At 37.4% G+C, this 114076-nt stretch overlaps 2 protein-coding genes across 3 annotated transcripts; one reads left to right on the top strand and one right to left on the bottom strand.

The window, feature by feature from the left end:
* Positions 1-453: 453 nt before the first annotated feature.
* On the top strand, positions 454-83407 carry LOC102225091 (rho GTPase-activating protein 7-like). 2 transcript variants are annotated; one of them, XM_023342885.1, is made up of 18 exons: positions 454-728; positions 59642-59713; positions 59794-59875; positions 60062-60125; positions 60224-60702; positions 60780-60981; positions 61668-62048; positions 64710-65011; positions 66627-66788; positions 72006-72168; positions 73392-73590; positions 74922-75135; positions 77776-77890; positions 77978-78163; positions 79418-79647; positions 81128-81301; positions 81664-81720; positions 81758-83407. In XM_023342885.1, the coding sequence occupies exons 1-18, from the start codon at positions 599-601 to the stop codon at positions 81864-81866; spliced, it is 3321 nt and encodes a 1106-aa protein (XP_023198653.1). In that variant the 5' UTR covers positions 454-598; the 3' UTR covers positions 81867-83407. The 2 variants fall into 2 exon arrangements, with proteins under 2 accessions (XP_023198653.1, XP_023198652.1); XM_023342884.1 differs by lacking the exon at positions 454-728 and adding an exon at positions 50542-50683 and having other exon boundaries at positions 81664-83407.
* Positions 83408-88288: 4881 nt separating this feature from the next.
* Positions 88289-110122, bottom strand: rars (arginyl-tRNA synthetase). The gene is made up of 15 exons (XM_005800369.3): positions 110000-110122; positions 108038-108172; positions 107389-107577; positions 106266-106374; positions 105275-105375; positions 104494-104615; positions 104257-104377; positions 102987-103116; positions 102071-102175; positions 101462-101640; positions 101229-101338; positions 99726-99831; positions 93840-94012; positions 90771-91018; positions 88289-88570 (listed from the first exon to the last, which is right to left on the bottom strand). The coding sequence occupies exons 1-15, from the start codon at positions 110042-110044 to the stop codon at positions 88461-88463; spliced, it is 1983 nt and encodes a 660-aa protein (XP_005800426.2). The 5' UTR covers positions 110045-110122; the 3' UTR covers positions 88289-88460.
* Positions 110123-114076: the final 3954 nt, after the last annotated feature.

Genomic DNA, 114076 nt, shown 5'->3' with positions numbered 1-114076 from the left:
CAGTGTGGGCGTGCTGACAGTGGAGGGGTAAACTGCGACTTGCGTATGGAGCCTTAGACCTTGACGCAGCTGTTGTGGGTTCGAGTCCTGGTCCGAAGACCTTTGCCACATGTCTTCCCCCTCACACATAACACACTTTCCTGTCTGATAATTGAGACAGATCAGTGTAAAAGACTGATATCCGAAATGTCTGTAAGATTCAGTTAAGTTCACCTAAAGTTGGCACTGGATGTACTTTTAATTTGTGTGCTGATGTTCGTGTGTTAAAACAGTGTATAGAGATTAATTTTCATTACGTCTTCAGGAGAAAAAACCCAAACTGGTCCTCATAAAATCAGACAAACACTCACACTCAACCGCCCGAGTCGGCAGCTGTAAGGAGGAAGGGAGGGAGGGAAGGAAAAGTGCTCTTTCACAAATTGCATGCAGGCTTTTTGCATCAAGTGTCAGCCCCTCTGCCTGCTCGTCTTCCTCCTCCGCTTTGCTTTAGCGCTAAAGTCCAGCGCTGAAGTCCAGCACAGCCCTCTGCCCAACGCTTCCCTTATGGATTAGAAACTGTTGCAAGTTTTTCTCTGCGGTTGTCATGTGATGCTTCAACATGTGGAATATGGCTCAGACCTCGGTTGTGAAAACCCGACTGAGGAGATCCCTCAGCGAGCATGTGAAGGACTCCACCAACAAGGCTTGGGATGGTTTCTGGAGGAGTGTGAGGGAGAGGCGGCTGTGGGGTGAGTCTGGAAAGTTTGTTGGGTTTTTGTTTTTTGTTTTTTTGCAATGAAGGAAGAGGATACCCACTGAGAATGTCTACTTTATGTCTCATGTGTTTCCAGAAACTTTTGAGAAACTCTTGATGTTAATAGTTGTTCAGGAAAAATATTTTTTCTACGACCTATTAACCAAAATATGTATGTTGGGTTGCTGCTGTAGTTGCGAAATCTCAGTTTATACAAAGACTTGAACAACTTTCACCAAGTTTCTTTCATGTTAAAGCACCTGTGTCATTCTGTGTCGGTATTGAATGATTAATGGATTAATCGGATAAAAAACTTCCATATTCTGCAAATTTTCATTGAACCACTGATGCTTTTTATGCAATTCAAATAACAGAGCTGCAACTACGTGTTATTTAAGTAATTGATTATTCTACCCCTTAATATTTGATTATTCTATTGATTGATCGATTATTGATTGATCGGATGAAAAATTTGGCTCATTCTGCAAATACTTTTAAAACCGTTTTATACATCATTAGAGATACTTTAAAAGATGAAAATAAACAACTAATTAAATTCCTTTTTTTACAAAAAAATGTGATGTTTAATTACCTACAATGCAGTAGCACAGCATTCATTTAGTGAATGCTTGATCATTTGTAGCAAACAATGAATTAGCAGCTTAGGAATTCACAGAACATCAATATGTGAAAAGCTCAGAGCTTTCTGCTCAACTTGATACAGTGTGTGGCTCATCTGTTTATTTTTTTCTATTATCCAATTAATTGGATAGAAAAAGCAACTTTATATATATATATATATATATATATATATATATATATATATACAGTATACACTGTATATATATATTTTTTTTTACAGTTAGTGAAGCTTAAGTTGTTTTTGAGGAGTTCTGGGTAGAATATATTTACAGACTGTGTTTTTTATGTTGAATGCAAAATGTATATTTGTTTGACAGCTAAGTTACTTCTCTGAATGTATTGTTTTTTCAGAAAATTGCCTTTTTCTGAGTCTGTGTACTCCAGTTAACAGGTTTCTGACTTGCAGGTTTAAATGTAGGTATTTAGTTGTTATTTTATTCATTGAATTAGTAAAATATCTTTGAATCCTTGTTCAAAGACTGTTACAAAAGAGTTTTTACAGAGTTTTTCATGATTATAGTCAGCTGCTGCTTCCTGCTGTCCATCAAACTGTGGTGAAGCTTCTTCAGAAGAACCACAAACCTCTGAGCTGTATTTGTGACAGATTTTGGTTTTGCGTCTCACTGAATCACAATGTTTTCTCCTAATGTGGTTTCTGAGGGTAACCTGAAGAATGGTAGTCTGCAGGCCTTCACTTCATGGAGTCCCAGCATGTTTTTCACACCATGAACGCCGGAGATGCTGCTTTCATCTGGGAGCTCAGGTCGTCTCATGAGCTCTAGTTACTCCTGGACAGGGAGCTTTAATGGAGCTCTGAGGGAAACACTTTCTGTTTTTTTGAATTTATGGTGAGGAAACTGCAGGGAGCCTTTCTGAGGCTGGCTTTATTGTTTGTTTTTTCTGAAAAATGCACAAATCTGTTAGGAGATTGAAAGGTTAACTTGCCTAACTGACTTGGAAGATGAAAGGAAGGCCTTATGTCTTCTCTGGTGCGCCACATCAGGGCCGATGGTTAACCTGGACAAAGAAGTCAAGTTTATTTGTAGAGCACATTTCAGCAACAAAGTGCTTTATATCATAAAAATACAATATAGTAACCAATTATGAAACGGCAAAAAACATAACATTTTGTCAAATGTCATCATCAAACAAATCCACATTAAATATGTTGATCAATGTTCGAGTTATTAGTAATCAAAGGTAACTCTAAACATGTAAGTTCAGAGTAAGTTAAAATTTTAAGTTTCATTGCAGTTTTGCAGTTTTCTGGACGTTTGTTCCAGATTTGTGGTGCATAGAAGTTGAATGCTCCTTCTCCATTTTTTGGTTCTGTTTCTAGGGATGAAGAGTAGACCAGAACCAGAAGACCAGAGAGGTTCTGGAAGGTTGATACAACAAAAGCAGATCTTTAATGTGTTGTGGTGCTAAACCATTCATGATTTATAAACAGTATTTTAAAGTCTATTCTCTCAGCTGGCGGGTTGATGTGCTCCGTCTTTCTGATTTTAGTGACACTTGAGCAGCAACATTCTGGATTGGTTGCAGGTGGAGAATTTATTTTTTAGACCGACCTGTGAGGACACTGTTGCAGTAATCGATGAGACTAAAGATAAACACATGAATGCTTTTGTGTAGATCTTGCTGAGACATTAGCCCTTTAATCCTAGAAATGTTCTTCAGGTAATAGAGGACCGGCATTGTATCTGTCTCTGAAGGTTCATGTTTGAGTTCATCACTACATCCAGATTTTGGGCCTGATCGCTAATTTCTAGCTGTAATAACTGAAGCTGTTTGCTGACCCCAAAAGTAATGATGTCAGTTTGTTTCTGTTCAGCTATAGAAAGTTATGGCACCCCCACGTATTGATTTGTGGATGGCTTCAAACTCACCTGGTGACATTGTAATGTAGAGCTGTGTATCATCTGCAAAGTTATTTTTGAATTTTCTTTGAGTGTACAGATTAGTCTGGTAGAGGTCTGGACTTTCAAAGGTGGAAAATATTTGGTTAATGCGACCCCGGATATTGTTACAGACAGCAACCAAATCTGCAAATTCAAATTCATGCTGAAACAAATAAACAGTCTTGATGAGGCCTGAATGTATTTAGGCCATTTTTCCTCAACCGTCAGTGTTTCTGTGCCACAAAAACATCTAAAGTTGCTCCTCTTCATCTGCCCCTACTAATAATTTCTACTTTAAAATGATTTCATAACTAACAATCCAAATATGGCCCTCTATTTGAATCATGCATGCAGCATTCTTCCAAACACGTCATGTGCCAGACGGACTCTGTAAACTTTTTTTTCCTCATGCCTGAGAGAAAGATCACCATCAGAACAGAGCGAAAGTTTGCAGAAACTGGTTGCCAGGTGCAAAGCTGAAATTAAACCCAGACAGGAAGATTTCTTTACAGGCTGAGCAGCCTGGAAATATCCACAAGGAGATTTTCATTCTGGACTTACTGATGCTGATTTCTTTGTAAAGTTTTCTCCTTAAACTTTTAACCAAATGTTAAGAACCAATCAGCAGATAAACTGGGATAAGTATAGAAAGTTACATAACAGCTCTAACTGAGCTGTACTTCCTTTGCCTGGAAAATCTGGTTTGCTTGGGAAGGTGTGAATGTGCAAATAAACTGATGCAGACCGAAGTGGTAAACGGTTTGTATATTTGTATAGCGCTTTGTTAGAGACCGCTCTAAAAGCAGGAAGCAAACTGTCGTGCAGGGCATTCTGGGTAAATACAACCAAAATAAACATGCAAGGCTAGCACTAGCGGGAGAAAAGCCTCATGGTCTTTTACCAAAGACAAAAGTCTATCAGACTACCTGATGTGAAAACACCCTTACTTTTATCCAGAAAAAACATAGAATTTCTGAAAGTAAAGTGGAGTGTAAATGAATCTGCTGTATAGAGGAATAATCAGGATGAAGTGAAGGGTTTAGTTTGTGTTCTCTGCAGCTTGAGGGAATGAACCACAGTGTCCAAACCTGGTGGAAGAAAACAAGGAGCCTTTACCCTCCCAGGGGTTCAGACTTTTCAAGATGTCTCCCTCACTGACCCACAGCTGAACTTCTTGGTGTCACACTTTGTTTGTCTTGAGACGGACAAATAGGAGTCAAATACTCTGCTGTGGAGGATGTTGAGGTAGGACATGCCAGAACAATAAAGATCATTTCTTCCTCAGGTTACATTTTTACCTTTTTTTGAATACCTGTGCTACGTCAGTGAGATTATTCTTATTTGTGCAGTAGTGTGCTACTGAACATTTTTTTTGTTTTGTTGACTAAACAAAATGTATTTAATAAACCACTTTTAACAAACATCCCATCTATAAAAGCTTACCAAAGTTTTTATATTTTGTCACATTACAACCACAAACGTAAATGTATTTCATTGAAATTTAATATAAAAGACTAACACAAAGGGTTATGCAGTTGTGAAGTAGACAGAAAATTATACATGACAAAAAAACTGAAAAGTGTGGTGTGCAAAAGTATTCAGCTCCCCCAGAGTCAATAGTTTGTGAAACCACCTTTTGCTGTAATTCTAGCTGCAAGTGTTTTGGTGTTTGTCTCTACTAGCTTTATACAACTAGTGACTGAAATTTCTGCCCATTCTTCTTTGGAAAACATCTCAGTCAGATTGAAAGGAGATTGTTTGTGAACAGCTGTTTTCAGATCTTGCTGCAGATTCTGTCTGTGTGTGTGTGTGTGTGCGTGCGTGGGGGGGCGTGCGCGCGCATGTGTGTATGTATGATTTTTTTTTGTACATTTGTTGCTATTCAGGTGTTACATTTCATTCATAATGTTCTTTAGAAGAATTGAATTTGAGCTGGTGAAACCTGCAGCTGCTTAGCTGCTCAGAACATGACGTTGGTGTTGCTGCAGCCTGATATTGGAGCCAGTGTCTGACATCACCAACACAATGTGATGTCACTCCCCACTGTACTGTGATCAAGGGTCTCCATCATTTCAGTTTTATTATGTATGTTAGTTGGTGAAAATTAGTTATTGGTGAATTTTCTTTCTTGATTATAGCAATTCAGAACACATCCTGTGGACTGTAAAGGTTTGACTTGAATACAAAATCTTATTGATTTTATTTTTTCAAAAGAATACTGACAGTATGCAACAAGTAGAGGATAAAAATGTGCATTTGCTGCTTTTATTCTACATTTCATAATTTTTCCCCTTGGCTCCTGCTCCTTGGTTGGAGGTCTGTCTTCATCGTTGTCTGGATTTCATCAACAGTATTAGCTCATCCTGATTGCTTCGACCACATGCTGTCCCTCCTTTCCTCTTTACTGTCTTTTTTCTCTCCTTTCCTATCCTCTCACTTTAGCGTTTTCTTTTCGCCTTCTATCCCAGCTTGCTGTGTCTGTTGTTTGCTGCTCTGCTCTCTGTTCGTCATTCCTCTCACAACATTCATGCGTCATACTCAGGGGATTTCTGTATGCGTGAGTTTTTCTTTTCACATCCAGGCTGCACTGTGATTTAAAATGGGGAGACAAAAATCAGCAGATGTGAAATGGAAATAAATAAATCCTGCTACTTTAAAAATAGATTCTGATTCCAGGTTTCTGCACCCAAACATTGAGAGAGAGAATATTTAAAATGTAATTCTTTTTTCTAAATCTGCACATTTCTTTCTTAGATCATGAATATTTTAAGGTTTTGGACCCAGATATCTTGTGCACCACAAGTTTGGTTTAGAAACATCCTGTCTGCAGGTAGCAGAAGTTGAGAATAAAAAGTCATTTTTTTCTGTTCTGAATGAGAAACAGAGGAAATATGGCTCTGATGCTCCTGCAAGTCAGTTAAACCGTTTTGAGTGGCTGTTCATATCACCATTGATCACATCGTGATCGTAATGATTTCTTTTATCAAGGCTGCTTGTTTCTTTACAGAATTACTTAAGATGGAAAGGAAAACACTTTACCTAGAAAAACTGTTTTTTAATGTCTTTGGGTATGAAAGTTGAACAATCAAGTGGAAATCCACCCTTAAACCTTCTTACATATTGAGTATTTTTCAACTATTATGCTGCTATATTGAAAATAAAAAAAACTATACAACTGATTCATATCTACTATATAAGCTTTGACAGTTGGTCCAAGCTTGGTTTTTGACACTATAGCAATTGTTCCAAACACAGAATGACCTAAATCCTGCTTTTATTGCTCTGAACTGACTATATTTTTGTTATTTTTTCAAAAAACACCTGACAAATATATCTTTTGATAAGGCAAACCTACAAAACTCTTAAGAGTAACATCTCTTTTCAACAAAAAATGTGACTACTTCATTTGTTTAAATTATTACATTATCCATTTGTTAAAAAAAAAATAGAAAAACATCAGTAAAAGTTATTAAAAATTACACTTTTTGGCCTTCTAGTGGCAGTTTTGGAATGTCCAAGCAAAAAGTTTGGACATCCCTGCACTGGAATGTTTTTCAAAACTCAGCTTTTAAACTTAGTAAGTTGGGGGATCTTCAAAGATCCCAAACTCAAATTTACGTGACTGTCACTTTAAGTCAACATATCAGCATCCTCATCATAAAAATCCTACAAAGAAACAACAAAAAATCTTTAACGTATGAAACATCAATAAATCAGTTTTCACCTTGAATTGTGTTTCAAGTACATCATTTTTAATCTCCCTTTTCGGACTAAGAAAAACATTTCTGAGCTTTTGCTCTAAAAGCATATGGATTCTTGTCATATGACATTATCAATAAATATTCAATGGTAGCCACTGGGCAGACTGTTTCCAGAGGAAAATAAACAGCCAAAGGATGTTGTCAGCACTTCAGTAACAAAAGTCGTTTACTCTGGAAATCTGAGATTTAATTTCCTTAACTATTAGATTTTGCTACAAGATAACAGTAAAAGTTTTCCACTGCTGTCCTGGTTTTCTGCCACCTTGTTTTTTTATGAAAATCTCCTTTGAGGAGTTGAGAAAAGCAGTCATTTTGTGTCTTTTTGTGAATCTGTGGTGGCCTCATCCTCTGTTCTCTTTAGAAGCAGCTAAAACACATTTCCTCCAACATAATAAAAGCAATTCAATAAAGTGTGTGGAATATGGGACTCTGGCTTCAGCAGAAAGTATATATTTTTACTCCTTTCACTCCGCTTTCTATTCAAAGCCGATCCAGTGTGCTGGAGGTGCCTTTCATTGTGTTTCACTGTGACTCAGTCAGCAGTTCACTAACCTGGTCAAATGGTTCCGTCCATGCTTCTTGGATTGAAACGTGAAAGTATAGATTCGGAATGTTATTTGTTAGATACGAGGTTATAGATGTGTAGTTAAAATCTGTCGTCGTAAAGATGAGTAGTATTCATTTGTTTTGTTTAAATTATTAAATTAAAATATGTAAAAAAATTTACATATTTGCTAAACTGTCACAGTGTCATGAGAGTATAACACAAGGCCAAAAGTTTAATCTCCTTCTCCTCCCCCCTGTGCTGCTATTGCAGTCTGAAGAAATGCACCACTCCCCGTCAAAAACAACCAATCAGAGCCTGGAGGAGTCATAACATAGTGACTATTTTAACAAATATGTAAAAACAAAAACATATTGTTTCTAAAAGTGGCATTCTACAGATTTAAGTAGAATCTGATTTGCGGCCTCTCTTCCTGCTAGGCACATCAAACCCACTAACAGTGTTTCATTGCAGATTTTGTGATGTCTGCCGAGGGGCCAGGCAGTGGAGTTTAACTGGCTGAGTTTAAAAGCAGCTATTGGTTACGATTTGTAGAGATGTATTTGTGAACAAAGCAAACTCGAACACAAAGATTATTCTTAGCACTTTTACAAAGTAAACTTTCTGATTTCTTTAAATTTTGAAGAATTTGCAATATTTTAATAAATATTGTTAGAACAGACAAAGTGGAATTTGGGACAAATATACAACTGGTTTCATAAGGTCTCATCTGTTTTCTTAATATTACACAGCCTTTGTACTTCATGATCAGGACAGTCCAACCTTGGGTCTTTGGGTCTTATCAGGTCAGAAACTGATGCTCTTCATACACTCTCTTGGATGTCTGGCAGTGTGATCCATGTCACTGCTGCCTCTGAGAGATTACTGTGTTGAACTCCTACTGTCCTACAGTGATGGTCAATTGATGTTGCATGATGTCTTTTTCTCCCATCTGCTTCTCTAGTTTTGTTTAATCTCAGCTCTGTGACCCTGAACAACATTGGAGTTTTGGTGGCAGAGTTCAAAACTTTTCTCACTGGTTGAATATTACCAGCATTTTGTTTCAGTTATCTCCCAGTTTTAACTCCTCTGCAATTCATATTTTCTTGTTTATTTAAATTACACAGCAGCATCTCTTTGTTTATTCACAGCATTCTCATTCAGATACACTGATAAAATCTGCCAATCTTAATGGAAATGTTTCATTAACAGAAGCACCGACGTCAACTGTCTAGTGTAATCTACATCTGAGAACACAAATGCTGTAAAATATTCAAATTTGATCTTTTTGTGTTGTCTCTCAGACTTTAGAAATCTCAACTTATATTCTTGTAATTACAACTTTTAAGATTCACAATTATGACTTTAAATCTTGTAATTATAACTTTAAAACTTGTAATTCACTTTGAAACAAGTCATCATGACTTTAAGTCAAATTTTTAACGTATTCTTAGTTATACAATATTTAACTGTCAATATTCAACAGCCTAAAATTATACATAGTCAAATAAATCTCACAACTCTGCCTATATCAAGCAAAAAAAAAACAACATTCCTTCAAAGCCAAATGCAGGTTGCATAAATAAACAATCCTATGTTACCAAATCAAAACTGCATGTGAGCATGGCTGGCTGTTATGTCCTGGTTCTTATTGGTTGTTTCTCACTGAGTGGTTTAATTCTGCAAATCACTGGGAGGAGGCAGAGGAGCTTATTTTTCTTTTTTCTTCACACAATATCTATCTCATGTTAGGATAGTGAAAGTTTTAATATACATGTTAAAACTTTTTTTTTTAAGTTGCCTGCTCCAGCTTTAAGCAGACGTTCAGTGTGAGAGGATCCAGTCTGCTGGAGCTCTCATTCTGCTACGTCTGCAAAATATTTGGGTCTCAGTAGCGCGTAGCGGCGGTCCAACAGCAAAAGCAGAACCCAGTGAGTTATAGCATGACTTCCATGACTTGAATTATTTTTTGGGTTATTTGCTTTCTGACCATCATGCTCATCCAGATGAGTGTTGGTAGTTGTGTGCTGCTTTACCTGCTGTCTGACCACTCTGGATGTTTTTTTTTTTCCTGCGGTAAGCTTCAGTAGACCAATAGTATGTCAAATGCTTGTTTTTTAAATGTCATTAAATTTGTTGTGTTGAAGCATTTTGACGTGCTTCATCCCTGAGGTATTCTTTCATCGCAATACGCAAACTTCCCCATTCGCTCTCAGTTCAAGTTCCACATGACATTGCTTTACTGCCGCGACCACCTGCAGTGTGCAGTAAAGGGGTAGATACGGTGCACACTGGCTTCTGCAGGTTGCGAAGTGTAAGATGCAGGTGATTGTTTTTTTGTGATCGGCAACAAGAGCCAGTGAATTACTGATCATACGCTTTTTCATGAAAATGGTCCGATTATGATCGGTGGCCGATCGATCAATATGCCACTAGTTTTATTGCAGGGATACTTGATCTTGAGGCAGAGACCAAATGTTCAAACCTTCAGCTGCAGGGAAGTGAATAAAATTATTCCATCAGTGAAAGTAAATCCTATTGTGCTCAGCAGATACTGATGTTTGGCTTTAATGAATCCCTTCTGGATGTATCGCTGTTCTTCCTGCTGAAGCCAGAGTTTTAACCAAATCCATGCTTGTGTCGTCGTTTCCATGCCTGCAGAAAGTCTGGATCTTTGCTTTTTGTTGCTGTATGCTGAGTTTGCCTCCTTCAGCATCAGAACCTACATGAATGTGAGGTTCAGTTCATTTTCATCTCTATGAAAACTCCCTTAATGGAGTCATCATTTCTGCATCAGTGTCTGAATAACTTTCCATTTCACTGCTTAGGGGGAAAAAGTCTGTTGTATCTCACTTCTTTAAAAGTCATGTAGGACGCATGATAACGGTGCAGGCAGTAAATTGGCTGTGATAATTCGGCACGGCAGCATTGTGTTGTTGAGGCAGACGGAAGCAGGTCCCCTTGCATGCGGCTGCCCCCTGAACAGACCTCATTTTCTCTTCTGTTTGCATGTTTACTTTGCCGCTGAGGGAGGAAGCGCCAGTCATGGAAAATACATTTTCTCCATCAAACAGCTTTTTAAAAATGGTCTGTTTAATATCTTACACTTTCAGAGAGGTCATGCTCTGGAGAAGTGTAACAAAGATGCAAACTAAATTATCTCTGAATTTCCATTTTTTCCACTGCAATGCTAAAGCCATGATGCTTCATAAACCAAATTAACACAGACAAGAAACACAACAAACTTGAAGAATGGCAAAGCGGAAAGAAGTTAAACACAAAACAAGGTTTACAGCCGAATTAAAATATGTTTGAAAGCAATTTAACAAAGCTAATCTTGGAGGGAATGAATTTGACTCTGAATTTTTAAATATTAAATCAAAGCATGACTTTTTCTAAAAATCAAACTCTAGTTCATTTATGGCGGTGTGAATGTGCAAGCAAACCCACAAAAGCAAACTCTGGTCTGCCTATAAACCTTTGTCTCTGTTTGGTTGAAGTGATCTCTGGCGCGTTTTGAATGTGTATGTCAATGCCAAGCAGACCATCTCTATTTTCTTGCGACATCACTGTTAGTGAAAAGGTAGTTTTAGTTTTTCGGAACCTCAGACTCCTTCTTTAAACAGCTGGAAGCGCCGTGACCTTAAAAGGAATAGACCCGTCAGGCAAAGATGAACGTTTGTGGTTCAGTCTGTGTTTATAAAGCCGCTGCGACTCAGCGTGGCAACTTCAAAACAAAAGCGGCTCCCAGCTTCATTTCTCAGCTGGAGGGTCACTAGCTCTGTAAGCAGTTATTTGTCAGATGTGTTGAGGGGTTTCCAGTGTCATTTGCTTCTCTTGTGACTTACAAAGTTATGTGCAAGGTTATTTTCTTTATGTTTTTTAAGTTTTATCAAAGTTTAAGCACAGAAATTGCTTAAAGATGTTTAGAGTCTGAGAGAAAACGCTCAAACTCTCAACTGTAACAGGTTGATATTTAGTCAACCTGCTCAGAGTTACTACGTAGTAGAAACTATTGAAGTAATTTTAATATCATGTACCAAATTAAGTGTAAAGGTAAAGGTAATTTTATTTATATAGCACATTTTCAGCAATACAAAGTGCTTTACATGAATTAAAATAAAATACAAACAAAATAACAAACCAAAGGAAAGAGCAAAAGAAGAAAAAGATAAGTAGATAGTAGTAGAGTTGGTAGATAAGTATAAGTATGTATCCTCTGGTCTAATTACTTTTCTGGTTTGGAAGAATAGGAGTCTAAAAAGTAGTTGCTAAGGTAGTTTTTTCTGGGTTCCAAGTTCTAATCCCTGTTCTCTGTTGCTAAATAAGTGTAAGTAAGTACGTATTCTCTGGATTTTCTACGTGTGCTCTAAATTTGTTAAAGTAATGAGTACTCCACTGTTTCTAAGTAATAATAAAAACCAAATGTTCCTGTTCTGGAAGATGTTTTTTTCCTGTATTCTAAGTTTGTTCTAATTATTTTTCTAGGTTGCAATAATAGGAGTCACTCTGCATAATAATCTATAAATTAATCTAATATTGGTCTAAATAGTGAGTACTCTACAGTAAAGAGTGACTAATCTAATTCATTTTCTGGGTTAAAAGTGAATGCTATACAGTTTCTAAATAATAAAAGGAGAATGACATAATTAGATGAAAGGACACATTAGGGCACATAGCAACATAGAGACAAAACAAAGACATGAGTGAAGGCGGTGACATCAAAGGGCCATGAAACTACGTTGCTCAGCCTCCCAGCAGAAGTCCGATAAGATGTTGTTATCAAGGCATGATGTCCTTGGAGCGCTCAGCTCTACAGCTGCATGGATAACAGGAGGGGCTGAGCTGTACATGATCGTTTGAGCCTGTTGTATTGAAGTTCTGCCCCTGCTTCCAAGATACATTTCTCCTACAGGAGACTAATAAAATGATCTTATGTACATTTCCACTAGCTATTATTATTACTTTAACTAACTACTCAAGTCAAACACTCAAAGTCAAATTTGCTGTTGGCAACTGTTCTAAGCCAAATTTATTGTTGTACTGTTTAAGTTATTCAAAGCCAGTTTAATAGCATATGTATATAGCAGCTTATAAATCTTAGTGTAAACACTTCTCAAGAGTCAAGTTAGCGGTTATTGAAGCATATATCTATTTAATCAGATTCATAGGTACATGCTAATATGTGTCAAGCTAACAGCTACTTAAGTTCAGTGTTACTCAGTCTGTTACAGCTACTAAATCTGACAGCCAGTAAATTTCAAGCTGTAGTCGCCCACTGAAGCTTACTGCCAAAGTTCAATTGAAGTTCAAATTAAAAAATGCTTTATTGATCCCGAAAAAAAATTAAGTTGCTGGCAGTTTTACAGCGTTGGGGTTCAACAGTTATTAAACGTACCTTATTTGACCTTAATTTACCTTATTTGGTTGGTTTTATTATCAGATAAGTATTTGAAATTCTTATAAATTGACAGTTTTATTCATATATAGTATGTCCCTTTTCCAACACCCTACTGTTAATACTGTAGAATACTACTGCTATGCTGTTACTCCATTTTAATCCTGCAGTTTTAACACCAATTAGACTCTAAAGAAATACTTATTTCCTGTGGTTTTCCTGCTCAGTTTCCTCAGTCTACAGAATGAGTTGAGTTTGTTGGCCACAAGTGGTACGTCTGTTGGGATTCTGAGATTCTTATTCACCTGAAGGACAGATCTGGAGACAGGTTCTTTCAAACAGAAATAAAAACAGCTCAGAGTCTGAGTGAAAGCCCTCGGCTGTGGTCCCAAGCGTCTCATAACTTCAGCTGAATTGCATCACAAAGAAGCTCCTGTAGGCTGCTAGGAGAAACTTTACTTTTCTATATTACCTCTTCATCTGTCATTGTGATTTGAAGAGAGCACACAGCAGCTTTTCTTTTTCTTTATTATTATTCCTGCCACATGGTCATTGTTTAATTACGTACACGTTTTTTGTTGCGAATACCATTCGTTTATCTCTTTGTGGCACCATTATTCAATTTAAAACCAACAACCTTTATTTTTACTTTGCAGACATCTGTTCTTTGCACAAAATTTTGGAAAGCTATCTGTAATGAACAATCTATTGTTTACATCGAGATTTACTGAGATTCTGGTGCAGAATTATGACGCATGTCTCATGTCAATGACATAAAAGTCAGATGTGACATGATCGCTCAGACTGCAGACACTTTGAAAACGATTAGTTCCACATATGGAAGTTAATCAAATCGAGTTTTTTGGGGGGGGAGAAAAAATCGGAATTAGGCCATTGTGCAAAAAACTCTGATATGGGCAAAAAAAAAAAAAAAAAGTGGCATTTGCATACTGTCAGAATATATTCCAAGGCAAAGAAATAAAAAAAAATGTTTCAACAAACTATGCTGAACATTCACCATCATTAATAAATGTTTTTATATAGAATACATGTTTTTCATGTTCACATGTGAATTGACAGGAAAGTGGGTAATGAGAGAAGCAGGCCGGGAATCGAACCTGCGACAGCTGTGTCAGGGACTGAGGCCTCCATATGTGGGTTGTGCTTAACCCCTTTGCCACCACAGCGCCCCGTTCACAATTACAATTTAGCGCAATTTCCGAATATGACACAGCTAGCTTTGGTCGTCAACAGTCCTCACAACAGCACATCGAGTCTCCCTTAACTTCAGCGCCCCTAGCTAGCTAGGTAAACTAAAATGACACAAGGAAATTATATTAAACTTATTTAAATGTTTTTCCTAAGTGAACAAGTTAAACCATTGAGTTTTGTCATAAACTAATTTTAAGTCACTAGTTAGACCATGATGGTTTGTGCCCTGGCTGGGCTGCTCAAACTCTGATTAAAAAAAGTTACATGTTGGTAAAATGATTTAAACCTAATTTTGCATAGTTTTAATTATGAATAGTTTTTGGCTCCACTGTGTATTTTAGGTGTTATGTGAGCTTAGGTTTCATTTGGTCTTACAGTGTGGAAAAAATATAAAAGATGTCCTTTAATTATCTGTCCTGGGCTTGTGAGTTGGATCGCTTCCTAATCTACTTTTATCATCCCGTTTTTTTTTTTAATTGCTGTAGAAATTTCAGTGTCTTATCAGTCAGCAGTAAAGTCATTTTTCCTTAGGCTGGCAAAATGAAACCACGAAGTGGGTTTTATGGGATGTCTCCTGAGAGGATAGCAGGATTATGGCACATCAAAACCGGCAGAGAAAAGGTGGGGATGGTGTTTATCTGCGCAGCTGTAAACTTGACACTGCGAATCCAGAATTAATCCAGATCAGCGGTCTCTTTCAGAGTGCTGTCACACTGTAGGCTGAGGATTACTCGTCTCCTGCTGCTTCCTCTGTGTATCTCCGATGCTTTTTGCTTTTCTTTTATACCTTCACGAGGTTTAAATGTGCTGGTTGTTGATAAACCAGAGATTCAGTCCCTGTGTTTTTCATTCTGCTTGTTGGGAGGTTGTTGACAGAAACAAAAGGGCATTTATAAGAAAAGCCTTAAGATGCTGATTGTCTGCCTTCACAATATTTGACTTGTCCTCAATGTTGCTGCATTGCACATTAGTGTAGCAATATTTAAAGTTAAGGAAGGAACCATTTGGTTTTTATTATTATTATTATTCATTTCTTTTTATATTCATAAATCAATTTTTTTATGTAATTGATAACAAAAATGAAAGGTCACAGGTTTTTTTTGTTGGTTTGTTTGCTTGCTTTTTTCTGGGCTTGAAGTCCAACAGTGCATATCACTTTTATAGTAAAAAGTTCTAAATCTGTCAACAAAATTAAGAAGAAATGCTTGTGTAAGTATTCTATTTCATGAATAAATTACAGAAATCATAACAACAATTTGTCCAGTTAATGGTCTATTAAATGTTCTATTTAAATTGATAAGTCATGATTTTATTCTGTTAGCAGGCATAGTTAATAATGTATCCTTTAAATCTCAAGTTATATTAAATTGTTTTTCCTTTTTACCTTTAAGCAGTGTTTCCATTTTAAAACCATTTTTCATCATTTAGTTTTTTTCGAATATTTGTAAAAATATAAAAGAGAAATGGCATTGACAGATAAAAAATAAACAAGACAGATTAACTAACAAGTTCATGAAGTATTCCATAAATTTCCACTTTTGAGGTTGGGATTATACTGGTTGTGGTAACTGTTGTAGGGTTTGGTGTAAATACATTCACTAGATGAATGGAAAGTTCATTTAAAAAGTTGTAATATGGGTACACAACTCTTTGTTTTTATTACTTTTTCTGCTGATTTAGGTATTCTGTAGCCACAAACATTCCTTGAATTCCAAATAGTTTGAAACTTCCCAGCAAAAGATACTTTAGCTTTTTGTTTTATTGTCTGCCAGTGAGCTAACATGTTTTTATAGGTGAGTTTTGGATCATTTTTGTGCTTGGTAGGGAGAATCCAAACCTCTTCTGATCGTCATTAGTGAAAATCTGAATATGTCAGACACATAAACCTCCAAAGACATCCTGGACTTCAGAAAAACACATTGTCCCGTCATCTTTTTCTTTCTTTTTTTCCTCTTTCTTGGAAGTACCTGCTTCGGTCTCTCACATCGGCCGCCTCTGCCAGGCGACATTCAATTTGCAGTTAGCCCACTTTCCATTTGCAGTTAGTTGGCTAAATGTGAGGCTCCGGGGATGTTGGGAGTCGAGGGAAGCTGAGCCATCGTTGTCGCGCTTCATTACCTCACTTGTTTGCCCTTGGGAGCTTAAAATTCAGTGGAAGTGTGGAGCTATGTGAAGAAGATAAATTTGGGGAACTTCTGCTCTTTTAAACATTTCTTAAAATGAGTGGGACTGACAGGAATATGCAGAAGTGACGATGTTATGTTTCTGAGTCAAATTTGCCCAGAAACAACCTCATGCAATTTTGTAATGTGAAGAAATTGACTTGCAGCTTTGCACAGGAAACATACAGTATGTATCCCTGTGTTTCCAGATTGCAGCTTTTTGTTTTTGCTACTTTGCGTTTTTGGTACCTGGTTCAGAGCTGGAAGCCTTTGTAACTCCATACATCTGCCCATTTACATCTCAGCTACATCAGTTCTGTCAATAAATCAGCTAAATGCATCTGAAAAAACTGCAAAACGGTAAGCTCCTACAGGAATAAGTCACAACTTTTGGCTTTAACAGTTCAAGTATGAATTCCTTATTTGCTTTTATCTTATGGAGATGGAATAACATAAAACACAAGAACCACTGAGATCTGCTTAAGCAGATGCATCCTTTACAAATGTTCAAGCATACAGTAAAGCAGTGGTTTCCAAAGTGTTTCCCACACATTTTATTATCCAATTAAGTAATTGTTGGAATAATTTATAAAATAATTATTAGTTTAAAATTGGAAAAAAACATCTTATTTTTAAAAACTTCTGGTTACTGAAAATACATTGAGCCCACGTTTAGTATGATATTGGAAGGCTGCTAAATTCCCCCTTTTATGATTTAACTATTGTAGCTTCTTTAAAACAAAGAACAGATTGCATCAAACCAGAGGGCAGAAAAAGCAACTGACAACATGTTAAAAATTGTGTTTATCTCAACTGACTTAAATCCTTTCATTTACTTTTAAAAATTTAATACAATAATATAAAGCAATAATAAATATTGGAACTTCTTGCAAAGACTGACATTTATTTCCAGTTTAATTTTCAAAGTCCTCATAAACTGCAATATTCAATGCAAATCATAGGATGATGCAACTGCACAAATACATGATTTAAATGTTGGACTTTTATAGATAATTTTTCGTTCTTTATATTGCAGCCATTTTACATACATATTATAATCATTATGTACATAAATCCAATAGAAACTAAAGACTTTTATGATATCAGAACTTCTTTTAGAAATCTTTATTAACTGATTCTCTGATGGTTTCTTCCAGTTAAGAATAAAACTGACAGTTCAGTTCCTGGACAAATTAACGGCCTTTAAATATCCAGTTGTCAGACATTCTTGAGAATTCTTACTCCATTGTGAAGGGAAGCAGCCGTCTTGAATAATATGTGCTGTAATCATCACTGTGATCATTGTCTGAAAACGTCTGCAGCTTTGTGCTGTAATAGATGGAGGGGATTCAAGAGAAAATGACTGTGAATGCGGCCCGGCTGGGATCTGTCTGAGCCAAATTTTCATCATAACCATTAGTGGCTGATGGACGGCCAACGGACGAGTTTGGCCTTCGTTCAGCTGTGTTGAGTTTTTATTTGTAAGTGTTTGGGGCCGACAGGCCTCCAAACCGAAACGAAGAATAGTTACTTGCTGGTAATACACTACATTTTTTGTAGTGTCTTAAAGTAATTTCCTATTTTTATAAGGTAAACATGCAAAATTCTTAAGTTTAGGATGTACCATGATTTACACATCCCCTCCCTATAAAAAATGTGACAACTTTACATGCTCAATTAAAATATTGCATGCTAAGTTTACTGTAAAAAAATCTATGTAATTTACTGATTCAAAATTATAAAATGACATTTTTTAGGCTCTCTGGTACTTCTAATTTGACAAAAAATGTGGACACCCTGCTCTAGGGCATGAGGATCAGCCTATTAGCTGCTGTGGTGCGAACATCTCCACTCCGCATCGCTGCATCTCCACGACTCATCTGTTACGCAACAGCTTCTGTTACGGACGGCGAACCTGGCCGTCCAATTACTGTGCTCTCGTCTGCCAAACCTCCACCGTGAGTCACGGTTCCGCGGTGTGGATTTCCGCCTCAGGCGACCCCGAGCCGTCCCAACACTCACCTTGCCGTCATCCCACAGGCCGAGTGGAGAATTAAACATTCAGGTGAGCTTGATGCGATGTGAAGCCCTGATCTCATGGCTCATTTCCACTTTCTGACCGAGAAGAGAGAACATTGACTCACCTGGTCTGAACCTCACAAATGACGGACACGGCTTCTCCAGCTCGTGGAGGATGGGGATCATCGAGGTGAGTCTGTGTTTGCGAACGCTGTTTTCCGACAGGGATCTCATTGCCCTGTGATGTGGCCCTTTAAATCCCACATACGTCCCTGCAGATACGGACAGAGGAGGAGAGAAGAAACCAATCTGTTTGAGTTTTAAATTTATGCACCTTGAAAAGCAAAACATTTGACTTCAGAGTTCTGTTTTATTTTCTCCTTTGGTGGTAAAAGCCCAGCATTAGATGTAGCGATTGCTGTGCAGGCCGTTGTATCCAAAACAACTGATCGGTGAGCAAGCCCAAGGCGTCTGTCGCTTTGTTTTATTTGCAGTTTGTCACACGGTGTCAGTCCCATTTTGTGGTTCACAGACACATCACTGCCCTAAAACAGAACCTCCAGGAAAATAAATCCCAGTTAAACCCCCACAGTTAAATTTCTCTAACAAGAAGTGTTCCAGCATTTCAACTCAGTTATATAACTTTATTTAAAACAGGGTGGAAACCATATGAGGATGAATTAGGGCCAGGCTAAGAGTTATTTTGTCTTGTTTTTTTATTATGAGAATAAAGGAGTAATATCAGGAGAATCAAGTCTTAGTATTAGGGGAATAAAGTCAGAATACTACAGGAATAAAATCGTAATAGTCCGAGATTCACAACACACAAAATCGTAATATTGCGAGAATGAAGTTTCACTGCTATGAGATTAAAATTGTAATACTGCAAGAAAGTCGCAATACAAGAATTAAGCTGTAACATTGTGACAATAAAGTCATTATTAGGAGATATGAGGCATAGTTTTATGAGAACTAGACAAGAAAGATAAAATAAATAAAATTAGGTTTTATAAAGAAATTTTGCAGTGTGGTCTCTCTCTGTCAGAATTTTACAGTGGTGAATTCAAAGAGCAGATGAGCTACATGTCTAGAGAAACCCTTGCAGACTCATTTTCACCCTATTGTCTCTGTAAACACTCATAGAATGTATTTCAGGTCTTTCATGAACAAAATGAAGGGAATGTTGTTTGACAGCACACGACTAAAAAGAGTAAATCTTCCAACACTTGTCCATGCGTGCATTGGCTGTAGAGTTTAATTGACAGAGATGCAAAATGCCAGAAAGTTTTTTGTTTTTTATTTATTTATTTTTAATTAGTGACATGTGAGCTGTGACAGATTGACTGACCCAAAACGAGCATCTCCAGCCGCCGCCGGCTGAAAGTTAAAATATGCTCCAACTCTTCTCCCGCCCCTCAGGAACACAACTTTTGACTGGCTTGGGGCTAAAACGTTCAGAGTCTGAGCCAGTTATTTCATTTTTTTTTTCTGGGGCTGTAAATGTGCATGGCTGTAAATGTTTGCAGAATCAGCTGGAGCCGGAAATCGGACTGAGCCGCTGGAGTTGACAGGCTAGTCAGACGAAATTAAGAGCTCTGCAGCTCTGACAGCGTGTCCCTCGCAGCCATGACACAATCACTTTTTCCCCCTCTCCACAAGATGGTAAGCAGCTCACTGGGCTTAAAAAATATAAAAATCACCATAGCGATTTAGGGTAAAAATCTAAAAAAACAATTCTTCACCTCTGACAACTTCCAAAAATACACAGGTTTTGATTCTAATAAAGTTTATTCGTTTATAAAAAGGAACGTAGTAACAAATGAAAAGACATTTCAATACCTGTAATCAGGAAACATTGCTGCTTGAAATCAGTTTTAATGCAAAATGTAAAATCATGGCTGCCCCTGACAAATATTATTTAATTTTATTAATTAGCACTGCTTTTAATAACGAGATAAGTTTTCTTTTCACATCTTTAGACAATATTTTATTTGCCAAGTTATTGTGAAGCACATTTCAGTAACAAGGCAGTTCATAGTGCTTTACATGGTAAAAAAAAAAACATTACAGTGACAACATTACGACTATTAGGGCCTTACTAAGAAAAGATAGAATCAGAATAAAATTCTGAGAATAAAATCATAATATTATGAGAATATTCATACAAGAATAAATTTTAAATGAGGAAAATTATATGAGAATAGCTATATTACGATAATTCTTATAATATAACTTTATTTGCATAATATTATGACTTTCCTCTTGTAATCTAGAGTTGAATTAATCAATGTTCCACTTAATAATCAAAGGCAAGCAGGTGGATTTTTGGCCTCGATTTAAAGGGACTCAGTGTGTCGGCTGTTTTTCAGTTTTCTGGAAGTTTACTCCAGGTTTGTGGTGGATAGAACCTGAATGCTGCTTCTCCACGTTTGGTTCTGGTTCTGTGGATGCAGAACAGACCAGAACACCTGAGAGGCTCTGCTCCGCATTGTCAACTAACACCTGAACAAGTTTAAAACCTCTGGTTCGATTTAGACACCAAATTTGTTTGAGTCTCTTGTTTATTGCTTAATTTTGATTTTGTCTCTTATGAATCCAGTATTTTACCTCTGTGGCGGAGGACTGCTGTGAAAGTGACAAACTGTATGAAAACACATTTTGGAGTCTTTGGAGAGAAGTCCTCAGATGTGACACATAATTTCAGACGTCAGTGGACAGTTTGCTGCCTGCAGATGTTTTTGTCTTTGGAAGCGAAAACGGAGAGATGACATAGGAGAACAAGAGACGGCATTAGAGGTTGGATTTTTGTTATCCGAGGCCTGCAGCAACATGAGTACCGTGGGTGATTTTTAAAGAAAACTCTTTGTAGACAACTTCCAGGATGGCCTGATGTGCACTGCTAGAACATCGAGTCTTCTTTTATCAATTTGGTACTTTGACCTTTTATCGCTTTTCTTTCCGTAAAGCTACGTCGTTGATTTTCATGGATCACATTTTTTTTTTATTTCATGTGAGGAAACTCTCTTTGCAACAGTTCCTCCAGGAACTCATTCATCATACTTGTCAGGTTAAGTTAGTCCTTAGATCAAACCTACTTTTCTTTTCTTTATTCTAAGCTTTTTACATGAAAATGGCTTATTCTTCATGTCCCCAATCGTCCTGCAAGCGTAAAAAATAAGAGATGCATTTATTGCTGGGTGGCCAAGCCTAGTCTCCCCTCCATTGCTCATTGCTTCTGTCAGCTGTTTTCTCCTCATACACACCAACTCCAGCCGACCTGCTTATCCAGCATTATCCGGAGCCGCAGCGGCCCCCGGAGCAAACAGTTCCCGGCCGTCCAGAAATCCATCACGCCGCCTGGGTCCGTTATCAGAGAGGAGGTGGTGGTGGGTGGTAGGGGGAGGGAGGGAGAAATCAGGGTGGTCATAACACAGGCACGACGGGAAGGAGAGATAAACAGGGAATCGAAGAGGGGCAGATCACCAAGGAGGAGGAGATAAGAGTGGAGAGAAGATGTGGAATAAAGGGAGGGAGGGACGGTGGGCCGGTGACGGGTCGGATAAGGCGGGGAAGCTGCAGTCTGAGAAGACGAGAAGATAAGTGGATGATAAGTCATGAAGAGCTGCAGGGCCAATAAACAGACCAAGTTTTAAAACTGGCCAGATTCTGCCAACCAGGCAAAATGTAGAGGTTGGAACCTGGTGAATCAGAGGAATATTGGTAAACCAAGATACTTATTAATTGGTGAGGTACAGTAAAGTGTTATTCACACAGGATAATCATGAATCTGGGGATCCCATGTGATAAATTACTCCCCAATGTCTGCTTTCTATGTGGTGCATTCACACAGGATAACTGAAGCCAGAGACAAAGCATTCTTGACACACAACCAACCATGTAACGTACTGCAGGGTGTAGAAAACTTGTTAAACTCGGTGGTAGAGATGCTCTTGTAAAACATTACAAGTTGATTGGAAATTTGAAAATATGACTAGCTGATGTGTTACTGGAAGACATTTGTGACAATATATAAACGCCTACATCGTGAAAAAGGCAAATATATATACTGTGTGTGTATATATCTATATATATCTATATATATATATATATATATACTGCCTGGCCAAAAAAAAAGTCGCCACCAAAAAGTGGTCACACTCTCTAATATTTTGTTGGACCGCCTTTAGCTTTGATTACAGCCCGCATTCGCTGTGGCATTGTTTCAATAAGCTTCTGCAGGGTCACAAGATTTTTTTCCATCCAGTGTTGCATTAATCTTTCACCAAGATCTTGTATTGATGATGGGAGAGTCTGACCACTGCGCAAAGCCTTCTCCAGCACATCCCAAAGATTCTCAATGGGGTTAAGGTCTGGACTCTGTGGTGGCCAATCCATGTGTGAAAAAGACGTCTCATGCTCCCTGAACCACTCTTTCACAATGTGAGCCCCATGAATCCTGGCATTGTCATCTTGGAATATGCCCGTTCCATTTGGGAAGACAAAATCCATTGATGGAATAACCTGGTCATTCAGTATATTCAGGTAGTCAGCTGACCTCATTCTTTGGGCACACAATGTTGCTGAACGTAGACCTGACCAACTGCAGCAACCCCAGATCATAGCACTGCCCCCACAGGCTTGTACAGTAGGCACTAGGCATGATGGGTGCATCACTTCACCTGCCTCTCTTCTTACCCTAATGCGCCCATCACTCTGGAACAGGGTAAATCTGGACTCATCAGACCACATGACCCTCTTCCATTCCTCCAGAGTCCAATCTTTATGCTCCCTAGCAAACTGAAGCCTTTTTTCTGGTTAGCTTTACCAATTAGAGGTTTTCTTACGGCTACACAGCTGTTCAATCCCAACCCCTTGAGTTCCCTTCGCATTGTGTGTGTGGAAATGCTTTTGCATTCACAATTAAACATACTCCTGAGTTCTGCTGTTGTTTTTCTTCGATTTGATTTGATCAAACGTTTAAGTAATCGCCGATCACGATCATTCAGGATTTTTTTCCGACCACATTTCTTCCTGGAAGACGATGGTTCCCCACCATCCTTCCAGTTTTTAATGATGCGTTGGACAGTTCTTAACCCAATTCTAGTAGTTTCTGCAATCTCCTTAGATGCTTTCTCTGCTTGATGCATGCCAATGATTTGACCCTTCTTAAACAGACTAACGTCTTTTCCACGACGACAGGATGTGTCTTTTGCCATGGTTGTTTAAGAAATGAGGAGTTACTCATTGCATCAGCTGGGGTTAAATAACTTGTTGCCAGCTGAAAGATAATCGCCTATGCAGTACTTATACAATAGGAGGCTTGTACCTATTTGCTTAGTTAAATCCAGGTGGTGACTTTTTTTTTGGCCAGGCAGTGTGTATATATATATATATATATATATATATATATATATATATATATATATATATATATATATATATATATGTGAAAGTTTTAGCTCATTAGTTAAAGACCTTTTTGTGATTGGCTGGTGATCTTGCTCCATTAGCATAGAAACAGATTTTTGAGATCATTGTTCAGTTGTTGTCACAAATTGGGCCAAGATACAGCTGGTGAACTGGTAGCTTCACAACTAACTCCAGAATACAGTGGACCCTCGCCTAATGTATATGTTTGAGCTTGAGAGGTTTGGCAAGATTTCCCGTCTGACATCTGAATGTTTGAGTGAAATCTATGAGGGACCGTTTAGGACAAAAACTATGTTTTGTCTCTCACACACTACTAAAGACTCATACACACTCACAAAATATTAAAATTGCAGATATACACTACTAAAATATCACACTCGCACACAATTTTTCTCTCAAACACATGCATAAAAGACTAAGATTCCACATATGAACTAACAAAATATTGCACGCGCATGCATTTTTTCTCTCTCTCACACACACACCAGACTAAAATTGGTCTGGTAACACACGCAAAGCATACAGACATACTATTCTGAATGATGGGTCGAAAATGTATGTGTGTGTGAATTAACACTTTGCTGAATGAATGAATTTGGATGAGACTTGTATTTGTCTGTGTGAAATACAAATATTTTGTATGCATGCGTGTGCAATATTTTACTAGTTTATATGTGCAATCTTATTCTTTTATGTGTGTGTGAGAAAAAAATATTGTATGCGCGTGTGACATTTCAATAGTGAATATGCAAAATTTTAGCATTTTGTGTGAGAGAGAAAAATTGTATGCGTGTGGGATATTTTAGTAGTGTATATGTGCAATTTTAATATTTTGTGAGTGTGTATGAGTCATTATTAGTGTGTGAGAGACAAAACCTAGTTTTTGTTCCAAACGGCCCCTCATAGCAATCTGTGCACCAGGCATTACAAACTTCAAGTTACTCATATGTGTGTATGCAGCAGCAAACCAAACACTGTCACTCTTCCACCACCATGCTTGACGTTTGCACATCTGCTTGATGTTTGCAGATCCTTTAACATCTAACATGCTACATACCACATCATGCTACATCTAACATGCTATTTGGATGTGTGTTTTTATTGGTGAAATAATACTTTTGTGTATTTAGGACTTCAAATAGATTTTAGCGGTGTGTGTTATAATCCTTCTCAGATTAATAAGCAGCAGCTTATCACCTCTATAAAATAACCTCTCTGTATTGCTGCAATATGTTAGGTTCCTATAAATGTACTTGTTGCACCATTTTATACTTTTTGATTTCATCCCTCAGGAAGTTTTTGTTTTGCTCTGCTCTGCTTCCTCTCATTGCATCTGCAGTATTTGTACAGTACGAGGGCCCCCCGAGGGCCAAGCAAATGCAAGGCTGACAGCACAAGCATGAAGGAAGCACACTTTAAATATCTAAACGCACACAGAAAGGGAAAGGAAAGAATTTGCGCAGAGAAAAAACAGCATGCCGCTGGGAGGGAGAGACTGTTCCAGGCTGAGCTTGCAGTGGCACGAATAAATAAAAGTGAGGAGGATGTGGAAAAGCGTGATCTGGTGTCTGTAATGAACGGCCCAGTCCAACCGCACTCAACATGGAGTCCTGTTTGGGTAAAACAATTGGTTACATTTGTTGAGTTGTGGCTTACTAAAGGGGCAGTATTATATATTTTAATACAAATGGTGCCACATTATAGCACAGTCAAGTAACTGTTACTTCATACCTTTCATGTTTTGTACTTGAGAAATATTTGTCTGCTATTGTTGGAGGAAGTGGGGGTTTGCGACAGAATTACTCTAATACTGGAAATTTACGGGAGAATGCTAATATGGGAGTAAGCCGGAACAGAGGAGTAAAATACTGTGGTTTCCAGACCAAAATGGGAGACTTGACAGGTAAATTCTCTGGTTAAAGGTAAGTCATCAAAAATGACTTACCTTTAAATTGGGCCTCTGCCTCTTTAAGAAGCTCCTGCTCTTTCTGAAACTCTGCCTTCAGTACACAATCAACAATTGTCCTTCAAAAAATGTACCAGAGCATCTTTTTTTTCTTTTTTTCGTAAAAATCTTCTAGATTAGGGAAGTGTTTTTCAAAACTGGGCAGTTTGGGAGACACCAGAAAAAGTTGAACATTTTATTGTTTTAAATCAAAATCCAATCTGTTTTTCAATCATTATTATAAAATGTCAGTTAAAATTAGTGAGTTAAAATAAGTGATGCTGATCTGTCTGATTGGCTGTTTTTTATCATAAAATATATTTTTCAAACATTACTATAAAATATAAGGGCAAATGACTTAATGAAATGTTACTTGCCATCTCATCTTTCTGATTGGCAAGAGTCAAATTTATTAAGCTGTTTTACTTCTCAAGGTGGAAAAATGTTCTACCAATTAAAAAAAACCAAAGGAACCATGCTGAAAAAAACCCCTAAGAACTCTAAGCCGACTAAAATCAGAAGATATGAGGCAGCATTGATGCTAAACAAATGTAATAATTATTGAATACTCAATAAAAGTGAGAAACATAATCTAAAAGTTGAATGTTTTTAATGCATTTTGTAGCACTGAAAAGATTTAAGGAGAGAATGATTAGAGACTGCTGGATGTAAACAAACCAAATATAATTTTATTGTGATAAAAATAAGGTTTCATTGATCAAACTTTAAAATTTTGGTGATAAAGTAGTAATCTAGTCTAATATTATCAGACTGCCAAAAAATTCTTGACTGAATTTAACTGGCCTATTTTCAGATGCTTTAATGTGCCGACGCTCAAACACACACACAGATACACGGTTTTCCTCTCTGAAAATCATTAAAGGTCCCAGCAGCCCTGATCAGATTTCCGACTCAGCCGAGTGTGATGACACAGATGATCTGCGGCTCAGCCCAGCACTGAGCGCGCTCAGGCCTCGCCGCATGTCGCTCGTCTTACCAGTGCAAGGGTTTCCCACCTGGGACAAGAAGCATTAGAGGCTAAACAGAGCATCAAGGTCAAATCCCACCGTGCTGTTCACCGAGCTCGCGATCTGAGTCCGAGAGGCTTTTCACGAGAATGTTGGATTTGGAATCTACTGAGACCAAATGTGTTGTGACATTTGCTCAGAGCCACAAAGATGAGTTTATGTTGAACAGGAAGACTGGCCAAGATGTTCATGCCTTCAGGCAACAGATTTTCTATGCTTAAGCCAATGAAAGCGTTATGATTTTATTTAGAGTGATGATTTCAGAGTTATGATTCGTGGTGTGAAATATGAAACCTTACTACAGACATACAGGTGTGTATTTTTGGCTGAAGTTTAACATTTTATGAGCTTTTATTTACTCTTCAGTACAGCTAAAAAAATCTGAATGCACACCACAGTTCTAGACAATTTCCCTGCATAGAGGAGGGATAACATATGCACTGATAAACACCAATGTTGGGGTCACAGCAGAAACTGAGGTGGGGGAGTTTGATAAAAGGCACTATTATCCGAAGTTCACATTTTGCACATTTTTATGCTTCTATTTCGTTTTCTTCTGCTTTTAAACGTAACCCAAGCACTAAAAGAAACACCCAGGTTTTTTTTTTTTGGTAATTTGTTAATGTTTTTCGTCTAGAAAATAAGCAGTTTCAAAAACCTCCTAATTGTTGAGTCACATTCGACGGGCACTGCACTATTACAAGCGGAGCTCCAGGACATTTGGCTGTACATACAATGACTGTATGTGCCATGGTATGCACTGTACAATGACTGCTGGAAAAGACAAATGTTCTGTTGTTGGCTCATCATTCAGAAACCACTTGTTGGTTGTACAGGAGGTTCCACTTCTGCTTTTCAAAGATGTACGCTTGTATAACTGTGCACGTGTTTGCAGCCATTTTCACATGTGAGTGAAAAACATGAGTTGTTTTTCTATAATATTAAGATTTTGAGCTATTTATGGTTGTTCGGTGCAACACCTTGTGATTTAAACGGGATGAAATTAATCTTCCTCAGGCAGTAAAAAGAAACAATGAAACTCCTTGTTTGTTTTGGGCAATTATATTTTAAGAAACTCCTGCTGTAGAAGTGCTCTTCAAAATGTTTGGCATCTTAAGAATCATGGCGGCTGTGGGCTTTCAATCAATGTTCAATCTGAGTTGTTGACATTCAGAAAACAGACCCAAATTTTCCTGCTGAGTGCAGAGTGTGAAGAGTGATGATTTGCAACAACAGTTTGTTTTTTATAGCAACTTGCTGCACAAAAAACTTGCTGTAAAAGTGATAAATTCATCTATATTGTCACTGGCAAATAGGAACAAGTTTATTTTTCCCTATGTGATGCCAGCATAACACTTCTGTTGAAGGTTCATGCCAGAGTCAGTCCCTGTGTTTTCTTTCCTCTTTAAGAAATTGATTTTTTGTCATTTTAGGGTTTTTTTCTCTCCGTCTCTTCATTGAAGTAGAAGAGATGTCCATTACTGCACTCTGAAAACTGTCCACAGAGACAACTAGACACATGTCACTCATCTTGTTGCCTCAAGCTTAGAGAATAAAAGCCTACTATGCTGCAGACTGCTGCTCTTGTGTTTTTTTATGTTGGCAGTGACACATCTTTGTTACTCTCTCAATAAACATTCTGTATGTTGCAACTTTTGCTTTAAGAACCTATATACTACCTTAATTAAAACCAGTTATTTACAGCATGTGAGACTTTTCCCATTACATTCGTAGTTTAAATCAGACTAAAGATTTTCTGTTTTAGGTCATTTAAGATTTCCAAAATCATTTATTTTAGCTAAGTGCCTGAATACCTAGTAATGACTGTTTTTAATGACTTTTTTTTTAAAATAAAGTCAAAAGTTTGCCAGGGTATCTACACATTCTTAAAAAGTCTTACATTTATGTATCTAAATCTGGGCTTGTAAATTGTCATAAGTTAATTTTTAAAAAGTAAGTTGGCCTTCTGTCGGTTTTCTGTCAGGGCAAATGTCTGAGTCACGCACACATCTTCATCACGTTCTGTAACATGAGGCAGTTGAAGCTATTTCTTACTAGCTGCTAAAATACACCTGCTAGCTAGATTGCTTAGACTTGCTGTTGTTAGAACAGAAAAACAAGGCACCTGCAGGCATCTGGAAGTTTATGCTGAAGGATAAACAAATCCAAAGGATTACATTCCCCAAACACCAGATATGATTGGCTGGAAAGGGCAAGAATGCATTCAAAGTATTTAATCTGTACATAACAATATAAGTACCCATTACTATTTATGAATGGTTTCCACAAATTGTATTGTGTTTTAAACTACCAGGAAAAGATCATTCACTTTCAAGAGCTTTATCTGACATATATTGACATGCATCTAAACAGCAGATTTTTATGACAGATTCAGGGTCATCAACAATGCATGTTCAACAATCTCAGGAGCATCATCTGCTGAATAAAATATAATTTCATGTCAAGGTAAAATCTTGATAAAGACCTGGTGTCAGAATGTGAAATGTTGGCAAAAAAGTCAGATTTCTGAGATCATAAAAAGACATTTAGCCGATGGCAAAATCTTTTGGTCATGACTGCAGGCATTGTTCGGTCACTGAGTTATGATCCTAATAGGAATCAATATATCTCATTGTGTGAAAATAAAGGAGCTTATATATCGTTCTGATGAAAGATTAAAAGAGATTTTAATCTAAATGCTGGCACAAGGTAGGTCTGGTTAGATACAAAGTTTCTTCACGTTTTCACCTGCAGAGTTCAAATAGTCATTGGTTGCAGTGTTGAGTCTCCATTAGCCGTCATCCACTGTGTCTAACTGTTGGCCCCATTTCAGTCTGTACTGAAAATGGATTTTATGGCCAAAGTGTTGGCTGTAGTGCTGCTAGGGGGGCATAAACATTTGACTTTTCCTCCTTCCTTTCTCTACAAAATCAGGATCTTCCTTAATGAAAAAAGGCACATTATTAGAGAGCAGGTCAGGTTAAATACATGCACAAATGAAAACGTCACAAAGAAAAGTAAAACTAAAACATTATCACATGAACAAAAAAAATCCTTTTAAAAGGCCTTTCAGTTAGAAGAACCCTTTTCTGGTTTTGCTACCATCATTTTTGCTTGATATTTTAGTTTAAATTGCCCAAATTCTGTTTTCTACAGTGTCTCGCAAAAGTATTCATAACACTTAAAGTTTTTCACATTTGCTCATATTTCTTGCCCGTTCTTCTTTGACATTAGCTCAAGCTCAGTCAGATTTGATGGACAGCATCTGCGAACGTCAGACCAAATAAACTGAGGTCTGGGCTTTGACTAGGCCAGTGGTGCCCTGCATGTTGTAGTCCCCCCCCCCCCGGTTTAGTATACCTGGATCAGATGATGGCTTATCAGAAGGCCTAAGAAGAACATTGACATGCTGAAACGGTTGTTACTGCCACCAGGGAGAGAATAAAAACCTTGCAGGATGACTTTGGGCACCACTGGATTAGGCTATTCTAATCATAACACGTTTTGATCTGAACTATTTCAGCAAGCGACTACAGTGTTTCGGTGTGATGGCAGTATTTTTTCTCCCACACATCGTTTTGCATGGACACCATACAGCTGAATTTTATTGTCATCAAACCAGTTTTCTCTCTCTTCTTCATTGCTTGTGATAAAATGTTTTATCAACATTCTCTTTCATCTTAACTTTTTTCCATAAAATCCAGTTTTTTGGTAGAGTACCCAGCAAATAGTTCTGTTGACATATTCTCCAGAGCTACCATCCACCTCTTGGTCTTTTCTTTCACAGAAAAATATGTCTCAAAATTATGAGAGAAACGTCATTTTAATGAGAAAAGAGCTGACGTGACCACCTCAGTCCATGTGATTCTTTCTTCATAGTAGACAAACTGTTTGCACGATCTTTTCAAAGTCTTGCTACTGAAAATAATTTGATGTTGATGTATGGCTGGACTATAAACCAATAACAATCTAAATTGTGATATACATGATCAATTTCAATCAATACTATATTAATAGATATTCATTATGTAGAATATTCACTGGATTCTGATCCAGAACGGCATAGCATTCTGAGGGATGTAGGCAGAGGAAAGGCTTTAGCTGCTCAACTAGCTAACTACTACGACTAGCTAAGTAAGTGGTGGTGGCATCCACTAACTAACTCACTATTTGGTTGCCTAGCAACAACCTCCTGAGTAGCAAGAAGATTCAAGTTCCCCCCAACTTTGGCTACCTAGCAATGGCCTGCTGGGTAACTTGCGCAGCAGCAGTTTAAGGTTTCGCCACCACCGTGGAGTGAAAAGAATAAATAAGACAGGAAAGATCGCGGCAACAGTTTGGTAGTATTTCAGATATTTAAAATAAAAAATAATAATTGTTGATGTCGACTGATAGGAGATGCTTTTCTCATGATGTGTTTTTCAGCCATATCGTCTAGCTTTATGTTAAACAAAATATTTCCTCATCTATAAAACTGATACCAAAGTGTTGTTTCACAAGATCCTCAAAAATTTGACTTTTTAAATTTATTATTTTGGGTTAAAGTTTTCATAAAATTACCATGTTTCCCTAATATTACGACTTTACTATTTTCATATTAAGACTTTAGATTTGTACTATTTTGACTTTGTAGTATGGCTGTATTCTTGTAATATTATGACTTTTGAAAATAAATTAAAAATTCTTCTATACAACATCCTATCGTATAGTTGACTTGAAATCAAAGACCAAATAAAAAAGCAAAAATTCAATTAATTGACCAAATAAATGTATAGCCCAACCCTATCTGATGTATATAAGGTAGTAGTCATAATGCTTGGCAACAGAATCATGGATCAATATGTAACAGCAGCAATATCACCTCCATATTCAGTCTCTGATTGATGTATCTTCAGGTGACGCCCATCCATCGTTCTCGCTCATCAGGTGTCAATCTCTCCTCCCACCATCCGTTCATCTTTGCCACCACAGCTTTTTCTCGTCTTCGGTGCCGTTGCTCTCCTATGGCCTCTCTGCTCATAACTTTAATGTCATGATCTTTTGCAGCAAATGATTTTCAATAGCTGAAGGTGGCCTGACCTTTCTGTCAAAGCCTTCGTTCTGAAGTGAAGGCAACTTCTGAGAATTGGCCCCTGGCTTCAGTCTCTAGTGGTAGCTGGATTCTGAATTTATGCTAAATATCTGGGAATTGGCAGAGTTTATGAAGAGAACTATAACGAGGTGCAAAAGAAAGTTGAAGTCGCTGATCTTTAAGATTTGGAAGGGAAGAGTTTGAAGTTGTTTTGAGATTTCAGCTTTGACTGTCACAGACCAAACTATTGGTACTAAGGCAACCATTGCTCCATTGAAAAGGAGCAAAAATTAATACATTTTGCTCCTTTTCATCGAGCAAAAAGTAATAGTTTATGAAACTATTACTAGTTTCATACCAAAGTATGAAAAAAATAATAATTGTTATTGTAATAGTTTCACAATAGTTTATGAAACTATTACTAGTTTCATAAACTATTCATATTTATTACTGAGTGAATGAAACAAATGGAAATGAAAATAATGCATACTTTAATAAGCTATCTGAGATTTTAGCATTTTTATGATTATTTAACATTTGGTCCAATATCAATATTTTATATTAATGTTGCTGTTATGGCCAATAACAAATATTATATATTGTGCATCCCTAGAAAGATAAGGTACTTTCAAGCATAAAAATGCTCAATAAATGGTACTTTGACTTATTTTCATCACTGATAACGGTGTGCCTGTATAAAGGCTTGAGAATTACACCAGAACAAGGAGCTAATGACAAATTCATAATTTGTAGTGAAATGTTTTTTAAATAAGCTGGTTTAGTTTTATAAAAACACATGCAATAGTGTTAAATTCTCACTGGCTAACCTTTAGTTCCAGTACAACACATCTTATTTCAAAGAAAGCATATTTTATTCTTTTAAAAATGTTCCCTGTTGTTACAAATCAATAATTGCCCTGACTTGCAAAAGGATCCAGTTACTTTTACACGTTAGACCTTCATGACTTTCTCCGAATTTCAGTGCGTGTAACATCAGCTGGCAGCATGAATAGATAGATGACCAGGACTTGAACCCTTGTCTCTGCTCCCTGTAACTAAGCAGATGAGTTCTGCAGTTTGAGGAAAAAACCATGTTGACTGCATCTGCAAAAGATTGTGCAAGCAGTGGCTCAAGAAGCATGAAGAACAAATTATTATTGAATATTTCATATCATCTATTGGGAGATTAGTGCAAAGGTTCATCCTTCTAGTCTTTTGTGAATGAATTTGACTGTTGGCTTAAATTTTACAAGATGTTATAAACATTTAGTATACTTCTGAATAGCTGGAAGAATGCCAGTGGGTTCTCATGGGGACATGACTGATTAAACTTGAAATCTTTTCCACCCAGGACATTGAGGATAAAAGGCTGCTTAACAAAAGCTTCCTCAGATTGTCTGAACCCTAACCCCATCAATTGTGCTCCTCTGTCACATATGTTTTACTTCCATCATGTTCTTATGTGTTTTCTGTTTTACCCAGAAATCGAGTGACAACTTTAAAATCTGGTTTCTTTTCATGTGTTTATAACATTTTTCATTTGGTGGTATTCTTGCTGCATTAAGTTCTGATGCCTTGTTAGATGTTTTGTTTAGGGCTGAACGAGTACTGAATAATTCAGGTACCTCGATTCACTACAACTCCTCAAAGCTTTGTTAAATGTACTTTCACAATACATTCTGTTAAACTATTTAGGAAACCTTGGTGTATCTATTATTTGTGTTGCGCAACAATGCTTATGCTAATGCTGTTTATGCTAAATTGCTAAGCACTATTTTTAGCTATGTAGATGCTGATTCAGTAGATTTGGTTTGATTGTGGACCAACAGTGAAACTTTTGTTACATTTCCGGCTGCTGTGGTTTGCTTTCATACTGCACTGTGTTAAACTGACCAAACCCTTTGGAAAACCTGTTGCCCTCTTGCTTGTGGTGGCGCTGCAACAAGAACAACTGAAGGAAACAATAGGAAAACATCTGAAGATGAGTGCTACTTCCTTCTTTGTGAAATGTAAACCAAAATGTCGAAAACCTGGGGCGTGCTGTGGCGGTGCAGGGGGTTAGCACGCCCCATGTTTGGAGGCCTTAGTCCTCGACGCAGATGTCACGGGTTCGACTCCCGGTCCCGACGACCTTTGCCGCATGTCTTCACCCTCCTTCCTGTCTGCCTACTGTCACTAGCCACTAGTGCTGCAAAAACTCTTCAGAGAAAAATAAAATGGAAAAAAAAAAGATTAAAACAAAATGTGGAAAACCTGATCATTTGTTTTTTTGCTTCACCCAGTTCTGTATAAAACCGTTTACTATGCACCTTTTGCAATCCAATTATTAATCATTTAATTTAAAAAAAAACATTCAACAGTTCGGCCCTACACTCTACTGATGTTAAATCAAACAGAAAAGACTGAGCTTTTCACATGTTGAAAGTATTTTTAGATGCAGATGCATCCTTTGCTACATCAAGCATACACTAATGGAACACTATGTTATTTCATTTTTGGCAATAAAATGTTTATTTTGTCATTTGAAAAAGGAATTAAGTAATTTTGGCCTCTTTTGGGTATGTCTAATATTACATAAAATAAACAAGCGATGAAATGAAAAGCCTTTTTTTTAACTGATTAAATGTCAGAATTATTGATTTAATTAAGTAATTGTTCATTGCAGCTCTCTCCTGGGTTTCTGCAAAACCATTCAGCTCTGCAGCCATTGACACCAGTTGGAATAGATGTTTTAACTCTTTGTGGACCCTCAGTGAACAGAAGCCCACTGGAAAGTATAAGACTAAAGCTGTTTACAGTGAAAATATAAGCATTGATCTTTTTGTTAAATTGCAATGCGTTTAATATAGAAGGTATTTTTTTACATCTGCTCAGGCGTTTTGAACTTTTTTAAAGGTCTCACATTTGCAAACGTTATTGATTCATCATCAGTATGTGAGATTTCTTATTATTAAGTCTGGCATTAAAGGCAAATGTCAGAGGGATTTTAGCCCCAAAGCTCGGGTGCTGACTCACAGAGGCAATCAAGATGGCAATTAATGGACTTACTGTTCCAGCGATCTGGAAATTTCAGTTCCCCTGCTTTCATTAGTCTCTCTGCGCCTCATTACGTTCACTGTGATCCGTGCAGATTGACAGCAGCAAGCAGGGATTTCTCTATATAAAGTGGAAAAAGCTCCAGGCATTGCCTGACATATGCTGTTAGAAATTAGTCAGAAATATGACCAAGCACTTAGTAGTACGCTGTCTTCACTTAGAGTGGAGTCCCTAAAACTACCTCTGCTAATACTGGAAATTATCTTGGGTCATATATTTTAAATACTGACCTTGTGTTTGAAAACTTGGAAAACAGTTTGTGAAAATCGCAAGCCATTTACAAACTGTAGTTTTAATAGGCCATGGAGTGAACTGGAGACTTCATAATGTGTTTACTATCTAAACATAAGGCAACAATAAAAGAAAAACTCACCTAACGGGTCATACTTCATTAGTGTTCAATATTGTTTTTGTTGCATTTATTATGCTAAAAGTTGAGAAATATGTAAGCCAAAAGTTGCCAACGCATCTTTATTATATTCCGACGCATAGCACAATACCTGTGTGTAGCTATTTTTGTAATAATTGTGTATTTATGATGTCAACTCCAGGAAGAGTAACCATTGTCAAGGCAATAACTAATGGGGGTTCTAATAAACAAACAAACAATGGCCACCTTACTCTACAGCTCTACTTTAGGTTCATGAAGTAAAGATTTATATGGCACTTTGTCCAGGATTTCTGGGGAAAGGTTGTGTAAGATCAGCATTGTGAATATCTGACAAACTGGGACTTTAAGGTGGTATTTTAAGGTGGTTTCTACACCTGGTAATTCTGTAGATTTGGTTCAATTGGGACCCTGCTAAAGATGAAAGAATTAGCAAGGATGCTGAGTAAAGACGGGTTTAAAACCACATGGGAAAATATTAAAAGTGACATTGGGATTGAAGGAGTCAACAACCATCTGTAGATCCAGCTCACCTGAAAGTGCTACAAAGTCCCGTTCTGGGCTGAACGCCAGACTCCCTTCACCAGCCCTCCTATAACCCTAAAATTTACAAAACTGCAGCAGGTTCAGAGCAGCTTTAGAAACTGTATCTTAAACATTGGCGGCTTAAATACAACGGGCCGTTAACTCTTCAGGAGTGGACTGTGAATCACCAGGAACACAGCAGTCTAATTTAATCTTGTTCCTGAGGCATCACTCATTGTTCCCATCAGAAGTTTATGGGTCTCAGTAGAGGCTGGCTGGTCCCCTGTCAGAAGGAGAGCCAAGTTTGAGGAATGAAGGAGTTCAGTTTTCACCTTTGTGCCTCCAGATGAGTTTCATTTTTTGAAATGTTCTCTTACTAATCATATGGATTTTGATTAAAGATATGTCTGCTTTAACATAGATCAGTTTGATTTTTGATGGACAAACAGGCACATCAGCAATCTCTGGATGCTGTTAAAGAGTTTAGTTCAGGTTTGTGAAGAACAAGAGTTGTCTGGTTTACCAGTTTGACTTGAAACTTAGGAATTCCATAACTTTTTATTCAGCAAAAGCACCATAGGTCCAGTTTGATTTGGTAAAAACTTCAGTTTGATTTTGATGGTTTCACTGAGTGAAGAAAACTCTCATCTTTTATGGAGTATTATGTGATGCAACTGTCTGTCCAGAGTCATCCATCATGGATTATAGATCATTTGTTCATCCATTCAGCTGTCCAACCATTTGTCTGTCCATCCATCCATCCATCCATCCATCCATCCATCCATCCATCCATCCATCCATCCATCCATCCATCCATCCATCCATTCACCATTTACACCTATTAAGACAATGTACACCACACTTCAGATTTTCATTCCAGTTAGTTGGTTCTTGTAGAAGTATTCTTTTCCTTCTTCTTCCCACATATGCCCTACATTCTCTTAGTGCGTTACATAAAATCTCCATAAAACACCTTTAAATAAAAGCTTCAGTCCAGCTGAGAAATTCAGCAGATTATGAATGTTTCCTGCCTCAGTAAGACCAGTAGGTTGCACTGAATCCTAACTAAAGTAGTGTCCACATAGGGAATGTTTCATCGGATAAAGATCTCAGCCAAAAAACTCAGCAGCTGAAGAAACAGTCATTCAGTTACTGGTATTGATGAGGAACCCATATCAGGCCTCCGCAGGCTGTAAATCTCAGAAAGAAGCAGGTGATCAGACCAAAGTGGTTCTAGTTAACTAAGCCAAAGAAAAACTGAAAATGAGAAAACATTTTTGTTAACAAAAATAAATAAAAATGGTAACTAATGGGGAGAAACTATAACTAATTGGAAGTATATAGTGAGTTTATAAAAACAAGCTAAAACACACTAAAATTATATTGGCAATATCTATATTGCACAATTATTTTTTGTGTTTTGTGAGTCTATTAATATTTCCACTGCTGTGAAATGTATATATTTTTTCCACACAAGCAGTTTGTCAGTTGTCTCCATACTCTTCCTGTCGGCATTTGTACTATTCCGCAAAATTGCGACAGCAAAACTTGGGATAAAACCAGTTGGTTGGTTCTTCAACAATAATTGGATAAATTTTTTGAAAAAGATATCTTCTGTTGAGTATTCAATACCCAGTTGATGTGTACATAATCACAAAATACCTTTATGAATTCTGCAAATGACCCAATGTATGAAAAAACTAAAACTACTTCTATAACTAATAAGACTAAACAAAAATTAAATAATACTAATAATTAGCAAACCCATTCTAAAAACTAACTACAACTAGTTTAAGTAGACAAACAAAAAGTCATAATAATATAAAATTAAGCTATGATGAAAAACCCAATGCTATTATAACCCTGGTTGAGCTGACAGGCAAAAACGCTGCCCCCCTGAGGAAGGACCTGCTAATCACACAGGGACTTCCTGAAGTGGATGCTGTGGTCAGAACGGCGTGTCCAGAATCATCCGGTGGATCGTAGCGTCCTGGGCGGTGACTTCCTGCCGTCATGCTGCGGTGACAAAGCCTCTGAGATGAGGAAGACCGCATTTCCACAGGAGGCTATAAGGAATGCAGGCCAAGAAACATTCCAGCTTTATTCACAAAGCCACAACTCTTGGTGGCACAACGAGACGCAGGAAGCTTTGTTAAATAGTTTTATATGAGAGGTAACTAATGGACGGAGAACCCTCACATTACTCTGCCCTTTTCCTCGATTCTCAGGAGCATTTTAGTGCTTTTTATCTCATTACCTTTGTTTTACTGCAAATTTATGGTACAGCCGAGCCGGTCGTGTTCTTTCCAGCACGAGTCAGCTCTTTCTAGCAAACAGGCGAAGAAACCCATTATGTTACCTGACCTGCACCTGCAGGTTGTGGCAGCTCTAAGGAGGCACTGATTTTGCTTCTCAGTTGTCAATGGATACAAAGTAGGAGCAAATGGGAGTGAATTTCACTATTTACACATGAATACAGTTGTTTGTGTCTTGTTTAGCTTGGTTAGTCTGGCCTTTGCACCGATTTTATTAGGACCAATTGGATTCAGAGCTGAAGCAAAAGTCAGTTCCTCCATGTCTGGGTTCCTCAATGTAAAAAAGTTGATTGGTTCCCTTAGGTCCATCTAATCTAAAGTCGATTGATCTAATCAATTTCCAATGAATAATTGATGAGCTTTCTCTTGCATAAAGAAGGTCAACCATCTTTCCATAACAATGTTTAAAAAACATTACATTTTTACATTATTTTGTGTCAGCAGTTCTGAGTACTGACTGAATAAACATAAAAATGTAGTTTTCCCACATTATTAAACTTAGACATATCTATAAATTATAACAACACAGAAACCTCTTAGGTTGCGGAATACAAAATTAAGATGAAAAAATCAAATAAGTGAATTACTTAATTCATAATGTACTACAGAATGTATTTCATTGAATACAATGAAATATGGTATGTATTTCTTACATTTGTAAGATATCCATAAATACTGTATGAATATCTCTCAGGATGAAAGATATTCATACTGTATTACAGTTGCTCTTGAAGGAACTTCAACTTTGATCCATGAAGTGTATTAACTCATTACAGCCTGCAGGATGATCAGTGACGCCTTGTGATTGTTTTGGAGTGACAGAAATATGGCCTGTTAGATCACATGCTCTACGGTTGTAAAAAACAAAGTTGTGCATCACAACAAGTGTCCGAAATAAGAGCAAAAATTGTCCCAGCTGCACAGCATTAAGAAAGTGTCAACAAAAAGAATAAGAGCTACACAATTCTAACCTGTAAGTAATAAATTAATAACATGATCAATTAAAACAAGCTCAATAATTTCCATTTGAATGATTTTTCCTTTTTTCTCTCACTTTTTCTACCAAAAACTGGATGAATAAAGTCTACAGTCTAGTGCTTTGGTCTCAACAGGCCCATTTTTTGAAAGACCCTTTTGTTTACAGAGACTTCGTAGTTCATTTTATCTGGACGTTTAAAATATCTCCCAGTTCCAGTTCATTAGAATTTAAAGTTTATTGATCTTTAAGAGTGTGTTCTTGCATTTTTATCCCATTACCAGTGTATTAATTGGAAATGGTCTCAAAACAACAATATCATTTATCAATATAACGTCTGGGACTATTTATCATCCAGACAAAATTTTTAACAGTCGTAATCTAACCTTTAGCCAGTGTTATTCTCGTCACCTGTCAGTGGTCATAATGTTATGCCTGATTGCAGTATGTGCCAATAAAAGCTTTTAAATAAAAACCAGTGGCTGCTGTCTGATTACGGTGACCTAAATCAGTTTCTTCATCTGATCCAACCACTGACTGGATTGTTCCACTCAGTGGACTCCGATCTTTGTACTTAGTGTCAACAGCTTTTATTCATCCCTTTCTTAAAACACACACATTTTTCATGTCGTCTAGTCACTAACTCTGGTACACTGGAGGAAATTCTACCCAGCTGCTTTTCTGTTTGTATTAAATCCTTCTCTGGCTAAAAATAAACCCTCACATACATCTCCTCCTTGTGTGTGCCTGCAAAGGACACGCTTGGTGTCTTTTTTTTTTCTTCTTCTTCTTTTCAGCGTCTCTTCACATTTCATGTCATTCACTAATCACATCGCAGTGGAGAAACATTGAGTTTCCATAAATGGAGTAGGAGGGAAGGGGGTAACGGCTCTTGCAGGCGGGCTTTTAATGTCAATTTGACGGTAATTTTCTGCTCAGAAAATAACTTCCAGAAGAATGAGTGTCGGTGTGACACACAAACACAACACACCTTCACAGGAGACGGAACTGGAACAGAGAGAGAGGAAATCCCACAGACACTCATGAGATCATGTAGGGAGGAGAGGGGGATTTCTGTCTGGATAAACTGGGAATAACTGGACTTAATGCCAGTAAGGTTGTTAAAGGTGACCTATTATGCTTCCTAGAACAGGTTAGGAAAGGTCTACAGATTATACAAAACATGTACATCTTATTTTTTGCACAAAATCATTCTTAGACAATGAAATTCCAGTCTGCTCAGGTCTGTCTATTTTGAGCTCCTTTCAGAATGAACTGTTTTAGGGCCTCTTGTCACTTTAAATTTAAATAAGCTGCTGCTGGCCACGCCCCCCAACTCAACATTTACACTCACTGAAAATACCTGAAAACAGATGCACAGTTATACAATTGTATGTCTTTGAAAACCAGAAGTTGAGCCTCCTGCACAATCAGCAAGAATGTACCAAGTGTTTTCTAAATAATAGGCCAACAATGAAACACTTGTTTTTATAGCAGTCATAGCACAGCGCATACAGTGGTAAAACCAGCTGACCAAACATGCTAGAGCTCTGCTTGGGTTGCTAGGTAATGGCGCATTGTGATTAAGTATTCGGGAGTTTTTTGTTTTTGTTGGGTTTTTTTCATTTGGCACCAAAAAATATTAACTTATTGTCTTTTTTAAGTGCTTGGGCTGTTTTTAGAACCCAAATGGAAGTACAACGATATTTAAAAAGTTAATTTTGCACATCATGTGTCCTTTAAGGTCTGTAAGGAGACTGAAGTACTTCAGTAATAGAAGGTTCCTTTTGTCTTTTAGACTCTAGATGGACTTTGTCCAGAAATAAAATTTTATGTCAAATCTGCTTAATAAAGGTCTGCTTTGATCCTCCTTCTGCAGTTTGAGTTTGGATAAAACACTAAGATGAGTTTCAGAATCACATACCACCTGATGGCAGCTACTACAGAGGGCGATGGCTCCATTCCTCCTCTTTGTCCTGTCAGTTTTTCATGTTGTTCCCTCAGCTCTTGAATGTTTTTACATATGTATATATACTGTAGATGCACTGGTTTTTATTCCTACTTTTTTCCATTTAGCTCATCATGAGAATGCTCCTAGTAATTATGCAATGAGGTAAACTGAATTTCTCATCAGTTATATTGTCTGTCCAGGTCATAGGTTGCTCTAAAATTCTCATCATTTTGACTGATATAAAAAAAATAAAAATATCCCACCATAATCTATTTTTGTCATTCTAATGAGATATTCAATTGAATTGAATTTGTATTCTGCTTTATTAACAAACAACAAGCTGAACAGACATCGCTCCATCACATATTAAGCAGATAAATACACAAAGTTTTTCTCCGCATTGACAAAAAGCACAGACTGCAGCCCCAGTAACTCGTTATAAACAACGAAATGAAATGATTCCATTTAAGTTATCAATGATGCCCCTGCTGTGGCGTAAACACAAAGTTTGACAACTTCCCCCTGCTCTGTATTGATCTACACTGATATAAAAACACATTTGTCTGTCAAAACATTTTACCCAAAACTCAACTAGCTTAGTTTTACCAAAGGAATGCTGTGTTGTTGGATTTTAGGTAATGAGATCTTTATTAATGAATTTATTTATTTGCATCTTTTAATGTATTTCTAACATTGTATTAAAGACTTGTGGTTAAATTATAATTCGATTTAATCAATCAGTCATGACAATAACTAATAATTACTAATTACTAACTAATAATAATCTAAATAGTCTCAAAATTATACATACAAGCTTTAATATCTTTTGTTAACTGAGTATTTGATCACCACTGGTTGGGTTTGACCCTATAGTTCAGCTGTTTTGGAGGGAACTCTTTGTGCTGGAGCCAGAATTAGACTGGACCACTGTTCAAGGTGAGGTTTGTTTTGTTAAGGGGCACATTGTTCCATTTTAAGTAAAATAGTTGGACGGACCTGATTGGATGTGTGTTGCAGTGGGATTTCCCGACAGGAACGTCTGATCCTGTAACAGTAGCATACATTTACCGTTGACACTGGGAAACGAAGCCAGTCTTGATTGAGCAACAAGATGGAGTTTATTTATAGGGCACCTGGGATGTAGCATAAATAAAAATAAATAATAATATTGAAGATGATGAATTAAAAGTGGATGAAATAAATAAGATAAACTATTTTGGTTTTCAATCTCTACTAATGTTTTTTTTTACTCTCATTTTCATTGCAAAACCATCCACAGAAACTGCCAAAAGTCTACAAGGATTTAGCAGTAGCTTTAAATTCTTTTACAATAAGGAACCCCAGCTCTTGAGGGCTGCTGTCTTGCCATTTTTAAATGTATTTCTATGTCAACACATAATTAGGTCAGGATCTCTGTGCATTCTTAAGTTTTTGCATCTAAAATGAAGGCCTTTCATTTCTTAAATTCATTAAAATATGCATTTAATTGGAAATATGGGACAATTAATTTTCCGATATTTTGCTTTTTTGTATCTTTTAGCCTGCTTCGTGTTGTCAGACGGGTCCATTAACTAGGCCCAGCTGTGGCTAATGAAACTGAACTAGAAATGTGGATAGTCACCATTCATTTGTTATTTCTGTAAACATCTAAATATATTTTCACAAACATCTTGGTTTTTCTTCCACTAATAAATAAAATCACCATTTGAGAACTGCATGTTTTTACTTACTCAAGCTAATGTCTGACTTTAGCATTTATTTAATGATGTAAAATCTTTTCTGTGGAACAAAAACACTAAGGCTGAAACGATTAACTGATTAATCAATTATTGAAACAATTGTCAACTAATTTCATAATCAATTAATCATTAACTAAAGTATACAGACTGTAAATAAAAGCAATTTTCCTGACAGAAAATCACAGCCAGAGCAGTATTTAAGTCAAAACTGCATAAAAAAATTATACGTTTTGCATGCAAGATAAAATAAAACCTTTGACTGTTAACATATTTTACCCCAAACTCTTCATGTTCATAATCTGAGCTTCATTTTAAGCACCTTTTACAATGCAATTATTAATCAAATAATTGAAAAAAATAAATAATCAACAGATTAGCCCTAAGTCGAGCACAATGGGTTGAGATTTTCACATGCTTATGTTAGAAGTATTTTTTAGCTGTAGATAAATCCTGTACCACAAATGATCAAGCATCCACTAAAGAAATTCTGTTGTTGTATGTTAGTAGTTAAAATGTTTATTTTCACATTTGAAAAAGAAATTGCTTTGTTTAATGCATATTTTAAAGTACTTCTAATATTGCATAAAAAGGCTTATGTGGTTTTATCCATCTAATGTAATTGTTAGAATAATTGTTTACTAAAATAATTATTAGCTGAAGCCTTAAAAAAACTTTCATTGTTTATCACCTGCTTCCAAGCTTTGTATATTAAGATGTTCATTTATTATATCAAGTTGACTATTAACTTATGAATAAACAGAAAAACACAACAAGAACAGCTAAAAACATTGGTTAATATAAAGTTTGAAGCCAGTTAACTGAATGAAGGCAACTGTTTGTTGCAATATTCTACTCCATCTCCTCTGTTGTTGACATAACAAGCAGAAACGGCTGGTTGGGGATTTATATGATGGATTGCTTTCTTCTTACCATGTAGTTATCTTCTCCTGGAGTTCATCCCCATTTCCATGCTAAGACCCAAACATTACCATATTGTCAGCTGTGGTTCCTTTTTGATGAATTACCAGCCGATAAGTCGGAGACAAAGGTATGAGATCGGGGCAAATGTGAACGTCTGGATGTGTTTGTTAGTGGAACTGGGATTAAAGAAGGAAAACAGTTTCCTTTATTGAGGAAGCTAATGCTGTGCATCGGCTTGGACAGCAAATATGCAAGACTAGACGACTGAAACTTTGGCTGTAATTGCTACAAGTAAATAGATATCCTGCTAGATATCCTGGCAGATGTGCTGACACAGTCTAGCAGCCATTGTATCCCAGCTGAGCAGCAGAACTGTACTCGCTGACATTCTGCTGCAAATAAAGTTTTTTTTTTCATGAGGTGCTTTGTTTTGGCCAGCGAATGAAAAGCCGGGGACGGTGCCATGGGTCAGCCGAGCTCCTGGCATCCCGCTGAAAGAGGCTATTACCGGGTTTCCAGCACCGTTTCGGCTCCAAGTTCTGTTAAGCACCAACTGGGACTGTTGGCTCTGGTTGCAGCGTTTGGCTTCATCCTCTGACTAAAATCTCAGTGTGGAGACTGCTGAAGATAAAGGAAGCTGAAGATGTTAGTGGGGATGTGTCTATAAACAGGTACATCTTAGTAAATAAGAATGTAAACAATAAGTGGTTCACTACACACAGATTGATATATTTGAAGGGTTTATTTTATTTAAATTTGATTAATAAAAATATATTTTAATAGAAATGTGGGACTGTGGTTCTGCTGAGGTGATCAGGAAGCCAACGATCTGCCGTTACTTCTTTCATCTTCCTCTTGACAGCAGTCCATAGATTCTCTGAGGGGTTTGTGGAGAATTATCCGTTTTCCCTGCTGAGTTCTTGATGTATGAGGTTACAGAAGAGTCAGTGAGTTGAATTTATAATTTCCATTTATTAATACCAAAATACAGCTGGTCCATTATGATCTGCCACCTTTAGGCGGTAACAGACAAAAATGGCGTCCATGAAGAGGTTGTGATCTCCTTTGTTAGCTTCTATCTAAGTTGCGCCCCAAATAGGGCGTAATCTCGCTCCTAGTATCCTGTAATCTTAGCTTTGAGGGTGTTTCCTAACATGTCATTTCTTTTAGCTTTAGCTTAGCAATTAGCTAACAGAGATAGAAGGAAAACAGAATTATTTATTCTCAACAGGATCTTGTAAGGGTAGTTTGCTGGTCAACCAAACACAGTACAACCAACTTTTGGTACCTTTGGCTATGTGGGGTGGTACCAAGTCTTGTGTGTCAAAGGATGCATTCACCCCAGCCCTGTTGAGTCTGCTTTATTTGGGAAGGTGTGAATGCGTAAATCAAACTCTGGTCCACCTGCAAACCCAGATCTCAGTTCGGTTGCAGTGAACTCTGGTGCAGTTCAAAAGTATATGTGAATACCAAGCAGACCGGACTCCGCTCCAAGAGCAGGAAGCAAACTACAGAGCAGAGCATTCTGGGCAAATACAGCAAAAACAAACACACATCTAGTGCTAGTGGGAGAAATAGCTTATGGTCTTTTGCCAATGACAAAAGAGAAATCCTACAACCACTGAAATCTGATGCTGCTCCATTTTGGTTGCATTTTGTGAAGACAGAAGTTGCGGTCAGTGTCTTGTCCAGAAGTTTTTGTTGTGTTTCCTTCAGTGATTTTTGATGCAGCGCCACCAGTGGTGAGGAGGTGAACAGGTGTGTTCGTTTGACACACTGCAGTGTGAAAGTGAACCATAATAAATGTTGCAATTTTGGTCTCCAGTAGAACAGAGTCCATCGGACTCTGAGGAGTGAAAACACCATAAGTCAGCATCTCTGTAGAAGGAAGCACAAAGTGCTTCAGGTAGTTTATTTTCTATATATCAACAGGAGCATTATAGTGAAAGCTGCAATGCTCCACTTGTGAAAGTAAATCTGTTGGGATTCTTCTTGGTTCCATGCTTAGAAAAAAAGAGAATTTGGTCATAACGCAACATCGCTTTCAACAATATTTTTAAATATAATATTTTCGGACAGATTGAATCTAGGGTCATTTTTAGAGTTTAATTTGTTGTGATAAACGGTGGAAATACGTCACTCTGTGTGACAAACCTCTAGATGTTTTTAAGTGAGTCAGTGAATTATATTAGCTTTTGAGTGTTTTTATTATCTGCTCACAGGAACAAACATCTGATTACAACTGTAGTCCAAGTGGACCCTGTTTGACCCTTTGCTCTGACCTGTGACCCCTGGTTCTGTGGTTCTATTTGTCCTGTCGCTTATGAAACATGAAAGGATAAACTTGGTTCTTTATTGTTTTATCTTCAGTAAATGAACTCTATATTAATGTCTCAAGACATTAAAAAAAATTTCAATTCAGTATCAGGTCTTTTAGATTTTAACATTCAGAGAAGCACAGCTTAGGAGTGTTTCCTTTCCTGCTTCATCGGAAATACCAGGACCAGAGTCTCTGAAGCTTGATTCAGACAACACACACACACGCTGACACGTTCACAAATGCCAAATTGGAGCCCAAACACACAGGCAGCATGCATACAGGCAGCTGTGAACGTGCAGCGGGCCGAAGCTTGTGAGCGTAAACAAATCCTCTCCTGTTGAAGCTGCCTCGCCCACAAACACCACAACACACACATACACCGACTCCCATCCGCTGGGAGTATTGTTGGACTCTTCCTCTGCTGCTGCCCGACAGGCTGTGGCTTGGGAAGAGGAAATGCACTTTTCTGTAGTGCTCCGAGAGACAGAAGAGCCTTTGTGTTGGCAGAACAACAGGTCGGCCTCTGGAATGCAACATTGGTCCTTATTTTTAACTATTGTCTTTGACAAGCTGCAAAATATCCAATCCAGACCTCTGGTTTATTATTTTACTAAACTGGGCTTGAGCCTCACAGGATTTCTGTGAGTACCTGATTCTTATTTAAAGGTGATCTACTATGCTTCCTCTAGCAGGATGGGATAGGATCTTTCCTAAATAATGAAATCTTAGGATCAATCTAAATAATGAGATTATAGTCTGCCTATTTAGAGCTTCTTTCAGATAGAGCTGATTTAGGACCTCTTGTCACTTTGAATCCAAATAAGCTGCTGCTGGCCATGCCCAGCTCAACTTTACACTCACATGTGAAAATGGCTGCAAACAGATGAGCAGTTATACAGCCATACATTTTTGAAAAGCAGAAGTAGAACCTGCTGCACAACCAACAAGAATGCAGCAAGTTTTAGAAGCAATTGAGATGGAAGAATAAAAACATACAAAAAGTTAATTTTCCATAGTAAGTCACTTAAATATAACCCATGAGTCAAATGGTACAAATTTGACTAACCAGCTCTTTCCCAGGTCTGTCAGTTTGCAGCTGTCCATCTGTGAGATGTTTAAAGCTAAGGATGTCATTTGTGAACCATATGTCTGGTCTAATCTTCTCCAGAACTTCCTCCCTGATCCGTCTGCTGCTCCTTTTGGTTTTCGTTTGGTTTTGGTTTCTGTTTGTTTAATTTTATTCTCTGCCAAACCTTGGGTGCCTTCAGAGGTAAATTTGCACTCAGGTGGACACAATTTAATATTTGATTTTTTAAAAACTGCATCACACTTAAGCACTACTTTGTGATCAAAATGTTTGGGAAAGACTGTATTATTCATGAAAACCTTTATCTCAGCTCTGTGTGTTCACCCCGACGTTTCTCTGAATTGCTGGTTCTGTCGAAGATCCCAGATGTTTTTATGAATTATAAATGTAAAATCTGAGAGTAAACATTTGAATAAACTTATTCAGAGACACCCTGCTGTTCGAGTTTGGCTATTTCTTATGAAATATGACTCCTTAAACATGTTTTTTTTGTAAAACAGCCAACTTTGTGAGATTTCTGAGCTCCCATCAGGGAGGAGATGGAAAGTTTTAACCTCTTTATCTGTCTCTCTTTTCCCCTCCATGATGCTGCAGGCTGAGAGAAGTCCATTAATTGTTTACATACTCCCTCTTTTTGCTCCTCCACTTGTGAGTTAATGTGGCGCATCCCACAGACTGCTCTCCGCTCCTCGCAGGGGGAGGTATGTCCATTTAAAATCCCATAATCAGACACCTACGAGTCAGATGAAAGGCCGTTACTGATGAAATTGTTCCTTGGTCCGAGTTGAGATGAAACCTTGAGGATTAATGCTGTGTTAGGAAATGGGAAGACCTCATCCCTCTCGATCAGATGCAGAAAGTCGGATTATTTTGTCCGTTTAAAATTCTTACGTTGCATTGACATCTTGCAGCTTTTGCATTGATGTTTAAAAATCTTTCAACATGCTTGAATTTCTATTGGGTGTCTTCAAGGTTTGTAAAGTGCTTGAAAGTTCTTGATATTCAAACTGCACAGTTTAATAATAAAGTGCAAACCAACATTTGATTTAAAGCCTAAATTTGGAAAACATTTACAGTTGAAATCACATATTTTTACACACTTAATAAAAAGAGATTTTTCTTTTCTAACTGTCTGAAGTTAAATCAGGACTTAAACTTGTCTTCTATTAGGTCAATTAGAATTACAAAAGCTATTTCTGTTTGCTAGAATACATAGACGGAACATTTCTGGTAAAAACATGAAAAGACAAAAATTTTTATAACTTTATTTGTATATTGTGTTTATTCATTTAATTTGAGCATGAAGACAATTGATCTTAACATGATTAGTTCAAATTGTTTTAATGTAGTGAATCTTTATTATTCCTAATGGCGTAACGAGTTATTGATCAGCGTGATTGAAATAAATATTGGCTTCTATTTCATATGCTAACTAATATTATCAAAATTGGAGATATTTTTGTTAGTGATCTCTTGAACCAGTCTGGTGTGTAGTGTGTGTGTGTGGGTGTGTGTGCGTGTGTGGGTGTGTGGGTGTGTGTGTGTGTGTGTGTGTGTGTGTGTGTGTGTGCGTGTGTGTGTGTGTGTGTGTGTGTGCGTGTAGGCGTGTGGGGGTGTGTGTGTGCGTGTGTGTGGGTGTGTGTGTGTGTGTGTGTGTGTGTGTGTGTGTGTGTGTGTGTGTGTGTGTGTGTGTGTGTGTGTGAGAGAGAGAGAGAGACTTTTCAAAACCTTTACCTTGTCCCTGTTGTAGAATATAAAATACTGTCACCAGACATTAATCACCAACAATAAGTCAATCAATCACATGATAAATTAAAATGAGTTTGATCATTTCCATTAATTTGTTTTGTTTTTATCTCCAACATGTGGTGCTAGAAAACTTTGAAAACTGAACTTGATAATTAAGATGCAGCAATCCGATATTAATATTGGTATCAATCTTGGCATTGATAAAAAATTTTAGATTGTATATTGCAACAATTTGCCTGATGCGTACGGGCAGATCTGCTCAGTCTAATTCTATGCTTTGCACTCTGAGCGACGTCATGCTATATTTATTTTACATTTTATGTATCATTCCTAGTTCTACTTTCTGAACCATTTTAAAGAAGCTTTGTTGCAGTTTATTTTTAAATGTTTATCAATGTAGTAAACCTACGTTTTTGTCCGTTTCATTTTCTTTATTATTTATTGTACAATGGCTGTTATGTTTCTAATCACACTCACTGACTGTACAAATTAAAGTTGTGTTGTTTTTACATGTTTGACAAAGCTTGTGAAACTATTGCTGTACTTAAGTGTGCCGTTCTGGTACAGAGTTATAAAATAAATCTATAATTCAGTACATCTATGTTTGTTTAAAAAAAGAAACATTTTAAGTCAACTCAGTTTTATCATTGATGTTGACTCATACTAGAGCTCAGATGTTTGTGTGTTTAGTCTGAAAAACGTATCAAGATATTATTTCATATCAGTTGACATCGCTAATTGTAAATTTTGATAATTATTGACTAATTAAATTGATAATTAAACTCTTTTATCCACAAATTTAATTCCACGGTGTTGAGTTTTATTTTTAAACAGTTATGAGACTTTCTTGTGAAACCTTAAACTGCTGCTGCACAAGTTACGTAACAGTTGGTTGCTTGGTAACCAAAGTTGAGGGGGAACTTGGAACTGCTTGTTTCTCAGCAGAATGTTGCTAAGTAACCAAAGAGTGAGTGAGTTAGTTGATACCACCAACCTTGCTTAGTTAGCTGTTAGACATTGAACGGATAAAACCTTTCCTCTGCCTAAATCCCCCAGAATGCTGTGTGATTCTGGATCGGAATTTAGTTCATATTCTATATTTAATATACTGTCAAAGTACTATCTGTTGATACTGATCACATGTCTGTTGTGATATATATTGTTCTTTATTTATTGCGCTGTCCTTATCTGTACCGATGATAGAAGTGAAAACAGGGGAAAATGCATGAAAATGGGAATTGTGTATGGACCCTGACAGTTTATTTTGAAAAGACAACATAAAAACATCCAGCTTCTGCCCACCCAGAGGTCATTCCTGGACCAAATCCCAGTCACTCTGGAATTCATTAATTGCTCCAAGTCAACAGCATTTCACAGATTTTATCTCCCACATTCACCCTTCCTACCAGTCACTTTTTCTCCATGTCTCAGTTTGAAAGTATTCCCAGTCTCCTCAGGCAACCTCTCACATGTCCACTGAAGCGCTCTATTTGGTTATTTTTAGGAAGTTCCCCTCCCAACCCTCTCCCAGGGCTCAGATGGTCCAGTCCAGGCCAGAGGAAGGGGAGTGGTAGGGAAAAGGGGAAAATCTTCAACAATGATTTCATTAACATGATGCCCAACATGAGCAGCGCAACTGGAATGTACCGTTTCTGACATCTCTGGATTTATTTCCCCATTCGGATTTAACGTCTTATAAACTTTGACTTTTGTTTGTATTGGACATGGAAACCTGTTGAATTTCCTTCAGAAAGACAATGTTGATCAAAAGTGAGTATGTGAATGATGCAAGGACATAAAATCCTTCATTATGTTGCTTCATTGATGGCAATTAACAATTAATTACTGCTTGACAGTCCTCATTAAGGAGACGATTGGCTGTAACGAGTAACTGATTGAGCTTTAAAGGGTTGATTTAAATTAAAAAACTTATGATGTAAGTAAGACTCTTGAATTGGTATTTGTGGCATAACGTGGCTTTTGATTCATGAGACACAAGAATGTGAGGAACGTTATTGTGTGAAGGTTGTAGGCCTAGAAATACGAAGGCTGCAGCTTTGAACTCTGCTGGAATAAAAGGTTTTTTTATGGGCAGTGAGAGTGTAGGATTCAGGCTGAATGTGTGTGGGTTTCTTTAAAATGTTAATTTTAAGAAGACTTTGTTTTGTATTTGTAGATGATTTTAAATCCAGTGGTTGGAATCTTTTTCATTGGGGGAATCTTTAGGTCAGCTTTTTGCTTCATGAGTTGCTGTAAATATCTGAAATGATTGAAATAATACTAGCTGCACTTCCGTTACAAATGTGTGCAAAACTTTGTCAATATTCCAGTCAAAACAATCACAATCATGCAACTGCTGTGTCGTCGTTAAATAAGAAACGCAATTAAAATCACATGTGAATACATTTGTTCACGTGATAAGTCATTAAAGAAAATGACCTGCCGTGAATCTCCAACTACTTCCTGTTGTCATCGTCTTCTTCGTAGTTAGTGGCAACATCCGGTTGTTGACCTTGTGACTTGTGGTTTATTTGGCAGTTTTGCTGTGTTTCCATTAAGCAAATTTATGTTTGAAATGTCAAATTTCGTAATTATATGATCATTGGAAATGCAGGTTCTGGAGCACATTGGCGTTTTAAAATGGAATGTTTATTATGATGGCCAATGTTGTGGAAGTTTACCTTCCATAAAAAACGGGTACAGTGGACCTCCAGTATTCACAGGAATTACCAATCTCAGGTAGGATTGTTGTGATAAATAATTAATTATTTAGTCTCATGGTAAATTAAAATACGCTTTTCAAAATCATTTCCAGTTGCATGCTTGTTTGTTTTTGTCTTTTTCTTTCTATCAAAGAAACTGGATAACAAAAAGTCATCGAGTTACTCCTCCGCTCTTGTTTCCTTAGAACGGGCTCGACATATGGAAAGCAACAAACGGCAGAAAAGTGTCAGTTCATAGTCCTTGTGAACGTAGGATGCTCTAAAACCTTTGTCACTATGAATGAATGCGTAAATCTGTATGTATAATTTTGCCACTGTCTGGATTAGACAAGCAATAAATTAAAATTTGCCAAACTAGTTGTTTATCTTAGGAATAGCTGCGGGGCTTTTTTGTATGAAAGGAGGATTGTTACAACATTCACTTTTTACACATTTTTGTACTTTCATTTGGATTCACTGCTTCTAAAAATAGTCCAAGCACTAAAAAAGGCTGTTTATTTGGCAAAAATGTCTTTTTTTGTGTCAGGAAAACCTAATGATCAATGGCCGCTGCGCTGTTACCTTGCGACCCAAGCTGAGCTCCAGCATAGCTGCTTTTACCGCTGTATGCGCTGTACAATGGCTGCTGGAAAAGACAAGTGTTTTCTTGTTGGCTTTCTATCCAGAAACCACTTGCTGCATCCCTGTTGGTTTTGCATCAAACTTCACTTTTGCTTTTCAAAGAGGCATGGTTATATAATTGCACATCTGTTTGAAGCCGTTGTCATGTGTGGCTGTAATGTGAAAGTTAGGGAGCGTGGTAAAACAGTTCACTCTGAAAAAGCTCTAAAAGTCAAAACTGACCAGGCTGAAAATCATTCATTTTCTAGGAATGATTTTGTGCAGAAAATGTCATAAACATGTTTTGTATAGCCTGTCCTAACCTGTTCAAGAAAGTATAATAGGTCACCTTTAAATCAGTCATGAACAATAAAGACTGGATGAAAGCTTTTCAGTGAAGACATATTAGGGCCTTTTATAGAGAGTTATAACAGTAAAAAAAAATTCCTATCTACAGTAAAATCTAAATTACCCAGTGGATTTATAAAGTTTCCTAAAACAAGGTCCAGCAAGTCGTCTCAGAAAAAATATTGCCTCATCCATCTTCAAAGTTAAATTAATCATAATTCATTTAAAAGTATTGTCAGACCAACAGAGGACTTTTTTTTCACCTTAATAGTTAATGAGCAACAAGCTATTCTATTAAAAAGCACATGCAGTTCATTAAACAACCAGATGAAGAGCTGACGTTTTAGGTACATTATCATCATAACAGATGGTCCAAAGAAAGTAGTTATTACTTGGAAGTATCTGAGAGGAAAATACAGCCTAATAAATCCTGGCATATACCCTGCAAACCATAAAATGTTTTGTCACGATGAAGAGGCGTCCCTGGATGTTTCAGGTTTTATCACAGCCAAAGGAAAACAAATATTTATTGGTTATCCAGCTTAGCAGAAGCTAAGCAGAAGCTAAGCTTTATAATTTTCTGCTACTCAAAGAAAATGAAACTAATTAGTGAGAAAGACTGAGGTCCAATAAGGACAGAATAATCACTTGTGTAAATGACAAATCATTAACATACAACGGCTTAGAAAATGAATAACTCTCCATTTTCTGCATAGTTTAGTTTTTTATTGCTTACATAATGGAAACTATTATATACAAAGGTCAAAAATGTTCCAAGTCTTGGTTTGTATCACATACAGAGACACTGTTGTTGTAATTTTTATGTCCTTATTGTAAAAACACAAGTTAGGAATGGTCCAATTTCAAGATGGAAGCACATACTTAGTATGGTGGAGGACCCATGTTGCTGTGGGCCTGTTTTTCTTCTATATGATGGACAGCAGTGATGTCCTAACAGGTGTTGCTAACTAAATTCTGGCTGAAGCCGGTAAAACAGAGTCACTTTCCACAGTGAAATGTCTCCAGTACTGACTAGGGCTGAAAGGCCGCTCAGTAAGGAAGAAGCCACAACTCCAAAAGAAAGATGAAATGTCAGATTGCAGTTTACAAGTGCACACCGTGGAATTTTACCACAGTGAAAGTGTTTGGCCATAATAATCATCAATAATCATCACAGTACCACAGACATCACAGTCTGGGGTGGCAGACTGTGATGTCTGCCACCCCTGTGGTACCCCAGACTGTGATGTCTGGGGGTGGCAGCATCATGAGGGTCGGTTTTGTCTAATCGTTGCAAAAATACCAAATCACCAAACGTATTTTTTAGTTTCTAGTGCAAATATTTTAGTACAATTGAAATAACAACAATGACCAAACTCTCTGAAGATTTTCCAGCTTCTTTGCTTAGAAATGGCTAATTTTAGTCAAATGAAGGATTGATTTTTGTAGATTGAGCATTGACTGCCCTTATCAAAGAGAAGTGTAAGATTTTTAGACTTGGTTGCAATAATAGTGAAGGCAGAAGTTCATTCATTCAGGTGATCCAGATGTTACACTAAACTCAGCTTTTAAGATCACCAGTAGAGAGAAACAATCATTTAACACCTGAGAACAAAAATCAGTTAAAATTAACAATTAAATCAAGGAAATTTAATCTTGATATACTTTAGCTTTGCTTTGACTTCTGATACCTTTATTCAGTAGCTGCTTTCTAGATTGTCTGATATGTTTCTATAAAAAGCCGCTGCTATCCCTCCAAATAGTTTCTCAGTAACTGGAGTACGTTTATCCAAACTAAGGGAAGTTGTCTTTCTGCTGGCGCACAGGTTCAGGACTGACAGTGTTGTTAGCAACAGAGGGCAACAGTGTTCAGGAATGACTATGAGCTAATCTGGCGAAACCCGCCAGCTGAGGGAGAGGCGAGAACGTGTGTGGGTTCTGTAATGAAACAAAATCAAAACTAGGCCTGAAACAATTAATCAATTATTCAAATAATCGTCAACTAATTTGGTAATTGAATACTCATTAACTAAATTATACAAACTCTAAAACATGCCAATTGCTGAAAAAACAACAGACACAGAGCAGTAATTGAGACACAACTGTACAACAAACATAGGAAAACCACTAGCAGTAGCAGCAATCCCTTCTCTGCTTTTAAGACAAATTTATTTAATCCATAATGTTTGCTTTATTAAAGTTTCAGGATTTACACTCACACATGTATTGATGTTTGAAAACTTTTCGATAGGAAATATGAAAGCAAAAGTTGAACAAATATTTAGAAGTGACTTCAGATTTGGTTGAACTGTCATCTTGAAGCATTTAGAAAAAGTTACTTTGTTGGTCAGGTCGTAGAAATGAGCAGTAATGTTGCGTTCCCATTATTTTAATGACTTAAATACAGCTAATAAAGGCTTGCTGCGATCGAGTTCATAGGTTTTGAATGGAATGATGAACAGAAAACATTTTTGCTGTGATTTTCTGTTAAGTTTTCTTTGCACCTTCCCATACTCCAGCTTTATTTATTGAGGTTGAGGTTTACAGTGAAGAATGTCCGAGCTGGTGTTAATACGTTTCCAGTCTTTTGTAGTCATGCTTTTCTTTAGGTTAGAGTTTAATTGTTTCACTCTGAGGTAATTAATTACAGCGAGGGACGCGACCATTTGGCACATCATTTAAATAACAGTCAATATTCTACATAACCTCCTGTAGCTCCTCTTTTCTTTCAAAGAAGGTTTCATTAACCTTCCGTAAAACTTGACCCAGACGGGGATTGTTTTTTAAATCCGTTTGTTTTCTCTATGTAATGAACACAACATCCTTTCTGATCTAGTCTCAGTTATCTAAGAAAATCTTAAGCTTGTTTGAAAGCATTACAGTTTTATCTGTAACAAGTGGATGATTTTTATTTTTATCCTGTCTTGGTGACTCACGGAGTTCAGTACCTCACCCTCTCATCTGTCGTGACTCATTATAACAATTTCAGTTCCAGACAGACTGGACTAAAATAGTACATTCATAGAAACCGTTTAAAAGGAGGAGGAAAACCTTGTTTGGTGCTTCAGGAACGAAACATCTCTGGGATTGGGCCTATGGAGCTCAGAACATGTCCAGTTTAGGACATGCAGTCATTGCACCTCAGACTGTTGTTAAATATGCCAGATTTATTGATTTTCTCCCTAACAGCAAAACATCATTAAAAGCTAAGCACTACAGAGAGTGCAAGACAGAAAATAGTTTCTTTTTCTTATTATTTACACTTTGTGTGTAATATTTTTGATGACTGTGATGCTACAGTATAAGATTGTGTTTGAATGTTTTAAATTGAACACATGATCAGATGTTTACATTTTAAATGTTCTATTCTATCTTTTATTAGCTATTACTATGGATATTATTACAAAAACATCAATCTGTTTGCATTCCTATAAAATAGAGCACTTTTTTCAAATACGAACCATTTTGTATGTGGTCACACTGCAAAAACACCAATTTCTGTAGGATTTTGTGTTTTTGCAGTGTGACCACATACAAAATGGTTTGTATGTGGATACAAAACGGTTTGTTTGCAGGTGCAAAATAAAAGCAGGAGGAGAGGAAATGGAAACAGGTCTAAATACCTTCCATATAGTTTTACAATTTATAAACTTGAATTATTTTTAAGATTTTAAATTTAATATAGAGATGCACCGATCCAATATTAATATCCTTATCTGTCTGAATATCGAAAGAAATTGTAGATTGGGTGTTTGTGACTGTTCAGATCCATAGATCTGTTCAGTCTAATTCTATGCTTCGTGCTCTGAGCGATGTCATAGTTTATTATTTTACATTACATTTAGGGTTCCTAATTGCATTTTCTGAACCATGTGAAAAAAGGTTTATTGCAGATTATTTTTACATGTTTGACCAAGGTAGTAAATCTACTTTTTGCCAAATTAAAGTTGTGTTGTTTTTACATATTTGACCAAGTTTGTGAAGCTAGTGGTGTATTTAATAGTGTTGTACTGGTGAGGCATTATCAAATAATCTGTAATTCAGTACATTCATGTCTGTTTAAGTAAAGAAACATTTTAAGTTGTGGAAAGTGTTAAATAGATTTTAGATTTTATATATAGTCAGATAAACTTGGTTCTCCTAAAATAAAGTGCATAAATTGAGGTCAATCATTAAAAATAAGGATTTCTAGCTTAAACACGACATCTTATTTCTAGCCATGATATTATAGTATGAGTCATATAATTTGTCATTTTCTTTTATTTACAAGCTGCTTCTTTAACTATCTTGGTTTACTCCCAGTGAGGCTGCACTGCAAAAACACAAATATTACCAGGTATTTTTTTTTAGTTTCCTGTGCAAATATCTTAGTGCGCTTGAAATAAGACAAAACTAATTTACCAAGAGCTTTTCAGCAAGATATAGGAGCCTGTTTTAAGTTAAGCACTTTGTATTGCCTTGTTGCTGAAAATGTGCTATAAAAACGCCCCATTGCGCACGTAGCCCCGCCGCCCGCCATTTCTGTTTCCACACGCATGGCGTTCAGCTTCCTGCTGCGGCCGGGCGGAGCCGTCCTTATCGGGCGGCCATATCTCTTATCTGGGATCCAGAGGGACTGAATCACAACTTCCTCAGAGACAAAGTTGTTTGAAAGGGGGAAGAGGCTTGGTAGATACCATCGCTTACATAAACGCGGAGCAGAGAGTGTTGAGGTTTTTCACCAAACTGAGGAGAAACGGCCATTGTTGTTTCTGACAGTCTTGAATGTTGTGTTCGTCACTAATTGGGTCAGACGTGGATTAGGGATATTTCTAAATCCAGAAACTTGCTCCTCATTACCTGCCTGGTTCTCAGGGAATATTTGTGTCCTTTTTTAATCCATTGTTTGTTAATTATTTCACTGAAATGAGTTTCTACCTACAGAGACTTGTTTTATTATTCAAAGTTGTTTCTTTCCTAGGGCTTAAATTCTAATAAATCACGGGAGACTCGTCTGGCTGCTCTGATGTTGTGGCTAAGACCTGGTTAGCCAACACACAGTTATTAAATGGGCTGATTTAATTAAAATTTGAACATAAGTCTTTTAAATCTACAGGGATAAACAGACTTGGGACTAAGTGTTCAAAAGTTTAATTTGCTAACCTAGAAAATGTGGAAGTAAATAGAAGATCATCTCAGGTTTTGTACAGTTTGCACAGAAATCAATCACTTCCAAAGTCCTTGATATTGAAACAGTACAGTTTTGTAATACAGTTCAATCTAATGTTTGATTAAAAGTCTAAATTTGGAAAGTATAATTTACAGTTTAAACCAGATATTTAAAGATAATAAAAAGACAAGCATTTGTTTTTCTCACTGACTTTTAAATCAGACCAAACTTCTCTTACCAAATTTATGTCTATTTGCTAAGTGCCAGAAGTGAGAACATTTTTTAGACATTTCTTTGTAAATACATCTTTGTGAAGTTATATTTTGGTGTCAGTTTTAGGATAAGGAAAAATAAAATTTTTTACGACATCAGCATCAAATTATTATCAGCAGCAAGACTTTGAAAAGATGGTGTAAACAACTGAGTCTGTTTCAAAGAAAGAACCACAAACTGAGCTGGTTACGTCAGATCTCGATAACTGGAGGCTTTTTCCCCATTAAAATGACTTCATTGTCATTTTTTTAAATTCCTGTAAAATTGTGTTACAGTAGGACTATATTTCTTTATATTCACATCATTTTTGTAGCCTGGAATGGGCCTGATATTATGATACATGGCTCACAGAAGGCATGATAGAAGCCATTTTTAAAAGTATTTAATGTTTTTTGTCATTTCCGGGTTTTTTTTTTTTTAAATGGTTTTAAAAAATCGATTAAAACGGGTTCTGATATTTGAAAAATCTGAGATTTTATTTTTAAGTCATATTGCCCAGCCAAACTCAAGAGTTTGAGGAACAAATTTGTAACACGGAAAATGCTGGTTTTCTCTGCTAAGAACTAATATCTGCTGTATTTTATGCTGTCTGAATATGAAAAACAAGAACTGCCCTTGGCTTTTTCCTCTCTTTGAACAGCAGGTTTAGTATTTCAGGGAGAGCAACAAATAGATTAAAAGACCTGGAAAAAACCTCCTGAGCACTTAAAGCTAACAGGGGAATATCTTTTCTGTTTAAACTTTTCCGTTCTTCAGGTGTCGACCTTTTTATCCTCTGTCCTCATTAGAGGATGGTTGTTAGTTGTATTTCCATATGGTGCATTTGTTTTGTGTGAAGAAAAGTAGAATTGGTTTTGGTTGTTCTTCTCATTCAGAAACAGCTAACTTTGAGTCAACTTATTTACAATGTGTTCACAAAATAATAAACAAGATTTTATTATTTTATATCTTAGAATTAAATGTAGTTTTGTGAAAAAGGAAGAAAGGTTATTTTTCAGGTTTTAACTAAAATTGACCTGAATATTAATGAAAAAGTGAAATATTCTAACTATGAGTTTGCTAAACTCATAGTCATGAGAATAATAAATAATAAAGTTTTAGCTTCACATGGTTCAAATTCTGCAATAAATAAAATTTATTATGCACCTTTTGCTGTTTAATTATTAATTGGTTAGTGCAAAAATTACTCAAGTAATCTACAAATGATCAATGATTCACTAAAGGATTGCTATGTTGTTACATTTTAGGCAATAAAATCTTTATTTTCTAATTTAAAAAGGTAATTTAATTATTCCTTTTAATGTATTTCTAATATTGTATACAAAAGGCTTAACAGTTAAATGAAAAATCTACAGACTCTGCCAGTTTTTTTCCCAAATAATTGATTAATCGTCCTAATATTTATTACCCATTTATTAAAATAAAATTTGCAGCCTTAATAACTACATAATCAGTCTCAGGTAGGAGACTCCGTTTTACCTCTCAGCAGGTATCACAGTGTCTTCTTTTAAGGGGTAGATAAATATTCAGTTACTTTGTCTCCATTCTAAATACCAACAACAAACATCCAGCAGACTGATTGAGAGCAAATATTTAGTTTAGCCTCTAATTAATCTATTTGCTTTGTGTTCGCAGAGATTGAAGCCAAGGAGGCCTGTGATTGGCTGCGAGCCGCCGGCTTCCCTCAGTATGTTCAGTTATTTAAAGGTAAATCTGGACCTGTGTTAACGTGAGGGTAATATTCAGTTTTCCACTCAGGTGACCTTTTGTTGTTGTTTGTATGTCAGACTGCAGGTTCCCCATCGATACTGAGGCTGCGAAAGAGGATCACAGCTTCCTGGATAAAGATTCTCTCGATTCACTATGCAGGTAAAAAAATTATCTATTTATTTTATAAGAATTCCTGTTTTTATTGGTCTGACAATTTAAGAGTGTATTCACACAAGCCATTTTTATTCCAATTTGATCAAACTCCAGTCTGTGGTTGGCGACAACCATGGACTGAATACTTTGTGCAGCTCATCCAGTAAGCCATTATTCTTCTGCTGCTTGCAGGCGGCTGATGACCTTAAATAAGTGCATGGAAATCAAGCTGGAACTTTGGAGATCCAAACACAGGGTGAGTGTTGGAAGCAAAACTGAAACCTAGAGGAAGAAAGCAGCTAAAATATGTTTTTTATGCTAGAAGCAAAGAATGAGCCGTCTGTCTTTCTACAGGGAGAAGTCTGGGAAGAGGAGGACTATTGCGCCATCAGCCCAAACTGGACCTATGACAAGAGAACCCAACAGTGGCGGCGCATGAACTCCTCCGAGGAGACGCCCGATGACCATCAGGAAGTCTGCTCTGTCCTCAGCTCCAGCCTCACAGACAGCGAGCGCCACGACGCTCACAAGGAACTGGTCTCAACGAGCCGGAGCTCCTCCCGCAGCTCCTCTGCCAACAGAACGCCATCGCTGGACACGTCCTACAGCGGACCTCCATCCCCCAACGGAGGGTCGTCCACTGTAAGTCTGGAAGCAGAGGTGTGCTTCAGAGAAAAACCACCAAGGAAGAAGTGCACCACTCTGCTGAGGAAGATGGAGAAGCTGAGGCTGAGGGGGGCAGCAGGCGGCCATCTTGGGACCCGCCGTGACGTCAGTGGGCCAGTTCTGGTCCGACACAGAGAGAGGATGTACAGGCAGCTTCGCACGTCAAAGTGAGACAATGATTTCTGAAGGGAACCTGAACTGGAGTCAGAACTGTTGAAGACTTGTCCTTCCTCCCTGTCTCCAGTCTGCAGGTCCAGTCCAGCAGCCACTCATCTTCATCGCCCTCATCTTCTCACACCATAAGCAGCGGAAGCAGCAGCACCAGCCAATCAGAAAATAGCAGCACCGTCAGCACGCCCAGCCCCGTCACTCGGGTCAGAGCCAATTGCAAACGCTCCAACAGCGGAGCTGGGATGCAAAGTGACCAGAACCAGACGGATACCGAGGTCAGAACCATTATGGTTTTATTTTTTTATTAAAATGTTTAGGACCACCTACAGCCAACAGGATGTTTTCTGCTATTTATTTAATAATATATAATTATTTATCTATTTGCATTGCCTTCGAGAGCCACAACGACAAGATGGACGTTGACTTTTGAATACTCTAACTACCTCTGTTGAATTGTAGGATAAATATCAGTGGTTTACTGTAGAATTTACTGCTAATCTAGCAAAATTAGCTTAGCCAAAACAGGTTTTATCTGCAAGCTAATACTGACATGTAGCCCACATGTATTTTACTACATGTACTTACTGTACTTTCCATGCCAGAACTTCATTCATGTGGAGGGTTTGTAGGTCTAGTACAAATCTGTTGAAACATTGATTGTATGCATGCATGAATTTCACATTGGTCAAGAGTATAAGTATACTTTCTTTTTGTTGGTCTTGAAGCCATGGTAAATCTATGCTTTGCACTGCGCCTGCCTACCAAAAGGGTGGTTTACTGGAGTAGATCCCTCCCGGTTCAGACTTGTGCGAACTGCTGTATGTCTAAAGGAATTTTACATCTAAAACCAGCCCGTCACAATTCTTTAAAACAACCACAACTTCCTGTTAAGAATTAAACATGGCACCAGGAGATTCATTTGATTCACAACCCTTCTGAATTCTCTTTTGGACCCTCTCAGGTCTTCAAGAACCAGGTCAACAATAACAACAGCAGCCATGAGAGACTGATCTTCCAGGTGCCCCATGGACACAAACCAGGGACTTTCCCCACCTCCCTCGCCCACAAACACATCCTCTCCCCAATCATCGACAGCAACTCTGTCAACTGGCGGACTGGCAGTTTCCATGGTTACAGGGCGCAGAATGGGAGCAGACAGGGCACATCGTCTCTAGTTGGTGGAGAGCAAAGTCCAGCGTCTTGGTCAACGTCCTCGGGACGTACCGGCGCGCTGGATCACCGGCTCAGTGTCTATGACAACGTGCCTCATGACGCACAGCTGTCTGAGGGGGAAGGTGGTGGAAGCGGAAGTGATGCGGAGAGAATCAGTGAGGAATCAGAGGTGGGTCTCGAAGTTTCAAAAAGTTGAAATTCAAAAAATAATTATGGATAACTTTGAAGTATGAGACATTTTGAAGGATTTTGTCAGCCATGATGGAATAGTCTAAAGACGTTTTGATGGTGGGCATATGGAACATTCAAAGTCTGTGTGGAGGTGCGTCAAGGGCCATGGAGGCTCATTTTGAGCATCTATCGTGGCGTGATTTGAACCATTTGGAGTGTTTTGCGCTTTCAACGGAAAACAGCGACTAGAGCTGACCCCTTTGACGCGCCCTCGACGCGCCTCCACCTAGGCTTTGAATGTAAACCGGATGTGCGAAACACTAGGTCTAGAGCAAGATGTCAAGCATCTGCAATCAAAGTGCACATGCATTGAACTTGAAGCATTTTTGATGCATGTGATGCATTTGGTGTGAACGCACCATTAGTACGAAAAATCTGCTCAGTCATGAAAGAACTAGAAACTCTGGAATCCCAGATTCATTGGTTGCTATGGTTATTCCTGCCTTTTCTTGAGGGCAGAGGCAGACCTGAGTGAAGTTGGACCCCCACCTTCTTCAAATTAGACAAAATTGGTGTCAAACGTTTGTGCTACGTTTGTGCTACGTTTGTGCTGGTTTGTGCAGCAAAGATTTTCATTTGTGCTGCTATCATTTTAAAGATATTAAGAAATGTTTTAGAGGTCATCAAAGGTCAACCAGCCCTCTTAATATCTTTAAAATGATAGCTGCACAAATGAAAATCTTTGCTGCACAAACCAGCACAAATGTAGCCGAGTTGATTGACACCCATTTCGTCTGATTTGAAGAAGGTGGGGGGGCTGGTTGACCTTTGATGACCTCTAAAAACATTTCTTTATATCTTTAAAATGATAGCGGCACAAACGAAAATTTTTGCTGCACAAACCAGCACAAACGTAGCACAAACGTTTGACACCAATTTTGTCTAATTTGAAGAAGATGGGGGGGCCAACTTCACTCAGGTGCTTTACCTTTTGGAGTCGATTGAAGAAAAATGAAAAGATATTATGTCTGTTCTCAGCAATAAGAACAGGATTGAGGTCAGTCTTCATTTGAAAACACTTGCTGTGCTTAGTCAAGTTTTAATACAGCACTTAAAAGTGGATTGGGAGCACATAAGTAGATTTTAATTTAAAAGTGTTAGGTCTAAATTATCTAAACACAGACACAAAGAAAAGACAAGAGTCAGAGTTTGGTTTTACCTGCAGGGAGAGCACAGTTGAAACCCAGTTACAGATTTCTGTCTATGCTCTGAAGCTTCAACTGAGTCTTGCCCTGCTTTTATTAGAATTAGAAACTCCCTAGTTACATGACAGTGTGCAGTCCTGAAGGGAGGGGGAGCAGAAAACAGCTGCACACTCACATGAACACAACTCATTCATACAATCTTCAAAAGCATATTTCATAAGATAAGACTATAGGTTTGCAGTTCCTCTTGGCAATTTACGCCGGAATGTCTCGTTCATGGTCTCCTCCTTTTTCACTCCTCAGCAGGCCGCTTCCAGAGTTTCTGCAAACACTTCAAAACACTCAAAGCACCTCAAAACACTCAAAGCACATTATTAAAATGTAAATGCAAAGGTAAATAAAATGGATGATATTATAAAATAAAGGTAAAGCAAATAAATAATAATTAACTATAAAATCCTTCCAACAAAAAGTTACAATTTTGTCCTAGTTTATTTTATTTATTCTTGAACTGCGGGGTACATTCGCACAAAATCAGTCCAAGAGCCACAAATGGGCCCTGGGACCCCACCTTGAGCACCCCTGAATTGAAATGAGAGAGAACCATTTCCTGAAAGAATTCCCAGCCCTCAGATTGGGCCGTACAAATCAATTCTGATGCTTTGCTACCAAAAGCTAAGCTGTACAGTTACAGTAAAGTTGCTGATATTTAACATGTTATAGTCGTGTTAAACTTGCTTACTTTTGACAATAAAATATATTCAGAGCAACAAATCCAACAAGAAGCAGCAGATTTGAGTGATTTTTAAAGAAAAAATAAAGTATTATTTAAAAAAAAAGACTTTGTTAGATTATTTCCCCTTTCCCAATTTCTAATAACAAGAACTTTCAGTTTAGGAGAGTTATTTTTGTATAAACACATGATAGTTGACATTTTTTGGACCATATAATGGCATACCAACAAACTAATTACCCAAAGGACTCTCTGTTAGGTCTTTGTCATAAACTTTGAAAGCTGAGCTTCCTCTCAGTTGGAGATCTGGGGTAAATTTTCTGTGCAGCTGATAAATATGAGATCCGCTCTCCATCCTGATCTGGAACGAATGAAGTGAAGCGAGGAGATACTTTTCCACCCTTTAGCTCTCCTGCTGCGTTTTTAAAGAAACCCCCTAAATGAAACTCTATACTAACTGCAGTAATTCAATCATGGATATTGACTCAGCTAAATTTGACTCCTTATGGAGTTGGGAGCTTTTTTTTCCTGACAACTTTCATCAATCTCTTCAAATGGGTTTCTGAATTATGAAAGAGGCCGCTTGGAAGGATGCTTGATAAAAATTTGGCAGCAGTGGGAAGAGAGCGGTTATGAAATATTACTGAGGTTATCAGGATATTCCTTTTATTTCCCCCAAGCACATTGATGGGATATAATTCAAACCTGCTTTTTCTCACAGGTGAGTCCGCTGCTGGCAGATGAAGATGTTTTCTCTGCTCTTGACGGCGTTCTGGAGCGAATCAGTGACCTCCAACAGCTTGTCGTCTCCTGGTCGGAAAACATCTCGGAGGACGATTGTCAGAGAGGTTCCTCCTCTTCCTCACATGACTCACCAGCCCACGGATCCCCTTGCCCCGCCTCCCCCAGCCACATCCACCTGGAGGTGCAGCATCCAGAGGAGGAAGAAGAAGAGGAAGAGGACTGCTCTGAGAAAGGAACTGATGTGTTGGAGATGAGTGGATCACCACAACCCAAGAGGAGGTGAGTATAATCTGAAAAAATCCATCTGGATTTACTGAAAAATCACTTCCAGGAAACTTTAGTATCTATAGAATCATAATTAAGCTGTTATTCAAATAATTGTCAACTCATTTAGTAATCGATTAATCGTTAACTGGAGTATACAGACTCTAAAAAAAACTTATTTGCTTCATTAATTTTGAAATTAATTCTTCAGTAACTGAAGAATTAATGAGATTCTTCAAATCTCTGTGTGGAGTCAATGCAGCAATGAAGCCAGAATTGTATGTGGCTAAATGCAGATTTAATGATCTTCAGTACAAACATATTGTCAGTTCTGGTTCTTTCCCTTCTTTGTTTGTCTCAAGGCCAGTTAATTGACTTCACACTCAGGTTCTCTGTTTTTATTCTAACAAGAGAGAAAATCAGGTTGGTGGTTAACATCAACTCAGCTTCTGGTCTTTTGCATTAAATAAAAGACAATAAATGAACCCAAACAAACTGCAGAGCACTGGTTCCTAATGAACAGAAAGGCACCAGAAAACTACAAAACTGTAGTTTTACGCAGCCTTGAGAAACATACCTTAGTTTTTATTTTAAGTTTTAAGAAATCTTGCTGTTTTTATTAATACCTATATTAATAAAATAAAATTTAAATAAAATAAACTTAACATCTATAATTATAGACATGAAGTTTGTCAAAAATATTTATTCTTGAAATTCATTTGGTCATATACAGCAGTTGTCCCCAACCCCCGGGCCGCGGACCGCTATCGGTCGTTTTTTGTGGCCCATCTGTATCTTATTTTGAAGGGATGTGTAACCGTTACCATAGCGACCAGAGTCAGAGAGCATTAGGGCTTAGGGCAGTGGTCGAGGCGAGATGAGAGGAGTAGAGCTTGTGAGTTTTAGGTCTGGTTTACACGGCACGATTTAAGGATTGTCGGCCGATTTTCCAAACTTCGGTGACCACAGAGCCGATAAAAGTACAACAGGTTCGGTCGGTTCGTGTGTCCAGCCACACGGCAGGAGCAACACATCACACAAGAACCGATTCCACTCACGAACATCCTGATTCCAGAAGAAACTTATATGCCCGATTTTAGATCAGAGCGGTCCCTACGTTCTACGTAACACACCACACAGGCAAGATGATCGGTTATGATTATCACAAGCGACAATCTTAGAACACGGAACGTTCTAAGATTGTCATAAGGGGAAAATCGGCACAAAACAATTGAAAATTGTGTCATGTGACACGCCCCTCCCCACTGCCCTCACCCCCGCCCGCAGTAAATTTGCCAAGTCTTGACCGGTCCATGGTGATAAAAAGGTTGGGGACCACTGATATACAGGGTCTCATGTGTAATTTTGACATGTTTGGTACATGTTTTTTTTTACATTAATTCCATATACAATTAATGTTGTGCATTTCAGTTGTGTTTAATTTTACAACTATTAATTCAAATTCAAAAATACTTTATTAATCCCAAAGGGAAATTGAATGTTGTAACTCATTTATTTAGATTCTTCAGAGAGTTATTGAAGGTGATGGCTGTTGGCAGGAAAGATCTCCTGCAGCCAGAAGCCTGAACTGTTCCTAACTGGTCTGAGAGCCATGCTGTGTCTCCCACAGGGTGAGCCGGTCCAGGCAGCAGAACCGAGCCTCCCTGACCTCCGGACAGGGTCTGGAGATCCTGTCCGCCTCCCAGATCCTTCGGCTCCAGAAGCTGTCTCTGCTCAAACTCACTGCACTGATGGACAAATATTCCCCGTCCAGCAAGCAGGGATGGAGCTGGTAAGGCCCGATAAGGTGGGGTGGGGGATTTCATGCATGGAAAAACAAATGGGTAGGGGGGTGGAGTTGGCAGGTTGGTGTTTGAGACCCACAGCTGTGTGGAGAAACTTCTTCAAGCAAACAACTGTCTGAAGGAGGGCAGGTGGGCGGGTGGAGGGTAAATATTTCAGGCAGACAGTCATTCATTATTCATAACTCAGGTGCCGGGGTTGGAATAAAACCCAGAACATCAAGAAGAAGAAGAAACTGCTTTCCATGTGCCTGAGCTGGAGCTGTTCTGATTCATGAAATTTTGCAAGTGGCAGCTGTGAGAAATGTTTTATTTCACACCTGGCAGGTGGAGGGGGCAGCTGATTGAAATTCTGAGGCGAGTGCAACTCAGGGGAGAGAAAAATATCGACAAGAGTGAAACAAATGACAAAGAGTTAAAAGAGGAACACAACAAGTACATGAACCAAAATAGGAACCAATTTTACTATTGAAGAACAAACTTGGAGATGTCGGTTTGTCCAACTTTACACATTTAGCTAAAGGGGCAGTATTATGTGTTTCCAGGCACATGGTGCCATTTTAAGCATTATCAAGTAATTATGTTACCATCAGTTGTTTTACAAATGCTGTATATATCAAATATGACTTAAAATAAATTTATTTCCTGATGTAATGTCTTAAAATGGGGCCTTTGTCTTTCTTTTTGAAACTCCGCCGTCAGGAAGTCATCACAACATGGTTCCTCTATTAAGCCTTTAACAATGTTTTTACGAGCATTTCACTGTGAAGTAGCTCCTACAATGAGCTCAGCAGATGTGCTGTTCCATCAGGTGTTTGCTAATTACTGCTGACTAGTCTGAAGGAGCAGGGGAGGGCTGTTCTGTGACGCAGAAGTTTATAAGCTTGGGAACTGCTGCTCCAAAAAAAGGAGCTGCTTCTTGAAGGGGGGTAGGCATAGGGTAGGTCTTCCTAGGAGTTTTGTCCAGCTGAATGGTTACCATGGACATTACAGGATTTCTCAAACATGCATGAAAGAATCAATGTAACACTACATGTATGTTTTTGATGAGGGAATAACATTACATCATGATGTAACCCTCAAAAATAGTCCATTTTACATAATACTGCCCCTTTAAAGCATGTCAACTATTTTTATTTATTTTTGTGGCTCCCAACTGCAGTTCAAGACTGATACAACTTTGTCCTGTCCAACACAGGTGGTTGATTCAGATGGACTTTCTAGTTGTAAGTAGGGTAAAATTATTATTGGCATAATTTTTTCACAGTGGAAAAAGTTAAATCCAACACAAAGCTTGGTCTTTTTATAACCAATCCATGGACTTTTACTGACTCCTAAAATTTCCTCTTTAACAGGAAATTTAGCTGCTTTTTATAGACACATTATTGGGCCGAGAATCTTTCAAACTAGGAATAGGCAATTATCTTACTGTTCACTATTGTAAGTTTTGTTTTTATTTGTAATAACTCTGCCTGCTAGTTTGGTTTAGCAGTGATAGGAATAGTTGTTGCTTTTCTGTTTTGAATATTTGATTGAATATTTGAAGGCATTCTGCCTTTAAATATTATGAAATATTTTAATTTGAGAATTGATGCTACAGGAAGCCATTGGAAATGTTACAGAAGATGTTAAAATCTCAACGTTGTGTGTCTATGGAGAACTAAAGCCACTGATGTTCAGCTGTGTAGCATTCGCACGTTATTGTGTGGATGCTGCTGTTGTATGAAACAGCAGTACTGAATTACTCTCTGCCCAGCGGTGTTCTGTATTTTATCGTTATGTTGTGGGTGGTGTTTTGAGCGACAGCTGCTGTCCATCCGTCAGTCAGTCTTGCTTTGGCAGCACCTGCGCCAATGCTAGAGAAGTAAAAACCTTACTCAACTTTCCACAGTGGGTACCACCCACAAATCCATGCAAAAGACCCTCATCCTCATGCGGCACTACACGGCAAAGCGAATGAAAAGCAGGACGGTTGAAGCCTGACAGCCTTTGTGTTGCTCTTTACCTCCAACTGCTGCTGCTTTCACTCCACAACTTTATGGTTTCTTTATTTTTTACCATCTCATTGTTTCACATTTGCAATCCAGACCTTTCTCACGTTCAAGTCTAGAAACCTAACCTGAGTTTTGAGTCACGGCGTGTTACTTTTGGAGATCTTTAGCCTACTTCATGCTGTCAGACATGTTATGTTTAAGGGATTTCTTGGCTGTACAGATCCTTCAGGAATCAGTCTAGTAGTGGTGAGTGAAACTGAACTTGGCTCCACAAAACTGTTAAATCACAGTTTGAGTCATGATTTTTGCACATGATTCCAGGTTGATTTTGATCTTTTTTTCCCCTCTTTGTAAAACCATAAAACCATAATTTGAAAACTGCTTTCTGTATTTAAAATTGTACACTTAAGTGTGTCAAAAAAGCAAAAAATAATATTTCACGGCACTGTATAATGTCAAGTCGGGTGTCTTTCCTACAATAATGTAGGCCGCAACTTAACATTTTCAATTTATTTTTTGCAGTATTCTCATTTACTGATTAACTTTATTTTGGGTTTTCCTCAGCTTTTATTCATAAAAATAAACAGAAATGAACAAATTATGTACATATGATGAAAGCACAGAATGGCAAAGAGATAAAGGATGAAACATTAGGGAGAGAAATTCATGTTTATTTTAATAAAGAGCTTCCAGAGCTCACATCACTTCTCCTCCCTGTTTATTCTGCACTAAGGTGACAATTTGTGGATTTAATGAGATTTGTGTTTTGCCTCCTACACAATAAAGACAAATTCATTCTTATTAATATTAAATAAACATCCAGAAACTCTACATGTTTGCCTTGCAGAACACTTGTGTAAACACAGAACCTGCTTGCTTTATGCTTTAGAAGAAAACCAATTAGATTTTTGCACAGAGTGTTACGCTCAATGAGATAAAGCTCAATGTGGGAACGAGCATTTAAACAGAAACTCCTCCTGAAATTACTCCTCATAGATATTCGTCTTTAATTTTCAGGATCAGACGTGTGTTTGGAAGGAGATGGAGGAAAAAGGCAGGAAAATGAAAATGATTTGGCTCCTTTACATCACTTCTGTTTTATATTGTCAACTTTAATGGACAATAAGGCTTTTAGAGAAATCATGTCCTCTAAAGAAGACATTAAGGAACAATCTATTGAGCAAAACAGCAGATTTTTACAGGTACAACGAAGTAAAACCTATTTTTCCTCACATAAAATTTGAACACTTTATTCCTCTGTCTCAAAATGAATTACATGAAAATGTTCCAACATCTCCATTCTTATAGTGTGAGAAACCAAAATTGTGATAAAAAAATCATTACATGTAGCAAAAGAATTTTCTTAATAAATTAACCAGCCAATAAGTCTAAATTTAAATGTAAATTATATGTGAAAAAAAACATAGAGGATTTTTATGAAACTGTAAATATGTGGATTATAATGCTTTTTTATAGACATTAGCCTAGCTTAGTTAGCATGGAGATTGGAAATTGCAGGTATCTAAAAAAGCTATCTAAAAAATGTAAAAGTTACAACAATCAGCTGTCATAGTTCTGCATATTTATGCTGAGACTTAAAAAATGGGATAGAAGACAAATTTAAGCAATTAGAATATGATGTTTTAATAAGTTTTAGCCAAGATAAGCTAATTTCTTGCTAGTTAGCATGCTATCTATGTTAAACCTAACAAAGTCTTGGCAGTTTATTGCCAAATATTTATTTATTTTGGGAAATAAACTCTATGATCACATTCAGTACACTCACACATAATATCAAACCCCTGCTGCTGTTTATATAAGCCAAGCACAGACTGAAAACAGAGACAAAGAAAGATTTTGTTCATGTTTTACAACTTTCCTCCTGGATAAGCTTCAAAGAAAATTTAAGCATTTTGAATCTTTTGGGGGAAAAAAGTAACTAAATAGTTTCCCATTGTCAATTTAATTTAATCCATTTTATCCACCATGTAGATATAGAAAGGAAATATAGACTAAGTTATAAAACTACAGCAGACTCCACATATTCACAAGTGACCACAGCTGCGCCACGAATAGCTGGAAACTGCTAACTGACCTAACGGGTTTCAGTTTTAATTTATAATATTTACATTATCTTGATCTTACAAGATTGCAAAAATGAAAAGGTTTTTCATAATCCCACAAAGCATTATTGACATTTTTGATGATTTCTAGAACTTTTATCTATTTGAATCTGTAGAAAAATAACCAAAAGACATGGAAGATATTTAGTAAACAAGCATTCTCCCTTTGTTTACTTAAAGACAGGAAGTTAAGTTAATTGCATTTTTTTATATCAACAAACAGAAGATTTATGGGTGTACTTCTAATTTTTGGACTTAAATTAAATGACAGTTGAATCTAAAAGTAATTAAAGTGGAAAATGAAAACATTAATAATAAAGTGTCCCTTCAGCACTCTTTAGCTTAATGTTCCTGCAGAAAAGGAGGGAGGCGGGGGGAATCTCAATGGCTGAACAATCTATTCAAGTGTTATCATTTCAGCATAATCACCGATCCCAAAGTGAGAACTTAATGATTAAAAATTCAGCAATTAACTGCTGATTGGGACAAAGCGTGGCACTCTAAGGCACTTTTCCTCGGAATAGCTCATTTGTTTCCGAGAGCCACTCTTGGATGTCATAGAAGAACCGGAGGGAGTAGAAAGGAGACGGTGCTTCGGAGAAAGAGCTGACAACAGAAGAAATCTTTCGTTTCTTTTGGGCTGTTTTAACAAATCATATTGGTGTGTTTTTGATTAATAATTTAGGAAGCCTTGGGGAATACTCACCAGCGAAAACGTGGACCGGATCTGTCCAAATCCATGAAGTCATTCAGAAATCCTAGTCTCTTTGATAAATGTCCATGTTTTTCCTCCAGTGCTGATTAGAGCGACACACACGTGTCAGCGATCAGTGGGGAATTATGTAACCAAAAAAATGTTTACTTTGGCTTTTCCTTCAAAAGGAAATGGATCCAACAGGCTGCCAAGCCGAGGTTTTTTCTTTTACTCTTGACTTAAAGAGATTACAAATTCCCAGATCATTTTCCAAACAGCTTCTCAGTCCCCATTAATTTCCATAACTTTTCCCTGTGCACATGTACACACTGTTGGATTGCTTCCTCATTCACATCTGAGGATTACAGGGTCTAATGGGGCCTCCGGATTTTGCAGGACTGTTCCCAAAACTCCGACGAAGACCAAGGCGACAGCAGAGGTGAAAGGTCGGCAGGTGTTCGGAGTTCCTCTGCTCGTCAGTGTCCAGCAGACAGGAGAACCACTTCCTCCCTGCATCCTCAGAGCACTGGTCTACCTGAGGACCGAGTGTTTGGACCAGGTAAACGCTGAAGATGAGTTTAGATCACCAGTAAACAGTTTCAACAAGGCTTTGAGTTCTATTGTTTTAGCAAAACATCTTCAATTATTTTCGCACTGCTTTGTCAGAACAAAGAATGGAGAACTGCGCCAAATCCAGTGGTGGGCACCGCTAACCTCAAAGCACGAATCATAAAACTCAGTTTGGCTGAAGCAACACACCAACACAAACAGCTGGTGCGAAAGCAATTCAATTCAAATTACATCTAATGAAAGACTACAACCCTTGAGCATCAGTTTAATTCTGACATAATATACACATTTCAATATTTTTAGATATTTTATTTATGTGTATAACTTGTTCTCCACTGTCTGTTTTTTTGTTCCTGTATGTTTCTTGAAATAATCAACTAATTTAGTAATTAGTTAATTACCTCAAAAAAGGGCAATTATTAAAAGAACAGTAATTAAGCCAAAAATATACAAAAAATATTTACATTACTCATTTAAGATAGAACAAAAACTCTTTGTCTGTAAATATGTTCCACCTAAAACTCAAGTGGCCTAGTTTCAGCTTCACCTGGTTCAAATTCTGCAAAACAAATAAATAAATAAATGTTCCAATTAAGTACATTTTGCTTTCCAATTATTAATTGATTAATTCAAAAATGATCAGCAGATTAGCTACTATGAACTGATAAGTCATTTAGAAACGGCTGAACTTAGAAGTATTTTTTAGCTATAGAAGCAAGCATTTACTTTGATCAAGCATTCACTGAAGGAAATGCTGTTACTTTTAAGACCATGAAATGTTTATTTTCTTATTTTAAAAAGGGAATTAGATTTATTTGCATATTGTAATATATTTCTAATGTATAAAAAAGGGTTACAGGACAACTGTGCTAATTATTTTATCCAATTAGTCATCAGAATAATTGATAGATTAATCAATGACAATAGTAATCATTAGTTGAAGCTCGAGGAGCAAAGGAAACTGAGTCTTCAACCCCTTCAAAATAAGAGCATCAATATAAACATCTAACAACTTGAATTAACATTAGATAACTGAAACTTCAACACAGATGTTGAACTTTATTCAATGAAAGTTTGCAAAACAGCCAAGTAATTAACACTTTAGAATTTATTTGGAAGAATTAATTTAGGGGAAGCTAAGTACCCGAAATGTGTTCAAAGTTATCAAAAGCACGAAATGAAAAATTTTTCCCAATGTTTTGTTTCTGTCAGTTGGGTCTTTTCCGGAAGCCTGGGGTGAAGTCTCGTATCCAGTACCTGCGTGAAATGATTGAGTCGGATCCAGATGGATTTTCGTTCAAGGGTCAGTCAGCCTTTGACGTTGCCGACATGGTGAAGCAGTACTTCAGAGACCTACCTGAACCCATATTCACCAGCAAACTCTGTGAAACCTTCCTCCACATTTACCAATGTGAGCAAAAATGTTTTTAACTTGACTTTTTGATTATTTTGGATATTGTTTAGCATGAGAACCAAATGTTTTACTTATCTAGGTCACAAGAGAATAAGGTCCAGTTTTTGAAAAACAGGTGATAGGCTGTGAAGCAGGATTAAATGTAGAGATTATGGTCTGTGTTTGTAAAATAAGTAGGGATTGTTGATTTCAGTATATAATAAACATTAGATCCCAATTTAGGTGTGTTATTTCTGTGGCTTTTGTCTTGGTCAGGTCTCCCTTGTAAAAGAGATTTCTGATTTCAATGGGACTTTCTGGTTAACTATTCAATACTAGCATGCAAATTATCTAACTTAGCCATTATTTGGCATAACTCTGACCACAGAGGGCAACATTGGTGCTTTCAGTATGATATGTGAACTGTTAGCATCAGTGTCTATAAGCAGCAGCTTATTCCAATAGTCCAATGGGTTGTCAATATATTTCCAAATACTTTTTGCTTCCTCCAAAAAGGTGATGCTGAGCAGCGAACAACTTGTTTTATAGCAGCAGGCTCTTACATTTGCTTTAATCTGCTAAATCTAAAAAATATATATTAGAAATTTCTCTAGTAAAGTCATTGTCAGAATAAGGCGTCCATCGACAGCACTGACTGTGCAGCCTGCGGTGGTAGTTTTGGTCCAATATCCGTCCAAGGATGGCACTATAGGATTATATCAAAACTGGATTGGATCTTATGTTTTGCTTACATCCAACAGAAAACAGCTTTTCAGAAAGGTTTTGTTGAACCAGCTTGCTTTTTCTTTGAAAACTATGAATTTGTAGCACATCTAATAGGTTGATGAAGATGGAGACTATTTGCTTTTAATTTGAGTAAAATTATTATGCAGTTATTTTTAGTTTATCTTTTAATTGTGACACTTCTTGTTAATTTTCTTTAGTTTCATAGTAAATAGGATATTTTATCCAGTGATCTTTAATGAAAAGCCAACTTTGGTGCAACCAAATCTGCTTATTTTAAAATTTATTAAACTATTGAAGTGTTTTCCCAAATCCTGCTCTTGATAGACCAAATTTGTTTCTATACTGTAGAGCCCAAAAAATCTTGAGGACTCAATGACTTGCTTTTAAAGAGCAAACAGTCTGATTAGATAAAGGGGACAAAGGTTTGGCTACATATGCCTTTCCTGCAAAAATCTATTAACTGTTTGGTTATTAAATTTGCATGCCTAGTTTATTGTTAGATAAAAAAAAATCAAAATATGATATATGATTTGGCCCATGTGACAAACAAATTGGACAAAGTAACTTTGTACACATACAAATCAAAGCTGTTTGACTTCCAGATTTTCCGAAGGACCAGCAGCTGGTTGCGGCTCAGGCGGCCATATTGCTTCTTCCTGATGAGAACAGGGAGGCTCTGCGGACGCTGCTCTTCTTCCTGCGAGACGTCGCAGCCTGTGTGGACGAGAACCAGATGACCCCCACCAACGTGGCGGTCTGCCTGGCGCCATCTCTCTTTCACCTCAACACCATAAAGAGGGAGTCCAACGCAGCCAGGTGAGCAAAGACCACAGCTGCTGGGTTTAAAGAACAGAACTCTACCGTTTAACCTGTTGCACAACGCAAACTTTAAATTTTTTAAAATATCACTGGCTTACTTCTGTGGCATCGGACTTTCCTTAATTTATGTAGTTTTACGAGAAGCTAAATACAGAAGGCAGATTGTGTTACCTGGTCTGACATTAGCAGCATCTCCATAACTTCTCCTTCCACCTCTCTTAACAGAGAACATCTGGTTACATTTCAAAATAAGAGCATCAACATAAATGTTTTAATAACTAATGGTAGTGTTTTCTCAGAGATGTTTACAAGTAATTAGGGCTAAATGTTTATATTTTGCTATTACATTAAAAACTAAATCGTTTTGGTTATTGAAATGATGTGAAACTGACATAAGTAATTAAAAACTATGGTGGAGTATTAGGGACAGGCTAAGAAAACAAAAAAATAAACACAATTACGAGAATATTAATTATATTACTACTTTGTTCTTGTAATATTATGACTTATTCTAGTAATTTTGTTACTTTATTCTCATAATTTTATTTTTATAAAAAAATTCTTAGTATTGCCCTAATATAATAATTTAAAGATTTTAAAAACTACATAATTCATAAAACTATGTTGTTTAAACATGCCTAGAGATAAAGAAATTGTACTCTTAACATTTTTCCCCCCCAACTTCTTAACAATCACCACAGTGGATTTTTGTACATTTCTGAAATATTTCTGCTCCTGGGACTAGCCAATCAGTGCTTACTCTTTAGAAACGTTGAGTCTGCAGACACCCCTCTCTTGTGTGTGGGGGGTCTGACCCACATTGTCCTGTTACATAAGTCCCTACAGTTATATAGTAGCTCTGCTGTTTGCTGATGCTTCAGTTTTGTTTTAAAATTAAACAGAAGATGAGAGGAACTCTGAGTTTTTTCTCTGACGTTTTCTAATGACTCAGGTCAACAAAATGTTCATTTTTCACCTTAAGTTCATTATTATCCACCTGTTATATGAATCTGAAACAAATGTTAAATTACAAATTGGTGAGTTACTAATTAACCAGTTAATTCTATCAAAAAGAAAAAGTATTTTTGTCCTTTAGGCCTCACATCCTGTTTGGATCTTTGCTTTTTCACTGTTTAAATCTTATATTAACCTTTAGCTCTTATTTAGTGACATAAACCAGATTCTTTTTTCTGCTTCTGTTGCGTCAGAAGGAGGTTCTGTTTCCGAGTGGCTCCACTCCCATGGACAGTATCAAATCTGGACCAGATCCAGCTCTAACACTGACCTCAGTGCTTCAAATACAAAGTTGTTGGCTCAGATCACACCGAGAGAGAAAATTATATAACCTTCACAAATTTCCATCTGGCCTCAATTTCACCCCCAGATATGAGAGGAAATATGTGCCATCATTCTTTGTCTTTGAGCTACAGTGGGAATGGTAGAAAACAGAGAGAGCTAATGACGGGGGAAATGCAGATATTCAGTTAGACTCACAGGACTCAACATAGTGGTGAGTAGGTTAGCAGCTTCCTAGTGTTCATGTCTGTTTTGATTTTCCTGAAAAACAAGCTCTAAACTAGCGTTTCTCAACGGGGGCGTTCAGAGGACGGCAGGGGACGCTGGCGGAAGTTTTTACAAAAGGACGTCCTTTTGGGGGCGTAAACTTTACACCTTAAATGCCCAACAATACCAGTTTAGACGTTGAGCTACTTGCTAAAAACTGTATTGTGTAACATTAAAACATGCTTGGCTGCAACTGTATCGATGGCAGCTCTTCTCTTCAGTGTTTCTGCTGGCTTCTTGGCGCAGCCCTACGGAGTGAAAATAGTCTCAAAATATCTGTGTGTGTGTAAAAGTATCTGCTTGTAATAATTAACACAGAGGACTATATGGCAAGGATAAAATAATATTGTTAAAGTGCCATGAGTTTGTTGAGACCACATCTAGTACTAAGAAAAAATATATTTTATATATTTTTATATATTTGCCTTAAAGGGTTAAGGCATTAAAGGAGCTGTTGAATCTCCTTTGTTAGTTTCAACAGCTTCAGGGTCGAGTTGGTTAATTTCTTCGTCAATAAAATTAGTGCTTTTAAACTTGAACATTAAAAATATGTTGCAGCCTAATGTTTTGTAATTAAAAGGCTTGTTAAATTTTCTTTCTGTACTTTTTATGTAATACTTTGAATTGTATAAGCACTGCGGAATAAATATAACAAACAGAATTTGTTTCCCTTTCCGCCTTCATCCTTCTCCGCATATCTGACTTCCTCTTCACCCTTTAATCACCTCCCTTTTCCAGCTCTGGAGTTTTCCTTCCTGGTTTTTCTACTCCACCTTTTCCTCTCTTTCCATTTTGTGTCTCACTAATTTAACCAGCTGGTTTAGTGTAGCTGCTGTTTATCATGATGAAACTCAGATAAACCAACAAAACCTAAACAGAAATGTCTTCACATAAACAAGAGTCAACATGATTGTTTTCCAAAGTACAAATTTAAATCCTGGTTCTGGTTGACATGCTACGGTTCATACACATTCATCACAGTAAAATTTGAGCACTTTCCAAGCATTTTCAATGTAAGTTTTCAAACTTTGATCCAGAACCACATTGAACTGAGGTTCTGTGTTGTTGCTGTAGATCGGGTCACAGGAAGTACAGCCTGGGTCGACCGGACCAGCGCGACCTCAGTGAGAACCTCGCTGCCACTCAGGGACTATCCGTCATGATCACAGAGGCACACAGACTTTTCCAGGTACTCCTCAACCGCAACAAGAGAAATTAAATTTCAATTTTATTTTACAACAGAAATGTTTCTGAATAAACTAAATGCATTCTGCAGCTTCCAGAGTTTTGGCCTGGACAGAGTTTAATAGAGGATTGGTCTGAAGGAGGCGATGAGGGTCTGGAGGAGAGAAGAAACCGTCTGCAGCAGAGAACACAGCAGCTGCTGAGCGACGCTCAGGACGAGAGCGGAGGCTGGGAGAACCATCCGGCCCCGCAGGACGTGGAGCTGGCCTACAAGAAGGTGAGCAGACAGGAGGAGGCCATAACAATACAAGGACAAAGGCTCCTCCAGACTAGTGGCAGCAGCAATTATTAAACACATTGTGAAGCTTTGAGTCGACAACTCTATCCTGAGGAGAGTGTTGGAAATAATTTCTTCTTAATATTTTTCAAATATGCTTTTACATATTTGTTAAAACTGTCATCATGTCATGAGAGTAACATGCGATGGATGATCTGTGAAAAGATCAAGTTTTTTTAAAGTTTCTATACTCCAGTTAACAATTAATCAATTAGTAAATTAGTTGACAATTATTTGAAAAATCCATTAATTATGATTCATCTGATTAATCATTTCATCCCTGAATAACACATTTTATTTACAGCGTGTTTCAGAACACTTGACTTGGTACAAAGAAGATCAAAACAACATAAACCAACAAACAAAAAGAAACACATGAATCAAATATTATGGTGAATATTCAAATTTGAAAAATAAGTTTTGAGACAGTTTATTTAGGTCCTGTTTTAAATCCCTAAAGTTCCAATTGTATTTTAAAGAGACAGAGGCCCAATTTCATGGCTATGTGGCATTAAATTACAAAGTCACATTCATGTTAAGTCATATGTAATATATACAGTAATTTTGTAATTGAAGGCTATTACTTGATTGAACTATAAAATGGCACTATGTGCCTGAAAAATGTATGACACTGCCCCTTTAATATGTTGTCTCAAAGTTGATTTATGGTCAGTAGATAAATAAAAATGTATCTTTCCGTCACTCATTCAATTGTAGCATCATATATTTTTGATATAATGTCTCTAATAAATTATTTTTTATTTCCAAACACCATAAATATAGCTGGGTTTTTCATATTTTTTCATATATATATATATATATATATATATATATATATATATATATATATATATATATTATAATCTCTAATATATCTCTATTATTATCTCTAATAATAGAGATAATCATTCAATCTTCACAGCTCAGATCTATAAGAAATCTGCCTGTTTGTTCTCTCTTGGTGAAAACCTCCTGATCCAATTCCTTAAGACTCTATATGCACCTTGCTTTTAACATAAGACCATGATGGAAACATTTATGGTGCATTTGTACAGTGATATATATTATCATTTGATCATATATATATATATATATATATATATATATATATATATATATATATATATATATATAGATAGATCAAATGATAATCTGTTGACATGGCGATGACTCCTGCTCTGTGTTGGTCCTCAGATGAGTGACGGCTGCCCGCTGTGGACGTGGCGAGGCTGCGTGGAAGTGGCCGCTCCGCAGCAGGAGCTGCTGCAGCGGCTGCTGCGGGAGCAGCCGCTGTGGGAGGCAAACCTGCGCCGGGCCGCCGTCGTCCGCGCTCTTTCCAAGGACGCCGAGGTGTACCGCTACACGCTGCAGGGCCGGGGCCACGCACTGGGCTCGCAGCCCCCGCAGGAGACCCTGCTGCTCAGGTAATGAGGCAAAACGGCTCCGCGGAGCGGATAGGACGGACGAGTCACCGCACCCTCCAAGCGTCTGTTAGAGTGAAATAAAACAGGGTTTTTCTTTCAGAGGTTTGATGGAAGTTTAAACACAACTTGTTGTCAGAGGAGACATGAAAGCGTTTGTAGTCAGACAACATCGCTGAACGCCACTTCCTGTTCCCCGTCTTCATGACAGTTTACATAAACTTTAAATTACTCCACCAGAGGAAAATGGAAAATCACAACAGTCGTGTTGAGCAAATCTGGAAAAAAAACAAAACAAAAGAAACAAACACCTAACGTTGTATTGCAGGCCGTTTTAACACAAGATCGGCTTCACTACGATTACATTCCAGATATCTGAAACTGGTTTATGACTAGTTAGTTAAGATATTTCTAATTATAGTTTAACTCGTGTAAATGATGTCAGATTTTATGGCAGGCCATTTTAACATAAAATTGGTTTTGACTTACTATCTTTAAGACGCAGTATTACAGTCAATTATGAAAATAAAACAAACTAAAGTCCTAAAATAGTCACAATGATACAAAAATGAAGTTTTTGTACCACCTCATTCATAAAATTCGTAATTTTATTTTAGTTTTTCTTATTATTGCCGTGAAATGTCAAAATACTGAAATTTCAATAATGAATAAAGAAAAAATTACCTAAATGTTTGAGAATTTACCTTTTCAAAGTCATTTTCAAGTGTGTTTGTCAGAAAAAAATTAATATGAAGTTCTTTGCAGATTTCCACAGCAGTCTTCAAGTTCACAAAGTCTTGTGTAAAATAAAAACTAACACAGATCTTCATCTTTGACATTTAAAACTTAAAGGACAGGGGTATTACACTTATTTTCATTTTGGTCTTGATAAAACTACCCATTAACAAACTTAATAAAAAGCTTTATCTTCATTTGATTAGTACATTTTACAGTTGATTAATATTGAACATCTTGTCACACTGATGTAATTTGATTGGATTGATAAAATCATATTTAAACAATTTATCTTGAAAGCTCTATTTATGTGATCTACAGTTGGACAACATGACTGAAAGACTTGATACAATATAATTATATATCACATTATACATATATAGTGATATATACCAGTTATTGCTAAACATTGAATACATTTGTTTTAAATATCTTTAATACTGCTAAATTGGTGGCGGGACATTTCCTGTTTGATCCAGTTTTCTCTCCACTCTGTTTTTTATTTTTAAGCAGTTGTGAGGCAAACCTTAAACTGCTGCTGCACAAGTTGCTCAACAAGTTATTGCTAGTTAACCAAAGACTTGGTGAATTAGTTGATGCCACCAACCTTACTTAGCTCACAGTGAGACGTTGAGCAGCTAAATCTTTTTAGCTGCTCTGCTATGTAGGCAGAGACGTCTGGGAGAAACGTGACAATTCCCATAAACTCTGGATTGAACATTCTGAATCATATTCTTCTTCCGATCAGAACCTGGCAAGCAGATCCGTCCTGTGGGCCTGTGTACCTGAACTCCATGTCGACTGAGGTCCCTGAGGTCCAGGCGGACGGAGTCAGGGTCCAGGTCCACTGCTGCTTTTACCTGCTGGAGCCCACAGGGGCCATCAGGACCCGACTGACTCACCTCTGTCGCACTGACACCAGGTAACTGCAGGCAGTCACTGGAGGCCATTTTACCACCATTACGGTGGGAAAATAGTTGTTGGATTTTATGTGACATAAATAACATAAAATTTATTATGACAGAGCTGATTATGTTATTGTGATGCATTATAGTCTGCAACAAATGTTGCAACTTTGGTTCCCAATTGAACTGAGAAAAAAGGAATCTAGCTTCCCATAGTGGATCTCCCAGATCATGTTGGGGCTTTTTTTGGAGACTTTTCTTTGTGAAAGGTTTTATTTTTAGGTTTTATGTTTCTGAGCACTAGAACTATAGAATGTCTGTGTTGTTGCTGTGAAAGACTCCAGAGGGAATCCACTTCATAACTGGTCTTTTGTTTCAGGGGACGGTCTCCAGACTGGCACAAGAAGGTCAGTGGACGCCTCCTGGTCTCGGGTTTGTTGGCGATCAGAGACTCCTTCAGAACCGACTACAAGGAAACTAAAATATGAGGCTGTCGCATTTTCCTCTTCCATGCATCCAAGTGCCTCCAGTTTCAGAACATGGAGTAACAAAGTTCCCCTGAAATGTTTTGGAGGTTGCTGAAACCACTTCCTGGAGGCAAAGGAAGAAGCAGGGGAAATACCTCAGCTGCCTGGACAAAGACAGGAAATGAGGACAAATAACTGCAGGAAACAGACATTTAATCCCCCAGATGTTTGGCTTCAGGGGAATCAAACCAACAACCACAACAAACAGCAGAGCTAAGAGACTCAAAAGAAAGAAAAGTGACAGTGTTGCTCACCAGTGAAGAAAAAGACCTGAGTGTTTGGTGTTCCTGGTGTGAAACAAACTAGAACAAGGCAGACTAATTATTTAAAATTTTATTTGTGATTAATGCTAGGATGGAGAAGGGAAATAAAAGAATCACTCTGTGACGTATTGGCGCGTCTGCGCTGGTGATTCAGGACTAAAACAAAGATCCTGGATCGGGTTTCCCTCCTGGACCTTAACGCTCAGCTAAGGCTACGTTCACATAGCAGGTGATGCAACCCATATCCAACGTTTTCACCAAAAAAATCTGATTTGTGCCATTTCCATAACTATATCAGACTTGATCTGCAGTCTGAACGGCCGTGAGTCACAATTCTGCATGTAAACAATGGTTGAAAATGAAATTGATAAACTTATAGCAAATCACAATCCCAGTCAGAAAACTCCAGCCTCTGATGTCACATCCAAACAGACGAGGGTTAGTCAATAAATTGTTGACTAAAATGTACAGATTTTTTTTAAATGGTACATTTCTGAAATAACCCTTAGAGCAGTAATTAAGCCAAAACTAACCAAAAAAAATGTTTTGCATTTAAGATAAGGAAGATAAGGATCTGTAAATATGTTTTACCCAGAACTCAAATGGCCTACAAGCTTCACCTTGTTTAAATTCTGTAAAAAATAAAAAATAAAAAAAACTTCTATAAAGCACAATTTGTTATCTGATTATTGACAGGTTATAGTCAACTGATCACTGTGATCTGATCACTGCTTATAGTTTTTCTGTAATCAAAACAATTTTTTCTGTATTGACCACAGAAAAAAATCTGTAGTTAATAGAGACATGGGCCTGTGTACCCATGTCAGGGCCACCAATGTGTGGGAGCCACCAATGTCGGCTCCCATTGGTGAGTAAACTTTAAAATCAATCAATAAATGATCTATCATTACTTCCATAAACAGTGTCACATTCCTGGGTCGCTTTGGGAACGTAAATCGTTCACCTAGAAGTCTGATTGACATTATAAAAATCTAAATGAAGCATCAAGCCCTGCTGTGTGAACAGAGCCTTAGTTTAAAGGCTCTGTTCTGGATGTTTGGACCAGACTGGGACGTGTTATGGTGTCTGGGAGTTGATGTATTGATTATAGATTTTTATGTACAGGCAAAGCTAAATATCTCCAAACATTTTGTTGCTTTTTGTGAACGACGGACAGTTTCTGCGTCTCTTTCTACTTGCCAAGTTGTGCCTGAAGCATTTTACTCTATCGCTGATTATTTAACTTAAATCCAGATGTTTTTGTTTAAACCTCCAGAAAAATAAGAGGTCTAACTTCATCAGTGCCAAACCGCTAATTAAAATGTTTATTTCTCTCTAAGACCTGCATCTTGTTTTTAAGGTTTTTTTTCTCTCCCCTCTGAGACCGGATGTGGTGCCAAACAGATTATTGACGGTAATTTCAGAGGAAGCTGGAGGAAAACAGCAGGAGGAGTGAAGACGAGCTGCCACGCTGCGTCGCTGAAGAGAAGGAGATTAATACATCTGGCAGAGCACAGACTTCCTTACGTTGCTCCTGCTCTACACCCACTTCTGTCGTTTACATAAAACATATTTACATTTTTCATTTATCTGCGAGAGAAACCATAATCGCTTAGAGTGAGATGCCAGGGAAGAAGCCGGTGAAAAGGTCCTGGTGGTGGTGACTGCTCCAAACAGTAAGGAGGGGAGGTAATTCATGCTAATTCCAGTAAAAGAGTGCGGGTGTTTAATTTCTGAGATGTGCTGCTGCATCTGGAGTTAAGAACCATGAGAACCGAGGCTGAACTCGGAGATGAAGCATCGGCTGCAGGAGACCGAAGAACAGCACAAACAAGTTTTTGTTTCAGCCAAATTTTAGAATAAAGAGAAATGTGCAAAAAGTTCTGAAAGATTATTGCTTTGCATAAACATAGAAAAGGGATAGGTGACAGCACCACCTGGTGGTAGAAAGACTTTGTTTAAACTTAAAGCTGCGGTATGTATATTTTATGAAAAAAAAGAAATAAAATTGAGCTCCTCTGTCCATCACTCAGTCAGAAACAGCCAATCAGAGCCAGGAGGAGGGACTTAGTGTTGTCAATCACTCATGCTAACCATCTCCCCTTTGCTCTCTGCTATGTTACAGCTGGTTCACCACAACATAGCCGGCCACCAGTGCTAAGGCCAGTTAGCATAGCCACAGATGATAGCAGATAAACTTAACTTATGATAAATGAATTTAAGACACTTCAAGGCTTTTTTTAATGATGTGTGGCGCTGACTGGTTGCAATGAATTTTATTGAGGGATATCAGAATAAAGGGGTCTGAATACAAAATTTGTCACGTTCCTAAAATAAAGGCCACTTTTGGCAAAATAAAAATGTTGTGGTTTTTTTTTGCCAAAAGTGTTTTCTCCCTCCCCGTCCCCCAAAACATCTTTTGCTAATAAAACGGCAGGTTTTTGTATTTTGTTGGGTATTCTTTGTCAAAATCACTCTCTTTTTATTTCAAAACAGAAAACACGTTTGGCAAACATTACTTAGGCATTTATTTTAGGGAGGTGACAATGTTTGCCTCATTTTTCAAAAATTTTCAAAAAATATATATATTTACACTTTATAATTCTGCCCTACTTTGCGTTGGTTATAACTTGACAGAAGGTAAAAATCTTCAGTGAACCTATAATTACTACAAAATGTGTAAAATGTTGACATCTGTTGTGAAATGCAGACTCTACATTTAGAATTACACTCTACATGACGTCGCCCCCTTCTGGCCATCAGATAAAATGCTGCCTGAAGGCTCAACAGAAGCTGCTTTGATATTTCCACGAGCTGTTTGACCTTTAAGGAAACTTGTTCATATAAAGTGAATCCATTTGAGTGAATATTTGTGTTTACCCACTGCTCTCACACACACCACCAGGAGGTCCCAGAAACCTGCATCCTCCTCATCTCAGCCAACATCCACTCAGTTTCTGCCTCCACATGTGGGAACGAAGAAGCACCGCCATTTTCCTCCTGAAACATCAAACTGCAGCACAGAAAAGTCAAGTTTATTTGTATACAACATTAAAAAATACATTACATTACTACGGGAAAATGAAGAGAAGTAGTGAAAAGTTGGAATCCAGACTAGAATGTTCCGGTTATTAATCCAAAGCAACTCTAAACAGGTGGTTTTAAGTCTTGATTTAATGTTTCAGTTGTTTTCTGGAAATTTGTTCCAGATTTGTGGTCAGCCAGTGGAAGGTGATGTGCTCCATCATCCTGGTTTTAATGAGAACCCAAGCAGCAGCGTTCTGGGTTTAGGCAGACTTGTGAAGACACTGCTGCATTTCCATTGAACACATAATTCCATATCTGTAGCGTTTCTGTATGTGCAGAATGTTCTGTAAAAGTTTTAAAAAAACAACAGTTTCCCAGATGCAGTGTTTCCACTAAATAAGAAGTTAAAATCTCATGTGGCACCACGATCCTCCTACCATTTTCTGTCTTCTTCTTCATCTTTTCCACCAGTAGTGACATCTGGTTGTTGATCACATGACTCGTGTGATGCGAGAAAGGTGCTTCCATTCCAGTTCTGTAAACATACCAATTTCAATAAAGCCAAAAAAACACTTTATCCTAATTCAAAAATGTATAAGAAAAAACCCTTGAGTTTCAAAATTGCAGTTTCCATTAGGAATATTTATTTGTGTATTTCTAATTTGTGGATTTATATGGCCAATAGAAACATAGATAGTGTCGAATGCTGTGCAGGGGTCCAATAGTACCAGCAGTGTGGTTCTTCTACAGACCATATTTAAGCAGATGTCATCAAACACATTGACAAGAAAAGACTAATTAAAAGCAAACACAGCTCTTTGAAAGTTTCATGAAGCTGCTGAAGGTCCTGAGATGAGCTATAAGGTCCTGGGACATATGGTGGTGTGGATATTTCATGAGCCTGAAGAACTCTAAACAACAAGGGTGTGACTTCTGAATCATGGCTTCATGCAACTTTAATATGAGTGGAAGTGTAACACTGTCAGGTGGCAGAAGCAGACTGAACAATTAGTGTCTTCCAGGCAGCCTCAGAGTGCCTGTGATTTATAATTGATTTGCAATGGGATTGTCTGCTTCACATTATGAAGTTCTGCTAACAAAGCCTTGGTACTCACAAAAGTCCTGAAGGAGGAAAACTGATTTTTCTCTTTTTTTTAAATCTGAAACACATCCCGAGTCAAACACGAGTTTCTGTACATCAGAGACGGGGATGCAGAGTGGGCTGGGAGGACGGTACTGGAAAAAGCAATTAGCTTAAATGGATGCAAACAATTCATAGTAATTCATTTAGGCCCCTCTGTGCAGACCGTCTACACACAAACATTTTCTAATGCTAAAGTTTGCAGATGATGGAAAAAGTAAGTTTTGGAAATAAAGTAAAGAAAAGAAGACAAAGTAGCAACTATTTTAGACCGATTTCAAAACAATAGAATGTGATCAACAAATTCTGGGCATTCTATAATCGAGATTAGGGTTGTTGTCAATGATTATTTTAGTAATCCAGTAATTTTATGATGATTAATCAAGTTATCAAATTTTTTTTTAAAAGTGACCCTTTCTGTAGTAGATACAGAAAGAAATGTATGAAAGACAGAATGCTAATAAAGAACAATTCAGTTCATTTTCAATAAAAAAAGACGCGAGTTTACACTGCAAAACGATTCAAGCATCACTTTTAGTCTTGAGTTTGAAGTATGAAATAATTTATTATAAAATATTTCTAATAATTTTTTCTTGTCACTCTTTTTGATCAACAAGTACATGTGTTAGCCAAACTGTATTTTCTTGTACATACAGTATATAACAGGCCAGATTCTGTTCTAACAATCACCTAATTGTATCTGTGATTGTTAGAACAGAAAGCATTTTGTAATGTGAATAAACACGCCACCTGTTGGCGGCCATGAACTAGCTCCATGCATGTAGTGGAGGTTTCCTTTGAGGACGGAGCGTTGAGGAGCTGGTATTGTGAAACGACCTCATGCACTGACTTATCTTTTCTACTTAGTTTAAGATAATCTGTTCAACACTTTTTATCTCTTTATTGGCCACGTTTCTGTTGCTTGCCTTCCTCCCACATTGCTGCTAATAGCACTTAGCTTTTATCAACATCTTATTGAGGGAAATGAGAGTGTTGTGCAACACAAATAATCATCCGACTGGAACACAGTTCACTCAACAGTACAACATAATTTAGATCATTTGGAAGAAGCTGTAGTGGCTGTGGGTGATACCCTACTGGGGAAAGATTGTCCTGTTTTGATGCAATTTTTTCATCAAGAAAAGCTATATATGAGGGTCAAACACCGTTTTTTAATCGTGTCTGTCTGAATTCGAGGCTTAGAAGTATGAAAGAGGACACTGAGAGGATTAGGGAAACAAATTATAAGAATTCGTCAAATAGTTTAATCAGTAAGAAGGAAGAAAAAACATGAATTCAACATGTTCCTTCAGAAAGTTAGTCTTCCACCTGCACAACTCACATCTTTATCAGTGAAGCAGGTTACTCCCCCCATTTGCATTACTGTATAGTATAAGTTAATATTCTGATATTGAAGTCCAAATTATGAAAAACATAGCCCTTAATAGCATCTCGTTCTAGATGTTGGGTTCCAGATGATTCAGAATTCACACTTTGGTTGATATCTGACAAGTAAAACCAGAAAAAGTTTGGAACATTGTTTTGATGGATATTGCACCTTACCTACTTTAAAAGTGGTCTTAAATTTATCTTCTTTAAATCAACACAGAATAAATCAGGTTTGAACCAAATTAGACGTCAAACTAGAGTTGATCAAATATTGTCAATAACCCTTTACTGTGGAACCCAGCTGGAAGCTAACTTCAGAGCAGAGGTGAAAATTACTTTCTGACCCATGTAGGTAATGGTGCCTCTGCAGTTACACCAGCGGTTGAAACCAAAAATAAAACATGTCAGCTCTGTTTGTTTAGCTTTATGTGGACAGGTGTTGGTGACCCTTCAGTTGGCCATTTCCTTCTGGGCTGGACGTAATTATCCTGATGTTAACTCCTGGGGCAAATTGGTACTGAATGAACCACAGTCTGTAATTTCCCTCCTCGTCACACCTGATATGAAAGGAAGAGTGAGACACTTCTAAAATTGGTAGTTCAGATTTTTTTTTCCTTCTGCAGAAAGTTTCAGATAAACAGCAAAAAAAGGAGAGACTCAGTTTCAGAATGGCTCTTTATTTAAAAAATATCCTTCACATGAGATGATATTTAATGAACCAAACTTAACATTTTCCCTCTGATTTGACAGATTTAGTCTGAAATGGCAGTCCTGTGTAATACTGACTGAGAGCTCCTGTAGTTTTAGCTGAAGTGGGAAGAAGACGGGATCACATCCTCTGGACCGGGCTGAGGCCCAGGATGTCGAAGCATTTGGCCATGATGGAGGCGGTGGCTTCACACAGCAGCATCCTCCACATGTTGATCTTATTCACCTCACCTACAGACAGAGAAACAAATTCATTATTCAGCTTTTCATTCAATCTGCGATCAAGCAATCAGATTTTTCACAACTTGACCCATTAAATGAAAGGGGGGAAAAATAGTTTTTGACTCAGTTTGAACCACTCCAGAACTCTGTTTTATTTAGAGTTTAAACTTTCACCCATCTTACTGGTTAAAAATTATAACTCATAACAGTTATAATTTGTGTTGATATTAGGTTAAACTAAGTCAGATTTTTAATCATACTTTCTAACTTTTCCATAATTTTGGGTCTAAACAGTTGAAAATAAAACAAAAACTCAAAGCTAAGAGTTTTACCTTAAACCTAAAGGGAAAAAACCAACAAGTATTCCTTAAGAAGTTTGTTTAAAAAAAGGTGCATGGTTAAATCTGATGAAGATTGCTGTGGGCAGGAAGGATCTCCAGTAGCAGTGAATCTGCAGACGTCTCTGACTGAAGAGTGTTGCTGTATCATGATCTCATGACTATTATGACATGCTAACAGCTCCTTGTCAGGGCAGAAGAGTCAATATTTCAATAAGGGTTCTGGTTTCTGATTACACGTATTGTAATATAATTATAAGACTTGTGCAAGAAGATTACTTCAGTTGCATTTTTGGCTAAAAACTTCCAGCTTTTATTTTTTAACAAACTTCATCTGTTTACATGCACATTTCCCTTTTCCTAAGACAGAACAGTCAGTAAAATGAGTCATGGAGAAAAAACCCAACAGATTATCTTGAGGCTAATGAATGAACGTTCTCTGAAACCACAAGACATGATCAGAGATGGAGAGAAGAAATGAAGCCAAATGTTTGGTAGATATTAAATGAGACCAATGTTGATCGAACAAACGATCAGAGGTCAGAAGTCAGATTTAACGACGCTCTCTTTAGTCAACAGCAAATAAAAATCAATGACCCAAACATCCAGAGCACAACGAGCGTTCAGCCCATCGGGTCGGAACCACGTGACGGAGCAGAAACCCGGCGGTCCGTAACGAGCAGCACAGGCTGCATTAGGCAGAGCGCTCGTTAAAGAGGCGTGGACGGCGGCGGACAGCAGGCTCTGTCTGTAATTTACACAAACAAGACGACGCATTAATGTGAACGGAGGAAAGACGGCGTTGGATGTGGAAAAAAGACGGCAATGAGGAAAAAGTTTAGATTTTACACACATTGATGCTTCCCTGGAGTTACCAGAGGGAATTCAAACAAACAGATCGTCTCTAGTTGAATATGCAGAAAGGAAACAAATTTCATAACTGCCATACTTCAAGTTTAAAGCAATAAATCAAACAATAAATCAATTAATAGCATGATAAATTAAAACAAGATTGATCATTTCCATTTGGATGACTGATTGTTATTCTTGCATCAAAGTCTGGATGAGAAGAGGCTTCAGTCTGACGCGCTGGTCCAAACTAGTCCATTTCTTGAAGGGTAATTTTGCGTGTTTTGTTTATTCATTTTGCATATTTAAAATATCTTCCAGTACCAGTGTTAAATGTTCATTATGAATTAAACTATCAGTCTGTTAAAGGGTGGACTTACATTATTTCCAGTGTGTTGTTTGAAAATGGTCTCAGAACAACAAAATTATAATTTATCACAATAACTTCTGGGACAATTTATCATCCAGCAAAATTTGTTATTGTGAAATTTTAGTTCAGTTTTTTTTAAGCTGTTCAGTATTTTGTGCTTAGTTCATTTGATGTTTTGTAACTTGATTTAAAAGTCATACTTCTGCCCTGACATAAAGCAAAACTGAAATGAGGCGTACTTTATGTTCATCTTTAATGTAAAAGCATAGTAATTGCTTTCAAATAGAGAAAAATTTCACAATGAACTCCAACTGGAGTTACAGCTTGTGTGTGGAGAATTAGCATAATAAATCAACTCTAAGCCTGAAGTGCTCTCACTCCAGCACAGCAGGGATAAAGCACTTCCAGGAAGGAGGACTAACATACGGCGCGCTGCTTTTAGTTGAAACCCCATCAGAGTGAGACATCCCGCTAATCTGCAGACTCACTTCCAGAACACTAAAACATCTATTTTTAAAACTAAACAGCTGAGAGGAAGAGGACAGAGATCTGTAGAGCTGGAATTGCTTTTCTGTACTTAAGTATTAAAACTACCCAAAAAATCCAAGAATTTTCAAGGACTTCAAGCACCTGTTTCTGTTTGGAGGCTCACCTGTCTGCCGGTCCTTCTCCACGCAGTAGCAGCTGTCGTAGAACTCAGTGAAGGTGGTGGCGAGCTCATACAGGTAGTCGCACAGAGTGTGCAGCAGCAGGTCGTCCAGGATCTTCTGCAGGATCTCCGGGAAGCGCAGGATGCACTTCCCCAGTTTCCACTCCTTGTCGTGGTCCAGCAGGATCTCCGTTGTCTCTGCAGCCTTCCTGAGCGTAGCCTCGTCCAGGTTGGCCAGACGGGCAATGGACCTGACAGGACATCAAAAGATAAATATATATACGGTACATCCATTCACTGCAAGGTTATTACACTTAATTAAAACTAATAAGATAATGAAGTTGAGAAAACATTTTGCCAAGCTGAAATAAACAAAACATTAATCAATGGTGAAAACACTATAACTAACAGGAACTATATGATACGTTTGTAAAGCTAACACATTCTTATCTTATAATATAATATCGTTTGTTTTGTGTTTATGATGTTTAAGCCTTTCAAACTGTGAAACTTAATTGTTTTTCCCCACGCACAGTTTACATCAGCTGTCTGTAAATTACGGTACTCCGTACTCCTGCTGGTGGCTCTTAATCCACAAAATGGTGACAGAAAAAGTTGAGAGTCAGTTGGTAATTTATTATACACACTTAACTAATAATAACTAATAAAAATGAGCAAACATACTAAAAACTAGCTAAAACTAGCTGAATTAGACAAAAAGTTAAAACTAGAGATGCATAATATTGGCACTAAGATGGGCATCAGCCGATATTAGTAATTTTTTAACATATCGGTCCGATAAATAAAACTGGGGCCGATATTAATAACCAATATTTTCCTAAGTACAGTGATTTTTTTCAGAGTGTCAAAAGGAAAGGGCAGTGAAATACATATAAAATATATAATACTGGTTATTGGCAACAAGAGCAATATTAATATTGGATATCAATATCTGCGGGCATATCCTTATTGGTGCATCCATAGTCACAACAAAATAAAATTAAACTATAATGAAAAACTTACCACAGTTACCACACTGATTCATTGTTTAAACATTTAAAAGACAGATCTTTAAAGAGGTTTCATATTTCTAATCTGGTTTAAAACAATAAAAAGTGCAACTTCTGATCAGGTTAAAGGACTTCAACCTTTATGTCTCACTTCCTGTGACTCACGAGGGGGTCAGCCACCCACAGTGAGTGAGCTATTGATTGACAAATCCTCTGAAGTGAGACTCCTTGCAGGAAAAAATAAAAAAACTAGATAATCAATCTCTGCCGGGCACGCTGCCATCCAGATCCTAACTCCTCCAGGGACGATGGAGAGGAAGAAGAGGCGACGCTCGATACGGCGGGGATAAGGAACGCCCCAAAGACTAATCCTCTGGCACAGGATTATGGGTAATGAAGGTAGATGTGGGAGGTTTTCCAACCGGACAGAGAGGAGAAAGTTGAAGATTTTACTTCCTAAACTTTTGGATTTCTTGATAAAACAAGAAGATTGTCGGTTTGGGGTTTATCGAAATGCTACAGGAGAGTTGAGTCCTTTCAGGTGTGAAACTCAACCAGGAAACGCCAGGATTCCTGGAAGAGAAGCGCAAGTTGGCTGCCACCAAGGAGAGGGATTGGCAAATCCCAAGCAGGAAGTAAAAGCAGCGGGGAACCTTCAATACTTCCCAACTTGAGATGTTTTATTTGCTGAGAGCGGTTACAAAAAAATCACTTGTACAGGATTAAAGCACAACGGTTTCATTTGATCATCGAGAGTTATGTGAACAAAAATGACATTTATGGATTTTAGGGTCAAAATCTGGTTAAGGACATGAAAGAGACGCTTGGGATTGAGAACCAGTTATGAACAGCAGCTGGAACTGATGGCCTCAAACCTGCAATCATTTAGAAAAATGGCTACAAACGTTTTTAGAAATGTGTGTGTATATATATATATATGTAATTCTCCTTTTTAGATTTTCACATAGTGCCTTGAATTTTAAAATGATGTTATCAGCCAAATCAATGAGATATGTTTCATCCTTTTTGTCCAACCAGCTAGTGATGCAAGTTAGCAATTAATGAGTAAATTTAAGGTTTATCTTATTGATCAACTAGCAATTAACTGACAGTCACCTATTTTGCTGAAAACCTCTTAATACAAGAGAGTCGACCATCTCATTGTCATCGTCACACATTATTAAACTTAGACCTTTATAATACATAACAAAACAGGAATGTCTTAGGTTGCTGAATTGAAAAAAATAAAATATGTGAAACGTAATTCCCCATGAACGAAGAGATGTTCATACAGTACCATCTGTGGTTGCTAAATGCTAAAACTTTGCTCCATGAAGTGTATTGACTCACCACAGTCCTCAAACTCAACCTTGCTTATTGGTATCATGTTATTTTCCATAATGTTACAATTTTTCTGTTATTCCCTGTGATTTTTTTATCATAACATTCTCGCCTTCCTAGTCATTTTTGGTTGAGAAGTTGACGGTGCTCCGTCATGCAGCTTGGCTGAATTAGAGCTATTAAGGTGAAACTTGCAGTAAAAAGCTTGTCAACTGTTTATGTTTCGAAACATAAAGTGCTTTTTCCATTCCACAGCAGACTCTTTTTGGACGGTTTCTCTATCCCATTATGGTATGGCCGCCATCTTTGTTTCTGTATCATTGGTCTGGTTCAACTTAAGGATAACCAGCGGCACCCTCTGCTGGATGGGGGCCAAACTACATCACTAAGAGAAGGTTTAAGCGGACGTTATTAGTGAATCGATTGGAACAAATATTAATCTAATAAACCATTACTCAACAATTAATTGTAAGTAATTATTTGCATTCATCCCAGCTAAGCTCAACAACAAGCTAATAGTTACTAAAATGATAATAAAACCCTGTATACAGTTGACAAAATTCCCAATAATGAACTACTATTTGCAATGTAGAGCATAGCAGGGTGTACAAATCATGCAGCACCTTAAATGATTCGTATTTCACCAGTTTTCAATGTCTCTCCTCCTCTTCGGTTTTTTTGCTATAAGCTACAGATGTTGAAAGAAGTGGTGGGATTGTACCTGATGCGGGTGAAGGCGTAGAGCAGGTAGGCCGCCGTGTTGCCCCGGTCATCCAGCATCTTGTCGAAGGAAAAGACGTAGTCGTTGATGCGGTTGTGAGAGAGGTCAGCGTATTTGATGCAGCCAAAAGCAACGGCTCTCTGGGCTTTAACGAGCTCTTCTGGAGTCAGCACCTGCAGAGACCACAAAATTAAGTCCACAATCAACAATAAATGGACGGCCTTCATCAGATTGTATTAACTGAAGACTGTTTCACCCTCTAAGAGTCAAAGCAGTGAGCTGAATATAACTTCCATCATTAGTTTACTGAACCTGAGGCAGAGATTAAACCAGCTAATCTGGTTCTGACTCCGCAGGGAGTAAAGAGGGGGATTAAAATGAGAGCAGCTGGAAATAAAAACCTGCAGTCGAGCAGAACATAGACTGAGGAGACCATGTGACTCGACAAGACAAGAATTAACAGGACGAATCAGGACAAGGTAAGAGACAGGTCATCAAATTAAGCTTCAAAGGAACAGAGACTCAAAAAATAGTCATTGATGTATACAAATTGAAAAATGTAAATTGGACAGACAGACAAAATGAAAACCAGATGGATGGACAAAAGGTCAAGTATCTAGGGCTACAAAATAGAGAATCGTTAGCAAGGTAAGATGGACAAACGGATGGAAGTTAAAATGGACAAAGAAGAATGTGATGTAAAGGACAGACTGATTCAAGATAAACTGGACATTCATGGGCATATGAAAGTGAAATTAGATGGACAGACAGAAGGTAAATTGGACCAATGGACAGATAGATTGAACATAGACTGGATGAATGAATGGACAGATGATAATTTGGAAGGACAGACATATAAAAGGTAGATTGGGCAAAAATATTGAAGGTAGATTGGATGACCAGGCAGACAGATTAATTTTTATAGTGTGTTTAGAAATTTAGCATTAGCAGAGCTAGCATTCTTTAGTGAATTAGTGGTTAACAAACCTAACTTTTTGGTTAGCTGTCAGATTCCATAAGAGCCAAAGCGTGTTCAAGATGGTACAAATACTTTAAAGTCCAGAACAATTTCATTTTATGACACTAGTTTTTTCCCTTAGTGGATTTAAATCTTGATGCAAACTCAACATCTTCATCTCTTCTGTTAAAGCTCTTTTCAAAACACAGATGGACAGATGACCCGGTCTTAAGCTGCCGCTGCCTTTCATAAATCAATCAAAAGCCCAAGGTGTGTCTCTTTATGAGGTCTCCTCACATCCAGGGATCCAGGGCTAATCTTTCTATCAAGGACTCACCAAGGTTGCAAACCAACACAGCTCCAAGATTCATTTTCATTCCTGCAGTTCTCAGTTTTATTGGATGAGATTATTTCCAATCCTGTGTTTCCATCTGATGTTCAGGTGTTTTCATCTAAACTAAAACTAACAGGGGTGCAAAAAACAAGGGACGCTGACCTGGTTGGGTGCTACCTGGAGCTCTGTGTGCAGCGACATCAACACTCAGCAACTTTCAGCTGAACAGATTCTGATGTTGGGAAGAAACTTGCATGGAGACTGATGCCAGCACAGTTTCCCTGCAGGCCCACCTCGCCCGGCAGTCTGCTCGCTGCCTGGGTCAGTGCCCACGTCTACCATCTGCTAACTGAAGCTCATTAAAAAAGACTGCAGACACCGAGAACCTACGTCTGCACCGTTGACACTGCTGCAGCTCGATTTATGTCGACGTTCTTCCTCGAGTTTCTCCGGGTTCCTACAATCGATTCATCTTCTGTCTTTTTGAAGTATAAATACACAAATTCACAACAAATGCTTTGCAGATACTTCAACTGAGATGTAGTGGCCACAATCCAATCTTATTTACCTCCTCAAAGGTATGAAAATCAGCCACTGTTCCCTTTTGCTCTGCCACAAAAGAGGGCCGACTGGCAGACCTGCTCACCAGGTCATGTCTGCACGTTTGCATTAAACACACCACTTAGTGACTATTCAGAAAAAATAAAAATAAAAAATCAGCTTAGACCAAAATCAAAATTGGCTTTTGAAAGATTGGTAATTGTCCAGAAAACTCTAATCAGTGCATCCAAAGTCAAAATCATTATTTTGTAGAAATCAGTTTCTACTTTACACCTCAGTGAAACCAACTCCCAAATCAACTTTTTTATGTCTACATAGGTTATTTAGGGTTCTATCTTTAAGTTTCTGTTAGGACTCAACAACAATTTATATTGCCATAGATGTGATCAATATCAATAGATAATATGTCCAATAGAATATTCAACCATTTCATTGAACCCTGAACCAGAACTGTGCAATATTTTACCTGAAACTGTCTCACCGCTGGTCTCCTTCAGTAGAACGGTACACAGGCAGCTCAATTCTCCCATTTGTTACAACGACACATGGATGAACATCTATGTCAGACTTTATTCAGGGTTTAGGAAACAGGAATTGCTCACGGTGCTACGTGACACCATGAGTTCGGTACAGCATTATTGTCACCATAATAGTGTCCAAAACACAGAAAATAAGAGTTGCCAGATTTTTCACTAGTTATTTTTTGTCTGGAAAGCCACTAATTATATTAAAGTTTATAATATAGCAAAAGTGCTTTTAGCATCCTGACCACAGCCCCGCGTTTCCCTTCCTCTCATCCCCACACCTGGCCACACCACTCAGTGTATCCTGGCTCCGCCCACTTTTGTGGAATTTTTCTACATTTGCCAGAGGCGGAGTTTTTGCTTCACACAGGGTTGTCAGACTTAAAACTTTGTTTGTTTTATTTTTTGAAGTAAATTTTTGTATAATCATGACTGATTTGTAAACTAATACAAATGAAAACACGTCAAAGGAGGTGAATACTTTTCATAGACAATGTAATCTTTAGTTATGGGAAGGAAAAAATGTAATCCTCCAGAAGTTACTTCTGATATATCACAACACTTAATATGTATATTAATATATTTTAAAGTACAAACCAGCATATGAGGAAGAAACAAAAATAAAAAAAGTTTTTTCTAATAATAAAAATTAAAATATTTTTTCATTCACTTAACCAGGGGTCCCCAAACTCGGTCCTCAAGGGCCGGCATCCTGCATGTTTTAGTTCTGTCCCTGGTTTAACGCACCTGGATCCAATGATGACTTATTAGAAGGCCTAAGAAGAACATTAACATGTTGGTACTACCAGGGAGAGAACTAAAACATGCAGGATGCTAGTTCTTGAGGACCAAGTTTGGGGACCCCTGACTTAAACCAATAGAAACACTTTGGACAAATTATTCCAGAAAGTCTAAGGTTGTATCCATTAGTTAACCTCCACCAACTTTCCCTCCCACTTCAAACCAAAAAGTTATTTTCCATCCATCCATTTTTTACAACGTTTTCCCATTGTGCTCAGGGGGAGGTGGGGGTGGTGCCTATCTACAGCTGTCAACGGGCGAGAGGCGGGGTACACCCTCCTCAGGTCGCCAGTCCATCGCAGAGAAAGTTAGTTTATTTATAAAAATATACAAAACACCAGGTCATCTTTGTCGGAGCTTCTCTCTTTTTTGTAAAAGAAACTTTAATCAAAGTTTTTCCAGGGATTTGAGTCCAGAGAGTTCTCTCTTCAGAGGAATTCAATAAGCAGACTCAGATTTTATAAACCACTAAAGGTTTGTCCTTCAGTCAGCAGGTCACAGCATCCTGGGAGATGTGATTTATTGTGCTTTAGAGGCACAGCGACACATTCACAGGTTTTCATATCCACTATAGGACAACACAGCTTCTCACATGAAAAAAAAAACCAGGAACATCAGGCGGGTTTAAACTCATATCCAGGAGTTTTTCTTTCCATTTAATCTTTTCCTAAGAAACCTGCAGCAGTCTACATTTAATTGGCACAATAAATACGCCTGATATAGATTTAGTTTGTATGCCAGATTCAGGTAAAACAAGAAAGTCAGTTCCACTGATTTCCTCGTTGCAGCATCTGGTCTGGTCTCAGGGAAACTGCATGTTTCAGCAAGTCAAGATTTTTTTTTTTTTGAGACATTTTTGATGTCAGCTTGAATGATATTTAAGATGGAAAAAAATAAAACAATCTAGAAACATGTAACTGGTGAGGGAATCCTGCTGTTTTAATCCAGCACAACAAAAACTGAAGTTTTACAGATTGCGACTTCTCAAAAAGGCATAAAGGACTCTCCCTGACTCTCCTTGTCAACATGTTTCTTCAAACCTGTTAGTCCAGTTGACTCTGGTTGGGATCCAAATTACATCATTTGCTACATTTTCAGCAGGTGTAGTTTGCTTTCAAATTACAGTGTCAAACAAACCAAACTGACTGAGAAACCTGTAAACCCCCTCACCTGCTGCACTGAGAACCAACACATAAACTCTGAAAAAGACGATAAACTCCCTTCTTCACAAAATGTAAACATAAAGGATATATCAGATTTTGGCGGTTGTAGTATTTCCCTTTTGTTTCTGGCAGAAGATGACGAGTCACCTCTCCAGCTAGCACTAGACTCACATGGTTGTTTTGGTTGTATTTACCCAGAATGCTCTGCGCTTTAGTTTACGTAGCGTTGTCCGGTCTGCTTGGTGTTCATATGTGCTTTCGACCTGCACCATAGTTCACTTCAACCGAACAGAAACGAGGTTTGTAGGCAGACTTCAGTTTGACTATGCATTCACAACTCCAGAAAAGACCCAGACTTTTTAGACAAACGACCTCGTTTGAATAAAGTGGACTAAAACATATTAAGTAAAACATATTTTACTGTTATGACCTTCTTACTAAATCTAGTAGATATTTTCTTTTTAATGAGATAAATCTTATATCTCAGTAAAACGAGAACTTTTTCCAGTTTGAATTTATTTCCAAGCTCTGACAGGTAGGCGCCATGCTAGCTTTACATGGCAAAAAACATCATCATCCAGCCAACTGGCAATAAATTTGCACTCAACCGTGACAGATGCAAAAAAGCTAACCATCTAGCATGGGCTAGTTAGCGGTAGCCTCCACCACCTCGAGTCACACTTTTTTCTGAGAGAAAAGTAACACAAATCTTACATAAACGAGATTAAGCGAAATTATTTAAAACCGCAGGTTGAAAAAGGTAAAAGTTTAGGCGTCATTTCCCCTGAAAACAGAAGAGAAAGTTAACTCCACCAGCGATTGCACAACTAAGGTTTCCAGCTTCTTACCCGCATGTTGGGCGAAATCTGCAACTCCCACTACAGAGATTTAATGAAGAGACAAGTTGATGCAGAAAGCAGCAGCATCTGTGCAGCTGTGAGCTGAGGAAGAAAAAAGCAGGGAGATAAAGAACCCAAAGCGTGTTGAAGTCGGGCCGACCTCAGCACATAAAACCTAAAGTTCTGGTTCGGTTTGAGCCCTGTGGTTTGGCTCAGCGCAAAGAATTAACGGTTGCCGCAGAGTGAGCAGGTCATTACTATGAAAACCTGCCTCGGAGCGATCCGGAGGCAGAAATAATGAGCTGGACGGTGTCCCGGTGCTCGCTTAATGACCGCTTATCAAAGATTTAACTTCAGACACTAAATATTGATAAAAAAACTGTTACAATACGAGCTGAAATAACAGCGTCGTTACAGCAGAGAAGAGAGGTTTGAGTTATTATTCTAAAGGAGAAACCTCCGATAAATGATGTGAAGAAAAAGAACAGCTGGAAGAACAATAAAGACAACTGTTACACGTGTAAACCATCAAAAACAAACATGAACAGAACAGAACAGAAAAAAAAAACATTTTTAAGAATAAAATTCAAGGAAATTATTAAAACAAATGGGCCAAATGTATATGATTATAAAACTCCACAACAAAAAACTCAGATTCTCAGCTTGCAGCAGTGTGGAAATCAGATCTTGATGTCGGTTGTCTCACCTTGTCTCGCTCCTTCTCTTTCAGTTTGTCCATAGATCTCTTCAGTCCCTCCTCCAACAGGTCCATCAGCCTCACTGTGTCTCCAGATCGGGTCTTAAATTTCTTCCTGGGGGCAAAACAACAAAGAAAATAAACACCCTGCACAAGAAAAACAAAACAAAACAGACAGAAGGATGGAAGGGATAAAAAAGAGAGAGAGATGGGACCGAGCTTGTCAAGGTAACAAATTTTACTGGATGATTAATTGTCCCACAGATTATCAAATTAAATTTTATTTGTATAGCGCATTTTAGCAACAAAGCATTTCAAAGTGTCTTACATCATAAAAACACAAAAATACAAAGTCATAGAGGACACAGTCAACAATTGAAACATTACATTTTGTCAAGTGCCATGGTTACTATCAGATTGTTGATTAATGTTTCATTGATTATGTTTTAAAAGCAACTTTAAACAGGCTGGTTTGTAGGCTAGATTTAAAGGCACTCAGTGTTTCAGCAGTTTTGCCGTTTTCAGGAAGTTTGTTGTAGATTTGTGGTGCATAGAAGCTGAATGCTGCTTCTTCATGTTTGGTTCTGGTTCTGGGGAGGAAGAGCATAGCAGAACCAGAACCAGAAGACCTGAGAGGTCTGTAAGGTTGATACAACAACAGCAGACCTTTAATATATTGTGGTGCTAAGCCATTCAGTGATTTAGAAACTAACAGCACCATTTTAAAATCTATTCTCTGAGCTACAGAAAGCAGGTGTAAGGACTTTAAAAATGAAGTGATGCGCTCTATCATCCTGGTTTTAGTGAGAATCCGAGCAGCAGCGTTCTGGACCAAATGCAGTTGTTGTTTTGACACCATTTTCTTTTTTTCTTTTTTACCCCTCTAGGGGGTCTTTTGTGGGCTCTAGTGTCCCTTATATGATAGTAGGCTGACAGGAAACAGGGAAGGAAAGGGGGGAAGACATGCGGCAAATGTCGTCGGGTCCGGGAGTCGAACCCGCGACGGCCGCATCGAGGACTCAAGGCCTCCAAATACGGGTCGCGCTAACCACTACGCCACCACAGCACGACGTTTTGACACCATTTTCAAGAAACATATTGGTAAAGGCATAATACTGCAAGTCTGCCCTCTCAAATAACAAACTTTAATTTTGTACAAAATTAATCACATGATAATTGCACAAATTAGAAAGTAATGGAAACACATACATTTAGGAGAAAAACAAGTTTTTTGCTACAACGTTTTGCCGCTAGGATGAGGTTGGGTTTCAGCTGGAACAAAATGAGGGGATTTCACACAACTGCAATGGACACCATTGTAATAAACGTAACAATCTGGTTTGGGTTTGTTTTCCCCTCATGCTGAAATGTAATTTCTTGATACCATAACTGATTAACTGAGGGGAACCAGTAGTTCGTCACCACTCAGCAGGTTTAGTTTCAACAAAAAAACATAAACTCTTCCATGTTCATAAACGATCCATTCATGAATTGAATTGGGTTAAGACTCACTTGTCCTCTCCCAGCACCACTCCAAAACCGGCGTGCTCTACCCGGGTCACTTGCGGGTCGTACCAGCCGATCATCTGTCCTGCAGAGAAAATCACCTGAAAGTGCATCCCCTGGGGGAAGAAACCACACAGAGACAACAGAAGATAATCTGAAGTCACTGCAGCTTGAAACAAAATGGCAGAAACTTGACAGTCTGACGGCTGGAGGAGGTCAGAAGTGATAAAAATCCTCACCTGGCCGCTGTCCACGACGTAGATGACTATGTCAGCCTTCTCCTCGAAGAGCCGCTGACGCAGCGCTGCCAGATCTGACGTGTCATAGGTGTAGCCGCCGTCCGACTTGACGATGGTCAGCGGGATGGACTGACCTGGAACAAAGACGATCTTCCTGCCTTCATCCAGCTCAACCAGACCTGAGCAGAAAATAACGGCAGCAGGAAGAGGTTAGACATTAAGACTGTAATGAGGAAGTTAGACTATAATAACTGTAAAAAATACCCAAGACTAGATATTTATGATAATAGCACCTCCTGGTGGTGGCTTCAAGAGTTGGCATGTTGTCAAAGCAACATTATTCATTAATTGTTCAATTTATTTACTGATTTTCTCCTGTTTTATTCTATTTGTGAACAATCGTAGCATGATGAACATGCTATAAAAACATTGTAAAATAAAAACTATATCTATATATCATCCATTCTTCCAATCAGTTGATCCATACCAGCTGCTTAAAAACAGGATCTCTGTGACAGATTACAAAATAAACTGCTGAAAGATCAAAGATGGGTATTACCAGAATAAAGTCATAATATCAGCAGAATAAAGTCATGCTTTGAGTCTCACCTTTGTCCTCGAACTCCTTCACCACCTGGGTCATCCGGTTCTGGTAGAACGACTCTCCTCTCTCGACGATCTGGATGTCCAAACAGTCGTAGACCTTCTGAAACTCTGGAATCATCACATCAATCAATCCCAACAGATTTATTCTACTTTAGAATTATTTATAACCTCAGTTTATTATTTTATTTACTTCAAACATCTTACTGTGTCACCTTTTTTCCACTAACATCTTTAAAAAGGAATAGATTGAAATGTAAAAAGTCATTTCAATGACTAAATTAAAATGTAAGAAAAAGCTAAGTGACTTTTTTTATTATAACAAAACACGAAAAGAAGTTTATAGGTTAAAATATACTGTATGATTAGATATTAGGGCCAGACTAGGAGAATTTTGTTTTCTGATATTACAAGAATGAAGTAACAATAATAAGAGAATAAAGTAGAAGAAAAAGAGAATAGTCATAATATTACCAGAATAAATGTGTAAAAATACAAGAGTAAAGGTGTAAAATTATGAGAATAAAGTTCTAATATTAAGAAAAGAAAGTCATAAAAATTTGAAAATTAAGTCATAAAAATGTGAGAATAATGTCATAATATTACCAGAATAAAGTTGTAAAATGAATGTCATGGAGAGTTGAGAATCTTGTGACATCACAGTTTGGTGTCAGTTTTACAAAGAACATCAGCATCAAAATATTAACAGCAAGACTTTGAAATGACTGGAGTTACTGAGCTGATCATGTCAGATATTGATAACTATTGAAGATTTTCTCCCTTTAAAACAACTTAATTCTCATAATTTTACAAGTTTCTTAAGGTAATATTGCATCTTTATTTTGCTAACCTGACTTCATTCTCATAATCTTATGACTTAAACATAAATATGTCTCTCTTTCAGTGTCATGGAAAAGCCCACCTCTCCTGGAAACGTCACAGATCATCTTCCAGGCTTTGATGAAGTCGGGTTCTTTGCTCTGCAGCCTGACAACACATTGGTGCGCCCGTTTCTTGAACTCCTCGTCTTCGTCAAAGCGCTTCTTTGACTCCTGGTGGACAAAAAGGAGAAGAAAGAAAATATTTTTTTTATTTTTACCTTCAGATTTTCCTTACTTTTTCAATTGTTTTTTTTTCTCTATTATTCTAAACCAGGGATCCGTAACCTGCGACTCCGGAGCCTTTATAACATGGGTAAAAATAATTTTTTAAAAAACATATTATTTTTAAATATACTGTAGATATGATAACAAAAGGCTTTAGAAGTTTTTTGATAGAATATTTGCATCAGCTGTCACCAAAAGTATGAGCAACATATTTTAAAATCTTTATTTAGTTATTACGTTGAAAATTGTGTGTCTTTAAATTATTTTTCATAAAAATAAACATCTTGTAGAAGAAAATGTCTTTTTTTTTTAACTAAAAATTATAAATAAAATTGTGGTTATTTAAGAATGACAACATTTCCTGCAGCGGATATTTAGAAGTTATCTTTTTTTCAAAAAGTTATGCAACATTTGCAGCTCTAAAGTTTTATTAAGAGATACAGAGGGCAAAAACCTCCTCTGTCCATTGTAAAGATTGCAGATTCATGGTTAAGAAAATGTTTTGGTAACACTATTTGACGGAGTGTGCATACGACTGACATGACACTGTCATAAACATAACATCTGTCATGAACATGAAGGAGTCTTTATGAATGACTGACTGTTGTCATGAAGTGTCATTTGGTAAATAATGACACTTTAATGCAAAGTTGGCACTTTTAATGGACATCTAGGGCAAACTCCTCGTCTTCATGAACTTCAATCTTGAACTTGCAAGTGATGTAGGAATTTGAACATAACAGTGTAAATGTTAAGAATGGGGGCGCAGCCAGATGCAGCTTATTTGGATTTAAAGTGAGAGAAGCCCTAAAATTTCTGATTCTGAAAGAAACTCCAAATAGGCAGAACTGAGCAGACTAAAATGAAGAATGATTTTGTGCAAAAACTTTAATAAACATGTTTTGTTTAGACTTATTTTAACCAATCCAACGATAATAGCATAATGGACAAAAAAAGATTTGGTATCAGCCAAAATCAGAATCAAAAGGGTGGGCTTTAAAAGATCAGTGACCAGCCAAAAAACTGCAGTTGGTACACCCCTAAATATTTTAATGAGCTGAAATAACCCTGACCCTATGAACTGACCTTGTAAAATATCTGCAGGTCACCGATGGGAGGAGACACTGTCAGGTAGTCTGGAAATTTATCCTGCAAGTGAGCTATGAGCATCCCAAACTGGGTCCCCCAGTCGCCGACGTGGTTCAGCCTGCCGACGTCAACAAACAGTGTGACAAACAACAACAACAACAACAACAACAACAGAGGCATTTCCAGGAGTTGCTATGATCCGGATTGCAGAGGCTGGAGGAGTTTAACTCTGACCTGAGGACGTCATAACCCAGAAACTCAAACAGCCGACACATGCTGTCGCCAATGATGGTGGAGCGAAGGTGACCCACATGCATCTCCTTGGCGATGTTGGGCGAGGAGAAATCCACGATCACCTAGGCAACGAGACGACAAAAATGACTAATCGATATCACCTTTGTTATTTCTCATTTGTTCTGTTTTTAGTATTTTATTCTGTTCTTTTTTTAGTTGAGTCGTTTAGTTTGGGCAATTATTCCCTCTGGTTTTGAATGCTGTGTAGATGGAAGTATTTACATTTTGGAATAGGGCTGAAACAATTAATCGGCTTAATTGTGATTAAGTGATAACTGAAATAATTGTCTAATTTATTAATCATTTAATCGTTAATTGGAATATAAAAACACAAAAAATTGCCAGCTGCTGGAAGAACAACACACTCAGAACAATAATTAGTTGAAAACTGTACAAAAAATATAAACATTTTAAACTAAATTAAAAACAAAAGTCTGTCAGTAGATATGTTCTACCCAGAACTCAAGTTTAGCTTAACCAGGTTCATAGAACATTCTATTAAGCTCCTTCCAAAAAAGTCAAATCAGCTGTGTTGATGTTAGCTGCATATTCTATATGAATAAATGAGTTTTTATCATTGTGTTTTAAGGAATAAATATGAGTGATATACAAATGAAAATTTCCTTGAATAAAAGCCTGGGAACAATGTAAAACATAAAACTACAATTAAAAAAAAAAAAAAAAAGCAAGAGGACAGTAAAGTTTTATTCTGTAGACAAACCCTCTTCCTGGTGGCAAGCGGCGGCGGCTGGACGCCATTGAGCAACAGGCTGGTCAGCAGTTTGGACACAAACGTTTTCTTCAGATGGATGTTGATGAATCCTGGACAGAAAAGCAGAGGAATGAGGCGAAGCAGCCACAGCGAAAACAAACCGGTCAACAAAAAGCTGCAGGTTTTAAAGGAAAGCTGAATGCACAGCTACTCAAAGATCTGCTTTTAAAAATATTTTTTAAAAGTGAAAATTTGGAGAACAACCAGACAAATTATTCTTTAACATTTATTTTGCAATTCTTTAATTTAAGGAATGTTAAAATTGAGCAACTTCAGAAAAATGTAGAAGTACTGAAATCATTATACAACCATTAACAGATTTTTTTCTAGCATTTCATTTATTTTCTTGTTTAATTTTCAAAACTTAAATTTTTTTAAATTAAATCCACTGAGATTTACATCAATAAAACACAATATTATATACATTTTTATGTACTACAAAATAGTTATTTTTATGGTGAATTTATAATTACAAATTTTAGTTTACAGTGCCAAATAATTTAAGGTTTGTAAAAAAAAAAAGCAAGATATGATAAAATAATAATACAGCAAATTCCATTAAAAATTACTTTATTTCAAATTTCTTTAAAATTGTATTTATTTTTTAATAAACAAAATGTTCATAGTTAAGTGAAAGTACTCATTTATTTCATTAATTTGTTACAGCAGTAAAACATTTTATTAATAAAATGATAAGATTTCTGATCTAAAGATATTAATATATTACTAGAAAGTTTTAAATATTTGTTATGGCATTTAAATTATTAAGAACAAATATTAAACAAATACAAGAAATCCCTTATCCGAAAAAAGGCAATAATTGGAATAATTGGAAAAGTGCAACAGATGATTTGTTGAGGAGTTTTAAATCTTAAATAAAAGGAAGTGTGTCTGAAAGAGTTAAACTCAGCGAGGTTCTGATCTCAGATCGAGCTCCTACCCGGTCCAGCGATCTCCGTCCTCTGGATGAGTTCGTTATCTGGCAGATTCTGGACAATCTTCTCAGCGATTTCCCTCGGGTTCAACTTTGCCCCCTTCGTTTTCAGCATCTGAGAGAAAACAGTCAGAAAGGATCTGCATTTAAAAGATTCTAAACATCGGCACTAGAAATGCCAATTAGTGCTTTTTCCATCGAAATTAGTTCCAATCAATTAGCTAATAACGTTCGCTTAGACCTTCTCTTAGTGATGTAGTGTTGGCCGTCATAAACAGAGGGCGCCACTGGTCATACAGAAACAAAAATAGCAGAGCCATATCACAACGGAAAAGAGAAATGGTCCCAACAAAGGTGTGGGATGGAAAATGCACTTTTTTCTGTTTTGAAATATAAACTTCAACAAGGATATTATTCTTATCCTTAAGAATAATATTGTTCATCCAGCTGTGCAACATGACGAAGGAGCGTCAACTTTCCACCCAAAAATTACTGAAGTGCTATGAAGGCGAGGATGTGATAACAGAAAGTGGTAGAAATTACGCAGAAAATTTGTAACATGATGGTGAAAACATGATGCCAAATACGCAATGTTGACTTTGAGGGCTGTAGTGAGTTTTATTACTCCTTCAAGAGAAATCACACACCTCTCTCCTGTAAGAGTCTCTTTTCACAGGGAATTAAGTAAATTACACATTATTATTTTATTCATGTTTATTTATCCATGCAGCAACCTAAGAGGTTCCTTTTTGCTTAATAGTGTGAGAACTACTGGATTATTCAGCCAGTATTTAATACATCTTAGACGAAATGCTACAATGTAACTTTTGTAAAATTCAGTATATTAGGAAAAATTTTACTCTTTATGTCATGAAAAAAGCTCTACCTTCTTTGTATAAGAAAAAACTCAGGATTTTAAGAATTTAATGGCCGCTAATCAAGTAATTAGTCGATCAATAAGATCCATCGTTAGATTTCATCAATCGATAACTTTCATGTTCTGATAACAGTGAGACATTAACAACTGGGGAACGCCATTTCTTCTGCGTCCACTGCTCCCAGTGGTGTGATGAACGAGACGTTTGAAGAAGAAACATTAGAGGAAAAAAAGAAGCAGTCAGAGACACACCTGAGCCATGCCCATAGCGCTGTTGCACTGGTAATCTCCGAACTTGGCCTGTTGGTTGGGCGTGACGGCGAGCGGCGGGTTGTCGAGGTCAGGGAAGGAAGCCCTGATGGCCTCGCCGAAAACATCCTGCAGCCGCTGGTTGATGTTCAGCATGGATTTACCGCAGTGTGGCGTCTCCTCCTGAAGACTCTGAGGAAAACAACAATGCCCCCATTACCAATACGACAATATGACTTAAAGATAAAATCTCATTTTTTTTATACCAGATACAATTTCTGATTTTAATAGATACGTTTTTTCTTTCTTTTCTAAAAAATAAATTAGAAATGACTGAAAGTATTTCCAAAAAGGTAGATATTTCAGCCATCCCTTCTGTGAGTTGTACGATGGAGTGTTAAGTACATTCTGTGAGAATTTCGTGACAAATTAAAAGCTGTAAAGCACATTTGTCGACCAAGATGACATCATTCTGAGCTATGAAAAGCCAAGGAGAGCTTTGGTGAAAATACGTAAATGAATGAAAAAAAAAAAAAAAAAAAAAAATTTTCCAAACATTAAATCTTCAAAAATCCTAAATCTGATTAATCTATAAAGTTGATTTCTCGCCCTGCCCTACTGAAGCCAGACTGGAACGCCAGCCGCCACCCACCCTCTTCATGACGTTGAGGCGATACTTCAGTCTGGCGTTTTCCTCCCGCAGATCCTCCAGGCGCTGCGATGGCTCAAAGCTCTGAGACTTTTTAAGACTCTCGATTTCTGCAGACAAACTTTGAATTTCGCGCTCCTTTTGTAAAAAAAAAAAGAAAAGCAGAAAACTTAAAATGAAACAAAACACTTGTACTGAGTTGTACGATGGAACGATGAGTGCCAGGTAACAAAATTTTATTATTTAAAAGATATAGTCATAATAAATTTTACAAGGAGAACGTCTTAAAATTCCAAGAAAACTTTGTTTTATTGAGACAATTATCAAGATCTGATGTAACCAGTTTAGTCCGTGGTTCTTTCTTCAAATTAGACTTTGCTTACATGATTGTTTCAAAGTTCTGCTACTGATAATAGTGTGATGCTGATGTGTTAAAAGAGATTCCTTATCTGTAAAACTGATACCAAATATTCTGGTAATAAAATTTTATTTCTGCATTATTTCAACTTTATTGTCGTACAACTGAATTCTTGTAATATTATGGCTTTATTCTTGTAATTAAAAATAAATAAATAACAAATCTTAGCCTGGCCCTAGTAATCAGTCTCAACGTTTAAATAAATATAAGCTCTAAAACAGGCTTGTCAAAAATGACCCTGCCGACATCACTCTGAGCTATGCAAACACAAGTAGTGCTGTGGTGAAAAAAACAATCCAGATATTCCGAAAATTTGATTAACTCGCCCATTCCTACTGTAGCTCCTCCAGACATGCCTGAGCCACTTCTCTGAATAATGCTCTACTTGCCAGGGCATAATCTTTCCATTTTCACAGGATTCTCTGCTCAGTGAGATGTTCAAAGCCTGTTTTGGTGCATCACATAAAATCCAAATTAAATACATTAAAGTTTGTATCTGTATCCTCGCAAAATGATTAAGAAGGTATCAATATTTTTGCAAGACAGAGCAAAACCTTTGGCACAGACCCGATCTGTGACATACCTATAGTGCAATAAAAATTCCCGTTCGGCTCCACCACTGAATAAATACAAACTTGGTCAGAGTGAAACCAAAAGTTATTTTCTCTCTGTCAGTTATTGGAATAAACATCAGATAAAAATTCATCCACTTAAGTTGGTAACATTATCTTTTTTACCTTATGTTTGATTTTGTTGTAAGCATGCTGTAATTAAATACATGTACAAATTTACTAAAAGGAATTAAACTCAGTAAGAATGAAGTGCACTGAAAATATTGTTAAATAATTTAGCACATTTTCAGGTCAGAGTCAAAACAAAAAAATGTTTGGATTAGAAAAAGTTTAATTTACATCGTTGGTTAAAAAAACAATTTAGAATCTCGTTTGTTTATCTTTTTTTGATTATCTGACTGAAAAATCCAGTTTTTACTTCACATAAAAATGTTACAATTCTTCTACCTCCAGCAGATGGCGCCAAGGGCCTTCTAATAACAAGTGATTTTAACTTCAAAATCAAAGCAACAATAACTCCAGTGCTTAACGCAATTAAAATGACGCGTACATTAACTTTGGCCCACATTCCGACAAACTTAAATATTACATTGTGACAAATTCGGCAAATACATAATGTAAGATTAAGCTTTAGAATATTGCAGAACTATTTATTTTTTCACTACTTCGACAGTAGAACAAGGGTGAATAAAGAGAAAATAAAGTAACAATTTTCACCATTAAAATGACATTTATATTTAGGATACAAGCCGAATTCAAAACTCAAGTCTGTTTACTTGTAAATTGTGAAAGCAGACTTTTATTAAACGACACTTTCTGCATTTCAACAGGAAATCGTTAAATTTAATGTTTTTTGTAGAAAGTTTGGCTTGTCTTGGACAGTTTAACATTATTCTAAAGCGTTTAGCCTCGCTATTAAAAACCTTAGCACCTCTTTATTATGTCTATGGCTGCAATGACACACCGGCGGCTCACCTGGTGCTGAAGCCGGGCTGTGTACTCGGTCACTGGGTCTCCCATCTCTGAAAAGCCGGTGGAAAAATATGCTGCCGATAGGAAGCACAATCTCGTGTCTGATGAAACAAACTGCAGGATGAGGAAGAAGTGCAGGATTTACATTCGTTGTCTATGATAGAGGTTTGTTACATTTGTGCAGCGCCACCTGCAGGACCGGAATGAGAGCCTCCATCACAGCCAAGCTTGGTTTATATCTTTGCAATGTTTTATCTTTTCAGAAAAAATTAAACAAAACAAAAAAAACATCAGAAACATTCACAACCTGAACTAAAACATAACTTAAATATGAGTCTTGAGTTTCATTAAAAAAAGGCATGCACTGTATCAGTCTGGAAAGGGTTACTGTAAATAACCACAAGTGTGTTTTATTATTATGACCTTAAATTTAAATGTGTTTTACTTTGCAGGTTATTTTTTATGTTTTAAAGTCCTTGACTTCCGGTGTCATGCGTTTCTCGGCATAACACCTAGAAGCTGAAATATATTGGCGCAATGCTACTGTACAGTCTACTTACTGGCTGGCATTTGTCCAGAAGCAGAGTTTATTTTTCATTGGCGCTGATTGGCTGTACCGCTATGAGTGCATATTAAAGCACATTGTGGGCGGTTATATGCGTGCTTAAAAGAAGGTCTCCAGTAATCAGGGATTTTAGCTTTTCATTAGAAGCTACGGTGCCTAACTATACGGAGGACTGATCCTGTCAAAATTGTCAATGACAATAGAAATAAATAAATGACTTGAAGTAATCACTGTACCAAATATTGCATGCCAAAAAAGACCTTTCCCAACTACCACATTTTCACTGTATTAATTGAATGTCATTAATAATAAATTTTCCATTTAATTTTCAATCTTAATTTTATTTCCATTTGTTTCATATTTTCCGTATTCTGTATTTTGTTAATGTCAAATTTCACTTGATTTTTTTTTTTTTTGCATTTTCAAATTCTATATATATATATATATATTTCATTTAGGTTTTTTTTATTACATTGATTCGTTTTCTCAAATATTTACTTCTTTCACCTCCTTTATAGTTATATGTACAGATTTTTTAATTTTCTTTATGTTCTCTTATATTTCCTTAAAAATAAACATTTTCTTTCATAACAAGAATCAATGTCAGCAACCATGCAGGACAAAACATTTGTATATTAACACTAAATTCCTTCTCTCTGTACATGAGGAACACCATTGGGACATTGGTATTCTACTTTGTCATTTTGTTAAGTCTGTACCAGCTCTTAATATGCAGTCACTAATTAAAAACACAACAACTTCAATTATAAGAGAAAAACATTTTTTTTATTTTTGTTGTGAAACTACGAAACATAGTGTTTGTGTTTTGTCTGCCATCTTCATTTTTTGTGCTGGTGAAATATTTACAACTCTTATCAACAGTTACAGTGTCTGAGAATAAAATTCACAGCTTTTTCTGGACTTTTGATAAAAAGAACAAAACTGGAGGGAAAAAAAGCACACCCAAATCACAAAAGTGCAATAAATACACGCCATATGGTTGTCATAGTCGTCAGCAAACACGTCACCTGGTTCATCAGCAGTCATAATACGGACTATTAGAAAACAAAATCATAATCAAATGAGACCAAAAAAAGCTGCAATTATACAAAAGCTACATGAGTTACTGTGATTCCTTGGGAAAGCCGACATTCCTTCATCCTGGTCTGTTTATGGTTCATAAGTTCATTTATGTGCTATACAAGACTGACCACATTCAGAAAACAAACCTGTTTGTGGTTAAAAAGTATATAAAAGAAAAGGCAAAAGTTTATGCCATTGTGTTCAGTGAGGAAGACAAGGATAAGGTCTTATTTTCCTGTGAGGAGGAATAGAGTTTATCTACTGAATAAAGACATTTAACACCTCTGGATTTCATCACAACAGAGTGTAAATATTTGAGTTCTCATATGAACTGAAAACATTTACAGGATCTAATCTTTCCAATTCTTCAATGCAGTTCATCTAAAAGCAGGGATCAGAGGAAAACATCTGGAATGACTGTAGCAGCAAGGCATGAAGTTTTAAAACACAGACCAGGGTCTGTTCACCACTATGGGGCAGCAGACAGTATTTGGGTCCACTAGCAGCAGATTCTAGGCTGTTCATGTCTCCTCAGTGGTAATTTTTTAGGCTGCTCATCCGCTGGAGAGAAGCTGTGGTTGGTTAAAGGAAGGACCTGTAGAGCAGTTATAGACTCAGGACCTGCAGAACGACTAAAGTCAAACGAGTTTCTAGAAAACAGAGAAAATCTCTCAACATCACGTCTATTCAGGATAGGACGTTAACTGAATTCACCACCCATCAATCCAATCAATCAATTTACAATTCAACCATCCGATTTATCATCCATTCAACCGAAAATTCTTTCCATCCAATTTAGCATCCATCCAACCGATTTATCATCCATCCATCTGCCAAATTTATAGGAGTACACATATTGCCGTTTTCTGGCCGATCGCCGGTTACCGATCTTTTAAAGAGCCTAACTTGCTGATTCTGATTTTGGCCCAATTTTTTTTTGTCTGAAATGTTGTTCAAAATCGCAAGAAAGTTGCTATCCATCCATCCAATTTACTATCCATTCATCCACCAATTAATTTAACATTTAACCATCCATCTAATTTACCATCCCTACATTCATCCATCCAGTTTACCATCCGTCCAATTTATCATCTATCATCCACAATTTTCCATCCATCCGATCAAATTGCAAAATGCACTCAGCACCAACCATTTTATACCATTTACTTTATGCTACTGCATCATTTGACTCTTCATTTATTATACATGAATTAATGTTTTAGCTGAATTTGTAAAATGTTACCTGCTCAGGGACAATGGACAAAAATTTGGAAAATTCTACTAAATCTGGCATATTTGCATCTGTGCCTTTTGCAAATGTTAATTAATGTGCATGTCCCTTTCAAATATATAAATATAATTAAATCAGTCATTCTGCCATGCATTCAATTGGATGAAGCATGAGAATCTTTCCTCAAACACTTCAGCTAAGTTTTTGCCTTCTACAGAAAAAAAAGCCATCAGGTCATTACCGATAACTACTCTGAAGAACCCCACAACAACAAAAGAAAAAAACATCCTTAATTATGCCTTTAATTTTTGTGTAAACAGTAAAACAGGCAACCAATGAAGAGATCAAAAACCCTAACGGCATGGGCTGTGAAACCTAAACAAGCTGAAAGAGCTGCAGTAAAGAGGCATTTAATGGTCCAGTTAGGGCCAGAAAAAATAAAAAGGTGATATGTTTATTATATTGGTGCAAAACATTTTTACTTCCAGTTATAAAACACATCAAAGTGATATGTACATAAATACTCCAGTTATAGTAGGGAAACATGGCAGGATGGAGCCAAAAGTTAAGACTGATAAAACGGGACCAATCAGTCAGAAAGAAATAAGGAGTCTCTAAAGAGAAACCTTTATGTCCCTATGGGCTGACTGGAAGATTTTTTTCTCTTGTGAACAAACATACAATTCACAGTCATCAAAAATACATTTTGATCTTCACTTCCTGCATGTTTCAACAATCAATAATCATCCAGCATGAAGAAGAGGCTTCTAAAAAGCCTCAGATCAAGGTTCCTTTTGTGTTTTTTTCTCCTAAAGTTTTATAAAGTGCAGACTATCCAATAAACTACCTGAGTGTTAGTGAGTTAGTATTGTTTCTACATTTTGCTGAGCTGGTTAGATAATTGAATTGACAAAATGCTTATTTTTCCAAGAGTGTGTCTGTAAAGCCCGAATAACCTCTCTGAGTTGGTTCGTAATGTTCTACAATCATCTTAAATGCTGCTTGTTTTAAGTTAAAATGGCAGATTCTACTGAAGAAATGAGAGTTTTAATCCAGGGGTGCCCAAAGTCGGTCCTCGAGGGCCGGCGTCCTGCACGTTTTAGTTCTCTTCCTGGTTGTACCAACAACCTTTTCAGTATGTCAGTGTTCTTCTGGCGAGCCACCATTTGATCCAGGTGTGTTAAACCAGGGAGAGAACTAA

The sequence above is a fragment of the Xiphophorus maculatus genome, chromosome 11, assembly GCF_002775205.1.
Source record: "Xiphophorus maculatus strain JP 163 A chromosome 11, X_maculatus-5.0-male, whole genome shotgun sequence".
Lineage (NCBI taxonomy): Eukaryota > Metazoa > Chordata > Actinopteri > Cyprinodontiformes > Poeciliidae > Xiphophorus > Xiphophorus maculatus.
The sequence above is the reverse complement of the archived record's forward strand: the minus strand, read 5'-3'. Positions and strand labels throughout refer to the sequence as shown.

Excerpts from the sequence above, each read along its gene's own strand:
- rars (XM_005800369.3), bottom strand. The coding sequence starts at position 110,044 with ATGGGAGACCCAGTGACCGAGTACACAGCCCGGCTTCAGCACCAG. Across the intron at positions 105,376-106,265 it reads GACGGAGATCGCTGGACCGG|GATTCATCAACATCCATCTG; the intron begins GTAGGAGCTCGA and ends TTTTCTGTCCAG. Across the intron at positions 104,378-104,493 it reads CTGGGTTATGACGTCCTCAG|GCTGAACCACGTCGGCGACT; the intron begins GTCAGAGTTAAA and ends TGACGTCGGCAG.
- LOC102225091 (XM_023342885.1), top strand. The coding sequence starts at position 599 with ATGTGGAATATGGCTCAGACCTCGGTTGTGAAAACCCGACTGAGGAGA. Across the intron at positions 65,012-66,626 it reads TCACCACAACCCAAGAGGAG|GGTGAGCCGGTCCAGGCAGC; the intron begins GTGAGTATAATC and ends TGTCTCCCACAG. Across the intron at positions 78,164-79,417 it reads TGGAGCTGGCCTACAAGAAG|ATGAGTGACGGCTGCCCGCT; the intron begins GTGAGCAGACAG and ends GTTGGTCCTCAG.